General features: G+C 43.6%; 1 protein-coding gene across 2 annotated transcripts; it reads left to right on the forward strand.

Moving 5' to 3' along the window:
* The first annotated feature begins 1,395 nt into the window (after positions 1-1,395).
* On the forward strand, positions 1,396-88,103 carry SLC26A2 (solute carrier family 26 member 2). 2 transcript variants are annotated; one of them, XM_085618190.1, is made up of 3 exons: positions 1,396-1,532; positions 68,980-69,636; positions 79,388-88,103. In XM_085618190.1, exons 2-3 carry the CDS (start codon positions 69,010-69,012, stop codon positions 80,909-80,911), a joined length of 2,151 nt encoding a protein of 716 aa, XP_085474316.1. In that variant the 5' UTR covers positions 1,396-1,532; positions 68,980-69,009; the 3' UTR covers positions 80,912-88,103. The 2 variants fall into 2 exon arrangements, with proteins under 2 accessions (XP_085474316.1, XP_085474317.1); XM_085618191.1 differs by lacking the exon at positions 1,396-1,532 and adding an exon at positions 18,680-18,770.
* Positions 88,104-144,179: the final 56,076 nt, after the last annotated feature.

Raw genomic sequence — 144,179 nt, forward strand, 5'->3', positions numbered from 1 at the left:
ACTCTGCTATCCATCCATCCATTCTGCCATCCACCCATTCATCCTCTACCCTCAACCTATCCATTCATTCTACTGTCCATCCATCCACTCTGCCATCCATTAATCTATTCATTCACTCTGCTATCTATTCATCCTTTCGCCAACTCACCCATCCATCCCCCCTTCACTCTCCCACACTTTCACCTGTCCATCTCCATCTCTTTTCTCTGCCATCCTTTCACCTGTCCCTACACCTATCCATGTGTCCCTTTATTCTGCCCTCCTTTCACCTGGCTATCCATCCCTTTACTCTTCTATTCTTTCATTTGAGCCTCCACCTATTCATCCAGCCTTTACTCTGCATAGCTTTCACCTGTCCATCCATCCCTTTACTCTCTCATTCTTTCGCCTATCCCCCTACTTATCCATCCATCCATTTACTCTCCCATCCTTTCACCTCAACATCCATCTATCCATTCACTCATTCATCCTCTTATTCTGCCAAACTTTCACCTGCCATCCCACTTATCCATTCACTCATCCTTTCACCCACTCTTTCATCCATCCACCCCTCCTTCTAGTCACTATTCATTCCTTCATTCCCTTTCCTAACTACACATCTTTTGTTTTAATCCCCCCTTCGCTTGCTCTTCTGTATTTCTTGATAGTGTTATTTATGAACGTTTGTCTGCCCGGCTATGGACAGACGAGGCCCTTAAAGAACCCCATCACGGCTGTAGCTACTACAGTTGTAGGTCCGAATCAAGAATATCTATGCTGCCGCACCATCAGCATTCTACGAACAGCTCTCATTGAATGTTCTAAAAGGGCGCCTCCTCCACACCGCCCTCGGGGGATCAAGACAGTAAAGCTTCGAAGATTATCTTTTCCGCCAGACAAATAGATTCGATAGACTGTAGACAGAGAAGACCCTAGTCCCAATGGACGACGGACATTGGGTTAAAGAAACTGCCATGTTGGAACAGTATCTGCCCATTCGTGGGGTATTACATTATACAATAAAGGGCAATTTTCCGTAATCAAGCAACTTAATGAAACTTAATTTTAAGTTGAGAAAGAAAAGAAGTAAAAATAACAAAAATGCGTATTGAAAGATTAAAAGAAAGCTTTTTGCTCATACAAGCAAACCCAAATAAAAAATATATATCTAGAAAGATACCTAATACTTTAAAATGCACGTTTCATCTATATCTGTCACTCAACGATGTACCAAACAAAACCAGTTCTTTCAAAGGCGGCTGTCGAGTCAACTTGCCCTGGAATGGCGACTAGTTGACGACTCTGTGACGTCATTCTTTCACTACCGAAACACACAGAGAAGGGGCGTGGTCTAATAGGATGGGCGTGGTCTCCTCGTGAAAATCTAAGAGGCGTGGCTGTTGTCGTGGCTGGACTGTTCCGGGTGCTCCGCCCCTACACCGGCGAACAGTCGCCGGTCCCAAATGTCCCGCTGTCACCCGGGAGAGGAAGAAGTTTAGCCTGTGCAAGTTGAAGGAGATGAACGTGGGACAGTGAACGCAGACGCATACCTGGTAACTTTTTAAAAACAAAATGAGACGGATCTATTTGTGCTCGTGGATCTTAAAGTAGAATGAGGATTATTCTGTGGTTTTTTAACAGTACCATTCTGAAGCATAAATCCAAAGGCATTTTACTGAAGTGCACATGAAGTAAAACCTGTATAACATAGGGACTGGGGTTTACTATCAAAACTTTTTTGTGGGTAAAGGTTCTGTTGCCTTTGAAGGTATATAGGTCAGCAACGTTAGTCGAAACATTTTTAAAGTGTGTAATAATTGTTTTGTGGAGGCCTCTGGGGAGCACTCAAGTACAATATAGCAACTATCGAGATAACTGGTGCATTGTGTTGTAAATTGTGCCAATCGCAAAAGTCAGTTGGATAAGAGAGCTTGTGTATTTACCTGAGCGATTTTCTTGGAAATGTTATGGTGAATGTAAGGTACAATTATGCGGGAAACTAGCGTAATTTTCTGTAGCGTTATTGCGCAAAATTACACAAAATTACCGCGAAATTACGTGAAATACATCTCGCACTCAAAAAATTATGTAGTTGGTCAGTTTGGACAAAATGTAATTTCGAATTTATTTCCGGTTGCTTGCTTTCTAGTACTCTGCCATTGGCGCTTTGGATTGGATTTGTAGTTTTAAGATAAAAAATTACTCGAACGGGTAAAAAATATACCTGAAATGCCACTCGTGTACATAAAAATATCCGAATGGAACATTTTATGTTAAAATTTCTCCCCGAAAATGCTCAATGTGGCATAATGGTGTAATTTTGGATAGATTTCATTAAGCAAAATTACCAAAATTTCACTGGCGTAATTAAGATTTCGTCCAGGCTTCAATAAATGGGCAGTAACACTGGATGGAACAGGATGAGATGTAAAGACCAGTAAACGGGGATTCTGTGAAGAAAGAGGAGTGAGAACTCCACCAATGGATTGTGTGAGAATTTTGTGAATTTTAGGGCTGAGAAGCCCCAAGCGTATAACAGCATGTGACGTTTTTACCCAGTTAGTGCCTGAAAAAGCCCTTCTATAATGCAAAAGCGGTTGATGTACTCTGTACCATTAACATATATGAAATTCTTTGATGATAGCCACCCGCACAGATGCAGTATCACAGAAAATGCTTTCTAAACATGGTAACACTTTTTAATGAGTATGTGCCAAGCATGAGACACCCCCAATCGGGTAATAAACATTTTTTAATATCTGTAATTCCTGACTCGGGGAAATCCCATAGCAGGTGTTGTGCTCGCACCCTGATAGACTAGGGGTTATTTTGTCTGATATTTGTAGGGTATTGGCTTCAAATATGTTGAAAATAGGAAAACAAACTATGTCACATGTGCAGGGCCACTGGAATTTTGCAATTGTGTGCCACATTGAGTTTTGCATAGTTCTAGATTTGCCACACAATCCATCATCTGCCGCATAATCTGTAGATTTTAACCAAAAATGTTTTGTTCCTAGCTCATACGATTCAAAAGTTACTAAAAACGCAGTGACACGTGTTGCCTCAAAGTGGACGGCCCTTTGGAAATACTGACTGACCACCTTTCAGTTGCTTATTGCAATACTTGAGTGTTACTAATGAGGTGCAACCAACGCACAAACACTGTTTACACGTTTAAAAATGACAAAATAATGAAGTAATACTATCACAAAATGTACCGCTTACGCCGCATATCTTGCTTTTCTAGCTGCATAATTTACTCAACCGTGCTACAAAATGTGGTCCTCCCATGCCGTATAATTCCAGTGGCCCTTCACATAAGTTTGGAAACAGCCATCCTTTCTATGTTCCCACAAACTGACAATAAAATGAACGTAATCTCAAAGTCAAAATGTTTATAATTACTTACGAGAAGTTTGTAAGCACAACTAGAAGCGTAAAAAACAGCCCTGCACCATAGCACACAGTTGTTGCTGATAGATCCAACGCATTTGCCAGTTGACAACTTTCCTTGTAAACAGAAATATTGTACATTTTCAATCAAGAGGCAAAGTTACCGCCAATTGAGAAGAAAAAGCTGTGACAATATTCCTTTGCCGCCTTATGTTGCAGGTCGGAAGCAATTGCTTTCTTAATGCACCCCTATACAGGGAAATTTCACATGACAATGTTCTATCTTTTTGATTGATTATGACTTCATACTTAATTAATAGTAGTGGGTTAGAGCTAGACAGCACCCTTATGAATCATGGATTCCCCCTTGGGCAGGACAGTAAAAATGAATTATTTTAATAATATAGGGTCATATGTATCAAGCCTTTTTAAAAATGAATTATTTTAATAATATAGGGTCATATGTATCAAGCCTTTTTCCCATTCGCAAACGGGCAGATTCTCAGAATCGGCCCGTTTGCGAATTGGAAAAAGCCTTTTGTATCATCCCAAAAGGCCATCGCAAAATAGAGAATTGCAAAATTTGCGATTCTCTATTTTGCAAATGCAATTAAGGAATTGCAAATTGCGATTCCTTAAATGCAATTCTGGAAACACCAGAAATGTGCTATTTGGCCTTAAGGAATTGCAAATTACCACCAACTTCAAGTTGGTGGTAATTTGCGATTTTCTTTAAAAAAACACTTTTTTGATTTTTTAAAGTGTATGTGCGCAAAATGTGCACACATTCATATTTCAGGGGTGCAACAGGGTGTCCTTTTGGCACCCTTGCACACTTGAAATTGCATTCTCAATTAGCGATTCTCTAATTGGTAATCGCAAATTGAGAATGTCTTCCCATTCATTCCTATGGGCCTCCTAGCCCATAGGAATGAATAGGAAGGTATTCCTTAATTGCGAATCTCAATTTGCGATTTGCAAATAAGGAATATGTAGGATACGCAAAATTTTTAGCAAATCCTACATACATTGCGTTTTGCGATTCTCTATTTACGATTCGCTAAAAATCGCAATTTGAGAATCGCAAAACTCTTTTTTGATACATATGGCCCAAAATACATTACAATATTGTGAAAGTACATAATACATTTTTTTGTAAAAGAGGAATATATAGAAATTGAAATGTTTTAACTGCATTAACTTTCTAGTCGTATGACTATATTGATTTCTTTTCTTTACCACTTTAGCTTTTCTGAGATCGAATTGCTTGTGACACCATCTTTCTACCGTAGGCCTCAGACAGTACTATTGACCTCCATTCTCTCGCCTCTCACAGCTTGGTCTATCCACAATAGACTTCTCCTCAATCCTGTTAAATGGGTGTGCAAATAAAAAAAATCTACTTGCCCGGGCAACTAAAGGGTATAGAAATCTACTTGTCCTGTAACGATTTCTGCTTGCCCCACCTACTCCTCGAATCACTTGGATAGGTTAACACAGAGAGAACCTGTACTCCAATCAGTACATCATACTGTGCACTCTACTCCAAATGCAAGCACAGTTATGCAGTGCGTTTTGATGCTGCCTTCCATGCAACTGTTGTACTGACCACTTATACAGCACATTTTCCGATGTGTCATTGTGCACTGCACTCGCTTAACAGCCAGTTTGCCAGGGACAGATTTTTATATGTTCAGAAATAGTGCCTAGAGGCAGAGCACAGTCTCTGTTTTTTAATGCAGTGTCTTTTGCACAGACTGTTGCAGTCTATAAACCATGTTGCTGCGATGGGTGTTTGCCATACTAGGGACAACTCATAACTGTGCTGCTGCAAAAAAGATTTCAATTTGATGTTCTGGCAGAAATGACAGTAACTGCACTTTTCCACAGAGCTTTTGAACACTTAATCAACAGCAAAATCACTTAGCTGAGGTGCCGTGATTACCTGGGGCAGTGTCTATTTTTTAGGTCTTGCCTAGGCAGCACTTGCGCTGTTTCTTCGAGCCATGCTATATTCAGAATACGGGCTTTAGGACTGACCCTATTACCTGTGTTCCTACTCTCCTTCTGTGCACTATTTTTTTGTTGACTTTTGGCTTTCCAGAAAACAAAACACGGCGTTTGCATTTCAATGTTTCTTGCTCATCAGATGGGCGCCTGTTCCATGAACTTCCCCCTCCCTCCCCCTTGTTTTCTTTTGCTTCTGTTTGTTCACCAGATCCTGTAACTGTTCAAACATTGCTTAATTCTATTTTTTATAAGATTACATTTATTTTTTGTGTGTTACCAGCCGACCCAAGACTCAAATCCAGTTCCCCAGGCTCAAGGTCGGCAGCTCTGTTTCTTAGGGCACATCTTACTTGAAAAACAAACTGCTTCCCTGGGGACATGTTCTTTGGACTCTCGAGTTCCAAGCAGTGTGCCCCGTCCCTCATGTTGCTCCCACACCCCTTTTCCCCTGCTCCCACGCACCGCTTCAAAAACTATTTCCACACCCCATCTCGAGCCTCCTTACACTGTCACCATCTTGTATGTGATATAGGCGCTACTGGGCGGATATATGTTAAAGGGGGCCGGGACCCCATCCCCGGACCACCATGTGCTTCTGATGGAGTGGCAGGCACCAGAAAAGGCTGCTGGCTGTCGTCACATAACAATTCACATACATACACTCCACACCATACCACATAATTGTACTCAACATAATTTCACCCAACATAATTTCACTCAATGCCACACTGCTCCATGCCACACAATTCAACTCCGCAAAATTCCATTTTACACCCCATAATTCTGCACCAAACCACATCATTCAACTACACACCACATATATCCAATTCACAACTCATAATTCCACATTGTGCTACAAAATTCAATACCACAAAATTCCACTCCACTAGATGCCACGCCACGACACACAATACCACTCCACATAATTACACTCCATAGCACACAATCCCACTCCATATAATTCCAATACACTCGATGCCACATAATTTCGATCTACATAATTCCACTACACACAACTCAACATCCCACAGTTCCAAAACACACTATTAAACAACAAACAATTCCAATCCAACCCACATAATTCCAATCCACACCACATACATCCAATCCACTCCATAACACATGGCTAGAATGGCTGTATGTTGGAACAATAAGTTCCTCAACAACGACTACCCTAACAACGGGGTCTCTACAACGACCGCGTCTTAACCACGATTTTTTTTACCACACATTCCTTTAGAGCAAATTTTTGAAGTAAAGTCATGAATGGTAAAACAAATGCATGGCTACTACTAACCCGATCCCCCTCAACACCCTAAAAACGAACACAAACCCCTCCCACCCTCTACAAACTAACCCGAACCCCTCCCACCCCTTAAAAACTAAGGCGATCCCCCACCCCCTAAAAATGAATACGAAATCCTCCCACCCCCTAAAAACGAACACAAACTCCCACCCCCAAAAAACGAACACAAATCCCCCCCACCCCCGAACCTCTGTTACCTGTCCTGTTCCTGTCCGATGCTCGCCGCTCAACTCCACCCATCCCGAACACTAGTCCGACTTAGCCTTAACCACGCACATGTGCGTGGTTAAGGCTAAGTCGTTGTTCGCGCAAGTCATTGTTTGGCTTCGATGACTCCGGAACTCGTTGTTCCTGAGTCGTTGTTCAGGATGTTCCCCAGCTAAAACACATTAACATTCCCAATGCCATTAGCTCCCAAACGCAAAGCTAGCAACACAGTTCACATCCCAATTCAAGTCCAAACATTTCCAATCCACACCACATAATGTGACACCAAACCACATAATACAACTCAACAACACAATTACACACCACACCACATACATTCACTCCACACCACACAATTACACACTGTATTACAAAATTCAACAGCACACCACATAATTAAAACACACTACATACCACTCCACAACATACAATCCCTCTCCACATAATTCCAGTACACCCAATAATACATAATTACTATCCATATAATTCTACAACACACCATACCATATAATTCCATAGCACAAATCCACTCCACACCACACAATTCCACGCCACACAATTACACAACTAAATAATCCAATCCACATAATTCCACTACACACCACATGCAACACTCCGTATCACAAAAAAGACTGCCATTAGCAATGTCAATAGCTCAAACTCAAACAAATGCGAGACCGATTGCATTGTCAATGCTTGTCTTATCGAGTTGCTATACCTTGAATGTGGCAGCCACATCTCGTGCAGTTCAAATGGAGAGTTCCAGAACCCCCTATCATGGCTGCTGTACTTTCAAATCAATAATCCTGATAGTACTTTGCTGTCTCAGCAATATAACCAATGTTTGAATCAGCACAAGATCTCCCCTTTTAGACTTCTGGCCAGGTGTGAGGTGGTTTTGTTATGGTGTCCACAAGGCGACATAGCAGCGGCCGGTGCAGGTAAGCGCGGTGGGGTGGGCGAGGTCGCCAGATGACGGAATAGGTAACATTAAATAAATAAATAAATAACTCCTATTCCGTCGTCTGTCATCATCCCCCCACCGCAGCGCCTCACCGCGCTTACCCCCGCACCGGCCGCTGCTGAATATACACATTCGTGTCACACACAGGGAACACGCACTGCACAGGCAGCAGCAGGACAAGGTTTTGTCACTCAGAGAAGAGGAATAGTAACCATAGCAGCGTAAGCTTCCCCGACATACAGAGATGCAGTGGATATGCATCTTTGCCTCAGAATGAAACTTTAGTAGCACAGGCAGGAGCAGTGATATATTCACTCACATCAGGCGGCCAACTAGAGACAAATTCCGGGGGGGGGGGGGGGGGGGGGGGCTGAAAGAGATTTCGGGGGGGGGGGGGGGGGGGTTAAGTCTTCCAGCCATAGGCAGAGTGGCTGTAAGAAGGGGTGACAACACAACAAAAGCCTAATTAACGAGTAAATGGTCTTTTAAAGACCTGTGAAGTACTCGGGTCCGGCTGCAATTAGACGGACGCCAGCCCGCGAGGCTGTATCAGCCGGGCTGACACACATGAGGGGGGGGGGGGGGGGGGCTGAAGCCCGGTGAGCCCATTGGGTATTGCGCGCCTGACTCACATACACATATATACAGAGAGCTTCATTCACACAGAATAGGCATAGTACATACCAAAGAAAGGAAGTAAAGTTGAAGAGACAGCAAACAAAGGAGAGAGGAGCTAGGGTGTTTGGGGATTGAGGGCAAACAGTAACCGCAGCTCATCACCGTTCCCTATTTGCGTCACACCAAGCACGAGTCAACTGGCTGAGGGACTGGAGAGCTCAAGCACTTTCCAAACCTCTCAAAGTCAGAGGCCAAATGAAGGTGGGGTATGCTTCAGTTACCAGGATCGAGACATGCCGTGTTAGCAGGGCAGCTGCACGGATACCTAAACGTCCTCTATTAGTTTTCCTCCCTCTATCTTGGACTGGAATCTACCCTCTGCCACAGCCTTCCCTGTAGTGTTATTCCTTTGAGGGTCTGTGTACGTGTGTTGGGGGGGGGGGGGGGGGGGAGCTGTCCATAAAATTCACAAGTAGAGTGTGCACCAATAAACTGTACAAACAGCATGTCATGCACCTGTCGCCCTGCCCGGCCATAAGAGGTGGCTGTGTTATGGTCTTCAAATACACACGATGTCACAATGTATAGTGCATTTTGTGTTTTAGAAATTAAAGCAGGTAGATCTCCAACTCCTCCTGACACGATCCTCCCCACCACTCCATCCAAACATAATGTAAATGCATACCGTGCACGGACAGCAAAGAAAGTAAACACTGCCATTCACAACGGTAACATGAAGCAAGCAATATAGCGCCTACAACTGATGGTTCCAAGCATGAAGCCCCTTCAGTAGAAGCCCCACACTTCATTGCCATGCAGATGCGAGGCCAAGCAGTGCAGCCATTAGCCAGAAGCGGTTTGGGGGTGGCTTGCTACCAGATACATGTATTGTAATTTGGGAACCGGTTGGGTATTAAGAGCTGCCCGGCGCAGTGCAAGAGGGAGCCGTTTGCCGTACTGATGTAACAGCCTCCGCAACCAGGGCACATGACAACCATGTCTGGCCAAAGGAAGAGGCTGGTTCAGAGGTCCTGCTGCCACAGTGACCGAGAAGGATGATAGTAATGATCTGACTCTGATAACCATGCTGTACAGATATTGCTGCTGTAAACGCCTTTACTCACTGAGCAGTTGTGCAGATATCAAGGGAATTCCTGCCAGTGATTGGAGAAGTATGACCCCCTTCCTCCTCCTCCAGGCACCCACTCCCCCCACACACGCCACCCTTTGTACTCTTAATCAGGGGCGAATAAACTCCTCCAATCAGACGGGATCACTTTATATAAAGTGTAATAGCATTGTACAAAATAACTTAACCTAAGGGTACATGGTGTGACGGTGAATAAGCATCTTCGTGACTCTAATATATTATTTGAAGACACTAGAGTGGTTTGGTTGAAATGGGATACCGGGTGGTCACTAAAAGGTAAGCCGATAGGGTTCGAGTGTGTACCAGGTTCTCACTCCCACTATACCAGTGATGCCTCTGCGGGGCTCTGCACCAGGAGTATATATTTGTCTACTACAGAGTAAAGATCCCACAGTTCTACAAAAGGTGTATGCCCATTATACACTCACCCACAAAGCTGCCTCATAACTTGCAGTCTGTGCCTTTTAATTGCCTCTCCCTGTAGGTCCGTGTATCTTCAGAATTCTTTGGTTTTAAATAGAGACCAATTTCAACCACAATGTAACTTGAGATAGGTTTAAAGTATACATTGGGATTGTTAGAGCACCATGTTAATTGTGTGGGTGATCCAGGTACTTTCAGCTGTGGGCTCAGCATGTGTGTGCATTCACTGTGCTATTTTGCTTGCTCGTTTGCTCTGTTTTCCCATTCCTGTAGGCGCTTTGATCTTCAGGTTGAACATTATCGGATTGTAGTGGAGGTCCCATGAGGCAGACACAAGGACAACAGGATAAAAGATGTGTTGTGCCAGGTACTACAACTTTCACTTGAGAGCTGCGTCTGCAGGACTCAGGCAGGATGAATAGATAGCTTGAGCTTTCTTCTGCATGTGCGGTGACAGGCTGCACTATTGTATTGGCATGTGCTCTTCCCACACACATACGTACCATAGACTGGCTCTTCTCATCCCACGGCTGGCCCACTTTCCGTCTAGGATAATCTAATGTTTTAATGATCCAGAGTCACAGCACAGGTCCAGCTTGCTTTGGTTCTTTCTGGTGAAAGGAAGACGAAGTGAAGTAGAAGCAGGCAGAATGGCCCTTGTTCAGGAGTACAGTCAACATAATCAGGCAACAAACTTCCCCCATCACGTCCTGAACAAAACTGCCACAGTTGAGCACTGGGAGAATATCTCCGATTTCTTTGCTGAGAAGATCGTGAAGATTTAACACTCTGGCCAACTCCCCCGATAACACGGTTCTTCAGTGGCTGCATACTCACTCAAACCTAGGGCAAAAACCATCGAAACTGCCATGCCACTCCGTCTCCACCCCAAAAGAACAATGCAGCATGGCAATAATTCAAGGTACTCGCAGAAGACTCACTCATCCAAGTCATATAAAATCTGAATCCGATGACCCACATAGCTGACCACAACCCCTCATCCTTAATAAAGGAATTCAGCCACCTCATCATAACTCTTTGAGCCAAAATAGTCAACACGCCACTGTTCCAAGGAGCAATCCGAGACTGCTTGATGCTACACCAGGTCACACTGCTCCTTGAGAAACCGGGATCAGATCCTGAAGATTTTAACAACTTCTTTCCTTTGACCAACCTACCCTTCCTGGCCAAGGACCTAAAAAACTCCGTACAGTCCCAGCACAATCAACCTATCGAACACCATGACCTACTCAACATTTTTCAATCAGGTTTCATGGCAGACAGCAGTACAGAAACTTCCATCCTGAATGTCACCAATGGCATCTTTAGGATGTTGGATAAAGGGGACTCATGCCTATTCATACACCTAGAGCTCTCCTTCATGTTCGGCACGGTCAACCGCAACATACTTCTAAACACCCTAAAACGACCCATTTGTGTTGGTGGCACCAAACATGTTCGCCTCATATCTCAGCAAATGCTAGCAGCTAATCAAACAAAAACACTCACTTTCAAACACAACCCCATTATATCCAAGGAGTCGCCTAAGGCTCAATTTTATCACTCACTCTGTTCAACCTTTACATAGAGTCCCTGACTGTGATTCTGCAACACACTAACTTTGCATATCACCTACATGCAGACAACACTCCACTCTAACTAAAAATATCCTATCTCAGAAATATGCTCCACTTTAAGCAGACCCTAAAAGAGGTACACAACTGGCTACTTATCAGTCACCTAAAGCTCAACTCCCAAAAGACGGAATTCCTCCTAATCTTTCCTCAAGGCAACTACCCACCAATCCAAGACTGGTTCATTGACCGTGATGTTCTCAACTGCAAACCAGAAATCTTTAACTGCACCAAATCACTGGAATCGTGCTAGATAACAGCCTGCGTATGACGGCTCACATCAACTCCGTAATGAGAAATGCCTTTTACAACCCTAGGCTACTCAAAAAGGCCAAAACCTTTATCCCTGACAATGACCTAAAAATGTGACACAAACCATAGTCCTGTATAGACTGGACCATGGAAATGCAACACTGAAAATTCATGTGGCTCCCATGAAGACCATGCTCAATGCAGCAGCTAGACGCCTCTCATCACCCCCACACTCACTAGACTAGAATAGTTTCTGAATAAAGCACAATGTTATTTCAAGCCAGCCGGCTTTACTCACAAAGCGCTTAACATTGAGACTCCATGATACCTGGCTCGAAAACGTACCAGGTGAGGATGTAAATGCACGCCACGTAGCTCCAATGCGTTATGATGCATTACTACTGGAACGGCCTCCATTCAAGAAAGGAAGATCATTTGCACGCTCCTTCACTGGAAATGCACCTAGAGTCTGGAACTCCCTTCCACCACTGATGCGTAGAAACCGGTCTATAGCGAGCTTCAAGAGAAGTGTCAGATCAGTACTCAACGAAAGACACCTATGTTCTTCCAGTATATACTATTTCTCCCTTTACTGATCCCCAGCTGGAAGTTCAAGCTCCAATCTAACATAGTCTTACTGTAGGACAAGTAGGGAGGCACAACTGCAGAGCCCATCAGGGTAAGTAAATGTAAATGTCCGGTATTTGTAAAGCGCAAACAATTACCCGAGGATGTCAAGGGGCTGGGGGCCTTCGGGAAGATTAAGCGAGCTTTTGCCCAGAGTCACACGGTGCTGGGCTAATCTGCCGCCAGCTCCGGGGATCAAACCGTGAGCCCCCGGGTTCCAGAGTCGGTGCGCCGCACCTCTTCCCTTCCCTTACGTAATCTCCTTACCTCTCACTACTGTCTGACCTCATGCAAGCTGCTGGAAATTTGCAATGATTAATAATGTCTGCAACCCCATGTACTAAGTAGCCACCAATATCTATTCGTGTTTGTCATGTGTATGCTGTAAAGCGCTCTGGTACCCTCGGGTCATGTACATTCTTTATAAAACTCAAATAAATAAACTGCACATTTGTTTTAAATGAAGCAGCAGTAATTAATGGAGCTGAAAGGTCAGTACTCGGCATGCAGCACTACATAAATACAACCATTGTTCCTATGTCCTGGCATTTATCCATATGCTTTGAGGATACACTATACTTCAGAGACGGGGAGTTTTTGTGAAACAATGCAAAGCACGGCCCGACTGTTGCAGCCCCCATTTGGCTGGCAGCACTGACGGGGGCAGTGTAAATAGACCCTGTAAAAACTGAACTGACCTCCATGCCATTAGCCCACCTAGGAGCTTGCAACATGGCCTGTATGACCAGCACAGCCCTGCACAGGGGGCCAGACGGAACAGAAGGTTCTGGGCAGAGGGCCCCAGTGAGTGGAAAAATGGGCTCTGGGAGAGTAAAACACAGGGTTCCACAGTCTAAAATGAGGAGGCGCCCCCTCCCTCTCACCCAGCTTTTTACCATAGAATGCTGGAAGTGCATTGCAGGGAAGAGATGCGGCCCTTCTCCGTTGCAGCTTCTCTAGGGCTTTCAGATCCAGTGTGCTCTGGGGAAATGCAAAGTCATACAGCTCTTTTATGCACAGTGCTCCTGAGACCATTCTCGGGCTAAGTTCACCAATAGTAAGCAATGTTTTTACAGGGCTGGGGGAACTCGGGGTTCTTCTGGCTAATCACAGGCTTTCACATGTTTCCCATATTGATGGAATGTATTTTAGCCATCCTGATTAGTTATCTGTACCAGGTTGTCAAAGTGCAATACATTCTTATCTTAAGTTGATGCCTACTTGTCTGACGTACACAAAAGACATTAAACTAGTCAGCTTTGAAGGAAACCCCGATTGCCTTGCCATCGAGCGATAGAAATCCCAAATCTCTATGTGAGTAAGGAAGAACAAGAGCACAAACAGCTCACACTGGCTTTCTGCCAAATCGGCATTCCTCAAGGTGATTGGTCTCACGGTTTCTTGACCCACAAAAGCCGTTGAGTAGCCGCTGGCTGTCACAGGCCGGTTCAGGTCAGAATTATTCTAATCTCTGGTTCTGTATGTATTTCAGCCAGAAAGCTTTGTTTGAGAGTGAGCCAACCAAATGCTGTTGAGTTGAGAGGTGTGCAAAGAGGTGAGGGTTGGAGAATCCAATTTGTATGAGTATGGGAAGCACCTTGAAGGAGAGGGCATGGGAAGGGGCAGAGCAGTACTAACGGTGCTACTTGTGGGAGTCTGTGTCCACCAACTTGAGCTTACATGCCAGCTTGTAGAATATCCTAAAGCAAGATGCATCCAAAACAGGTTTTAGTTGCACATTGATTTGCATTGAAATGATGATTACTTTAGGCCAGATAAAATAAAGTTGAAAATAATCATCATATTAGTTTAGACCCAATATTATTGATATGGTCTTCTATTTAGGGCTAGTTTGGAAGTTTGTAGTGGTTAGCAACACATAGCAAGCAAGTGCTCAGCTACATGGAGTATTATCAAACCACGAGAGGCATTTTGCACCAGCAGGGGAAGCGACTACAAGAAGAAGGCCATGCTGAATAAGCAGCATTGTGAACCTATAGTTGACACTTCCTACCAATATAGGGTGGAGGCCACCAAAAGGCCTAGATGCCAAGTGGTCTCATGTCATATGTAACAACGTTAGTCTTTTATGTCGGCTTTATAGCCAGTATTTTTAGGTCTCGCCTACGCATCGCGCATGCGCTACATAGGAGGAGACCTTTAGGAATCTATTTACTTTTTGGGCCAAATACGTGCACGCTTTGCACTGCTTTCAATGGCAACGCATGCACGTTTGGCGATTCCCTTGCGGGAGTGAGCTTTGAAACCATCTATTTGTAATTAACTTGCAATCTGATGGGGCCCCTGCTCGCTCCCGCAAGAGAAACGCTTTGTGTGCTCTTAGCCGCACTCCCCCACCCCTCCCCCCTCAGCTGCATTCCTCGCATCCCACGGCGTTTTGCCTGCAGCAGTGCCTCCTTGTTTACATAGAAAGAGTCAGCTTGCCTGCATTACTGAGTATATGGTATGTGTTTTAATTAATCGCCCAATAAAGTATTAAGCATGAACCCGCAGCTTTGTGGCCTAAAAACTGATCCTGGCACCTGAGCATTTTGATGAACTGCTCTACCTCTCTACTTCTCCCTCTACCTCCCTACCTCTCTACCTCTACCTCTCTCTCTCTCTCTCTCTCTCTCTCTCTCTACCTCTCTCTACCCCTCTCTACCCCTCTCTACCTCTCTCTACCTCTCTCTCTACCTCTCTTTCTCTACCTCTCTCCCTCACTACCTCTCTACCTCTCTACCTCTCTACCCCTCTCTACCTCTCTACCCCTCTGCACCTCTCTCTACTTCTCTACCTCTCTACACCTCTCTCTCTACCTCTCTCTCTACCTTTCTCTCTACCTCTCTCTCTCTACCTCTCTCTCTACCTCTCTCTCTACCTCTCTCTCTACCTCTCTACCTCTACCTCTACCTCTCTGCCTCTCTCTACCTCTCTCTACCTCGCTCTCTAACTCTCTACCTCTCTCTACTTCTACCTCTCCCTCTCCCTCTACCTCTCTACCTCTTTACCTCGCTACCTCTCTCTACCTCTCTTCCTCTCTCTCTACCTCTCTCTACCTCTCTCTCCTACCTCTCTCTCTGCCTCTCTACCTCTCTCTCTCTCTCTACCTCTCTCATTCACTACCTCTCTACCTCTCTCTATCTACCTCACTCTCTACCTCTCTCTCTGCCTCTCTACCTCTCTACCTCTCTCTCTCTCTCTCTCTCTCTCTCTCTCTCTCTCTCTCTCTATCCCTCTACCTCTCTCTCTCTACCTCTCTACCTCTCTCTCGCTACCTCTCTACCTCCCTCTCTCTACCTCTACTTCTCTCTCTACCTCTCTACCTCTACTTCTCTCTACCTCGCTACCTCTATCTCTCTACCACTCTGCCTCTCTCTCTCTACCTTTCTCTCTCTACCTCTACCCCTCTCTCTCTCTACCTCTCCCTACCTCTCTATCTCTACCTCTCTACCTCTACCTCTCTACCTCTCTCTACCTCTACCGCCCTCTACCTCTCTCTACCTTTACCTCTCTCTCTCTCTCTCTCTCTCCATACCTCTCTACCTCTCTCTCTACCCCGCTCTCTCTATACCTCTACCTCTCTCTCTACCTCTGCCTCTCTCTCCACCTCTCCATCTCTCTCTCTCTCTCTACCTCTCTCTACCTCTCTATCCCTCTACCTTTCTCTACCTCTCCACCTCTCTCTACCTCTCTCTGCCTCTGCCTCTACCTCTTTACCTCTACCTCTCTACCTCTCTACACCTCTCTACCAAAGGCGAGACCGATTACATTGCAAATGCTTGTTTTATTACATACCGGGCTCTAAAGACAAAACCAATTCTCTTTTGCTTCTCTCAGCCTGTTGCTACATTGTTTTGAGGGTGTATGCGTCCATCTTTCACCCTCTAGGTTGTGTTGATGAACCTTGGTGTTCTGTTTTGTATTTTCTTCCTCTCATAACATCTTTATTGGTAAGATTGAGCGTGTCTACGTCACAGGTCCAATGATTAACTAATACAAAATTACACTTTGGTGTCAACTTGCTATCTATGGGCAGGGCTACAGGAATTCAAGGATTCTGCGGCCGTGGCATATCCACATAATTATGGATTTACAACACTTACAGTATTATCCGCCATCAGCTGCTACATGTATGATTTTAACCCCAAAAAATGTTTCTAGCGCAAACGGATCAAATGTTACTATGCCTCGTGTATTCCAACAAGGTTGATGAGACTACTTTTAGATGCGGATTGCTCGATCCAGGTATTAAACGGGTACTACGAAGACGAGATCTTTACCAGACCCTTAATGTCTGTTAAAATGACAACTGAGTGAATATATCCACACAATATTCTGTAGTACGCTGCACAATTTGCCTTTGCTAGCCACATAATTGACTTGTCCCTGCCTCATTATTTGGTCACCCGTTGCTGCATTAGCCCTGGGGTTCTGCCTATGCTGGAGCATCAAGGACATACGTTGAAATCTTGCGCCCATTTGGAGTGGCGCTGCCAGGCAGCTGCTGACATTGGCTTCAGTGTAGCACTGGTCCTGATGTCTGACGACTTCTTTGAGTTCTATAAGCCATTCAGCAACTCTGCAAAGCTGATGATGCGGTTCACAGTACCGATCATCTGGGACCTAGTGCGCGTCCGGTGAGCACAGGAAACGCAAACTGCTTTTTCATATCTGCCTGGTAAGTTCCCAAAGTAAAATAAACCTAATTTCTTTTATACTTGCCATTACTGGTAGCAAAGCAAACGCTTGGAGATGTTTTTCTAAATGAAATCACCTGGATTGACACACGAACAGTGATGTCAGACTTGTTAAGGTGGAACAGAGATATGGGTTACTTTGTAATAATCCTTCTGGCACCTCTGATTTAAAAATAGACCTTCAAAAATCTAAAACTAGTAATGCTGCTCCCTCTGAGCTCTAAGTCCACGTTCAGCGAAAGACTGCTTCTTCTAGCACTATCACACATGTATAAGCTCAGAATAGTGAACTGTGCCTGGTGTGAACTATCCAATCCTGCTTAGTGAGTAAGAGTCTTTGTTCCTGAAGTAAGTGGAGACATGTGACTGTGTGATCCTGCTTTATATTATACAAACCAAAGAATATAAACCTATTTTGACTTGTGTCAGCTGTCTTTTTTAGAATAGCGTGACCTCTTCAGATGACCTTTTGTCCTGAACTTTGGTTCTGAATTTCGACCATTTCGCTTGAATCTTTTATTCACTGACCAGAATCTGCATATTTGGTAGCTTGTTACTTTAGTGCCAAAGCTTTGCGTTATTTCAGTCAGGCAGCACCACTATGTCATTCTTCTATGGAATGCCTTACAGTTGTTGTGTTACATTGAGGGAGGGACAGGTGTACACTGCGGATTATTTGAGGCCTTCATATGTAGTATGTTTCTCTGACATTTCGTTTCCGGAGCTTCAAATGATAAACAAAACACAAAGTAAAAACAAATGTACCCATAATAGGTTACAAAGTACAACTACCGGGAGGGTGCCAGGCCGTCCGTGCCCGCTGGTTACCCTGCTGAACAGGCCGAACCCAGCCACAGCCACAAAAGCAAATACTGAACTGGGCTCCAGTGAAAGGCTGATCGCCTCAAGAGATGGGCTTAAAAATAGTCGCCGGTCAGGTCGGTCTGCTGTTGCACGCGCGTCTTAGACGGGAGCTTCTTGAAAGTCCGGTAGGACTGAAAGGCTGTTAATTACGTTTTCAATTAAGTGTCAGGACGAAGCCTGACAGGGACTAACTCTGTTCCACCCGTACCTGTCAAAGACGTGCTGTCTGTAGAAAGAGATACCTGTGACTCTGAAGACCACTTTCGCTTTAAAACGGATGTTGATTTTTACACTGAGCACACATATCGGGTACCACACTCCCCCCTCCCTGCTCCGGTAACTCTGAGGCTGGGGTCCCACTGCAAGAGGAAACGCTGAGTCTGAGGAGAGCTTATTCCGGACGCGCCGCCGGACCTCGCGCCTGGAACACTTACATGAATGCAGCTAGTGTGCTGTACACGTGTCTCTCACAGTCTATTCCCCTCCCCGGTCTTTCCCTCAAGGGGAGGCCCGTGGGTGGGGCCACCACGCCTAGGAGGGCCTAGCCCGGCCGCAGAGGCCACTGCCTTTCACAGAGGTTGGAAAGCAACGGCGGGATCAGCTGCGGGGTGTGAGTCAAGGCACTTCAGCCAGCGCTACGGTGAGTGTATGAAGTTCAAGTCACCGCGCGCGTCTTTGTATACCATGCCCTTAAAAGAATTCCGCTATGTATCACTTTATCAGCTTTTTCTGTATAGCGCTTCGAGCGTACCACGATGCAGGTGTCAAAGCACTTCCTTGAATCCTTGAGGCAGTAAGATCTTTCGAGGTCGACAGCGTTAGTGCAATTTAGTTGTAGAAAAAAAGTTATCATTTATAACGCCTCAAAGACGCAAAAGCAAGGAAGTTACTTGGCTGTAAAATTATATGCACTTATAAAATACTCTTAATGAAAAGAAACTTTGGTCGCATCAGCCATTGTATCATTTCTACCTTTAATGACTGCATGATTGAAAAAAGCCAATTTACATTTTTGTTTTACTAAGCTTGGCTTTTTACACTCTTCAATTCCATATATTCATTCTGAAACATATTGGGTTTTTGGCAAGAGTTCTTATGTATAGCGCATGCATGTAATTGATTGACCTTTAGGCTCTTGGTAGTTAGTGGTACTGAATTGAGAGCGGCGGTATCTGAAGTCCTTCGCTGTAGTGACAGCTAACTATGACCTCCGATGCCAGACTCTCCCTTGGCCCTCCAGCGGTGTCCCTGTCGCGGGCCTGGTGTACCACCCACGTAGGGCTCATCAATGCCTATTTCTCTTCCTGATCACCTCTACATCTCCTCACACGCACCATCAATGCAGAAAACGAGATGAGAGTTCACACTCAGTGCTGCCCCCTCCATTCATTGGCCTCTCCGTTGAGGTTGTGTTGTAATGTAACTTCTTTTATACCTGCTTTATTATAACATAATTATCCCTTGTATTTCTTTCATCTTTTTACCTTCTGTTGGTATTTTCCTCTTTCCTTCCCTTGGTTCACCCCCCCCCCCCCTGTATTCCATTGTTCTTGGAATGTCCGGGCGCGCACCTTAGAATGTTGGTGATGGAGATGCAGTCGCTGTGAGGTGACTTGGAGCTGTAAGTTGGATAATAAACGTCTCTTCTACCTTCGCTTGGCCTGAAGGGTATTCTTACAGGTTTCCAGGTCCTTTTTCGACTAATCCCGCTGTTCCTAGTCCATCTTCACCCCTCACAATAGATCGATATTGCTGAATACCTTGCATGATATGGTTGGGCGCCCCATTTTTGTGGACGTTAAGAAGAATAGGCATTGCCAGAGTGGGGAACCGGTAACATTAAAGGTGTTGTTGCCCAGACTAGGCCTGTCCAACAGCCATCATTTTTTAGGTCTCGCCTGAGCCAGCACATGCGCTGTTTCAAGCGAGACAGTTAGTAAGTGGGTTTTGAAAGTGCTACTCAGAGGCAGCCAGCCACCAGCTTGCTGTTACGCGCGCAGGCGCGCGCTTCCGTCATGGCTCATAAGTGCATCACTCGCGGGCACCCTTCCAGCCTGCGATCGGGATCACTTTCACTTTGATGGCCGCGTCACGCGCGCGCGCGCACACAACTCCCATCTTCCATGCCATCACTACTTGAACGCCTGGCCTTTTTGCGCCGTGTGTTAATTGACCAGTGGTTTTCCACGTGGATATTGACCTGGGCAATATTTTGGGATGGGATTTTCATGTAAAACTCGTGTTTCGAAAGACCAACGCGTCTCTCCTAAAGTCCCATTCCTGCCGCGTATAAGCAGTAGCCCTGGCCTCACTATCCCTCAAAGCGCCGGACTGCGCCCACTTTCACTTTAAGGGATCATTTTGCGGTGCTTGTACCATGCAGATAGGCAAGGACCCTCTCCATTTGGCGGGCTGCAGCTGCATATTTAGCAGATTGTAAATCATTAACCGCAGCTCTGAAACGCACTGGCCATGCCCCCCACTTTGCCTCGTCAGCCGGGCCTCCCTCGTTAAGATGCTGCTGCTGCCCCTGCGTTGCTGGTGCTTCTGGCTGGCTTACCAGCTGTCCCTGCTGCTAGTTACAATGTCTGAAGTATTCAGATTACCGGGTTCCTGCACTCACCGCCGAGAGGAGACAGGCCGTCCCGTTTTCCATGCCATCACTTGTTTCTCTTTATTGAAGCACTCTGTGAGAGTGTATGCACTTGAAATCTGGTTCCCTCATGTTCTTCCTATTCTGCCCCCCATTCCGTGTTGTTGCGTGCCCTCTCGTGTTCCATCGTTTTGGCTTTGCACCTCCCTACGTCCATGTTGTTGCTTTGCCTCCAACCACTGTTTCTGTTGTTGGTTGTCTCCTCCAGCCCTCCTTCCTAGGTCTGCGTTATTGCTTGGCTTCAGCCGCTGTCCCAGTTGTTGCTTGTCAGAACCCGCTCTGTGTTGTTGCTTGCCCTCTTCTTGCTGTCCATGTTTTTGCCTCGCACTCTCTCCCGCCCTCCCTACATAGTGCCTCCCACCCTGTCAGACCCGCTGTTGCCATTCAGGGTGTTGCTCTCCCACATGCCCTCCCTCCCTCCCACGATGGTGCCTCCTACCCTGCAATCAATAGGCGCGACTAAAAGCCTTTGCCAATGCTTGTTTGCTTGGACATCCTATCGGTGATGGTTAGGGACTTCCCCGCATGCTCCTTTCTGTGCCTCCTTCATTTTTTGCTTGTCCTGATCAGTAAATAGACTATAACGAACAAGTATTGGCATAGCCAATAGGTCTCGCCTTTGGGATCTTATAAGTGTTTAGCCATGCAACAGTTGATGTTGTTGCACCAAGGATATTGTGCTGCATAACTAAATACTTATAAGGTCCCAGAAGCGAGACCTATTGGCTATGCCAATGCTTGTTTTATTCTGTTCCAGGGGCCGCTTGAGATGTTGCTCGTTCTGTGAAGTTTCCATTACATGTTCCCTAGCAGTGCCTGGTCGTCACACGCTTGCTGGCCCCAACTCCCATCACAGCATTCTTCTGCTGCATGTCTTGAAGAGAGTCCCTCCTCTTGGTAGCCCCTGTGAGGGAGGTAAAGTGTATATACTAAAGTGATTTACTGTGTTCATGCTTATACTTTGGAGATCGGGCCGCACTGAGTGGTTTTAATATAAAGGCGGGAGTTGGGTCATGTCAGCTGGGGTAACTGGCTGTGAATTGTTCCTATGAATGAACACTTGCTGGCCTTTGAGATCTACCCACTGTACTAGCCTCCCACAAGTGTGACCAGGCACGCGTCACAGAGTGGAGACCTCGTGACTTCGAGTTCACCTGGACTTTTAGTTTTGGCCTAGAGACCGCTTTATTGATTACCATATTTTCATGTAATACAAAGAAATGCATAAAAATACACCTATACAAACATAAAGGTGATTAAGGATTAGCCATCCTAATCAATGGATTATTAGGTTGTCATTAACACTTTGTTTCCTTTATCAAAGTTATACAGCATAGGGCAGTGGGTCAACCCGCTTAAGCCATTATCTCTCTTGTACTGTGAGGAATTGCACTTGAACGGATCACATGTGCACATCCGCCTGAAAAAGAAGTGCACCTCAGTGGCAGGCCGGTAGACCCAACACTTTGCCAGTGCATATTAATTTCAATTCTTGGGCCTTCATTTTGAATCCCCCTTGTGTGTTTAACATATGTACTCAAGTTACAGTAACTTAACGCCAATATTGGTTCTAATAAGGATCGTATGTTCCTGTGAAGTGCGTTCAAATTAGAGGGGTTCTATACCTGCACATGGCTGAGAGAAAATGCATGTACTACTTATCAACACTATATGCAGTGCTTATTATTTTTTGTACTTATTTTAATGTAAATGTATGGCAGGCAGATGGCTATCAAGTTTGTGCAACATTATTTTTTCTTTGTATTTCTTTTTTTAGGTATATTCTTAAAATAAAGCAATAATCCTACAAGCTTGGCAGGGGCAGGCTGACTGGCTTTGTCCCGCCTACATTTACATTTTGATACCTGTAGTTTTTGCTTTTCTATTGAAAATGCGGTAACTTTTATTAGCGAACAAACTGAATTTACCAACAACAGCACTGGGGAAAATGACCGAAGTTAAGACGAAAACCAAAATGAACATAAAGTCTCGGAGCTGGCACGCAAAGGGGCAGTTCTTATCGGGCCTCGCATCCTATGTTCTGTGAGGTTCTGACAGCTGCGCAAACACGACACTCTGCGTGTCACAAGAGCTAACACAACCACTAGATAGCACTGCGGTCCAAAGTCTGGAAATGATTTATTTCCATGGTGCCCAGTAATCTGTAATATTCTCTATCAGGGGTGCTGACGGCATGAGCGTGAGCGCGGCGTGCATCCGTCGTGAGTCGGGAAGGGAGGAGCCCTGCTGCGCCATGTGTGACCCTGGGCAGGTCAGCCAAGCTTCAGTCATTTGATCTGTTACTTGAACGTGGCTGGACGCTGGGCCCAGACGTCACCGCCAGCGCTGTCATGGGAGGACGTGCCTGCTTCTTCTAATAGAGGCTGGCCGCTTCGACGCTGTTCCAGGTTAGAGATACTTTCAGTTGCTCTTTGAATTTGCTGGCAAAGGGCAGTATATATGGGCATATAATAATGACCATCTTCAGACGGAGCTATGTGTTTAATTTAAAGGTGATCATATTCATATTACAGAAGTCTATCGTGTTCTTGTCAGGGTCAGTTTTAGCGTTGGTGGCGCCCGTTGCGAAAATTGTTTGTTGCCAGCACCCCCCACGCTCCCGTGACCTTTTTTCTTCACCGATACCCTCATGACCACCCTCCAATAGTTCCCCAAATCCCTACTTATTCCCTCTCTCACAGCTACTTCTTCTATAGCCCGACTTCCCCAATGTAGAGCGTCAAGGCGCCTTACATCACAAACGCATTATATAGAGACAATGAGTCATACAAGTGTGTAAATCAATGTATAGGGAATGTTAGTTAAGACCATGAGAACTGCAAGGTGCAGTAGTCACGCCATCCATAGTGGTAAGCATTATGCGTTAAGAGAGCTTGGTCTGGAGCAATGACAGGGCAGATCTAAGTTTTCTCGCAGTGTAGTAACCAATGTTGCTGTGCTGTGTTTTGTGAAAAGGACAGAGCACCCTCTCCTCTAGTTCTGACATACCTTGGGCTACATTTGCCAATGCACACGCCCTCCTTGCACCATAGTGCAAGGGTGTGTGTGTGATCTTACGCCTATGTTTTATACTGTAACGTAACTGTTCAGCTACAAAATTATATGCTTTGACAAAGTTGACAATTTTACCACTTTACATGTGTGCTGTATGTAGTGCCACTGGAATTATGCGGCACGTTTGAGTAAAATATGCCGCAAGAAAAGTCAAATTACGCAGCGTAGTATTACTTCATTATTTTGTCATTTTTAAACATGTTAATGCCGTCTGGGCTCTGGGTGCGCCTAATTAGTACAGGTTTGACACCCAAATATAGTACTAAGCAACAGACCGGTGACTAGTCAACCTTTGCAAAAGGCCTTACACTGCCCGGTAACACGTGGTGCTGCATTTTTAGTATCTTTTGAACCGTTTGTGGTAGAAACCAGTTTTTCTTTGTTAAAATATGCAGATTATGTGGCAGATGATGGATTATGTGACAAATGTGGCAAATCTATTACTATGCGAAAAACAGTGATGCCGCACAATCAAATAATTCCAGTGGCCTGGCTGTACAGTGCAACACATATGCAAAGATAGAAAAGTTTGGAGAAAATCAATCTGTTCTACAACTTTACATTTGCCTCAGGTGCATATGTTTTTGATGCAAATCTGTTTCTACCAAAATCGGTAGTGATTAGTGGCAGAATCCATGGATGGGTGTATGGTAACACCACATACCACTAATGGAACGCCCTATTGACGCAAAGTAGAGCATAGTGCTACTTTGTGCTACTTTAGGGATGTTTTCCAACACAATTCAGGGTTTGTGCTGGGCAGCAGACCCCAAAACAGTGCTTTGTACTAGGGATGCACCACTTTTGTGATACAAACCAGGTGCAAAGTGTTAGTAATTCACCCTATAAACTCAGGATTTAAATCATAACATGAGTGGGAGGTGCCATAACTAATACAATTATATTACTACCCAAAGGAACCCTTTTTAGCAATCTTAGAATAACAAAAGTTTGAGGAAAAAAACAATAAGGTTCTAAATTTATGCTTGCAATTTGCTTGCTAAAGTATACAAAAAGTGATGGGTGGAATGCTTGAACTAATCTTAGCCACTGGTAATTACTCGGGCTGCATACCTGTCCATTGTTATTTTGCACACCATATCACCTCAGTTTGGACCCAGCCATATTCCAATCAGTCTTGACCATGCTCCAATGGAACAGTCCAGCCTAAACGACTAGGCCGGATCCTCCCTGAACTAGTATGAAAAATAATGGGGTGACCCTGTGTCCCTCAGAACCTGGGTGTTTGTATTATATGGCTACAATGGTTCTGTCGGGGAAATACAATTGCTTTGGGATGTTCACAATATAAATACATTAAATGTAACATGTATCCATGATTTAGGAAGAGAAAACAACAACACCCAAGCGAAAGTTTCAATCAATATTTTAAGAAGTAACAAATAAATTGGGCTACAATGGTACAATTGAAAGAATTGTGAAAGAGGGGTGACATGTAGAAGTAAATACAGACAATACACTTAGTACACTTAGTATAACAAATAAAGTAATAGTTGGGAAAGTGCGATTTTCGGTAAAGTCCAAGTATGATTGATCGCATACGCCTCCTGTTCATATGTGAATAGGCTTTTGAACTGAGACGTTGCGTAGACTCTTAGTATGCGTCATATGGACTTTACCGAAAATCGCACTTTCCCAACTATTACTTTATTTGTTATACTAAGTGTACTAAGTGTATTGTCTGTATTTACTCCTCCCTGAACTAGAGCACAAGCAACCGAAGACCAGTTTCGCCCTAGTTAGGGCTCATCAGCCAGGTATAGCTTTCATTCAGTGATACAGTGAGCACAGGAACTTTAGTCCACTTTGCATGCAGCGCTTTGATGCCAGTTTATAGTTCAGTGTGCTCGATTAGAAGGATTTCATTTATGAACTCCAGGTAACAAAAGTGTCTCTGTGAAAAAAACAGTAATCCACAAAACTATCTACGTAAACTAAAAATCTCCGACCTGCATATTACACATTGTTCCCCCATCCATTACTGCTAGACAGATTGGAGGAGATTGGGGTGGCTGGCTCAGCCTGGGGCTGGATTAAGTCCTTTTTGGAAGGCCGGGTCCAGTAAGTATGGCTACCTCCGGCGGCCTCTGCACCTCAACGGGTTCGCACAGGGGTCCCACAGGGTTCATCCCTTAGCCCCCTTTTGTTTAATATCTATCTTACCCCTCTGGTTTTTTTGGCGGAGGGTTTGGGGGCTAAGGTGATTGCCTATGCTGATGATACTCAGCTATTGTTTACTTGGGATAAGAATGTGGCTACGGTGGCCCCCGTGCAAGCGTGTCTTTCTTCGGTCTTCAAGTGGTTGGCGAAGGCCCAATTGAAATGTAACAAAGACAAATCAGAGGTTCTGCTGTTTGGTGACTTTCCGACTGGGTTTAGAGACTTGATCTGGCCAGCGGAGTTTCTACCACCAGTGTCCAATAGCCAGATCGCTAAGAATCTGGGAGTCTGGTTTGATGGTAATCTTTCCTTCTCCAGTCAAGTAAAGCGACTGGCTGGCTGCTGCTTTGGCCTCCTCAGAGTCCTGAGAAGATTCTTTCCGCTTCTTCCGCAGGCGGCACGGGAATCTGTGGTGCGTGCGCTTATCCTGTCCCCCTTGGACTACGCCAATGCGCTTTATGTAGGGATCCCAGCTTACTCCCTTAATAAACTGCAAGTGATCCAGAATGCGGCTGCCTGCCTCTTGGGTGGGATCTCGCCTAGGGAGAGTGTGCGGGGCTACTTACCTTCCCTGCACTGGCTTCCGGTCAAGTGGTGTTTAAATCTCTCACCGTAGCCCATCGGGCACTACATGTTCAAGGCCCCGGGCTATTTGCAGAAACGTTTCTCCTTTTATGTTCCGGGGAGGACTCTGCGTTCCTCATTCCTAAGACTGGTGAAGATCCCTGGTTTCCAGCGGCACCGTCTGGGGGGCGCTTATCTTGGCACTTCGCTGTGTGGAAGATATTGCGTCTTTTAAAAAATTGCTAAAAACTCAGCTTTTTATCTAAAGTCAGGTTATGCTGTGTTTCCCCTGGGTCGCGCCGGGACACTCCTTGGAGTAGCCGTGCGCGCTATAAATCTATGTAACATAACATAACATTGTGCTTTGCAGAAGGACCATTAACCCTCTATGCTACTTTATCATGAGTCACAACTGTGACTAGACAACTCGTAGATTTCTCCATTGAGTGCATCAACCAGCAGAGTTACCATGCTCTTGTTAATAGTCCAGAAAAATTTGGGGTCCAAAAATAACTGCAGGCTGCTCTTCTCGCGCCTCAGCCTGTCATGCAAAGGGCGCCCTCTCCAGCTTGGCACCCGCTGAGACGGCACCGGTCGCACCACCCTAAAGCTGGCACTGGTTTCTGTTCTCTTCCCTGACACTACACCGGCACTCAACTGTGTGACATGCAAATTCTCAGTAGGGGCATGTCTTTACAGCATGTGCGTAAACTCAAAGAACTGCCTTACCGACTATTATAAGCCTGGCACTCAAGCAGAGAGCGTTCTGAAACGCCAGAGAACATTTTAAAACATCATTATCCAGAGTGCTCCCTAGGTATTGCACAGGTATGTGTAGCTGCACACAGGTGTGTCTAACGACTCGGCCTGAAGCTTAGCAGCAGAGATCAGCTTTAATGATGACACTGTAGCACCCTGGAGAATATTTAATTAAAAGATGGTTGCTTCCTAATTGGAGCAACCGGATATTACAGAACTGTTGAGGCATAATGGCCTTTATGTCCCATTGGGAAACCATGCTGCTATTTTTGAGATGCCAGGATGGCTGGTAAAAAGGTCAGGAACGCGTCACTCTCTGCACTGTATACACCCTGTAACAGGTAGGCTATGTTGCTAAGTATTTTTATACACCTGATACAGGTACTTTGAGTAACCCGAGGGCCCCAGATTCACATTTTCCTTGCTTTAATCGTTTTCATCCTTCCCAGGTTAATAATACATGATAGCGTTGAGTAGGGTGAAAGCGATATTTCTTAAAGCAGCGCTTTGGAACATCAAAATTGTCAACTTTGCATAACTCTTGTAGCAAAGGCACACAGTTTTAGGAACTTTCTTGTTGAGGTATGAAATCTTAGAAAAAACAGAAACTGGGCATTTATGGCCATCATCACCAACTCCACCCTAATTTGCCACAAACTCCTGCCTAGTTCTAATGTGAACGAGGGTGCGCTATGGCTCCAGTGCTGATTTTAACGATTTCTGGATATTTTCCTAAATTTCCTGAATAGTATGCAAACCTGTTGTTGGCAAGTTCGTGTAACAAGCACCCTTTCAGGACTGTATATTTTTTGAGGAATTAAGGGATTTTTCACCCCTCGGAGTGGAGACCTTATTCCTGCTGAGGCTCACATATCATCAGACTGTTCATTTTACCCCTACAATTTTTCAGGGCAGCATTCGTTGACGCTAGTCATTCATTCATGAACTTTGTAGAAAAGGCCAATATAGAATATTCAACCCACTGCCTGGGGTCATCGGATTCTTTCAGGTTCGCCAACCCACAATGTGGGGCAGTGAAACCCTCTGTGGGACTGTGAAATGCGTGGCATGATAACGCATCAGATTTCTTTTTGAGATTGAAATTTTAATTAAGGAATCAGCTCTCAAGTTTAAATGATGTATACTTATTTTTGAAGATCAGGTATTAAAAAAAAATCTAATGTATAAAAAAACACTACTGAACAGGTTCACACCAAAGCACAACAGTTATTGGCTAGCCCAATAGGTGTATTGTCTGTGATACCTGGGTATAGAGCTATTGACTTTGCCAGTGCTTTTTTGGTTTTGCTAACGCTTGAGGCAAAACCATTCAAAGACAGCCACTTTGAATGGATTTTGTTCTACTTTATCATGGTTCAAAGATGCCCCCCCTACATTATTAGCAGACAGGCCATAATGATGAGGGGTAAAGCTGGCATAGAGAAGCACACAAATAAAAGAGCAGGGATGGTAAAGGGGAGGGAGCTAAAGCATCGGGGACAGCCCGGCTTAGCGCCCCGTGGCAGCACAGGCATAGGACCTGGTGACAGGCCAGGTTCGACAATGCACAGCAGGGATTGGTCTCTCCCCTGGGTTTTGGCTGCAGGGCAGGGGGCTAAACCCCGCTGCCCACACTGTCAAAGGTTTTGTGCAGCGGTCTTCGACCGTGCACAGCAGGGGTTGGATGCAGGGCTTGGCTGCTTTGACCATGCTCAGCGGGGTTTAGCCCAGTGGCCAAAGGCCGCGCACAGCTGGGCTTGACTGCCCCACAGTGGGTTGGGCACAGGGACTTGCAGATGGCAAGGCCTTACTGCCATTTTTCACTGCGCAACTTGGCAAAGTGATCACAAACATGAGGGGTCTACTGGACCAATCAGGTCCCCATATATGCAATAGCAGAAAATCGCAGTAGGTGGTAATTTGTAACCCGCATTCAGGGCCACTGAAATTATGCGGCAAAGGTGGGCCAAATTATGTGTCAGGGTTGATTAGATTATGTGGCAAGAAAGGGCAAATTATGTGCCATAATGCAGTACATTTAGTGACAGTATTATTTCATTATTTTGTAATTTTTACACTTGTTAACTCTCTGGATTGTACTAGTTTTACACCTAAATATAAGAATAAGCAACAGAAAGGTGGCCAGCCAAATTTGCAAAGAGCTTACACTGCCCAGAAAACGCATCGCTGCGTTTGTTAGTTACTTTTGAACCAACTGAGCTGGAAACACATTTCTTTACCCTACACTGTGTTCTGAGAAATCATGTGAATTCAGGTGTCATAATTGTTGTTATCAATGCTATAACTTATGCTTTATGCAAGGGTATAACTAGTGCATGGAGAAGAGGCGAGTTATGGTTAATGTAGTGTGCCAAGTGAGGTGACCAGACTGTGTACAGAGGTGCGCTACTTGCAATAGTTTGAAGGTGGTGCGCAAGTATAGGTTAAGTTATAACTATAACTTTGGAATTTCTGATGTTTCTGTAGTTTAAGTCGGGTTTGTATACAAGGAAGAAATAAAGTTTTCCTAACTATAACGTATCCCAACCTTTGTTGTTTTCATGGAATTACAATGGTTTTTACATTTCTAATAAAATGTTTTTAATATTTTTACAGTTTACATGTTGTAGAGTAGAGTAGAGTGTCATTAAGTCGAGTGTGGTACAGTGGAGGATAGTGATGTAAAATGTAGTGTTGTACAGTATAGTGTCTTAGAGTGGAGTAGAGTGGAATAAGGTAGAGTTACTGGAGTGGTGTAGACTGAAGTGACATAGAGTGGAGTGGTGTGCAAAGGTATAGCGTATAGTAGAGTGGCGTAGAGTGCAGTGGTATAGAGTGGGATAGCATAGAGTGGAGTACCATAGACCGGAGGGTCATACAGTGTAGTTGCATACAGTGTAATAGCATATACTGTAATGCTGTACCATGGAGTGGGTACAGTGTAATAGCGTAGAGTGGAGTGGCATTGGGTGAAGTGGCATACAATGGAGTGGTGTAGAGTGGACTTGCATAGAGTGGAGTGAGGCACAGTGTAGTGGTGTAAAGTTGAATAGCGCAGAGTGGACTGGTGTACAGTGGGTGGCGTACAGCTGAATCGCGTAAAGTGGAGTGTGGTAGAGTGGAGTGGTGTACAGTGGAGTAGCATATAGTGAAGTAGTGTTGAGTGGAATAACGTTGAGTTTAGTGGGGTTAAGTCTAGTGGTGAATAGTGGAATAGGGTAGAGTACAGTGTCATACGATGGAATAGCGTAGACTGTAGAAGCGTAGAGTGGAGTGGCGTGTAGTTTAGTGGCATAGAATGGAGCGTTGTACAGTGTAATAGCATACAGTAGATTGTGGTGGAGTGGTGTATACTGCAGTTCAGTGGAGTGGTGTTCAGTGGAATAGCGTAGAGTGCAGTGGTAAACACTGAAGTGGCGCAGGGTGGAATAGCTTAGACTACAATAGTGTAGAGTTTAGTGTCCTAGAGCGGAGTTGCGTTTCACCTCAACCCCTCAATGGCAATTTTGGACAATATTACACTGTTTCTTGTAAGTTGTGGTGACATCATAAGCCAGGAGGCCAAAGACTGAATGGCTTGTTAACTTCACCAGAACCCCAAGATGACAATGTGGGGCCATTTTACACGTGGTAACCATTATGTATTTTTGCTAACGCCAAGACGCCTTCAGGCATACGTCGTGCTTTATAAAAATCTAATCTAATCAATCATTCTCCTTGTTTCTCGATATTTATAAATGTTTTGTCTCCTAACAGTGACAATGGTGACTTGTTTAGGTGTACAAAACTCTCAAATCAGTAAATAAAGCAAAGGCAGTAATAACATCTCTAAAGTTTTTGATTCAGCTCATTATACAGGCATTTTTAGGTCGAAGTCTGTCTGGTTTGCTAATGACTTTTTGTTGGCATACTGAAATCTACTCCAATCTAGTCCAATCCACTCAAACGACCCCACTCCATTCCAATATAACCCAATCTACCCCACCCCAATCTACCCAAGTCAATCCCCCTCCAATCTACCCAAATCAAATGTCAGGCTCTGTCTTCTGTGAGGTTGGTGTTTACTTGCCACTCCACTCTATGCCTCTCAACACTAAGACACTCTACAACACGCCATGCCAGCCCCCTTTACGCCACTCCACTCTGCTCTACTCTGTGCCACTCTAGTCTATGCCCCTCCATTCTAAGCCCCTCCCCTCCTCACCACTTACTGCACTCCAGTGTACCTCAGTCTACCCCACTCCGGTGTATCCCACCCCACTGCAATTTACCCTACTCACCCAATTGTACCCCACTCCAATCTACCCCAATCAAATGTCAGGCTCTGTCTTCTGAGAGGTTGGTGTTTACTTGCCACTCCACTCTATGCCTCTCAACACTAAGACACTCTACAACACGCCATGCCATCCCCCTTTACGCCACTCCACTCTGCTCTACTCTGTGCCACTCTAGTCTATGCCCCTCCATTCTAAGCCCCTCCCCTCCTCACCACTTACTGCACTCCAGTGTACCTCAGTCTGCCCCACTCCAGTGTACCCCACCCCACCCCACTGCAATTTACCCTACTCACCCAATTCTACTCCACTCCAATCTACCCCAATCAAATGACAGGCTCTGTCTTCTGAGAGGTTGGTGTGTACTTTTCTTTCTCTGATTTCAAAGTGAGTACATTTATTTGACAATCCTGTTGATTACCCTAAGAGAGGAGAGGCCGGAGGATGTGATTTTTCTAGCACACAACAAAAATGACATGTGCTGATATTTCAGAATATATCAGAAACACAAATGAAGCACATTTTTTGTAATTCTGAATTGTGGTGGAAACAAATATTTGTGACATTTCCACACATTCTACTTTGGGCACAGTAAAACTGTATGTCTGTGCAAATGTAATGGTCATTCAAATTGAAAATGTGTTGTTTGTAATGGCAGTGTCCTACCACACCATGCATGATTCATTCTACACCACCTCACTTTAAACCACTCTACTCGTGAGCACTCTACTCAACTCTATGCCCTTCCAGTCTATGCCACGCTACTCCATTTTTAGACACTATGCTTCACTCTAAAACATGCCACTCCACGCCCCTCAACTCCAAGACACTATGACACACCATGCCACTCCACGGCACTCTGCGCCACTCCACTCTGCACCACTGTACTCCACCCCCACCACTCTAGGCCCCTCCACTCCTCACCATTTACTGCACTCCGCTCCAGTCTACCCCAATCTACCCTACTAAACTTCACTAAAATCTGCCCCACTCCACTCTAAATTACCCCAATCTACTCCACTCTCATGTACTACACTCCACTTCACTACAGTCTACGCCAATCTACTCCACTCTTGTTTACCCCACTCCACCTCACTCACCCCAATATAGCCCACTTCACTCAAGTCATCCTTTCTTCACCCTAATCTACCCCTCTCCACTCCAATGTCCACTCCTTATCTACCCCAACCTATTTCACTCAAATCTACAACAATCTCCCCCACTCCACTTCATTCAAATCTACCCACCCCACTCTACCTCAATCCACTCCATTCTCATATTCCACACTCCACTTCACTGCAATCTACTCCAAATATACTCCAGTCTACCCCACTCCACCCATCTAGCCCACTTCACTCCAGTCTTCCTCTATCCACCCTAATCTACCCCTCTCCACTCCAATCTATTCCACTCCACTTAAATCTACCACAATCTACCCCTCTCCACTCCAGTCTACCACACTCCACTCCATTCTACCCCACTCCACTCAACCCAATTTACCCCAGTCCCCCACTCCAACCTACCCCTCCCCACTTCAATCTACCCCACCCATATCCAATCCACCCCACTCCAATCAACCCAAATCTACCACAACACACTCCAATCTACCCCAGTATTGCCCCACTCCACCCCAATCTACCCCACTCCACTCCAATCTACCCCACTAGACCCCACTCCAATCTACCCCACCCCTCCAATCTACATCACTCCACTCCAGTGTACCCCAGTTCACCCTACTCCACTCCACTATGACCCAGTCTACCCCACTCCACTACAATCTACCACAGTGCACTCCAATCTACCCCATTATAGCCCTATCCAGTCTACCCCATCCCTCCAAACTACCCCACTCCAACCCAATCTACCCCACTCCACTACAATCTACTCACTCTACTCCACTCCAGTCTTCCCCACTCCACTCCAATCTACCCCACTCCACTCCAGTCTCCTCCTCCCCTCCTCCCCTATCTACCCCACTCCACTCCGATTTACCCCACTCCACTCTCCAGCCTACCCCACCCCACTTTAATATACCACATTCCAATCTACCCCAATCCAACACACTCGAATCTACTCCACCCCAATACAACCCACCCACCCCAATCTACCCCACTCCAGTCCACCCCAATAAAACCCACCACACCCCAATCTAGCCCACTTTGCTCCACTCCAATCTACCCCACTCCACTTTATTCTACCCGGCCCCTCTCCATTCCACCAGACTTCACCTAAGCCTACCCTACTCCACCTTAATCTATTCCACTCCACTCCACTCTACCCCACTCCAATCTACCACAGTCTACCCCACTCAGCGCCATTCTACCCCTCTACTCCTTTCTCCATTCCACTCTACCCCAACCCGCTCCGCTCTATCCCAATCTACCCAACTCCATTCTACCCAGTGCTTTAAATGGGCCGGTACTCACCGGTACTGAGTACCGGCACTTCTTAGATTTATCGATGTGAGTACCGGCACTTCTCTACTGTTCTGGAGAGTACCGGTACTGATGAAAAGGTAGGCTCATTGGCAGTGCTGGTGAGCAGACGTAGAAAGTGTCTCTGGCAGCCAAGGTGCCGCTTCTGCAGCCCCCGATCTGAACCCAGCGGAGCTATTCAGCAGGGCTCATTTGAATAATGTCCGGGTGCTTGCCATCACGCTGTGCTTGACAGAGCAGGGTCCATTCAGACCCTGTGCTGTCAATCACATTCACACTATCCTGTGCAAGCGCAGGAATGTCAGTCCCCTGGCAGTGACTATCAGGCTACGGCCAGTCCGGCGCTGGTGGCAATTAAAAAAGCCATGGTGGGTGAAGAGAAAAGATGGCTTTTATCATACCTGAGTCTTTTGTGTGTCTGCTATGTTTGTGTGTATGCCTGTTTTTGTAAGAAAAAAGTGAAAGAAAGAGAGAATCAAGACACTCTCAGGAGGTATTTTAAAGAAAATGTGTGGCGCTTTGTTTGTACAAGTCTGCTCTGCGACAAAGATTCATAGATAACGTAAAAGGGAGGGTTGGTGGGTGAGTAAGTGGATGGGTGAGTGGATGGATGATTGAAAGCATGCATGGGTGAAAGAGGGTGGATGATTGGATAAAAGGGCGGATGATGGGTGAATAAGTGAAAGTTTGCATGGATGAATGAAAGGTAGGGAGGATGGATGAAAGGATGGAGGATGGATGAAAGGGTGGATGATGGATGAGTGAAAGGAGGGATTGAGTGAAAGGGTGGATAGAATAAAGGAGTGAAAGGGTTGATGGATGGATGAGCGAAAGGATTGATGAATGAGGGAAAGGGTGGATAAAGAGATGGATGAGAAAGGATGAATGGATAGGTTTGGAGATGGATGATGGATGGATAGGTTTGGATATGAAGGGTGTATAGGCGGAATGGTGAACTGAATGATTGATGAAAGACTGAATAGACAATAGAATGTAAAGGTTAAATGGTGGACATCAGCAGGTAAATGGTAGGATGAAAGGATGAATGGATAGATTGATGGAAGAGACCAGAGATATCTTCTGGGGAGGGTCATGATGAGTTGCTTCATTTGCTTGGTGCCATAAGAGCTTTGGTGCGATCTGGGGGTATTTTCAGGTTCTTCCTACTCGCGTGCTCAAAAATATATAGTATTGTGCCAAACAGCAATTAACAGTATGACATTAAGAAGGTGCAACTATTGCAAAAAAAGTAAATGTTAACATATTATCGCATTTTTCTTTCATTTTATGCAATGAGTTAACCTGCTTTGTTTATATAAACACATGATGTGTTTTGGTATGTGCTGCAACTAATATAGAAGTTGTTAAGTTTCATCATGTCGTACCCTTAGCCCCGCCCCTAGCCCCGCCCCCTCACTACACCTCTAGCTCATTTTAATGAGTACCTGCACTTATTTCTTCCCATTTAAAGCACTGATTCTACCCTACTGCACTCCACCTCATCCTACCACTCCACTCCAGTATACCCCACTCTAATCCACCCAATCTACCCTACTGAATCTACCTCACTCCACTCTCATCTACCACACTCCATTCAAATCTGCCCTACTCCACTTCAATTTAACCCACTCCACCCCATCCTAATCTACCCTACTCTAATGTACCCCACCCAAACTACCCCACTCCAGGCTACCACAATCTACTCCACTCCAATCTACCCTACTTCATTCTACCCCACTTCACTCCAGTCTACCACACTCCACTCCAGTTTACCGCACAAAATCCCACTCTGGTATACCCCATCCCTTCAATGTCCCCCATTGAAATATATGCAGTAGTGAAGAACGGCAGCATGTTGACATTTTGGGGACATGTAACATTTTTTAAGGTTATAAGATCTACACTGTATTTTGGAAAGTGCTTTGTAAGCCGCCTAACTCTTGTGGTGCTCATATTAAACTTGATGCATTGTTACAACAGTATACACCCCAGTTCGCCAGGGGCATGCTTTTGATCAAATCTATTATACAAACGAAATAAAGAGTGAGCTCCGGTTTCACTCGACCGATTTAACCCAGTTTCGGATCCGTCCGTGCGGTGCCATGGTGATCGCGCGTCACCGGGCCTCTTATCGGCGGCAGCAGGTAGACCGGTTCGGAGCGGTCGCGTCTCCAGCCCTTCATCGCAGCCCCTTCCTCTGGACAAGCCTTCCTCGCTCATTAATTTGTTCTGCCAGCCCCAGCTGAGGGTGTTCGTGTTCTACCAACATAGTGATGCAGGAAACAGCAAAAGGCCACTCGCATTATTGGAGAGGGTTTGAACGGGAAGGGGTCGCATTTTGCACCGCTTTATGGAATCTGTCTGGGTGTTCTCTAGCACCGTGTTCCATCCAGTCTGCGAGAGGGAGGGGAACAAAACTGTCCGTGGGCAGGAGACTGCATTGAAAGAGCTAATGTCTGTTGTTAATTAATATTCAAAAAATATAATTTAAACAGCAAGCACAACACCAACTTTTCTCTTGGTGCGTGAGCATTAACGTATATTATTTCAAGGCTCTTCTGTACTTATTTTATTTTCCTGAAAATAACAGGCTGAATTGCCCATATAGGGATGCGACGTGAGACCTTCCAGATACAAACAGATGTCTGCAGTGGGTGCTTAACCCAGTCAGCACACTTGAGAGCTAATGGGATGACAGCAAAGTGCTAAGTAACTAGCTTCAACTAATCGCTTTTTTATATAATACTTCACAGTTTTTGCCTTTTCTAAACATTAAAAATAACGAAATTGACTACATTTAATATTCCTACATTTATCAGCCTCTAAAGGATTAAAGGCATAGTCCACCGGCGGGGGTTCAATTTAGCGCACTCTTCCTCATACCAGATGTCAGCATCCAACAGTTTATATGCTGAGCTATTGGACCAGCGAAAGTCGCCCAAAGCCATACTCCTGTTAAAATAAATAACATTAAATTGTGTTAAAACACTGCTCTTAGTAAAAAAAAATATATGTATGTATGTATGTGTGTATATATATGTGTGTGTGTGTATATTCGAGCCAGGATGAAATAATGTACTTGCTAACTCTAAACTCCTTTCAACTGAATGTATGTTTTTTTTTTTTGTTAAATAATTTTTATTGAAGATAGCAATGCACAGAATTACAGAAAAATGAACTGAGCCAAGTAATAACAATAATGCAAGGAATAAAGAATTTTACAAAAATCAATAAAACAGGAGATAAAAACAAGGGTGATATACATTAACGCAATGAATATAATCTAGGTGAATAAGGAAAATAGAGAAAGCAGAAAAAAGAAAGAAAGTATATTTAAAGTAGGTAAATAATTTTCATATAAAAGGGAAGAGGAAAAAGAGACAAGAAGAGGAAGGAAAAAGAGAGAGATGAAAGGAAAGGGGAGAAGACATAGAAGTAAAGAAAAATAAAGAACTATTAGGAGAAGATAGACATTATGGTGTTGATGACAGAAAAGAAGTAAAAGGTAGCCAAAGAAGGTCAGATTTAATTTGTAAATAAATAGAGGATTGAGGAATAGAGGCGATTCTGTGTTCATCACATATGTAATTCCACCAATGAAAAAAGGACAATTTTGAGTTGTCCTTCCAACAAGAGAGTATAACTTTAAAAGCAGCAGCAAGAAACAAATTCAGTAATGGTGAAACAGGAGGCATTAGATCAAAGTCCGGTGCCACAGTGCCTAAAAATACATTCTGAATATTAAGGTGTACATTGTAAGAAAAAATCAAAGAACATTTTGACCATATATTATTCCAAAAAGTAAAAACCTTAGGACAGTAGAATAGTAAATGTGCTAAAGAACCTTCAGCATTAGAACAGGACCAACAAGTTGATGTAACAGAGTGGTTAAATTTATGTAACACAAGGGGAGTGATAACGACTCTATTATAAATGAAAAATAAGGACTGTGTGATATGAGCAGCTTTGGAGGTCTTAAATAAGTTCTGCAAAAACTTATCCCATTGAGATACCGATAGAGACACAGAGAGGTCATGCTCCCACTCCAGTTCCACCTTAGATTTAATCCGTGTACAGATAGGAGTAGATAAAGATTTGTAGATAAAGGAAGCACTAGGAGTAACATCAGGAGAAATTTGAAATAGTGAGGGGACAGGAGGAGGGGAAGAAGGTAGTGGAAGCGGGAGGAATTTCTGGAGGCACCCCTGAAGTATTGGAGCTAAAGTATCATATTGCTGGATACAGGAGTCAGGGAGGTGAAAAGATTCTTGCAATTGAGGGAAAGAGAGAAGCACATTATTAACAATCAGTTGATGTACATAAATAATGCCCTTTTCTTTCCATTGTTTGTAGTAGAAAGATTTGTGGCGAAATTTGATGAACTTGTTAAACCAAATTGATGACGCTAGAAAGGATTGATAGGGATTCAATTCCTTACAAAACAATGAGTTTAACAAAACTTGAGAATTTTTCAAAATAGGATATTTGGAAATAAAAGTACAGTTAGACATGTGAATAACATCTCGTATTGAAAAGTCATTTAACAATGAGCATTCAACTTTAACCCACGGAGGTTGAGGAAGGACCCCATAGTCTTTGGATAAGGCAAAAAATTGACGGATCAAAAATGCATTATGGTATAAAATAAAATCAGGAAATCGCACCCCCCCTTCATTCTTAGGTCGAATCAATTTAGACAAAGAGATACGTGCATGTTTGTTATTCCATATAAATTTGGAGCACAACGAATTAATCTGAGAGAAATAATATTTAGGAATTTTAAAAGGTAACATAGATAGAATAAACAGTATCTGAGGGACAATCATCATTTTAATTGTATCAAGTCTACCCCACCAAGAAAGGAACAAGGGGGACCAAAGATTTAACAAATTACTGATTTTAAGTTTTAAGGCAGAGAAATTATGAGATAATGTATCACGAATATTAGAGGAAAACCAAATGCCGAGATACTTAATTTTTTGAGGACACCATGTGAAATTAGATGATTCAAACATATATTGATAACATGAGGGATTTAAGGGTAAAATCTCCGTTTTAGAGAAGTTTAATTTGTAGCCTGAAACCTTAGCATATGAAGCGATTTCCTGCAGAAAGGGGGGTAGGGAAGAAACTGGGTTAGACATATAAATAAGAACATCATCAGCATATGCAGACAACTTAATTTGGTGAGATTTAAGATGAAAACCATTAATGAGAGGGTTATTTCTGATACGTTCCAGAAATGGTTCCAAACAAAACAAGAAAAGTAATGGTGAGAGAGGGCAGCCCTGACGAGTACCTCTTTGAAGGGAGAAATAAGGGGAAAAAAGACCATTGACAAAAATACATGCTTTAGGGTTGGTGTATAACAATTTAACATATGAAATAAACTTCGGCCCAAAACCAAACCATCTCAAAGTATGAATTAAAAATTCCCAATTAACACGGTCAAAGGCCTTTTCAGCGTCCAGGGATACAGCAGCTAGAGGGGAAGGATAGTTTTTGCTAAGAGCAAGGACATTGGAAAACATTCTGGCATTATCCGAGGCCAGGCGGCCTTTAACAAAACCAACTTGGTCTGGATTTATGAGCAAAGGGACAATTTTTTCTAAGCGAGAGGCCAATATTTTTGCAAAAATTTTACAATCGTAATTGAGTGAAATGGGACGGAAATTTATACAATAGGAGGGATCTTTGTCAGGTTTGGGAATCACAATGATAAGGGCTTCCAAAAAGGAACCTTCAGCATGGGAGCTAGATATAAAAGAGTTGAAAAGTTCTAATAATTTAGGCGCAAAGATTGAAGAGAAAGCAGAAAACAGTTCAATTGAAAAGCCATCAGGGCCAGGTGCTTTTGCTTTCTTCAGAGCTTTAAGAGCATCAATTAATTCTGCTAGGGAAATATCTTCTTCAAGGGATTGGAAATTATCTTGGGAAAGATTGGGTTTAGGTATATCTCGGAAAAAAGAGGCGAAATCTTCTTCAGAGGGCTTGGTAGTGTCCGTGTATAAGAGATTGTAATATGATTGAAATGTGGCAGCAATATCAGCGTCGGACGAGAGGAGAAAATCATCCATTTCTGAGTGAATGGGGCCAATGGCTTTACGTTCCGATTTGATTTTTAGATAATTTGCTAGCAATTTCCCAGCTTTATTTTGGCCCCCATAATATTTTGACTTAATCTTGAGGAGAACATTGCAAGCATCGTTTGTTACTATTTTATTCAGGGTGGATTTAGCATTGATTAAGTCTTGAAGTGATGAGGGAGATTTGGAGGAATAATACGTGTGTTCTAATGATTTTATGTGGGCTAAAGTGTCTTTATATTTAATGTGTAGCAGCTTCTTCTTCTTGGAGGAGTAGGCAATGGTAAAGGCTCTGAAAGATGCTTTAAAAGCATCCCAGTTGTTATGTAGGGAGGTATCTGAAGAATGATTGAAAGAAAAAAATTCCTTAATAAAAGAGGTCGCTTCTGAAATAAAAGCAGGGTCTGATAAAAGGAAATTATTGAACCGCCATCTGCCCTGTTTGCAAGTAGTAAGAGATAAGTCAATATGAGTGGAGACAGGGGCATGATCTGATATAAAGATAGACCCAATGTCAGAGGATTGTAGACATGGTAACAGTGGTTTGGATACAAGAATATAATCAATACGGGACCTGGTATGATGTACAGGTGAGAAGAAAGTAAATTCGGAGGAATCAGGGTTACATGTTTTCCAGGTATCAAAAAGTGGGCGAGAAGAGATGGCTGTTTGAAATGATTTGTGGGTTTTGTCAGGTTTGAATTTGCACTTGGATTGCCTATCCGTGAACGGGTCCAACCAATTGTTAAAATCACCCCCAACCACAATGTCAGAAGTGGAAATTGACAGTAGTTTCAATTTTATAGATTGCCAAAATTCAGTGTCTGGCTTGACAGGCCCGTAAATATTGAAGAAAGTCACTTGTCTTTTATTAATGAGAACCTCAACAAGTACCCACCGACCATTTGGGTCACACTCAGATGATATAATCTGTGCATTAATAGACCTGTGAAATAAAATAGCGACACCACCATGACGATCAATAGCAGGAGAGAAGACAATCTGATTTACCCATTGGCGTTTAAGCTTAAGTGATTCTTTATCATTGCAGTGGGTTTCCTGTAAAAAAGCAACTTGGGCGTTAAGTTTAGCAAGGTGAGACAGTACCTTCTGACGCTTGACGGGGTGACCCAGACCACGAACATTCCACGAGACGACATTAACCATACTTCTGGATGCAGGGGAACGAACAGTAATAGGGCCACAAAACTGCAGAATGGACAAGATAAAAATAGGAAGGACATTTTACAATGAGTAAGAAAAATGACCAAATCTTAAGAGACAAGTCTATACATGAAAACAAGGGTGAGACTGAGAGGAAATAGAGGGAAGGAAAAGAAAGGAAAGAGAGAAGGAGAGAAGGAGGAGAGAAAAGTAAAAGGGAGAAATAGAGAAAAGTAAACAGATCAAGGAAAGACATCCAGACCTGTAAAGGGAAGGAAAACCTGAGAGCGGAGAACGAAGTGACACCGAAGGACGCGGATACATAGAAAGACAGACGCAGAGAATAATAAATGGGCGATGGGCCCAATAGGCAAACAGAGAGACAGAAACTCAATGGGGTGAAACAAATAAGTCAACCAGAACAGTTAAAAAAAAAGAAACAATTCCAACATTATGACCAATGTTTAAGAACCAGTAGCCATGCCATGTGAGGAGAAATTATGAAGAAAAAGTTTGAGCTTCTCCGGATCCTCAAAGGAACGTGTGCGACCCTCATGAGTTATCTTGCAAAGGCAGGGATGAAGAATTCCATATTGAATATTAAGCTGACGAAGTTGAGGTCGAAGAGCGAGGAATTCCTTGCGTCTGGCGTTAGTAGCAGTAGAGACATCTTGAGATATATAAATGTTATGGCCAGACCAAATAAGACGACGCTTGATTCTCACAGCCTTCAAAACCTGCATAAGCTCTGTGAATTCCAGGAACAGCATTATGATCCCTCGAGGTTTGTTGGATGATGGTTGAAGGCGACCCAACCGGTGCGCTCTTTGAATGTTGAGGGGATTGGATGTGGACTGAAGATCAAGAAGCTCAGGCAGAAATTTTTGTAGGAATGAGACAAGGTCAACCCCTTCAACATTTTCCGGCAGGCCAAAAAGGCGTAGGTTATTTCTACGATTTCGATTTTCAAGATCCTCTGTGTGGAGCTTTAGTTTGAGAATTTCTTGCTCGAGGGAAGGAATCTTTACAGAGACATCTTGAATGTTACTAACCCGTTGCTCAAGGTCTAATACTTTACTTTCCATAACCATCCATCGTTCCTCAATTTGTTTGAGCCTGTCGTTGGTAGCGGACATGAAAGGCTGAAGGCCACGGACCTCATCCAGAATGGAGTCCAGAACAGGGTTCTGTGATGAAAGGATTGGTGAAGGTGGATCATTTTTGTGCCTTTTCGGTTTCGTACCAGAGACCGATGGCCTGGACACATGGGGATCACTAGCCATCTTTTAGAAACAGAAAGGCGGACACCAAAGGGTATAAAAATCACCAAGGAGATGAGAGAGCTTGACGGCACAGAACTGGAGCAACGAGGATACACCACACCAACCGGGATACTTCGTCAAATCAAGAAGAGCTAGTTGAATATGGATGTAGTCCGCAATTCCAGCAAGGTAAAATCTATCCCAGGATGGACACAGTCATAGGAACCAATAGAGCCATATCAAATTTGAAAGTAGCCCAGCAGCGGTATGTAGAAATCACCTCACAGAAGTAGAGGAAATTAGGGATAGTAGGTCAAGCTGTCCAGCGCAGGAGAGGAGAAGCACATAATCCGCAACATATGACAAGGCAATGCATTGTTGTAGCAGAGAACGCTGACATGCCAGTAATCATGCCCCGTATTTGGAGTAGCTCATATTAGGGGCAAAGAATAGTTACATAGCAGAAGACAGCCTAAGTTGATAACAATTCGTGAGGGGGATGCGAGCGCCGTGAGGAAACGTATCCAAATGGCGGCCGCTCGCATCTCTGAGGAGAGAGAAACGCACTGAAGAAAAAATTACATTCCAGATGAAGAAAATATAATATAAAAATCCGGACATAAAGCGATGTATTGACGGAAAAATGACTTTATCATGACAAAAAATGTGAGACGCGTTGAGAATTAATAGCTAAGAAAAAGTGTCTGTAAGATATTTTCCAATATCAACTGCCATGCCATCAATTTATGCATGAAAAACGCACTGAAATAATCTTTGCCTCCATCAGGTCACATGCAAAGCGTGGTATAAGCATATTAATCCAAATAATACCTCAAAAAGACGTTGGAGTGAGCACTTAGGCCGTGTGGTATAGCCATTGTGGCGTTTTGGAGCCGGTAGAAGAGGTTGGGCTATAGCCGGTTAGATTCAGCGGTCGATGAAAGGAGAGTGCGGGCGCCGCGATACAAAATGGCGGGCGCCCGCGAGTCACTGAGGTGAAAACACCGCTATAGCCCAGGTGCTCGAATGCGGCAAAATGATGACTCAAACGCGGTATCGGGACTCACCGCATCGTCATCCCACCATGTCCGCTCTCCGAGGACAGGAACAACGTCCGTAAGAGGTTCTTTGAAGGGCAGAAGTCCCGCGTCGCAGCGGAGCCTACGCCAGGTCCGCCATTTCGCTTCGGCGTCGAAGCCACGCCCCCCCTGAATGTATGTTTTGTACCCACTTTTTGATATTATGTATTTCATTAAAATCTAATTTTTGAACATTTATGCTGTTTGTCTCTTTAGCTGATAAGAAGGTAAGCAAAATATTTTTAGCTGCTGCTTACATTCCACAGCCCTTTCTGTAGGCATTAATTCCTGAACTCAGTCCAGCCACTAAGCAATAATCCAGGGCTAATTGTTTTATGGTTGCAGTGCGTACATATTGCTGAATCACAAGCTTTGCTACTACAAAATGGCAAGTTGAAATCTACGTCTGTACCTTCTGGATCAGAAATGCACACTCTACAACACATTCTGAATCAAAAGTTGGTGGGTTTGTGAAACAGGCATCAACCGATCTTTCGAACTGCAATGCCGCACATCAGTGGTTTTGGATGGCAGTTGAGTTCTCAATTGGTCGCAGACCATTGATCATTTATGTAACTTGTGTACTCTGAAGTCCTTATGTAATGTAACTGGTCCTTGACACCGCTTCGGGTAAAGCACGTGCTATATAAAATCGCATTAAATAAATACCTAAAATCAGATTCTAACTCTCCTAAAGGGCGTGGTAAATCTATTTGCAAATAGAAATTTCCACCACGTGACAAATGCACTTTCTGGATGTTGACTTTGGTATTTGTGGGTTGTCGGCATTGACAGCAGTATAAGGGACAAACTCCATGTTCCTTCATCTGCAATCATTGATTTTTTTCAATTCAGCTCTCAGCCCGTAGACCCGCAGCATTGGGAAACAAAAGCCATTCTGTTATTAAGCAGCAGTGATAGAAGCACATCGCCGCTCTTATCCATGCATTTGCAGCCCATGTAGTAGGATTTGCAAACTGAATCCGGCCTCATTAATATTACTATTACGATTAGTTTTGACACCCCTTCTGAATGGACTGTGTACACAATGATAGATTTATACAACATCGAAGAACAAAATTGAGGTTCAATTACAAAAAAGTGGTTGTGCAAAAAAATGTAACTGGTTTGTGCCCCGAGCTTGGTACATCGCGTCCCTTGTTCTTCTCTGCCCAGGTACAGTTAGAGTTATCAATGCGTTTTTTATCGTTTACTGAACCTCATCCCAACCCCAGTTTCTTCCTATAGGGGCTTGCTACGGCTCTAATGGTAGCTCGGTTGAATGGGGAGAGAAGAAAAATACGTGTTTTGGGATTTTTAGAGAGATAGAACGAAGCATCACTTCTACGAAGTTACTGTCAGAGTCCCTTTAAGACGTTTTAAGTAACCCTGGGCGTAGTTCGCGAAGTAGTGCTTCGCGAAGCTACGCAAAGTGCAGTTTGCACTACGCGAGCTACGCGTAGCACTTCGCGAACTGCGTAGTACCTTGTTCGCAATGTGCAAGATGTCGTTTTCAATGATTGCACAGTGCGGACAAGCAACCGGCACTGTGCAATCATTGAAAATGGCATCTTGCACAGTGCGAGCTGTAGTTTTCTGCTGCTCGAGTAGATTTTTACTCGAGCTGCAGCTTTCTCAACGCGAACTGGTAGTTTCTCATCGCGAGCGGTCGCGAGCATACGCGACCACTCGCAATGAGAAACCTGACCTCCTCGCGTTGGGAATCTCGCCGGGAGGTTTATTTTCCATGCTCGCGATCGCCAACTTGATGTTGCTGATCGCGAACAAGGAAAAAGTCTCGCGGGGATGTCATTTTGCTTGCTCGCGGTCACCAACTTGAGGTTGAGGACCGCGAGCAAGCAAAAAATGACCGCAGCACTACGCAACACTACGCTATGCGTGTTCGCACTGTGCTACGTGCAGTTAGCGTAGTGCGAAGTAGCGCGAACTTCGCAAACTACGCGAGCGTAGCGTAGTGCTTTGCCCAGGCTTAGTTTTAAGACATTGGCAAAGTAGGCTCTGCCTCAGGGCCCCAGGCTCTAAGGGGGCCCCCGACAGAGACAGCTCTGTTCTGGAGCGAGTCTTGCCTGATTATCTTGAATCATTCTTAAACAGATTGTTTTAATTAGCATTTTCCTTGACTTTATTTTTTCTGTTGTGATGTGAGAGGCTACTACAGACACTGTGCAGACAAATGTGTTTGTTTCATGCAATACTGATACAAAAAGTTTATTTTAGACCAAAACAGCACTACACGTACGAGAAATGGGAGGGCGTCACAGAGATTATTTGCCGTAATATTAGTGAGCTGCGGCTGTGTTAAAATATTGAATACACACGTCACTGTGTCTGAATATTAAATGTTCAACACATTTAGAATTTAGACGAGTACACCTGTGCACTGTCAGTGACCTGGCCAAAGAGGGCATGAAAGAGCCGATACTGGATCAAAAATGTAAAGATGTTCCGAACAGGGCCCCCCAAAATACGCGTGGCCCAGGGCCCCCAAAATCCTTTAGATGTCCCTGGTTACTGTATTCGGGTACTCGAGTTGCAGATCAGGGTTTGAGTATAAAATATTTATGGTACCATTTCGGCACATGTAATACACCAGCTATCATGCATAAAGTAGAGAAAACGAATTATTGGTAGCCTCGCCATTAATATGCATCTCTCAGGTAATTTCTCGGTGCGTTTTCTCACAGAGGAAGGTTTCGGCCAGTCAGGAGAGACTTCTTAAAGCAGGAATTTAATGTTTTAAACTGGTAAAAATGTATTGAAGTTAACGTTTAAAACAGTGCAATAAAAGAGTGCTATGGTTCTGCTACACTTTATGTCCCCAACAAAACGCCTTAACAATCCCAGTAAGCCTGTGGCAGATGCATTGTCTACATCGACGTGAGATGTTTGCAGGTCATTGTGCAGTGGTCTATTTGATCTTGAAATAACACCGACCAAAAGTTTGTAAACGTGAGCTGCACTGGGATTTTATGAACGGTTACTCTTTTTTTAGTTCACCGTAGTTCTTAAGGCCAAGTTCAGGGAGAATTAAAGGACTGAAAACCTGGGGGCATATGTATCAAGCGATTTTTTACTCGCAAACGCTGCGAATCGCAAAAAACAGCGTTTGCGAATAAAAAATCGCTAAACGGTATGTATGAGCCATGTTTCAGTGCTAATTTAAGGAATCGCTAATTTAGCGATTTCCTAACTGTTCGCAAGCATTTAAGAAATCGCAAATTGCGATTTCTTAAATGACATGTAAAAAGCACCCAAGTTGTGCGAATTATCCTTAAGAAATCGCAAATTACCACCAACTTCCAGTTGGTGGTAATTTGCGATTTCCTTTCAAAAAGCACTTTTTTTAATTTTACAAAGTGCCACATGGCGCTCATACATGCCCTTAGGGCATGTATGTGCGCCATATGCACACACATGCTAATTTCAGGGGTGCATCAGGGTGTCATCATGACACCCTTGCACCTTTGAAATTATTCTCAAATAGCGATTAGCAAATTGCGATTCGCTATTTGAGAATTACTTCCCATTCATTCCTATGGGTCTCCTGGCCCATAGAAATGAATGGGCAGGTATTCCTTAATTGCGATTTCGCAATTTGCTAATCGCAATTAAGGAATTTTAAGAAATCGCAAAAAGTTTGCAATTTTTTAAATACATCCCGTTTTGCAATTCTCAAATAGCGATTCTTTAAAAATCGCTATTTGAGAATCGCAAATGGTGATGTTGATACATATGCCCCCTGGTTTCTGTTCTATGTATGTATTGTTTCTCTCTGTGCTATTATGGCCTAATAAAGGCTAAATAAAATGTGTTTGACTGACTGACCTCGAAAGTTGCAGTTAGGTGTGCTTTCGAAATATACAATGTTTCCACAAAATTACCTTTGGTGATTTTAGCACGAGTCTGTCCTTGAGAAGACAGAACAGTAGAAATGTAAGTATTTGTGATAACAAAGTAAATAGAGGAAATGAGATTAAAATGATTGAACGAACTGCTATCCCCAATTCAACATTGATTTCATTATAATTAACAAAATCTGATGCAAAACCCAAAACGTGTCCTGGGGGGTTTAAATATGACAGCACCCAGTCATCCAAGTTCTTGACAGATTAATACTGACCTGCATTAAATATGTCCATTTTAAAGGTGTATGAGACATCTAACAAATTAATTAAATATTGCAGAGAAACAGCAAACGCTAGATTCGAACCTGAGCCTTTTTGGAACTTAGGGGCATATGTATCAACATCACCATTTGCGATTCTCAAATAGCGATTTTTAAAGAATCGCTATTTGAGAATTGCAAAACGGGATGTATTTAAAAAATTGCAAACTTTTTGCGATTTCTTAAAATTCCTTAATTGCGATTAGCAAATTGCGAAATCGCAATTAAGGAATACCTGCCCATTCATTTCTATGGGCCAGGAGACCCATAGGAATGAATGGGAAGTAATTCTCAAATAGCGAATCGCAATTTGCTAATCGCTATTTGAGAATAATTTCAAAGGTGCAAGGGTGTCATGATGACACCCTGATGCACCCCTGAAATTAGCATGTGTGTGCATATGGCGCACATACATGCCCTAAGGGCATGCATGAGCGCCACGTGGCACTTTGTAAAATTCAAAAAAGTGCTTTTTGAATGGAAATCGCAAATTACCACCAACTGGAAGTTGGTGGTAATTTGCGATTTCTTAAGGATAACTCGCACAACTTGGGTGCTTTTTACATTTCATTTAAGAAATCGCAATTTGCGATTTCTTAAATGCTTACGCAAAATTAAGAAATCGCTAAATTAGCAATTCCTTAATTTTGCGTTGGGAATTTGCCTAATACATCCCGTTTTGCGAATTTTTAATCGCAAACGCTGTATTTTGCGAATCGCAGCGTTTGCGATTGAAAATTCGCTTGATACATATGCCCCCAGGTATCTGTTAGAAACACTAATATCTTGCTCACGTTTATTTATTTTTTAACAAAGGAGGTTCAGAAGCATTGCTTTAATATCTGAACCCAAGCTTGCTCAGTGGCTGAGGTCATGGCGTTGTCGATACAAAGCCCGGAATGACAAACAAAGCTGGAAAAAAAGACGGCAATTGTAACGAGCTGTAAAGATTGCACTGGCCCACTAAATGCAGCATTTTTTGTGGGGGGTAGACTACCCTATTTGTCTGCAGTTTATGTCTACTTAAAGGCCGTGTATGCAGGCCTGGGATCAGGAACCTTTGAAAATTCCTTTGCCTGTAGACAGTATATTTTCTTTACTTAAAGACCATGCCATGATGCCAGTTCCTAAAATGTTGGCGCAGGAACCTTCTCGAGCCACTAATAGCCTAAAGTGGCTATAATATTTTTAAATTGGAAGTCCAAACCATTAAAGGACTCAGAAAAATATACTTTTAGGATGAAACCACACTGGACATCCTAACGACAATGTTCTATTTTAAATGGGGTGGTCTGAAACCTCAAGTTGTGAGCTTCGACTGCTTCTGATAGCATAGCCTACATCCCTGTCAGCCCTCCTTTCTGCTAGGTAGTTAATCCTATTTTATTTTATGTAGGAGTTTTGTTTACTTTGGAGCCGACAAGAACCTAAGCATTTGAGAGTGGACAATAAACAGAACATCTGCCTCACCTTATAATGGTGTGGAAATCCACCACTTTTTCTTTCTAAGGTTCGTACAAGTTCTTGTAAAAATATTTCCCAGAATTATTGTATAACTACTATTGGCACAACTTCGCACAGGATATTATGAAGCTGTGGGACATGGAATCACATCCATTTTCAGAGGGAATACATTTGCATTTTAAACATTTTGTGAAAAAATGTTTTAGATTCCCCAGAGTATCGTCTGAAAAAAACAAAAAAAACCACTTGATTCTTCATTTGTCTGCCAGTGATAGGAATTATCTAACAGAGAGGAACGCATCACCGAGTACTGCGCTGAGTAGTGTGTTTTTTTTTGCCTGTCCTCGTACCAAATCAGACAATTATAACTGGGTCAAACAGAGCTCTGCAGGGTTTTGAGTTCGTTTTTCAAGATGGGTTCTCATTGTTTTCACTAGTTTGGAACAGGTTATGCCACTCTGCCCTTTCCCGGACCGGATTCTGTATTTAGTTGCACAATTGCCTGTTTTGGCTGGGGACAGATGGCTGGCATGGGCTTTGAATAACTCGGACCAAGGTGTGTTGGGCAATCCATGTCTTATCAATGCTAGAGATTAAATATGTGGTATTGACTTTTAAAGGTGTGGGAGGGCAGCCGCGTTCAAAGAAAGGGAACGGAAAGGCCAGGGCGCAATGATCAAGTGCCGCGTCTTAGGTTCTTGGCATTGGATATTGATGCATGTACGTCAATCCGGGTTAGTAGTGCTAATACCAGCCTTGCCCTTCTGCCTCTACGTCACTGCACTTGCTAGCCATGCTCTCGGGGGCAAAGAACGCAGCTGTATGCAGAGAAGGTAAACAGGGATCTGCAGCCCTGCATACTTTTGGTTGCTTCCACTGAATAAGCTTTGCCTAGCTACTTACCAGCAGGTAAGAGGCAATTGGCTGGACCAGAAGTCAAGCGTATGCTGTCATCAGGTGTCAAAGTGTGCATGATGTCACTTCACCTGCAACTGTCATTTTGTTAAATCAATGGCTGTGTCATTTTCACACATATAATCTGTGTGATCTGAGGGAAAGTCACTCTTCTGTCTGAGTCACTGATACTGCACAAACACATTGAAGCATTGTGTGTTTAAAGCTTGACGTACACAAAATAATTTTAAAAAATGAAAACACGTCTAGGGGGCATATGTATCAACATCACCATTTGCGATTCTCAAATAGCGATTTTTAAAGAATCGCTATTTGAGAATTGCAAAACGGGATGTATTAAAAAAATTGCAAACTTTTTGTGATTTCTTAAAATTCCTTAATTGCGATTAGCAAATTGCGAAATCGCAATTAAGGAATACCTGCCCATTCATTTCTATGGGCCAGGAGACCCATAGGAATGAATGGGAAGTAATTCTCAAATAGCGATTCGCAATTTGCTAATCGCAATTTGAGAATCATTTCAAAGGTGCAAGGGTGTCATGATGACACCCTGATGCACCCCTGAAATGAGCATGTGTGTGCATATGGCGCACATACATGCCCTAAGGGCATGTATGAGCGCCACGTGGCACTTGGTAAATTTCAAAAAAGTGCTTTTTGAAAGGAAATCGCAAATTACCACCAACTGGAAGTTGGTGGTAATTTGCGATTTCTTAAGGATAATTCGCACAACTTGGGTGCTTTTTACATATCATTTAAGAAATCGCAATTTGCGATTTCTTAAATGCTTACGCAAAATTAAGAAATCGCTAAATTAGCAATTCCTTAATTTTGCGATGGGATGTGGCTCATACATCCCGATTACCGATTTTTTTAAATCGCAAACGCTGTTATTTTGCGAGTCGCAGCGTTTGCGATTAAAAAATCGTTTGATACATATGCCCCCTAGTTTTCAAATTTTTGGGGCCATTGCAAAGTATTTCTTAATATTTGTTTTACGGTCCAAACCCCCCCCATAAAACTTTACAATTTATCTAAAAGAATCTGCAATCCATTGGTGGTTCTTGATATTAAAACTTTATCATCTGCATACAGTACGACCGGGAGAACTCTAAACTTTATTTTAGGCATATCTTTTCCTAGTTTGGCAATATGAGAATGTAAATCATTAATATAGGCAAGAAACAAGAGTGGTGCCATCACTCACCCTTGTCGGACCCCTCTCAGGGAATTAATATTTAGGGACAGTTCGCCCTGCTTACCATATCATAACCTTACTGTACTATCCAATGCATCCTTTGTATTAGCCCTATTAAGCCCTAATCGAATCCCATCCTAGCCATAGTGTTCCATAGGTTCCCTCTATTAATCAAATCAAAGACACTAGAGAGGTCCATAAACAGCAAGGTGAATGGTACCTCTCTTGGCTTTTGCATACTTACCGATGATCAGCTGAAGGTTTAGTCACTGTTCTACAGTGCCGACCCCTGGGCGAAACCCTTACTGAACTCTTGTCACGGACTGGTTATCCTGCATCCATACTTCCAGTTTGGATGTAAGGACCCTTCCCAGTATTTTGAGCGAGCAGTCCAGAAGGTGATAACCGGGCGGTGAATTTCTGTTCCCTTTTCAAAATATAGAAACAACTATAACTTTTCTCCATGAAGGAATAAGATCCCCTTTTATAGACTCCTTAAAAAGATTAGTTAAAATAAAATATTTTCTTTAAAAAGATCCAGAGGAACTCCATCTGGACCAGGTGCCTTTCCACCAGGTCTTCGATTAATAGCAGCAATAACATCCTTTATTTTGATGGATTCACTAAGTGGATCATAAATCCCTGAGTTATGGACTACTGCTTCTCTGTTGTCAGCTTTGCTACCGTGATTAAACCAAGATTAACAATATTTCTAACATGGTCAACTTAGACCTACACTGGTATAACTGTGTCTGGTGTCGGTTTATTTTCTACCGACTAAAGAATGGTTGATTTACAGCCTTACAAAAGGCTGCACTGTTCTTCAGCCTAGCAGCCTTTTCCAAATCCTCCCAGGCAGCCTTTCTTAACTCAGATCTCCTTGCCTAAAGAGTATCTTAATAGAATCTCCGGGTTCTCTAAATTTCTTCCCTAGAACAGGAAAGTTAGAGAGTGCCAATTTCAACTTATTGTGTGCCTGAATGCACGCCAGATTGAACCATCCCGGGGCAGGGGGTGATTTTAGTGTGCTATCTAATTAAAGTTCTTTATCCACCAAGGCACAGATGGCACTAAAGGCATCTATAATAGACCTGGGGTGGTTCCTCCACCGAGCTAAATGTTAAAATAGAATGAAAATTCTCCTAGACTAGGTTGTACATGGAGTGCCCGTTATTTAGCTTCTCCCATTTGATTTTTATGTCATTATTGCATGAATTTGTTAGTGGTATAGTCTCCAGACTCTCTGCAATACCCACCAGGTGCAAATCAAGGGCCAATACCAGGGGATTATGTTCACTAATACAAGAAGGACTGACCTTCTTGATCCAAAGATACAATAAAAAATCAGTCTCACTTCCCTAGTGCCCCCAGTGTAGGTAGGAGGTAGGGTAGTCCCATCTGCTCAAAATTCTGTAGCAAAGGCCAATTGTCTAGAGACCATGATCCTATTCAAAGCCTCCCTGAATGGTGTGTGTTGTAAGTGCAGAAAATACTCCCCCCGTCCTTATCCTTAACTCCACAGGATATGGGGTCCACTATTAAATTACCACACAGCCGTATGTTAAAATCCCCCATCCAAACTATTAGTCTCCCTATTATAACTCTTCATAAAGGCTTCTAAATCGTTCTCCAGGCCCTCAATTACAACCATCACTCATGAGTCAAATACATTATTATACAGATTATTCAAAATTGCATCAAATGAATAGGGAATCTGTATTAAAATCATCTGAAAATAAGGTGAAAGACTGATTATTCTGGTTGAGTGACCTATTCATTTTACTGAATTTAAAATGGCTAAACCTTGGTTAACCTGTTCTGAGCTAGATGGGGAGGCTGCACTGCAAAAAGAATGATAACTATCTACACTACAATCCTCTAAAACCTGTTTCTTGCGGTAAGGCCATATCTGTATTATCAATTACGTAGAGCCAGTCAGGGTTAGTTAACTTATTTTGAAGCCCAGCAATGTTCCATGACAAAAATCTTAACCCTCTTCCAGTATCCACAGCTGCCAAGGTTGAACACTGGGGCCTCGAAGGCCATAGAGGGACCGTTCTCACAGGCCCCTGCTCCCACACGGGCACAAGGCCCTCCGAACTTCTAATGTCCTGTTCACATCCATGCTGAATAACTTCCTCAGAACTGGGGTGAAGTCAGTCCAAGTCCTTCAAGGAGGCAAGTGCTTAAAAAGAATTCTGGACTTCCAGGTTTTAAATTTGGCGCTCACCGCCAGCACCTCCGGCCTGAAGAAATAACTCAATGGTAAGACCTGGATAGGGCCTGAACCTCGATGCTGGGTATAGAAATTCTTTAAAAAGGATTCACCCAAGTTAGGAGACTTGAAGTTTATAATGATTAGGGCTCACGTTTTTATGTTTTTTTTTTTTTTACATTTCCATCTGTATTTATCCATATTTATTTTCTGACCATCTTTTTGGTATTTATCCATATTTATTTTGTGTTTTGAGTATAAAGGCTGCTCTCTCAGTGCTGCGTTGTTCTCCCCGCCTCCTCCTCCTCTCACAGGGCTCACTGGGGCTTGTAGTCTGCCTCTTGGAAGTCGCGTCTGATGTAAATATCCAGGAAAATGAGTTCAGTCAAATAAGTTTTGATGAGAGATACCTATTTAAATGTTATATCCCTGGACGATTAAGACTCAAGGAGGTAATAGTACTTATTTTTAAAGGGTTGTAAGGTTGTAGACAGATAATGGAGAATTGATTTTAATTCATACAAGAAAACAAGTGTCAAAGCCCCTGAGAAAGAATACAAGCAAACAATTAAGATTCCTACCTGCAACTGCTTCGGTTACCTTTTACCAGGATAAAGAAATTTACCAGGATAAAGTTAGCCGACAATTGATCCAAACTAAGTTTCACCTTCTGCCCCATGTATCTCGGGAAAGCAAACTGTTTGTACTTATGTGCCATCCCAACATTTGGTGGCTCAAGTCTTGTTTCATTATGTCTGAAAGATCAAGACACAAGTGGGTCAAGAAGAAGACCTGATGAACTAGACCTTCAAAGAGAGCAATCTGAGTGGAGGCTTATAGAAAACAGGAAGTGACTACAGAGCTCTCCATCCAGAGGTTGGAGGGGGGTTGTGTGTGTCTGGGTGTATGCACGCGCACACGTACATGCACTAGTTTCTTCCACAATTGCCCCACCAGTCATCCAGCATAAAGGTATTGGTTTCGCTGTCTAAAAACTTGGTGTCGCTCCAGGAAAACAAGCTTTAGAAGGGCTGGGTGCTATGGCTTCTGTTGAACAAGAGGAGGCAGGTAGTAGAAGCCGACCTTCTTCAAGCTGGCCCCCTGTTGAGATAGAGGTGTTTTGTGGATGATAATCTGGTCCACAAAACTCCTTCCTCATGCCTCTTATCTTGTTCTTCCGTTCATCTCTCCTACTCCTTCCTTTCCTTCCATTCTTTCTGCTCCATGCTTTGAGGTGATGTAGCATGGCATAAAACACTGCACAAGCAACCAACATAATGATAACAAGCTAATTAAATCAATTTGTGGAACAGAGTCCACCTGGTCTCAATATATGACAAATGGTAAATGTTATCCTAAAAATGATAACATCACTGTCATCATGAAGGAGCTTGAGAGACTCTTCTTACTGGCCCTCACCATATTCAAAGCTGCTGCCTCATATACAATGCTATCACGACCAGCACCCTTGCATGTCTGGCTAAGAAGCTCACCACCTCCTGTGGCTTTGGCCACACCCACAGCCAGGACACCATCAGACTGGAGGCAAAGAAGAGGCCTTCAGCATCTCAGCCCCCAGGCTCTTGAACAACGTCCCCGTCTCCATCAGAACTGCCCCAACTCTGCTCCAATTTAGGAAAGAGTCGAAGGCGCCCTTCTTCAAAAAACACTACAGCACAGTAAATACGGTATAACACCGTCCATTTCAGCTGTCAGCACCCGGCTACCAGTCCAATCACTCGGAGACTGTATGTTTTTTGTGTGTTTTATATAGCGCGAACTAGACCCAAAGATATCAGGTATCGGAGCGCTTTACATTAGCACCAGTTTTGTTACAGATGAACACATTCAGTGTTTGACCATGAACAGTATTCCACTGCTATTGTCTAGGTTCGCACTCTACAACTGACGCCAGGTGCGCAATGCCCATTGGGCTCAAAGGGCTTTGCCGCCCCCCATCGTGTGTGTTCGCACAGGCTAAGACAGCTTCCCGGGCACACACACAACCACACCGGAGTACTTCACAGGTCTTTAAACCAATGAGGGTTTGTTGTTTTTTCACCCCTTCTTAGACCCCTGCATCTCCACTCTGCCTATTGCTGGAAGAATTAGCCCACCCCCCACAACATTTTCTTAGCCCTCCCCCCACCCCGAAATTTGGCTATAGTTGCGCCTCTGACTGACGCATACATATCATGTATGTTGTGTCATATCTAGGTAAATTGTTTAGGTGAGGTGAGAAGCAGCTGTAGGGATCTTTGAATCAGTTGTTGGTAACAAATTCGGATCCTGGCAGGAAGGACTCCTCCTTTCATCACCAGGTCTGTGAAAGGAGCACCATTGAGTTGGGTAATAAAAACAATCTTTTACATGTGTAAAGCAATTCAGTTTGGTGTGTTCTGGTTAAACAGTCAATATTATTAATAATAATATTAAGCACTAGGTGGGTCTTGTAAGGTTGGTTTCAGTAACCAGCCTTTCCTATGCACAGAACAAAAACCGGAATATGGATAATTGCAGGTAAGTAAACGATTAAATAAATAAAACAAATTTCGTAGCGCGCGCTGCATCCCATTTTGCAATGCAGCGCGCGTTACGAAATTCGTTTTGTTTATTTAATTGTTTACTTATCTGCAATTATCCATATTCCGGTTTTTAGAACCCCCCACCCTTCCCCTCCCCCGCCCCGCCTTACCGCCCCACAGAACTCCCTCCACGGGCCGCGGCTGTTTAATTGTTTACTTACCTGCAATTATCCATATTCCGGTTTTTAGAATCCCCCACCCTGCCCCTCCCCCGCCTTACCGCCCCACGGAACTCCCTCCACGGGCCGTGGCTGCCTGAAACGATCTGTTTTATAGTAGTTTTCTGACACTTGGGCTGCCCTCGGGAAGGGAACTTAACTGACCTTGAGTCCCTATACTCCCAAGGACTCGCCTTCAACTCAAATTCTTGTCTCGCCCTTGGATAATTTCATCACTGGTCTCGCAAGCAGCCGCGGCCCGTGGAGGGAGTTCCGTGGGGCGGTAAGGCGGGGCGGGGGAGGGGAGGGGCAGGGTGGGGGGTTCTAAAAACCAGAATATGGATAATTGCAGGTAAGTAAACAATTAAATAAACAAAACGAATTTCGTAGCGCGCGCTGCATCGCAAAATGGGATGCAGCGCGCGCTACGAAATTCGTTTTATGTATTTAATTGTTTACTTACCTGCAATTATCCATATTCCGGTTTTTAGAACCCCCCACCCTGCCCCTCCCCCGCCCCGCCTTACCGCCCCACGGAACTCCCTCCACGGGCCGCGGCTGGTCGCAAGGTCTTCTTTTCGGAACTTAAGGCCGCGATGACTAGCCTCAATTTGCGCTCTCTTAAACCTTCCCTTGGGGGTTCTTGGGAGTTCCAGCATTTGCAGCGTCGAGGTCCACAGTGATCATGAAGTGTGTTAGTTTCCACTCTGATCTGGGATTCTCAAAGACAGAGGATGTTCCATGGCATGGCCACTGGAAATTGTATCTTAGATACTTTGAATTTAGACAACTGCAAATTCAGTAGCCAAATCCACAGAATTACTAAAAGGTTTAACAACCTGCGGTGGCTAGTTCACCAGTCCGGGGGGCAGGTAGCCCCAGGTTTCCGATGAGGAATAACTCACCGCTTGTGATCTCCACCCTGCACACACAGGCCAGTTGATGGCTCATGAATGGGCCAGTGATGCTATTTCTGGCCACTTGTGCGATGAATAGGAACTATTGCCAGTAGCCCGGCCTTCCCTGCTGAATCAGCCCAGTGTCCTTTATTTCAATTCATTTTTTTCCACTGCACATTTCGTCCAAGGACGTCTACTCGTGCCCTGCCATACATGGAAATCATGAGATTTCCCAAAAGTCTGGCGGGGCTAGAAAAAAGCCAGTCACATGCAAGCATTGCCACAGTTTTAGCCTCATGGAGGTCAGGTGGTCTGATAACCTCAAGAAAGCTCTTATCTTTGGTTACCTTTAATGAAAAAAAAAAGCCTACGTGCACACTAGTTGCAATAAAACTTGTGCCTCTTTTATTTTGCTCTTCCCAGCTATGTTTGAAAATTGTCTTAGGATTCAGGTTTGCTTTTTCTTCACATTGTAGAGAACCACATTTTCTGACATGGCAGGGCTTGTTTAGCAGCAGTTTCTATTACGTTCTTATTGTGTAAATCATTAGGAAGCATTTTAAACTCAAGACATTAAACTTTGAAAAGAGATGTACAATGTTTGGGATTCTTCTAAATTCTAACCACCCGTTTGCAATTTCTTCTGCTTCGAGAGCCTTGATGTATATGCGGATTTGCATAAATAGTGACGCAACGCATTATTATGATATGGAAAGAATAGTTCTTTCCACACTCATTCATTGTTACTATGAAGGGTCTTGTTTCCTGCTGAATACAAAAGCCATATCCCAGGTTAGGTAAGTTATTAAGGTCAGTCTTATAGTGCCGTCACAAAGGGTGGCGTAGTGCCACCGGTGACCTCGAAAATTGTCGCATTGTTAGGGGTGGCATCCACGCAAACTGCCACTTTCCAGAGGATAAAATCCACGCTAGGGCTGCATCAGTCCTGCATTTGGAAATCTTCACCCCATCTGAGAAAATCATTCCTTAATCTCTCGATGCATCATTCAACATGTGATAGGCGGGCACTTAACTTTTTCAAAGTGTCGGCTCCTGCATTACTCCTTAGGCAGCATTTTAAGGAACCTTTGATTTGTTTCAGTTTGGAATTTTTTTTTTACGGTTGAAATATGCAAATTATGCAATTGATGTTAAATAATATAGCCATATGTGCTAATTCCATAATCGAGCAGGATTCAAGGTGGAAGGGGATGAGAGTGCTGCAGGAGGTGGTAACAGTGACGGGGATGGATAACGCGGTGCAGAGCGAACTTAAGGAGGGGAGAATATGCGGTGGGTAGTAACAGCAGGGTGAAATGCGTAATCCGAGCAGGGTTTGACTATGTGATTAGAGTAACAGGCGTCACAGGAATACGTGGGTGCCACACTGCAGTGTTATTACAGTCCCCACTTTCTGCACTGCCTTTCAGACTCTTTTTTTTCTTTTCGGAGTTTTTTGCTCTCCTGCCATGAACATGTCTTTACATTGAGGTGCAGGTCAGTGCGCACCCCCTCTTCCATCTTTTCTACATGACTTCTCACTTTTCACCCCACCTGAGGTTATTATATCAACCTTATTAACAAAGATTTAAAAAAATATCTCTCCCGCATGCGATATGACATCTATTGTGTTCGCTCCTTTGTAGTATTTTTTTCACTGGGTATAAAAAATCTGCTCCAGAGGAAAAACGTGCGTGTCCAGGTTGTGAACAACTCTGTGGACTGCAAACAGTGATTGGGTGTGGGCAGTCAATCTCAATAGCTGGGGCAGTCGTCTTTCCCTGAAAAGATCAGCAGATGAGGAAGGCCAAGGCTGTCCTGTACATTAGAAAATTCAAGTATATGCCAATATCCTAGAATGTGTCTATTTGCCCCATTTTCTTCATCACTGCATTGTCGCTACTAACATTGACGTTCTAGTCATTTTTTCCCGCCCAATGAAGCCTCAGCCCCTTTCTGCTTCAATTGCTTTCTGTTGTGGCTTGAAGAGGGCAGTGAATCTGTCTGCTTGTGATTCTGTACCATTCGTCTCTTTCCAGTTTCCTATGTCTTGCTGCTCTGTCAGCTTGTAAAAGGCCCTGAATGAATTGCCTTTTGTTGTTTATCACAGTTCCCCTTGGATCCTGGGAACCATGGTTTTTTGTGCCCTCCTCATTGTGTTGTAAGGCTTTGTCTGTGTGTCATTTTACCCACCCCTGAACTTTACTTGCCTGCGTGGTTACAAAGCAAAGTCTAGAGGCTTTTTTGGGAGTTCAGGAGCAAAAATCAATCATTGTAAACATACTAGCTGTAACCCTGTAACCCAGCCTCTCAAAGAAGATCAGCAATTACAGATGTGTTTTGCCCTATTTGTGGCAGTGCGGGCCTGCTTTGAGAGTAGTGAAATTCAAGGGGCGGCTAACACAAAACCGTCTTGGTGCTGAGGCTGGTGAACATTTGGAACATAAGCAAGTCATTATCATGTGCAGTGCAAAAGGAAACATTGCCTGTGAGCATCCTGTCAAACTACCCAACCCCAGGTATTCCGGTTAGGTTGCTACTTCTAATTTATTATGCTCTGGATGCATTGGTTCCTTGTCCATGGGTTTGTGGTGGGAGGGCTTGGCCAATTTGCATTGTCATCTTGTTTGTACATTGTCATGCGCATTGACAGACCGAGAAAGAGAGAGAGAGAGAGAGAGAGAGAGAGAGAGAGATAGAGGTAGTTCTTAGTGACAAGTGTTATTTGTTGCAGTGACAGCTGATTGTCTGGTATATCTGGGCAGTGTGTGAGTGTATGGAGATGGACGAGGGCACTCTTTTGGAAGCGTAGCTGTGGTCTTGTTTTATGCAGTCAGTTAACAGATGAAGCTCCGCCCTGGCTGACATCCAGGCCAGGGTAGTTTGATCAGTGCCTTTGCAGTGTAAGCACTTCCCTGCTTGATCTGTCTGTGGGTCTTGCACCATTCTGAGTCCCCTGATGACTCTGCTGGGAGCCTAGGGTCAGAACCCTTGCTTGCTTTCAGTGCATGGGCTATATTGTTAGATGATCCTTGGAGAGTAACTTGATTTTTCAGTATAGTATGAGGTAGGACCCCCTGTCCTCTTCTCTGGCCAGATCATTCAGACCCCCACTGACATAATTACCGCGCTTTAGGATCATTGTGCAACTACCGTCCATTCAGGGACATTGGCACATTACCGCTTGTGGGGAGTAACAAAACCGGAGGATGAACCCCCTCCTTTCCTCATGAAGTTCGTGGAGGCCCCCCGTCTCATAGCAAGATAAACTTTTCGGGCAAATATAACTGGTGGCTGAGGGTCTAAGGATCGGCCACAAAAAAAGTGACCCTCAAAGGACCAGGCGCCTGGGCCTCCCCTGCACTAAGGAGTGTTCGAGACGCTGTTGAGTCTGATCTGATGAGTTGTGTTTCTTAACCATACCAATTCCTCATAGGCTAATAACATAGTTAATCAATCCACCAGGGTCCCACTTACTCCAAGCACTGTTGATGTACACGAAAGTTCTCTGAAAGAGCTGGACTAGTGCAAAAACAGGATAAAAAATATTGGAGTACACTTGATGGAAGTGGATAGATCAAACCATGCCTTTAAAATGTTGTCATGAATATGGTGATCTTCAAACATCCTCTTTAAGTTTTTACTCGTTTTGGTTGAGCACACTGCGCGATATGGAAACCTAATATCAGGGCTAGATGTCCTCAGCTTTATGAGAAACCACAGAACCAGTTAGAGAAGGTCTGGGCTTCAAATCTCCCTCGCCGGTTGTTTTTCTACAAGGAACGAGTAGTTCTTTCACTGTTGGAAAAAGGATTTTGCAACCACGGCCGGTAATATTACCTGGATCAGAAGTACTTTGGTGGTGCTTTGTTTACACGCCTAGCTGGGTGAATGGAAGGCTCGGCTGCGGGGCTCGACCACCCCTGTTTTTTTTCCACAGGTGCACAAAGGCCCATTATGATTAGGTAGAAGAGCCGTGTTTCTAGAAATTTCACATGCCGAGCCTGCTAGCGGGTGCCCGCCTTCTTCTCGCATTATGCGCCGTGTGAAGGTTTTTTGTTATGCGACGTCACTGAGAAAGGAGCGTTGTCGAGTTTTCTCTCGTGTATTGCATTTTGTACAAGCCCAGGCCAACTTGAGCGGTGAGTGAATTTAAGGCACAGCTTGTTAAAACGTCATGAAAAAATCATGTTGTGTGGTGGTGTGTGTAAATGCTGATTATAGTTACTTTATTATGTAGGAAAACGATTGATGGCATTAGACACAGTAGTAATTATTTTATGCTGTTCCAGTGTTGGACTGCCTTGTCAGGCAGGAAAGAAGGAACCTTTTTTGGCATGATACTGATTTTTTTGAAAAACATTTTTATTGGTGGTTTATGAAGTGCAAAAAGAACATATGAAGGTGAGAAGCCATTGTGCTTGATGGATAACCAGATCACAATTAATGGTGCACTAACTGTGCGCCTTTCCAGTGAGTCCGTGAAAAGATGTATTAAAAGCAGCCTGCGGTTCATGCCTTTGACTGGGACTACACTCCTCGACGCAGTTCTTTTTTCAATTCAAAGAGTTTTATTGGGCTTTATAAAACTGAACAAGGAGACAATGTTATGATAGTTTAGCAGGGTACATAATGAAAAGTTACATACACTGAATTAGGTGATGACCTGTGGACTCTACAAAAAACAGAAAATAACTCACAAGGATGAAAAAGCAATATCCAGAGCACAGCATCTAGGACACTATAAGGGTAAAGTAAAGAAATTGAAAGAAATTAAAGAGTGGTTCATTGAGGGACCCATTACCGTCCATGAACAGAACGCTGTTATATTAGCCAAGCTGAGAGATTGTTGTGCCAGGGAGCATAGTACAAATTACAGGTGACAGTACAGCATGATGAACCATAATCAAACATAGTTTAGCATACATATTTGGAACGCGTTATTGTTTTTGTATATTTTTGGGGGTGGCCTGCTCTTTATGTCTTTGTTCAAACTCCAACCCAAGCCAGAGTAAGGGGACAATCTACTACCCATTGGAGAGTTATGGGTTTTTTTTTTGGTGGCAAAGAAGCTGTCAGGTGACTCCCAGATAATGTTATTTTGTGTTTTCCAGGGGGAGTTCTGGAGAGTGATATTATCTGTTCCTCTTAGGTAGGTAATCCAGTTCAGCCAACCACAGAAGGAGGTAGTCGTAGTTCTGAGCTAAATTTAAAGTGCGTTATTAGTGCCCGTATTAGCCTAATCAGCTTTTGTTACTGATGTGAATGTTGGAGAAAGCACAACAGCTGATTTCTTCTCTGCATTCTCAGTAACTAGATTTTTGGCAAGTGAGCCCGATTAGCTTCAACTGGGGACGGTTGTATTCGTTCCTTCCCTGCAACAGAACACCTTGGACTGCTGTGGAATCTCGTTCCAGTCACAGGCCCGCTAAATAATAGAAAAACAGGAGTCTGGACTAGCCTCGGCAATTTTTATTTTTTTTAAGTGCTTTAAATGAAAATGTAGAAGTGGCGGTACCTTTTTACTTCCGAGAAGTGCCGGTACTCTCCTAATAAATGTATTCTAGCAGTGCTGAGAAGTACAGATAATCTCCCTTTCAAATTAAGGAAGTGCATGTACCCAGTACCAGACAGTACCTGCCCGTTTTAAATCACTGGTGGTAAGGGTGTAAAATACACTGGCTATAACCAGGATAAAGTGTGCATTGTAATCGCTAATGAGAACAGGGTTTAATATAACAGTAACCCCTTGACATCAGAAATCCGAAAAACATCTTTGTGAGGGTTTTTTGTCTGTTGGTAACATGCCTTCAATGGTGCTGTTCTTTCAGCCGCGGCCCGTGCAGGTACGAACGGTGGCCGGGGTGGGGGTGGGGGGGTGGTGGTGGGCTGGGGGGTGGTATTCGACAGACGATGAGGAGGGGAAATGATTTATTTATTTAATTTTCCCTCGTGGTGGTCTGTCAAATCCCCTCACCCAGCCCCACCTCTCTTACCTGAACGGGCCGCGACTTTGTTCTTTCCGGGGATATGCTGATCTTTAATAACATTATGAATGATACTTGTTTGGAGGATTAATGTCTCTCAAGTGTTTGTGGTCATCAATATAAACTTAGCGGACATTTTCGAATGACAGTAGATAGCAGCATATCCAAAGGAATTGAAGCTATGACTATTGAAGCTCAGCCCTGTTGTCAAAGATAATTGGATTTCCATACAAGGAAACGACGTTAGAGGTCTGTGACCTGAACTGTTATCTGCTCATAAGAATAAAGGATGTGTCCCAGGACCTTTTTCCTGTGACATGAATGTGTGGTGTATGGGTATTGAGTCAAATACCTAAATAATTGTGTTTATATCCATCCACATCCCTGAAAGCGTTGTCTGCCCTCAGATCACAGATTTGAGTGCACTCCGTAAACATGCTTATAAGGTTCCTGTTTTTAGCATGCAATGAATCATGCTGACTTTGCATAAGATGTTGATGACTGATCTTGGCATTGTTTCAGGTATTTTATCAGCTCCTTACCCACCTTTCATGTTTTGTTGACTAAAAAAGCTACTGTTTGCATAGTGTTTGGCCTCCGCCACCAGAAAAGCATTGCAAAGGTGATCAATACAGTGGCATGTTCTTATCAGGTGTTGACCCACACAGTTGGATGGTTGGGATTGAAATCAGATGATCGATAACTTGGCCTACAGGCAGCAGCGTCAGAACCACTCTCCTCTCAGTCCTTCTGTACTGCAGCTAGTGGTGTTCTTTGTTCAGGTGTGTGGTAATTTTCTTTGGCAGCAAGGGGGAAGGGGGGAGGGTCTTCTCTCAGTTTACTGCTCGAAGAGGTTGCCCTCTCGTGCCTTCTCTTTACTTTCACTTCTTGTTTTGGGCACGTGGGGAGTTTTGTCTCTGCTTACTCTTTTAGGTCACACCTTTTGTTGCTTCACTGCTGCTTGATACACAAAATGTTATGCACTCTGCAATGCCGTTGTTGCTTCACTGCTGGTTGATACACAAAATGTTATGCACTCTGCAATGCTGTTCTTGCAGTACGCGTGTAATCTCACAACCAAAGAATCTCTTTAACAAAAATCTGCTTCTAGGAACCTACCAGTCAGGCTAAAGCTACACTTCTAAAATCAAGGGAAAAATTGTCTCCTCATTTGTCGAGCCCCTCATATGCATTTAATACAATTGACAATGACACTCTTGTCAACATTGTTTAAGAACGCATAGGCATTGATGGCACTGGGGTGGTTTAAATCCTATCTTTCAAATTGATTCTAGCAGAATAAGTAACTCTAATTCAAAACATACCCTGTCAACATTTGGAGTTCACCAGGGCTCCATCCTGCCCCCATCCTTTTCAATCTGTGTAGAGCCTCTCGGGTCTTCCCACACAAATATGATGTCTCCTTCCATCAATATGCCAGTAACCCCAAAATACATATGCAGTGGACTGCTCTGACAGCATCCCACGCCCCCCAAGACAAATTAGTTGTCTCTGATATCCAGAGTTGGATGGATAATATACATTTTAAACTGAATCTTAAACTGTAAGGCCAAACAAACGTGTTTTTCCCCAACAATGAACTACCTAAATAGACTGGCATAAGAACCTAAATGACAAATGCATCAACACCAAAACAATGACCAAGGCAAATTCCCTAGGTGTCTTACTAGACTCTCAGCTCAACGTTGGGTCACACATCAAGACAACTGTAAAAAGTGCAAACTACCACCTAAGACGTTTAAGAAAGGTCAGAGAATTTCTTCCAAAAGTAGACCTCAAAATCCTGCTACAAGCCCAGGCCATCTCCAGAATTGAATTTAACAACTAACTGCTCATCGGTCTACCCAAATCCTGACTTGAACATCTGAAGGTGTACTGCACTCTGCTACCTGACTCCTTGCTGACCAGAGAAAATGGGGCCATATCACTCCTATTCACTGTTCACTAGATTGGCTACCTCGGGAGGCTTCAAGCACTTAGACGACTTCCATTCCATTGCAAGGTCATTCACTTGAACACTTTTCATACCTAGCCTCACCACTTTTTTGGCTGGTGGATCTAAATATTTAAGAGGAAAGACATCTCTCCGGCTCAGTCTACCTCAATCCAGAAACCCTCCACACTGAAACATGCCATCTTAGCGAAAGTGCCCAAAATTTGGAGCCCTCTTTCCACCAGCCTAAGGAAAGGTCAATCGTTTGCTCAATTTAAACTTGGTCCAAACAACTCCTGGTAGACTCTGGAAGCTTTCCTGACACCCAGCTTGTTTAAACCCCGCCAATGTGAGGCTGAGATGAACTCTATTTCTAAACAAAGTAATCCTGCAATCAATTTTTCATTTCCCCAACCTATGTTACCGCTCCCAATTAATGACCTTTATTGCACATCTAATTTTGCATTGTATATGGTTGTGCTTCCTATGTGATCCAATATGTGGGCTTCTCTCACATACTTTTACTGCATAGTGTATCACTTATATATTGTACGCGCTCAGACATCCTCCATTGGATTGAGAAGCACCATACAAAAAAACACAAATACATATTAATTAACACTGGTATAGCATTTGTGTACCTAGAAAATATTCCCTATGGAATAAAACACAAAATTGCGCAAATGTGCGTGATCTAGCCCAACTTCTACCCCGTAAAGATCACGTGGAGCTGAAAGAGGTGCACGGCTTGAAAGCTGTGCAAATTAACCAGAGGAAGAGAGTTTGGGGCCAGCTAAAACTTGTATCACAGGAGTGCCCGTTTAATGGAACATTTGTTTTTTTTCTGCCCTTTCTGTGAGTCTCAGCAATCCACTCTCTATGCCAGTTGTCTATCCTGTCTCCAGTTCCCTTTTCATACTCGGTCTCTTTACCCCTGACTCTGGTCACCAGTTACCCTTATTTTTCCCCCATTCCTTTGTATCTTTTCTCTGTACTCCTGCTCATCTGTGCCAATTCCCTGACCCTCTCACTGTGCCGCTCGTTGTCTCTAAACTACAATCCCGCCTCTCCTAGCCCACTGTCTCGGATCCTTACTGCCTCTGTCTTTGAGCTACAAGGTGTCCTTCCCACACCTGATATGTCTTTATTGTAGTCGTTAATTTTTGTAAAGCAATCCCACTCTTTTATGCCCTGTTCCCTTTCTTTAGGTGTTCAGTGTCACCCCCCTGCAGCCCCTTCCTTATCCCTTCTGAGCTTACCATATGTGACCCCTCTCTCTTCATATAACTTTTAACCACCACCACCACCACCTCCTCCCTCTATCCCAATGCCAATATCCTAATTGAGGCCACACTGGCCTGCCCCCGAGTCCAGCATTGCTGTACATGCAGCTATAGCCAAATGTCCTCTATGTTAGTCTGCTTCCCTTAAATGCACTTTTATATAGGTTTCTCATGTCCTGCCTCTTAATTCTGCGCACATAAATGCAAATATTCACAGGGGTCGCAGAGGGTAGAGGCCACGCTACTTGCTTGAGTAAATTGTGGCAAAAAAAGTAAGCGTTGTACAATATTCACTCCCATAATTTGCGAAATTCCAAAGCGATGGTGCTTCTCAAACCTATTTCTTACACACCTCAGGCCACACATGCCATGTGAGGCTTCAGCTTCTCTCCACAACTTTTTATTTGGACCTCATCTCCACGCAGTATGTCACTAAGTATTTTTTCCTCACCCTTTGAAACACTCTAGACTAGATCCAGAAACTAATACAAAAGCTCGCATACTCTGACAGACAGCACCACCATCCTCCTTGTCAACTCTACACTGCTTCCGGATGTGACAACGTTTGAGTCTCATATATGCAAAACTCCTTCCTACTGATATCAGTTCTACTTCTACTGCACCTTTTGATGCAGATCTCGAGCTCTGTACCCCATTTCTTTTTTTGATGTTTTTCTCAAAAAACTTTCAGTGTGATAGGGATGTATAGGTTTAAAACAAAACACCGACTGCCGGAAATAGATGTTAGTTACAGATTCACAAAATATTTGCCTTTGATTCCGTGGCACCAAGCATGACTCACATTTTCAAAGGCCACCAGGGAGCGTAAAGCCAAACTGTACATCTCTAAGCACAAGATGAGCCAAGTTGGGTTAGAGGGGGAAGTTGTAGATTCACCTCTTTGCCCTTGCATTTGGAAGGTGCTGCTCAAATGTCCCATGAAGAAGTCTAGGCAGGATAAAACAAAGACAACCACTACAGCAACTGGAAGGACAGTCACTGTTCTACAAGAGTGAGGCCCAGGGATCCTTAAGTTTCCCTGCAAATTGAACTGAATGGTGTACCCCGGCGATCAGAGGGTACTTAAGAATTTGATCCAAATTATTTTGTGAAGATAAGCACCAAGAAGAATGAAAGTGCTAGAAGCCCAAATGCAATCCTCGGCCCCCCTGAAGAAGACTCGGAGTGCCAACAGAAATGCTGCATCTCTGAAGAGACCGGCACCATGAAGTGTGTAATCACCGCTACGTTTTTGTATCTAGTTTGTTTGGGAGGTGGGTTTTGTGATTTTCTCAAGGAAGAACCCCAAGCAGCAAGATCCACTGAGACGCAAGCGCTTTGACTTCACTGCCTCCCCTTCCATGATTCACTGCACCAGCACCGCAGAAGCCACTTGCTCACCATTCAACTAGGCCGCGGTGAAGACGCTTGCCTCTTTGTTCTCTGGGCTCTGTGGTGCACACCACTGGGAGAGGCAGTGCCCTGATTGTCACTAAGAAACGCAGGCACTGCTTGTCTCTGAATGATCAAAAGGACAACAAGATGCTGTGCCAGCGAGGAGGAGAACACCTTGGGACAAAGCCCATAGATACAGGGCAAGGTTAATCGCCGGTGGTGACCCCACTAGTACAGCAGTCACAGCCTTTGCAGTGTTCTCACAGTTCTTTTTTCCTAACAGATGTAATATTTTGTTCAAGCGACTTATTTTGGCAATAAGAAGGTTTAGAACACTCAGAATTCCTTGTTCGATGCAGGTAGAAATGTTTTATAGAGTAGAGGTGGAGAACAATATATTGATGTATTAATGCCTAATAATGCATCTGTTTAAAATTAGGTTTAAAGGTAGGTATTTGTTTAACCATTATCAACTCCCTATATTGTTTGGAACTTCATTAAACGAAGTCTTACCACAGTTCCTACACATTTGCTGGAATTACTGATCCTCTAATGTGTAAATTAGTTGTTACCATGTCACCTTTTACCGGTTTATACCAAGTCTTTAGTACAGTGCATCAAATGTAAGACGGTGTATATCTGTCAAAATGTAGACCTTTCAATCCTTCACATCATTGGTGGCAACCCAGTGCCAATTGTTTTCCAAGGAAGAAATTCTCCAGAGTTTGGAGGAATTAGAAAAGTAGCCTATTCTCTACACCAGCCATAAAGTAGGAAGAATATTAGTGGTTTACAGACCCTTTTACTCAATGAATGTTTTTTGTAAGTAAACTATAAGCTTCTCTAGTCAAGGTGTTTTTGTATTTAAATTGTATGTGCTCCATGGAAAAAATAAAGATGACATCTCTATACTAGGGAGAGATTGTCCAGCATTACTCTTCAAGTTTTGTATATGCACTGGCTCACAGTAATTTGTCCTGCATGTGTATTGGCCTTGTCAATTAGACTAATGGTACAATTCTGTGACAAGGGGTGTTGTGCTGAAAGTGTCTTATTTGCTGTGTTTGTCTTTTACCAGTGACTACCAGGGCCTCGCTTCACCACCACGATGACCACAGAACCCTATGAAGAGACCAGTATTTTGACCAATGGCCGATGCCCCTATCATACAGACAAGATCCTTCTGGAGGAACGAGAGAAGGCAGACTTCAACTTTAAGGCATATCTCACACGTAAGCTGAAGAAAAACTGTGCCTGCTCACCTGCCAAAGCCAAGGACCTGGTGTTTGGTCTTTTCCCTGTGTTGGAATGGCTGCCAAAGTACAAGCTGAAGGACTACATTTTGGGGGACGTCATGTCGGGACTTATTGTGGGCATCCTTTTGGTGCCTCAGTCCATTGCCTACTCTCTCCTGGCTGGTCAAGAACCCATCTTTGGCCTCTACACCTCCTTCTTTGCCTGCCTCATTTACTTCTTAATGGGAACGTCCAGGCACATCTCGGTTGGGATTTTTGGGGTGCTGTGCCTGATGGTGGGTGAGGTGGTGGAGCGAGAGTTGCAGGCGGCTGGTTACGACCTGCAGGACACGGTACATGTTGTACTGCACCAGGCAGGAGATCTGAACAGCACATATAGCCCACTGATTCAGAATGAGACTGTGGGGCCGGTGTGTGACAGAAGCTGCTATGCTATCACTGTTGGGGCCACTGTCACCTTTATGGCTGGGGTTTATCAGGTACGTGAAAGCTGTTACGTGAAAGAGGAGTTCGCATCAATAAAGCATTGATGACAGGTTTACATCAGGCTTATTAGGTAGCTCCAGATCACAAGAATCCTACTTGCACTAACACACTTCCATTTAATAATCTAGTCCCCTCAGGGTGTTGTAATTTTGCTTAGTTCAACATAAGCAATTGGACAAAAGTTCCTGATTACAGCGGGTTGTCAAAGGACATCTGGACACCCTATGTCATCTGATGGTAAGGTCAAGCCGTCTAATAAATTATTACATGCCCTTCTGGTGTACTCAGGGGCATCCAGATGGTCTTTTGACACTTTTAATCAAATTAAGCTATGCTGTTTTTGTGAGAACTGACCATCATGTCATCCATGAGATTTGCAGTATGCATCCTCTATATTGGATATTGCACTTACAAACGCCATCCTATGTGGCAACACAGTTCCTAATTTTTATCCAGTGCCTCTCCATTTGAAGAAATATTTCTAGAACTGTCCGTCACTTTTTCACCTGACAACCAGAATCATTTTGTTGTAAGGGAAGTCCAGTAGTGTATATTATAAGGAGAAGGTTTATCAAGATGTAGGTACAGGTAATTACGATGGTAACTTTCAGGTAAGTAGCTTGTAAATATATTGCATATAGCCGCACCAGAAGTAGCATCCTTGCTGCTCAGTCCCTTTCTTCAACTACTTCTCAATCCAACCCAAACACCCTCAACGTTCTACATGACCTCACACACTGGCTGAGCAGCAAGGACTTGGAAGGCTGGGGAGGATGCATCAAGCTACAACACCTTGCAAGTTAGCACAGGTTACTGTGGCCTCTCAGTAGCTACTGTTAATAGTTTATATTTGTTTAGTGTGTCTCGTAAAATAAATTACCTGAAGACAGTGATAACTGTTATCAGAAGAGCTTTGCTGTCTAGGCTCGGCCAGTTGTAGTGTATTTCCAACACGAAAGTCAACATTTAGCAAGTAAGTTTGAAACAGCTTTTTGAATAATTTAAAGATTCCCTTTTGATATTTTTCAGCTGGCTTCTCCTGAAACCAGCTTTAGCTGGAAATCTTGACTGTTGGGGTCATATTTTTCCCCTGCGCTTAAAACAGAAATTAACATTTGCATAGTCTCTAAAGCAGAGTTCTTCAAACTGGGGGGGCACGACCCTGTGGGGGTGTCTTTAATTGATCCCAGGGGGTGCTCCAGGTTATGGCCAAGAGAAGCATTATGCTGATAACAGTGCTTTAACCAGAATAGTATGTTTGGCAATAATGTATTTGATAGTATTTTTTAAAGGGGTAACTGAACTTAACTGCAGTGTTGAAATATGTGTAGACATATTTAAACAATGCAGGTTTAATAGAATAATTGTGAAAACATCTGCGGGGCAATTTTTTTTTTTAACACGGGGGCGCACAGGATTAAAAAGTTTGAAGACCACTGCTCTAAAGAGACCTCACATTAAGGGACCGATTCCGATCCGGGTCGGAAGTGCACCGAACGCGATCCGGCTGGAAAAACTACAAGCCATACGCGTGTTTTCCGGCCGACTCATACAGCTGTACGAGCGAGCAAGTACGATGCGAGCTACGTGAAATTCACCGACCGAGTCGTTTCCGGGTCCAAACCTCTCCGTACGTCTCGGTCGGAAGCTAACCGTAGTGTGCAATGGATGTGATTTAAGACCGAGCCAGTACGATGCACGCGTCGGACAGCCTGTGCGAGCCGGAGTGTCCGGCTCGCAAAACGTCCGGGTGGTTGCCTTTGGGGGTCCGCGTCGGACCCCCTGACACCTGCAGCCCTACGACTCGGACACAGGTGGAGACAACACAGGCATGTACGGTGCAGATGGCACAGATTTGTACCCACTGTAGGGGGCGCACATGTCCACGATGTACCCATTCAGTCAATGGGAGCCCATGTACGCGTTGTACGACCGGCTCCCATTGACTCCTATGGGAGTCCAACCGAACCGAGTCCGGCAGCATACGGCCGCATCGTACTCGCTCAGTCGGATTGCAGGCCTCCGGCTCGGTCGGAAAACACTCCGGATCTGGCTCGGTCAGAGTGCTTTCCGACCCGGATCGGAATCGACCCCCAAGTGATTTGGTGCCACTGAATGAGCCGCAGAATGGGGTAATATAAGAAGTAAGCCACTAGTGAAATAATGGATTAAAAGTGGGATAACATTCAAATAAATTCTGATATTGCTGAGCACTCCACAAATACCCCATTTCCAATCTTATTGATGTAGGTAAATTTAGTAGCATATTTCCCAGAGCAGTTGTGCATATTTTTATTTCAGTATTATGAATGATACACTATATTTGAGTCCTGCAATTAGCTGGAGCTAACTAGAGCACAGGCACTTCCCTCATAGGGTGAAAGAAAGCAAGATGTAGGCCAGGGGTATCTAAACCCTTTAGAACCCAACCGAAGTTTTAGAACAACAAACTTTTGCAACCCACCCACCTTTAATTGACATGAGGCGGGGTGTGTCTTTTAAATATAACTAAAGCATTGTGTGGTAGCGCATTATCATTTACAAACAGCACATTTTCCATTGCAATGGCTGCTAAATTTGAACAGACATACAGTTTTACTGATAAAACTATATAGCAGACAAATGATAGTGTGTTCAAATCGGGTTTATGTGAATATTTACCATTTGTGCATCTCTAAGTAAGTGCCTTGATTTGTTTTCATCTTTTTAAAATCTCTGTTTCCAGCACACTTCGGAATTTACATTTTGTTGTGTATTGCAAAAACAACATCCCACATTGTCACGTAATTCACTTTAAAAACTCCTCACACTTTGAATTCAGAGAAAGAAAAATAAACACCATCCCTATTTCAAAATAATAAAGCATCCTGAAATTTGACTTCTGTCTTTGAATCTCCAGACAAATGTGATAAGTTAAACAGAATTTAAAGGCATCTTTATTTATTGCACTGACTTTCGCGACCAACCGAAAACCAGCTGAACCCACAGTTTGGGAAACACTGAAAACAGATGCAGATTCCAAAAGGTGGAGTCACAAAGAACTAAGCTGAAGAATAACACTGTGGGGTCTATTAGGATGGTGGGCGGATGGCCGTCGCCGGTCCGGTGGTGCAACCGCTGGACCGGTGGCGGCCATCCGCCTGCCATCGAAACCCAGAAAACCGCCGGTCCGATTAGCATCACGGTTGTGACTGCCGCGGTGTGATTTTCCGCCCGCCACTTTTCCGCTTGTTGTAGTCCGCCTGCTTGCCTGGCCGGCGGAGCTGGGCTGCTACAATTGTTGCGGATCAGGGCCAAGCACCACCAGCACGATTATGATGCCGGCGGTAGCCAGCCTTTCCGCTGCGGTGGAACCGCAATGGATAGGCATGCGGAGACATGTTCCGGGGGCCCATTGTGGGCCGCCAATGGGTTGCGGGGTCCCCATTGTACCCCCCTACATGTCCCTGTACCAGGTGACGGGCACTGTGCAGTGCCTACCACGCAGTGCAGTGACATGCATGACATGCTCCTTTTCACACCGCGGCGGTGCTGCTGGCAGCAGCAACTGCCGCAATGTTAATTGCCAGAGTCTGACCCCCAAGGTCGGATTTCGACTGCGGAACATCCTAATTGGACCGGCGGTTATGCCGCGGTCCTTGTGGGCAGTCTTTTCCCGCTACCATGGCGGTCGGGGAGATTTTCCGACCGTCATCCTAATAGACCCCTGTGTGTTGTGTAGTGCTTTATTCAATTTGTGGAATTTTTCTTTCCGCATTGAGGAATAATTTAATGTGCATTGGTAATGTACCCCAATAGTATTGGAAATCAGATTGTTAGGCAGTGTGGGAGAGGGACTAGTGTCTTGAAATGAGCTGCGATTAACATCATGCAGTGCCCAAAACAATCTGATCCGCTTTTTATTCAAGCAACACTGTTCCACATCAGTCACACCCACTAAACAATCACTCACGGTCATTCCCTGAGGAGCGCTTCTGAAGTCTATATATAATAAGAAGGTCAGCGATTCCAAGTCCCAGTCTGAGACATTGGAACTTATACCCCTTGATTGCACGATTTTCGATCATAAGATCTAGACTTGAACATTACCAATGTGCTGCAGGCTAAATATGTTAAATCTGCAGGCCAAGGGGACCCTGCGGTTTTGGAGTTTGGAACGAGGCTTTCTCTTATCAGAGCCATCATCAGTCTGGGCTTGTAATCGAATAGTATCATCTCAGTCTCTTCTGAATTTGACTATAGCAGGCCTTCTAATTGGCCACCTCCTGTAGGCAACCCAACAAGGCATTAGGTTCTCCTCACGGGTCCAGGGGAAAGAGACATAGATCTGTCTAACCATAAAAGCCGTGTTTTTTAACCAATATAACCCATGATTTACCAGGCCTTAGACTACACCTATAAAAGAAAATTCCGCCTGTATGAAGTTGAAAACTATTGTTCTAGTTACAAAGCACGCAAGAGGCTATTTACACGACAAACAAACATTAAAGTTTAAAGAGGGGGAAGAAACATTAGCGAGCGTTGTCGCTGTGTAAGAGCAGTTGCGATCATGTGTACCCCCATGCTGGAGCACCAAGCAAAGATTAGGAACAGTAAACATAAAATGTGTGAAGGTTGTCCTGCGGTGGTAGTTTGTTGCTCACCAGAATTGCTGGTCTTCATGAGTAAATTCCCACACATTATGGTTCTTGTAGCTCACTTGTGTGGGGTAGCCTCATTACTTCTATATTTGAACCTCCTCAGTGAAGTATTCTTTCATAAGCAGGATAAGTTCCTGCTGGCTGCAGTTAGTCAACCAGAGATGGTGGAACAACAAGATGGCGCTCCCTTCTGTCTTATTCTTCCCATTGCAAAGGACATCTGTCAGCAGCTTGTAGGAACCAGCCGGTTCAACTGAACTCTTTATCCCTGTGGAAGACTCATGAAGATGTTGGGAACTTATCAGCTTGAAAGCCTCTGAAGCTTTGCAACACCCTGTTGTGGAGTCCCTGAGCCCAAGACATTCTTGCATCATCCCCCCCCTCCCCTTTTCGGACCTCCTTTGAACAATTATTCTCACCCCAGTTACTTGAACTTCAGTAGCCAAGGAGAGGGGGGGCAGGACACACACAATCACCATCCCGCTGCCCACTGGCCACCACCAGTACCAGAGGAAATAGCTTAGTGACATTTACAGTAAGATCATAAACAGTAATGCATACCCTCCAAATTAAAACTAATTTCCTTTCGTAAACTCCCACAAAACTGTACTCGTGCATCTCTTTCCTCATCTACGCAGCATCTACCCCTGATTGGTAGGTCGTCTTTAGCCCCATCATACCTCATCCCTCTCCCAGCGCTAGTGACGCACCTTGCACTCGACGGTGCAATATCGAATTTTTCATATCGACCTACAATAATAGTTAGTTTATAATATTGTAGGGACAGAATATCGATGTCAAGAATATCGTTCACAACAATATCGTTTTTTTTTTATTTCGAAGTAAGTAATATTGAAGTAAATAATATCGTTAGCAAAAATATTGTTGTTAATAATATCGATATTTATATTAGTATTATGTATTTTAGCATGTATGTTTAACATTTGTGTTAATGTGTTTTTATTATTTTTAAATATATGTATTAAATGTTTAGAAATTAGTAAAAAAAAATGTAAAGTAAATTTTGCGTTTTAGTATCAGAGCGGGTTGTGGGTTCATAGGGGAATAGGGTGGGAAGTAATTTAATTAATTAATTAATTAATACGTTTTTTATTGATTGTTTTTCATTATTAATTTATTAATTAATTATTCATTGGTAATTACTTTTTATTAATTGAATAATTTATCATTATATTAATTATAATTAATTTATTATTAAATTGTATTTATTGTTATTGTTAATTAATTTATTATTAATTATTGGTTGGTAATTATTTTTTATTATTTGATTGATTACATTAATTATGTTATTTTTTTATGTGTAGCGGGTTGTGGGTTTATAGGGGAATAGGGTGGGAAGTAATTTAATTATAATTGATATGTTTTTATTTATTCCCAATTATTAATTTATTACTTAATTATTAATTGGTAATTACTTTTTATTAATTGGTTAATTTATAATTATATTAATTGTAATTAATTTATTATTAATTTGTATTTATTGTTATTGTTAATTAATGTATTCTTAATTTATTAATTGGTAATTAATTTCCCTACTGTTGCACTCACTGGATTGGGAATAGTAATTTTAACTGCTACGCTATCAAACACTTTCCCTATTGTTGCACTCACTGGAGTGGGAATAGTAATTTGTACGCCTACGCTATCCAACACTTTCCCTACTGTTGCACTCACTGGTGTTGGTTATAGTAATTTTTACACCTACGCTATCCAACACCTTCTCTACTGTTGCACTCAGTGGGGTGGGAATAGTAATTGTTACCCCTATGCTATCCAACATTTTCCCTACTGTTGCACTGTTTGGAGTTGGAATAGTAATTTTATTCCCTCCACTATCTAATATTTTTTGTATTATTTTAGCTAATCTAGTATATAATTAATTTAAAAATGATTTAAATTTGTTACATATATTAATTAAATGTTTATTTATGTGGATAGATGTATTTATAATTTATACGTTATTAAAACAATTTATAAGTTATTAAAATAATTATTAAAACATATTAATAAGTGTATATATATTATATTATGTGTATATGTTTAATTTATTTTTTACATCATATATATATATATTACTTATAATTTTTAAACATTTTGAAATAATTTTAACTTTTTATTTTAATTATGTACTTTATTTTAGATTATATTTTTAACTTCAATAAAAAACGATATAAACAACGATATTTTTGACATCGATATTTTTGTACTTACCATAATGTAGATAGGATGTCGATATTCTTGACTTCGATATTCTTTCTGCGATATTTTTGTAAGTCGATATTCTGACCTTCGATATTCTGTCAGTGATTCGAACTCGACAGGCCTGGTCCTGTAGGCCACTCAACATCTAACTTTGACCATGAGATTGTTTGAAAGCCAAACCTTAGTGCATTTGCCTGTCACATGTACCTTAGTAACAGGTAGAAGCGTGATTGAATTTCCTTTGGGGATGAGACACTGGAACATTTCTTACTTTGCCATTTTATGCATCCCTGCCTTTCTTTCAATTTAAAAGTAGTATAAAGGGTTTTTTGCATTTCTTATTGCAAACATTTAACACAGAAAAGAAAAAGAAAAGAAAACCGGCAACTAGATAAATGCGCCCACCATATGCGTGCATTAAACAAATTAAATCTAAAAAATGTTTGGCTGTTTTACTTCTATTGCTATTTCAGTTGTGTGCTATTCATTTTACCATTACTTTTTATGAATGCGGCAAGAAGAAATCCCCATCCAACGAAGACCTCAAATTGCAGGCAGCAACAGTGTCACATAAACACTTTATAACAACAACTTTAAAAAAGAAACAGGAAATAAATCACCACATAACTGGGCATCTGCTATTCACCCAAAATAAATAGCCATTTTCTGATGCTAGTATACAAGAATAACATTTAAAATGCATGATTTGATAGACACTTGCCCCTAAAAAGAAGGGAACTGCTTTTAAGCAGATACGAGTAATGCGCACAAGCTTTGTGCAGTCCCTAGATGTTAAGAGAACCAATGGGCATAGTGGTCTTACCCATTGCTCCTTGCTCTATGCTGAAGTGGGCAGAAGCAAAATGTTAATGGCAATTCAACAGACCAGCAGATGAAATCTTCTGACCAAAAGCCCCTCTATGTATGTATAGTATGTGCGTTTTTTTCTAAACTACCAAACCTAAATTATATCACTCAATATGTAGGAGCAAGCAACGTCATTTGGTATCCTTGGAGATGCAATAAAGATTACACTACTTTGAGGCCGATTCCGATCTTGGTCGGAAGGGCACCGAATCGGGTTCGGACGGAAAAACTACGAGCCGTACGCGTGTTTTCCGGCCGACTCGTACAGCTGTACGAGTCAGCAAGTACGATGCGATCTTCATGAAATTCACCGACCGAGTCGTTTCCGGGTCCGAACCGCTCCGTACGTCCCGGTCGGAAGCTAACCGTGGCGTGCAATGGATGGGATTTACAACCGAGCCAGTACGATGCATGCGTTGGCCAGCCTGTGCGAGCTGGAGTGTCCGGCTCGCAAAAGCTCCCGGAGTCGGACTTTGGGGGTCCGCGTCGGATCCCCTGACACCCGCAGCCCTACGACTCGGACACAAGGGGAAACCTATGCGTCTCCCCAACACAAGCATGTACGGTGTGGGTGGCACCGACGCGTACCCACTGTAGGAGGCTCACTTGTTCGAGACGTACCCATTCAGTCAATGGGAGCCCATGTACGCGTCGTACGACCGGCTCTCACTGACTTCTATGGGAGTCCGACCGAACCGAGTCCGACAGCATACGTGCGCATCGTACTCGCTCGGTCGGACTGTAGGAGTCCGGCTCGGTAGGAAAACAATCCGGATCTGACTCGGTCGGAGTGCTTTCCAACCCGGATCGGAATCGGCCCCTCAGTAGCATGTATCCTATCGAGTCCTATTCTTGCAGTGGCACCTACACCCCGAGCCAGGCTTCCCCAACGAGTAACTTGTGAGCTACTGGTAGCTGCTAGTAGCTCTCCAGCTACCCATAAGTAGCTCTCCTGTGTGCATCCCAGTCTAATAAATTATAAGCCTTTGCTTACTTGAATTAATATATGTAAACAAAATGGAAACTGTATCAGAGATGGAAATAAGTGTGTATTTTCAGAACTCTGGAGCTGATGTTTGGAGCGATTAATACTATTATTAACTTGGTGCCAGGGCCAATGCAGCTTTGGCTGTTATGTATTGCCCATGTAGAGGCATTCCACATTGGCAAAGCATTTTTTACATTAATGATGGGAACCGTGCCTGATGCACTGAGATGATCACTGTTGGTAATCTTGCTTATGGTAGCTTCTAATATAATCTGTTCAGTGGTCCGTATTAAAACGCTAACATTATTAGTAGCTCGGAATGAGTGTCTTTCAATATAACACGAGTGTTTTGCTTCTGATAGCTATGTGCTGATAGGGATAGCTTTGTGCTGCTCTTGGTCACGGTAATGCTTTTGAACTTATTGAGCCACTGTCCATCTTTTAGTGCTGCTCTCAATCGCTTTGTGCTTCATTTCTTCTGCTTTTTGCTAATTTCTACTGCTTTGTGCTTCTCTTCATTGCTAAAAGCTAGTCATCATGCTGGTTTTTGATACCTTTTTTGCTGCTAATCAAGCACTTGTTGCTCGTTATAGCTGTGTGCTGCTTGTACAACCTGAGTGCTGACTCTCGATTCCTTTGTTTTGTCTCCTGACAAATGTATTTTCTTTGTGTAGCTTTGTATTGCATATCTAAGCCTTTATGCAAGCTTCTTAGTTTCGGTGGAGATTTTAGTGCAGACTTTTCTCACTCTGTGTGAGCTCTTAATTCTTTTATGTTGCTCATGATGCTTTTGTGTCTTTGACAGCTTTTAGTGGCTCTTGATCCTTGTGTACTGGCCTAGGATAGCTTTGTGTTAAATTGTAGTAGTTTCTGCTTGCTTCATACTTTTGTGCAAGCAATATTTGTCCTGACTAATGTTTTTTTGCTGTTGGCTCTTGATCGTTGTAGGGTTGCTTTCCTGCTCATACATTTGAAGATGAATATGCACTGACCACTTTGTTTTGTTTCCCTGTGAAATTCTTGCAGGTCATTATGGGTCTCCTCCAGGTGGGCTTCATCTCCGTGTACCTCTCTGATTCATTGCTGAGTGGATTTGCGACAGGGGCTTCGTTCACCATCCTTACTTCTCAAGTGAAGTACCTCCTGGGCATCAGCATCCCACGCAGCAATGGGGCCGGTGCTCTAATCTTTACCTGGGTGTCTATATTCCAGCGAATTCACCTGACCAACATTTGTGACCTTGTCACAAGCATCCTATGCCTTCTTGTCTTGGTCCCAACCAAAGAGCTTAATGAGTACTACAAAAATAAACTCAAGGCACCTATTCCCATCGAGCTGTTCGTGGTGGTTGCGGCTACCTTGGTCTCTCACTTTGGTCACCTTCATGAGAAATTTGGCTCTAGTGTGGCTGGGAACATCCCAACAGGGTTTCTGATGCCTCAGGCTCCAGACTGGAGTTTGATCCCCAATGTGGCCATGGGTGCCTTCTCAATTGCACTAATTGGTTTTGCTATCACCGTCTCCCTTTCAGAAATGTTCGCTAAGAAGCATGGCTATGAGGTCCGTGCCAACCAGGAAATGTACGCCATTGGCTTCTGCAACATAATCCCTTCCTTCTTCCATTGTTTCACTACCAGTGCTGCTTTGGCTAAAACCCTTGTCAAGGAATCCACTGGCTGCAAAACACAGGTGTCGGCTATCATAACGGCGCTGGTGCTCCTCCTGGTCCTGCTTGTCATTGCTCCACTCTTCTATTCCCTACAGAAGTGCGTCTTGGGCGTCATCACCATTGTCAACCTGCGGGGGGCACTCAGAAAGTTCCTGGATCTGCCCAAGATGTGGAGGCTAAGCAGAGTGGACACAGCAATCTGGCTTGTCACCATGGCTTCATCTGCATTGGTCAGCACTGAAATGGGGCTTCTCATAGGGGTCTGCTTCTCAATGCTGTGTGTTATCTTGCGCTCCCAGCTGCCCACATCCTCGCTGCTTGGCCGGGTAGAGCAGTCTGAGATCTTTGAGTCTCTCTCAGTGTACAGGAACTTGAATGTCACGCCTGGGGTACATGTGTTCCGTTTTGAAGCCCCCATCTACTATGTTAACAAGCAAGCCTTCAAATCAGCCCTCTACAAATTGACCGGAGTCAGCCCAGTTTTGGTTAAGGCTAATGAAAAGAAGGCTGAAAAGAAACGGCAGAAGCGTGAGAAGATTGAAGGGTCCGCCCACTTTAACGGCAAGCAAGCTGAGGTGTCCCTGCAGCTGGTCAAGGAACCCCTGTCCTTCCACACGCTAGTCATTGACTGCAGCGCTGTTCAGTTTTTAGACACTGGGGGCATCAACACGATGAAGGAAGTGTTCAAGGACTACAAGGAGATTGGCATCCGGGTGCTTCTAGCTCAGTGCAATGCTTCCGTCTTGGAGTCCCTGCGCCGTGGAGATTACTTCAGCAAAGGGGAGGACAATCGGTCCTTCCACAGTTTAAGGCAGGCAGTGAGTTTTGCCCTAGAGGAGCATCAAAAGAGTGAATACCACATTTACCAAGAAGAATGCTAGCTCTGTCCACCAGTGGCAGGACTGAAATACACCGGCTGCCAATTAATACCAAACTCAGATTTGGTATTTCCAGAAACACAGATGGTCGGCTATTGCAATTCATGTGTTTGTCATATGAAGAAAAGTGTATAGAAATATTTAGAGGGTATTAATATTTTGTGTACTTTCTAGCACTTATTTGTATTATACATGTACAGTTTGACTCCCCCTGCTGGCCAGGGGGTGATGAATTCCGTTTCGGCCACTTCCCGGCCTTTTAGGAGTTTCTATTTCTACTTCACTTACTAACTTGCCTCCATTGCTTTTTAGGGCTGTGCTTAATGCCCACAAGAGGAGCATATTTTTGCATAAACCCTGATTTTTTTGTCCATGTGTAATCTATGTTTTGTATACTTTTCACAGATCGTTCTTTCTTGGGAGACTAGGTTCGAGCTGAATATACTTGCATGCACTGTTCCTGCATCGTTTACCCTGTGACTGTAGAAACTTCATTGACATAGCACTGGGGCTGGTATTTTAAGAGCCATTAATATGTAAGGAGAATAGCAGACATGCATACAACCGCCTACGCGTAATGGGCCAGGTGTACGACCATTCCATTTTGCAAGCTGCAAATTGGGACGTTTTGTGACTCGCAATTTGTGACTCACAAAATGGAATGTACAGCTGTGTCTCTGACACTGTTTGCAATTCCTAATGGGGGCGCAAATGACATACCTTATCAATATTCATGAGGCAGGTCGCAATTTGCGACCCATTAGGAATGGCTAGCACTCACAGGGATGGTGGCCTGCTGTGGTCAGCAGACCTCCATGTCTACGACTGATTTTTCAATAAAGCAGTTTTTTTTTTAAATGAGCCCCTTTTCTTAAAGGAAAACGGGCTGCATTTAAAAAAGAAAAATGAAATGTTTGTTTCAATTTTTAAGAGTAGGCTCTTAAAAAATATTTTCGCATCCATTCGCAAAGGGGAAGGGGTCCCGTTTGCGAGTGGCTTACCAGTTACTTGAAGTAGGTGGTAAACTGTGAATATTTTGCGACTGCAAATACAGGGGTAAAACAATGGTACCATCCAGTCTGACTCGCTATTAGGAAGGGACACCCTTGGCATGCCCCTTCCTAATAGCGACCTGCAAATAGTATTTTGCGAGTCACCGACTTGCAAAATAGTGTTTGTAAATGCCACCGCCCTTTTTTGCGGCCCATTTTCTGTTTGCGACGGCAAAAAACAGTCGTACATCTGGCCCAATGCGCGTGAAAGCCATATTTCTTGTCAGAGCTATGCGTGTTACACAAAACAAAGTATACCCTCTCCTATGTTTATGCAATCTCCCCATTTTGCAGTGGCAACATTGATTGTTTCCTTTTGAGACTTATTGAGAGGGCTACCAGGCCAGCCTATAGCTACAGTGCATGTGCGCGGGCGCGCGCGCCGCGCTTTACCGCGATTACTTTCACTTTCGCGGCCGCAGGGCCGCTTTGATGTTTGATCATGATCGCGATCACTTTCGCGGCCGCTTTGCATAGTCAATAGGTCTCGCTTTTGGGACCTTATAAGTATTTAGTTATGCAACTGTTGCATGGCTAAACACTTATAAGGTCCCAAAGGCGAGACCTATTGGCTATGCCAATGCTTGTTGTTCTTTGTTACTGATGTTAATGATGGGTTTTAATATATATTTATGCTGTATTTAGTGCCTTGCAGCTGTTAGAATGACAGCGCTTCCGCCTTTTAATAGGTTTGCAGGTCTGGATTCTGTCGTTGGCAAAATCTCTGTGAACTCACCGTCTGTTGATGAGCGCCACCAAGAGGGTGCTGGTGGTGCCATCACAAGAGGAAGCGTACTGAAGTCAGAGCTCGTTTGTGCAAGTCCATAGAAAACATAGAAAGCTTCATTATCGAAACGCAAAAAAATTAATAACTGTTCTGGTGCCCCACAACTAGGAACAGGCAAACTGAAAGATCCTACTGAAGGGGAATATTTAGTTTAGACTAATTCGTAAATATTTACTCCTTTAGATATTTAATTATTGCTAAAGCAAAGCAGTATGAAGTTACATGTCTTTTTATTTCTTATACTATTGTGTCAATGCAATGGTCATTGTGTGTGTCTCACTTTTTTTTATTGTATTGTGAAAGTTTGTCCGTGCGTCCGTACTCCCCAACCAAAATGCCGGTGGTAAAGGAAGTGACATCACCCACAGTTGACCTTTTGGAACATCACCCTCAGACCCTTAGTGGTCTCCTGATTCCTGTGGAGGAATAAAGGATTGTGAAGGATTGGAAACTGCAGAAAGAAACAGGATTCCAACAGCCCTGTTTACTTTATGGGTGTAGTGCAAGCAAAGCCCTTTTGTTTTTCTCCAAAATATAACATATATCACACCCTTCATCCACTAGTTTGAGGCACAGTCAATGAAAATTTGAATCGCCTGGCAGGAGTATTTTGGTCTTTTTACTGGCACCTCCATTAGGATGTTGAACTGATTTTTATGTGAAAAGTACACTCAGTCAGCACACTCTTTGCCACACTCCATTTGTTAGGTCAGACTTGCATTTTATTCATAAAGCAATAGCACCCATTTTCATGTGCTTTTGTCAACACATCAACACATCAAGTATATAGCTCCTTTACTACATGCTGATCAATTCCAAACATAGTGGCCATCTTGGATCTGTATTGTGCTTACCATTCGAAGGTTGCTGTCACATTTAGAATCAAAAGAAGGGCCATCTTGATTTTTACTGCTTTTACTAGTGAGAGCACAGGGATTCTGTGTGCTCAGTTTGGGGCTTGGGCTGAGACTAATGCCGATGTGTGTCCTTGGATCCACATCACATTGGCTCTGACTACCCGCTTTACTCCTTTCATATATTTAGGTGACATGACAGTTGCTGTGCTTTTATAATTCTGTAAAGGTGCAGCAGTGCATTGCTTTTTATATGTTTTGTGTTCAATGTGTTGTATTACTGCAGTGATTGGAGGATATTTGCTGGTATTGCTGTTTAGTGATGTGCATATTATTGCAGCAGACACCAAAATTAGCACTGCACATTACCATGTCAGCATGCAGAGGGCCTGAAGCGAGTGCTAAATATTGGTATGTCTCATGTTTGTTATTATGCAAGACAAGGCTATGCTTAATGTTAGTTACCTGTTGATTTAACCAAGCATTAACAAACCCAGCAGGTTTGACTTTAATCTACTAATGTAGGCAATGAAAGGGATTCACATTTGTGCACTATTTTTTACTGAGCAACACAACTTGACCTTCTGTGCCTCCAATGTACGTGCCATGTTTTTTATTCCACAAGAATGTGATGCATGGACTGACCTATGGGCTCTGCCAGTGATTTTTGCTGTTGCTGTCACCCTGACCCTACAGAACAGGTGTAGTGAGGGAGGTGCCATGGGCACTGAAGTATAAAAATGACTGACATTTGCTACGTTTGGCTGTTCCCAATGAACTCCATGACACAGCCCGGTATGGTTGCCATCCATTGTTTACTGACTCTGCTTAGCACAGCACTTTGTTTTTTTATTTGTAGAAAAATATATATTTTATATCTATAATGAAATAGCACTTGGTCAGAAACCTAAAAGGCTGCCTCTTAAGACCCCACTTTCAGTCTATTGCTCCCCCTCCCCTTTCCGGCCCGCTTCATTTTTTTAACGAATTTGTTGTAACATTGCCTTTACAAGGACCCACCAGTTTGCACACTGCCACCTGACCACTCAGTTTATCACTCATCTGTTGCTCCCTCACTCCTTCTTTTCGCGTCTCCCGCTATATATATATTTTGAAATATTTTTTCACACTACAGACTGCTACCAGGCTGCTTACTTTTTTTTAGTTTATGTGGCTTCCCACACAATCTTTATTTTATTATTTACCATTACGAAATGGCTGCCAGCTATCTTATAATGGCAAATGAGATTAAATTAAAAAAATCCTAAATGGCCGCTGTTGCAGAAGTTCTCATGCATATGCATGGGTAACACCTTAAAATACTTTAAAACCATAACACTTAAAAAATGGCAGCCCAACTGTGCACACAATGGGTGGCCGTCTTTGCATGGTTCTCAATAGAAATGAAAAAAGATGTCCAAAATGGCCACCAATGCGTGCCCATGTGTAGGCATGCATAGCATGCTTACAAACTGATATCCCTCTTTCATGTTTTTTAATTTTCATTAGCAGTCTGCAAAGTACCTTGTTAAAAAACATGACATCTGTTGGCTTTGCCATTGCTTCTTTTTTAGCGTTGTGCTTGCAGGCCCTCTAAAGCACCTGCTTCTGGTCCATTGGCTAGGTTTTGTTACTTTTTGCCCCGTAAGTATTGATGTAAATTGAATGCTTTTACTGTGCCTTTTCAGTAGGGATGACAGTGCCAGTGTGCAGTAAAGGCCTCTTTACTCTGACTTCTTTCCCTTTCCCTCTCCCTGCCGCTGTTCTTCTGCCTTCCCTAAAGGCCAGCTCTAGGGCACAGACCAGGTAATGACAGTATTGCCTGGATGCAGCACTGACAGTAGCCTAGTGTAGTATACCCTAGCAGGCTCTAGCGTATGAGATGAGCTCTATAGCATTGCTCCGTACTCATCGCAAGTAGTAGCAGGATTGGATAAGCCAGCAGGTTTCCTGCCTCTGTATGTTATTCTGTTATGCGTTAGTATACATACGTCTGGATAAGCACTCTCTAAAGCACTTTGCATACTGACAGTAAGGGTTCATCATACCTTAGCTCAAATTGTAATTGTAATGGTGTGATATCCCAAACAAAGTTCCTGCCCCCCTACACTGCACCTTGCCAAGAGCCCCAGTGGTACCCCTTCCCCACAATGACCCCTGTCCGAGTCCCTGCCTCTCACATTTTGGCTCGTCATACCTTGTGTGAGCCACAATTTCCTTCTGCAGGAGGCATGGTCGGGCTGCACAGAAAATAGGCAAGGGCATCCAAACTAAAAGTGATCCTATTAGCGAGTCAGATAGCTTATAAGAATACCACATTTACAAATCTGGGCCATTTTTACCTTTTGAAGGCACTCTGTATAGGTGGTTTGCAAAGTATGACAGACTGAATGCATTTGTGCCTGCTACAGGCAGTATTTGTGGTAATATCAGGGAAATCAACAGTAAAAACCTTACATCAGACCATAAAACAGGCCAACAAACAGCTAATAAAAACGACCCACACTCTGACCTGTCCGACCAACCCTTTTGACACTGCCAGATTGCCCTATAGGCCTGTCCAACTTTGGCAGGATATCCCGCTCTGCATGATGTCCTGCGGAAGGAAAGCGGCACTTCTAGCGGCAAAGGTGCTTTAACTTAGGTTTTGGCAAAGTTGTACGAAATCCCAAAACGTCACCGTCGGTGAAAGGGAAGATTCCTGTCTTTTGTTAACTTCACGGAAGAAGTTTAAAAGCAGGGCGGGACTAGGAACCCAAATCAGACCTGGCAATTTTGTCAGACCGGCCCCCACCTCAGGGAAGTGGGATGTTGGGGGGGTCAGGCGTGAAGCACTGCTGCTTAGCAAAACCGGCCCCCAGCACTGCTACTTTTGTTACTGGGGACTGATACTGCAGCATGGCTGCAAAGCCGCCCCCCAGGAACAAGACCAGTCCCCACTGCTCCAAACCTGGCCCTCACCCTTCCAGCCTCCCGGGTAAACACCCAATGCCCGCTACAGCCAGTCCAACCCTGTTTAAAAGTGCACATCCCTAATCTGGGAAGAAATTCAGCCTCGATAAGTCAGAAGGTTTCCACGGAAAAGCAGTTACTTTGTATAGCACTCTCCCTAAACGAGAAACCCCTAGAGACCTGAAATAACTGATTCTTTGCAGCTAGCTCTCTAAATAGCACTTTTGGGATAATATGTCACCAAGGAACAATTGATTTCTATGAAATACTTTCGTTGCCCTGTAGGCCATATTTACACATATTGTTCTATATACTTATGGATCATGAAATGCATCAGATCCCAATTGTAATGTGAAAAATATTGAAGAAGGAGCCCATAGCATGTAAACTGTGGGGGGGGGGAGGGGGGGCGGTTTTGACTGGTTTTATTGATAACCTTTGTTCAGAAATACTTTAACTAAATCAAGTACCTTTTTTAGCACTTTCTTTGTATAGCTATCTATCTTTGTATCTGCAGTACACCCAGGTCTGTAAAAGCCTATTGACTAACCCTTTATCACCCTTTGGCAGCTTTTTTCTAACATTATCTCTTTATAGCCCTCTGTCTTAGTCTGGGCCAGCAGTTGGCTACAGAATCCCCTGGACCTCCAGTCTACGGCGCCATAAATACCATGTGTTTTCTGCAGCCCTTTCAGGCAGAGTCAGCAGCACAGAATTTATGTTGTCCATCATCTTGTATTATTAATATTTTAAGTAAAAAATTCTACTAGGCAGGGCCTTAAACAATTCCTCTGTTAGGAACAACCAAAATAGATACCTCCCAGTCTACTGAGAAATAATGATTGTGACCACTTTGGGCTACTCTGAGTTTCTTTGGTTGTCCCACCATATTTCTTTTGATTGAAGTGCTAGCCACGCCTTCCACTTGGTGCTCAGCCTTGCACTTCTACCTTACATCTAGAGAATGTGGGTTTGATGTGTCACAAACATAGGCCTTCCAGGAATTACTAAGCACAAGCCTTTGGTCAGTGACTGGAGATAATTTATTCTTCGTTTCGCCATAGATTTTCTAGTTTCAATGAGCTTTTTTTTTCTTTCTTATAAATGCACTTTTTTGACATGAACATAATAAATTGCCATACTGTATCAGTTGCCTTCCCGGATACAGGATAATTATCTTTCCGGATCAGATGCTTGACCTAACAGAATGCCTCACCTTTGCATTGTTGATGCTGGAACATTGTAATAATGTTTGTCTTGTTTAAACATATTGTTCTAAACTGTAAACACTCTAATGTCTCAGTGCAGATAAGCTGGAACCAAATCTCTGGATCACTTTGGCATACGTGAAGTTGACTTGACTGCAAATTCAGCTCTTCAGCAGTAATAGTGGTTACAGAGACCAAGCAATAACAGCCTAATTTCCAAAATACTTCTTACTGGTGCTAGAGTGTTTTTGTATCTGTCTGATGAATATTTATAGGGGGAAGTGCCTTATGGTATAATAAGATTACCTGTCTGAATAAATAAAACACTCTTGGTGTATTGTGTCTGAGCTTTTGATTTCTGTGTGAATCTTGTACTTGTTTCATCACAGTGCTTTTCTTGGAACCACAAATACAGTTGAAGTGACAGTCATAGTTGTGCAGCAAGGCAGTTCCACATATTACCAAGTGGTCTTGCAGTGATATCATACATTCAGTTGGGAGGCAGCGCTGTCTGTGTGAGTACAACGATACGCAGTACAAAACACCAGCTAGTAGTATTTACACATGAAACAACAGGCAATGCAGATTGATTCGCCTTATTTACTACCGGGTGACTTAGTAAGGGGAGGGGTACATATTTGTCATAAACACAGAGCCAAACCTGCTGGCTTCTAGGTTAATTTTTGAGGTTAGAAGATTAGCATTGCCGGAAGCTTCGCACCCCTACTACTGTTCGCCATCATGATCAACTGTATGACGGCTCTAGCATTTGTCCCTGCCCTCTAGTCCTTGAACTATGGAAGCTTTGGTCATGGCAGCCCTTCTGACAGCCTTTGGACCCTCCAGACAATAATGAAGTTAAACGGTTTTCACCTGAGCTGACAGAAACAAATAGCCTTAATTACCCATTCGGGATCAAATGTTTTTTTTTCTGTTGCGCCAATGCGAACTTACTGTATAAGGTTCATTGAGGATACAATGCACCAGCATTTGTATGGTTACAACCGATTCAGTTCGGAGTTTGCGACTGCAAAAATGCTTTTTGAAATGTACTAAAGCCATTTTAGGAGTATGCAACTTTTTTCTGGCTTCTAAAATGGTTTAGAGATGGATCTATTTGAAAAAGGATTGCTGTGGGCATCCCTTACAAATGTGGATACCTATGCATATGTATACATGTTTTAGGACCAAAATAGAGGTTGTAAACTATTATAAGAAAAGCATGGAGATACCCCGCCGGGGTGATTTCTGCACTCTATAAATCCTTCATTCACTCATTCAGAAGTTACCGACCTCTGAGTTGGGAGTGGTAACCCATTTGCAAAAGGGAAGAGGTCTCCTTGGGAACCCTTTCCCTTAGTAAATGTTAAAAAAAATAGTTATTGGGGAGTAGGCAGTGGACCACAGGACTACTATCAACTCTCAAATAAAAAAAAAAAAAGTAACATTTTCTTTTTAAACGCAGACTTGTTTCATTTAATGAAAATGGCTGGGGTTAAAAAAAAAACTTTCCGTTATTAAAAAACAGTTACTGGAATGATAGCCTGTTGACCCTCCTGTGTTGCTGTTTGCAACATACCTAATAAATATTAATTAGCAACTCAGTCAGATTCTGCTTTTGAAGAACTAACATAATGGTACTGCGTAGGTTGCTAAATATATGCTGGTTACATAAATACTAGTCGCAAATTGCGATTAGTGTTTAATGACCAGTAAATGGTTAACGTCTGGCCCATGACCCCTCCCCCTATACTTCCTTTCCAAAGATGACAGCATTTGGAAATGTATTTATCCTACTAACTTTCTTAACTCCTTGCACACATACCCTCTGCAGCTGCTATTGCACACCAATGTCAGTTCTGGGTTTTCACACCCTGTCTGATCAACAAATAAGTCTGTGCTCTGCTTCAATCTTTGATCCATTATTTAGCACATTAAATCCAGACCTACTGCTTTTGGCAATGCTTTCTTATTGCCAATGTCGCCATAACCATTTACAACGGGTGAGTGGCGGTCAAGAGCATTGCCGTTAACACCAAAGTGTAGCCATGACCAGCAGCTGCTACCTCTACTTAAATCTAACCACCACTGTTTGTCCTTATCTGTGAGACATAGTGAAATCATACCTGTTCTTCAGCGGTCATTGTTCGGAGGTAACTTGCTAAATCCCGAACAATCTACAATCTAACATTCTCTTATCATGGCTCTATACCACTTTTAGCTTTCTGGGTACTGTGACACCAAATGTGGAAGATCAAAAACTGCTAATACAATCAATTAGTTCAGAGATTTTGTGCATTACATTACACAAACTTGTGCATCATAAAAAGCACACCACTGTCCAACATTTATGCGTGCCTGCTCCAGTACCTTTTTTTCAGCCTAATGTGCTGATTGAACGTGGTTGCCTATTAAGCTCTGGTAGCCTGTCACACTGCTCCAGCTTGAAGCCATGCACAGTGTTTTACTGACCATTACCACATAATCTCTACAAATCCTGTGTGAGGAACAGTCATCGGGTGCTTCCCTCTGCCCCTTGTCACCATTGATATAAGATTCTTGCCAAGCTGCTTGACATACATGCAAAGTAAGGGGGCTTCTGACGCATACTTCTAACTGCAGTTTACTCCATTTGTGAATATCCCCATATGCCAGAGTGAATCTGGAGAATTTTCTTCAGCAATTCCCTCACCTGACGGAAGGTGGTGTTGTGCTGCTCAGCGTTTTCTGTCCCGCCCTGGATATGATATTGGATTCCTACATGGCCACCATCTCCGCACGTTGTATCTGATGGAGTCTTCTAGACGCAGATTCTTTACTGTTGAATATCCCCAGATGTCAGACTGGATCTGGACGATTTTCGAGCAGTGCCCGTGCGAGCCATTGGGTGTCGTCGTTTAGCTCCCTGTTAGCATTGTACCTATATGGCAGTCACCTCTCTTTCCTTTTCTGTGTCAGATAGCTCTGATCTGCATTGAGCTACCCCTCAGTCACTTTTTGACTGCTGTTTTTCAAATTTTTGCTGACTTTTTTGAAATTTCATCTCCTGGTATCAAGATGTCACCCATGAAACCGGGCTGGACTGTTCCCACGAGGAGCAGGGCTACGACTGATTTGTATATATCTGGGTCCAAACTGAGGTGGCGAGGTGCGCAAAAACAATTTTCTTTACTTATCCTCATTGTACCCTCAGTCTCTCAAAGAGCTTTTCCCTCCACAGAAGGAAGCTAACTCACTGAGAACTGCCTCGAGCTTACTGGCCTCACCAGCCCGGGTTCCACGCAGGTTTTCCCAGGGTAATCATTGAACTAGACATGTTATTGCCTTTCTCGATAGCTCTTCCACACCCTTTCATAACTGCTGGGATCACATGCCATATCTACTTGGGAAACATAATTAGCATACTTCAGTAAGACCCTGATGGTGGGGATCCACTGACTTCCATTTCCTACATATCTCCCGCATTGCAAGCAGTACTAGATAGAAAATAAGTCTTGGTTTATTATCATCAAGCCCAGTACTTACCATAGGGTCGCCGCCAAAGAAAACCAGCTTGGGGCTTACCTTAATATGGCAACCAGATATGTCACTCAGGATCTTCCTTATATCATCCCAGTATGCTGACAATGAACGACAGGCCACGAACATATGCTTATCATCCACACACATTGCTACACGCTTAGGGCAAGGGGAAATCTTGCCTGTCACCTTTGCCAGCTTATCCAGAGTCCAGTAGACTCTATAAATAGTAAAACATTTATTTTGAGTGGTGGAGATTTTACTACTGAATATAGAGTTTTTAATGATACTTGCTAGAGTTGGTTGACATCAACCTCAATTAGATTCTCCGTCCAGATTGAAAAATGCCCAGGATGATGTTTGTCTTCAGTCTCAAGGAGGTCCCAATACCATACTGCAACTTCCTGTATGAGGGTCTGATTGCTATTCATCCGATTCTCCCACTTCCACTCCGCTACATCTCCCAAGGTCTGAGATGCCCACAATGAACTTAACTGATAGTATTTCAATCTCAAGATCATACCCCCCAGTAATAGCTGTCAGCTCCTTCCAACCCATTAGCCCTGCCCCCATACTCCGATATCTCCAGCATCCCACACTTACTTGTTTCAGAGACTGGCTAAGGGCATCCTTAAAGCATTCAGGGGTCCCAGGAAAATCCCAAATTGGGTCTGATGCAGCATAGTATGGGATATTGAGGATTCTCCTGAGAGGCATCCAATTCTCAAATGCAGCAGTGAGAACTTTCAGCTGAACTTACTTGAAGTACTTGGGGTCTCCAAATTTGTACAGAAAATGCTGGAGTCCTACATCCTTTAAAGTGGGACCAGTTAAGAAAGTAACCTCAAACCTGAGAAACTTAAATCGCAGCTAGGTTGGCAAATGGCCTGGGAAAACCTCTACTAAGCATACCCCGTTGTTTAACTCTTACTTTAAGATTATGGAGAAAGTGAGGGAGCAAGAACAGCAGCTGGAGACTGGTGTAGGTTCCCTAGTTGTGCGCGAACGTCCCCAGAACAGGGCTGTAGGTGAAGAGGGAAGGCCAGTATCAATTCCTCTTGTGGATCGGTTTGAACCACTTCTCAGTTTTGGAGAGGAGGGAACGATGGGTACCTGCAATGATTGTGCAAACCCCCTCACCAATGGTTCATGCTCTGGGAAAGAGTGCAGTAGTACTGGGGAGACTGAAAAGGATTTGGCATCGGAAGGGAGATCGCAGGCTAAGCAGGACAGAGTATCTAGCACTTTGGAAGATATCCTTTCAAGTCTCTGAACAGACATAATGACAACATTTGAAATCTCTGAAGCTAATCGGAAAGAAATCCAGGGGAAATGTAGCATTTTAGAGAGGAAGTTTGATGATCTAGCAGCATGAACGGCCACCCTGGAGGAGAATCTGGAAAAGATTAGTCTGGTTGTGCATTCTAATAAACACACAAAAAAGGGCATGAGGAGGTTGAAAGACCTGTAGAGGACAACTCCCCTCTATCACAACTCAAAAACACTGTCTAGGCCCCTGGGTCTGATATAAGAAAGAGTGCTGAAGTGTCCCATTTACAGAACGGTTTCCCTCACCCACCCGAGGGTGGTATGCTTCATCATAGGGCAACCTCCTCACATTACGAACCTGGTGTTTACATATTGCTATCTCAGATAATACATCATGTTCGGTGATGTTTACTTTTATACACCACTCTAACCGGTCTCTTAGAAACCACCTGTAAGGGCCAGGCAATCAGTTAAAGTAATGTAATCAAAGGACATCACGTTGCACCAGCACTATTTGCCCTTTTGATTTGAAATTTTAATCAGCTCCACCTTAGTGTGCTGGCTTATTATGTTTGAAGTCAACTGTTTACATTGTGTGTGTGTTTTTATGATGGCAGAATACCATCAAGATACAGAAGTCTCATTTGTTCTCCGATATAGAACCTAGATGCCACCTCGAGTTTTAAGCCAAGGTGATGGTGTCACCAGGTTACTTGTAATTACGAGTAAGCCATTTTCACAGTTTGTTTGCCAATATGGCGCTTTGTCTGATCTATTAATAACTTTGTTATGAACACTTATAGGTTCCCTATATCTGTATGTGTTAAATTGAACACATTGTCTCTCTTTCCGGTAACATACTGACCAGTGGACCTTACATTTTGAAGTGACGAGCCACTCTGTCCACTTGTGTTGTATATTCACAACTTATTTGTAGTATTCCACCTTGCTCTTTTTTGTCGGTCCTGAAGAAAGCCGCTACACCTCTATGGAGGGTATAAGGCTGAAACATATCGATCCCCACTGTCCTATTACAAGTTGAATAACCCTCTGTCATAGCTCTTCGTTTTAAGCCTAACTTCTGGACGCCCCATTAAAGTTTGTTTGGCGTTCCTCAGTGTTCGTTTTAGCTCACACACACCTTTTCCTTTCGCTCCCTCCACCACACCCTGCTCTACTAAAGGTTTTAGGATACCGCTTTTCTCACAGAGAAAAACATCCCAGAGTTTCTCCCTCTCAGAGAGGGGACTGTAGCCCATATTACGACCAGGTTTGTAATGCTAGGAGGGGACCCTATGATGAAGCATGCCCCCCTCGGGTGGGTGAGGGAAACAGTCCTGTAAAAGGGACACTACAGCACTCTTTCTTATATCAGACCCAGGTGTCAATCCTGTGTTTGTGCATTCTAATACTTGAAGGACTAAAGTTACAAAATAAGGTTTTAATGGATGACCTAGAAAGGTTGGAGAATCATTCTAGAGGAAACAATCTTAGGCTGCTTGGGGTCGCAAAGGGTTCTGAACCAAACGATCTAAAGGCCTACGTGATTGACCTTCTAAAGGGGTCTCTTACCGGATAGACCGGACCCCGACTTGGAGAAGGAAATACAGGGAGTACACAGAAATCCTTTTAAGCCCTCTCCAAACCATAAGTCACCACTGAGAATCCTTGTGAACTTCCATGCATATACAATTAAGGAGGTAATCTTAACCCATGTTTTAAAGTCTCTAACGTTCGGTGATTACTTATACCAAGTGAGATCAGACATGGGGACATGGGGAAGAGAACAGCACAACAGCAATGGGAACTGGGTGCCAGGATTGATGAACAGCAGAAGCTGGGGACAAGAGTTCAGATGAGGTTCTCTGCAATGCTAAAAATTATGTGAAGGAACAAGATTCATAACCTCAGAGACCCTGTTGAGCTAGATGCCCTGATATGTGAAATGAAGGCGGCTAGTTAAGGTGTAGACTGAATGGGGAGGTGCTGCTTTAATGGCATGTGTAGACATAAGCCACCATCCCAGATGAGGGCCCCTAAACGGCGGATAATACGCCAGTGATAGTGAGAGCGGCTCCTCAGGGTGGGTATAGGGGCAGCCTGTTGGGTGGGGAGTATAGGGGCAGAAAACAAAGTAAGTCCTCAGAGCACTTATTAGGAGATGTGGAAACCACTGCTATTTTGAATAAAATGGGACAAAAGAGTTTTTTTTAGCATGTCATATGGGGGAGGTAGGTTAGGTATGGATAATAGGAATTCTAGGATCAAAATTATAATTTGAAATGTGAATGGATTAAGATCAGGAGGAAACGAGGTCTGGTGGCAGAGTACCCGAAGGACAGTTAGGCCCAGTTAATCATGCTCCAGGAAACTCATCTAGAGCGGCCTAAATGCAGAGCTTATTTTAATAAATTGGGCTGGGTACAGGAAGTTGTATGCTCTGAGCAGCATGGTAGTACAAGAGGGGTATGTATCGTGATCAAAAACATTCTTCTAAAGTATGTCACTGATAACACAGGAAGATAGCTAGTGTCTACATTGCTGATAGGTGCCACATATTTAACGTGTGCAGTATATTCTGGCCCGAATTGTGATGATCCCACATCACTAGAGGTCTTACAGTTGCATCTGCTGAGAGCCCCTGCACCTATATTATTTGGAGGTGACTTTAATGTAGCTTTAAACCCAGTGCTGGATAGAATGTCAAGAACGAAGTATATGTGCTCACCTAAAATGCATCATAGGCTTGGACATATAATGAAAGTTCTAAATTTAGTTGATAGCTGGCGAAAGCTGGAAGAGATGTCTAAAAGCTTTATTTTTTTATAGTAAAAAGTATGTGCACCATTCTGGAATAGATTTTCTCTTAGATCAGGAATTATATGATTACGTTAGTCAGGTGGCCCATCTTCCAGCTGTATTATCGGACCATTCTCCAGTATGTTTGATGTTGTGCATCTGTGGAAGGCCGTAATTAAGAAGGTGGACATTAAATAGAGTCCTATTCTGGGAGGAGGCCTTTGGGCTTAAATGGCAAGGGAGTTAGATGTCTTATTTGTGCTTAAAAGGGTACGGCTAGTCAGCCAATAATTTGGGATACATACAAGCCCCATCTCAGGGGGATAAGTAAGTGGTCAGGTAGATTGAATCAAGAAGTGCGAAAGAGAGAGAAGGCATATGAGGATAAAATTGGGAGAATGGAAGCTGGGTTGAAAGGCACCTCAATAAATGACCCGTCCAGGCAAGGAAAGCTCCGTCTAGAATTAGAGGTGGCGGGCTAGTAAGGTGCAATATTTTGCTTATGGAGAGCATTGTAGTTCACTCCTAGCGTAGATAACAAAGATGGACAGAACAAGAAACTTCATAAATACTCTAATAGGTTCAAGAACAGGGATAGCTCTCAGCACCAATAAGGGGATTGAAAAGGAAGTTTTGCAGTATATAAGTAAATTACATAGAGCAGATAAGCGCCCAGACGGTGAGGTTATTAAGAGTTGGTTAGCTGAAATAGAGCTTCTGGTGCTAGCTAAGACTCAGGTCAACACTCTTAGCTCAGATATCACTGAAGAAGAAGTTCGTAGGCAGGTTACGATTCTCAAGGGAGCTATGGCTGCCAGACCTGATGGGCTTCCAGCAAAATTATATAAGGTATTGGTAGATATCCTTGTGAAACCATTACCGATGCTTTTTAATGTAATCTATGTGGAAGGAGAAGCTGCCCCCTTCCTGGTCTGAGGCAACAATCAAATTGGTCCTGAAAACCTGGCTCGACAATCTCTAGGCCAACGATTAACCCACACCTGCTTTTGTGCTTCTAGCGCGGGGACACACCTTTTGGGGTAGCCAGGCACGCTATAAATGTATTATTATTATTATTAAACCAGCTAAGGACCCTACCAGAGTTGAATCCTATAGGCCAGTATTCTTGTTAAACACGGATTATAAGATCTTTGCGGAAATACCGGCCAGTAGGATAGCCTGTGTAATTAGGACCATAATTCATCCATGTCAGGGGGCCTTCATTCCTGGACACCACCTAAATGAGTTAAACCATCTCCTTAATGGGGCGATAGATCTAGCAGTAGCTCACAATGCCCCATTAACTGTTGCAGCATTAGACGCTGCAAAGGCTTTCAACATGGTCCATTGGGCCTACTTATGGAAAGCACTTTAAAAAGTTTAGATTCTGTCACAGGATGATCAAAGCAATACCGAGTCTATACAAATCTCTGGTTACAAAAGAATTAGTAAATGAGGAATAGTCTGATGGCTTTGAGATAACAAGCGGCACTAGCCAGGGCTGCCCCCTTCCGCCTCTTTTGTTCAACATATATGGATCCCCTTGCATAGCAGATCAGGGCGGACTCTTCTATCATCCCGTTTGGTGTCCCTGGGCTTGAGGTTAAACTGGCATTATATGCAAATGATATGCTGTTTTACACTAGTAATTCAACTCTTTCAAGCCCTAAGGCGATTGAGTGGGCAGCAGGGTTTGGCGAGAGCCAAGGATTTAAAATAAATGAAGATAAATCTGAGATTATGTCCTGGGGGGCGATTTGCAAAGGTCAGCTGTTTAAGCATCAGATTAGATATTTAGGGGTTCAAAGTTTGCAAAAATTGAGTGATATCCCTATGGTTAACATGAAGAATGTGAGTCAGGAAATAGATACGCTGTTGGCGAAATGGAGTAACCTGCCTCTAACAGTGTATGGGAGAGTAAATTTAGGTAAAATTATCCCCAAGGTTGCATTTCTAATTTATACAATACAGCTCACTTTCTCAAAGGAGCATATTAGTAGATTTCAGGGCACGATTTGAGCCTCTACACAATTGCCCTCTTATGCTCTTGACAATAAAAACTGCTTTCTTAGTGGCCATGACACTGGCCATGAGGGTCAGCGAATTGCAGGCACTCTCTGTGTACCCTCCTTATACCACCATCTTCCCGGACAAGCTGGTTCTCCAGACACGTGCCTCCTTCCTTCCAAGGTTGTCACTTCCTTCCATGTAGGACAGGGATTATCCTGCCTACCTTCTTTTCTCTGCCTCATCCCTCCAAATAGGCAGAGAGACTCCACCGTCTGGACCTAAATAGAGCATTGTCGTTTTACCTTGACCACATAAAAGAGTTCTGGGTAGATGATCCACTCTTTATGGGCTATGTCGAAGTCCAAAAAAGGGAAGGCTGTGAAGAAGCGGCCCATCTTGCGATGGATCTTCTTGTGCATTAAGATCTGCTACGCATTGGCCAAGAAACAGCCCCCTGAGGGCTTGCGGACTTATTCAACCAGAGACAAGCCTATGAGCACTGCAATGGCATGTGGCGTTCTTCTCCTAGATATCTGTCAGGCAGCAACGTAACATCACTGTACATGTTCACAAAACATTACTGCCTGGACAATTGGGTCTGTCGTGACAGGCTCTCTGCCCATTCGGTCCTGCAGGACTTTTTGGTTTGATCGGATTCGCAGACCCAACTCCGGTGAGGTATTGCTGGGGAATTGATTCAAAGGTAAGAAATCTGCAGCTAGAAGTCTGTCAGCTGACCAAGTTACTTACCTTTGATTCGACTTAAAGGGTAGAGACTATATAGCTGCAGATTCGTTACCAACCCTACCATCTTCCCCGCTCTGTGACCCAGCTTAGGTTTTAGGGACACCCTTTTCAGGGCCTTGGTCTTTTCCACGCCAATAGTCAGTACCCATCTTGGCTCTGTGCTCCTGGCATGGAAGGTCATGTAGGTAACTGACATCAGCGCTCAAGGTGGCGCCTATATAGATACCACGCACGTTACTTCCATTACGGACGGTGATGTGGAGGTGAACGACACCACCTACCAGCGTGCAGGGGTACTGCTAAAAAATCTTCCAAATCCAATCTGATGCCTGGGATATTCAAAGATAAGGAATCTGCGGCTAGATAGGGGCTCTACCAACTATGGTGTTAATAAAGGTAAGCAACTTGTTCTTTACCGACCATTACAGCATAACCTCTAAAAGTCTTGTGTGAGGAACAGTCATCAGTTGCTCGCCTCTGCTCCGTGTGCTACTATTGATGCAACATTCTTCTTAAACTGCTTAGCTTACATGTTCAGTAATGGGGTTTCTGATGCATACCTCTAACTGCAAATTCCTCACCTTGTGAATACCCCCCCAGACGCCAGAGTGGAACCTGGAGAATTTTCTTCAACAATTCCCTCGCGCAACAGTTGGTGTGTTTGTGCGGCACTGTGTTGTGTCAGTGCCGCCCTGGATTGGATACCGAAGCTCCTACATAGTGACCACCTCTGCACCTTGATGTCAGTTCCTTTCTTTTTGGGCTTTCTGACGCAGATCCAGAGCTGGCTGTCCTTGATTCTTTCAGGCCTGCCAGACTTGTTTCTCTAAATTTTTACAGTGATGCCGATAGTGTGCCTGGACCTCTTTTTATGGCCCCCCCTGGCTCCGGGACCAGTGCCACACCTAATGTCCCTTATAGTGCTAAGTCCAAAGCCAGAACTCAGTGCATCAACATCACTGATGCAGGAAGGGGAGGAGAAAGTCCTTCAAAGTCACAAACCTCACATCCATTAGACTATTTTGATTCATAAACACTTCCATTCCATTCTGACATGCCTGACCCCGATGATGATGATAGATATGTCTGTGACAACGACAGACATTTTTTCTGGACCTCTGAAGTTGTCAGGGGCTAAACAACAGACCTGAGACTGGTCTACACTCCCCTACTCCAGCTCCAGTAACTGTAGAGTCTTTCTCCTTTGTAATGCGGATTAAGAGGGCAACAGATATTCGAGACTTACAGCTTCCCACCACTGAGGTCAAAACCGATGTTCTTACAGAGTTCCTACAGCCAGCACAGATGGTACAGTTGCCCAGTCAGAGGCTGATCCATCTTTTCAAATTATAGAAGGCAGAGAATGACATCAGATCAATGGGTGCTCCAATTCGTCCAAAAAGAATATACTCCACAATTCCGAACATACCTCCGACACCACAGCACTTCTGTCTGCAACAAATGTCCATCCTGTGAGGAGACGTTCCGGCTCTCCTGGAAATGGGAGTCAGAGAGAGGGTGCCGGCAATAGAGATCAGGATTGGTTAATATTCCCATTACTTCCCAGTGCTAAAGAAGGACGGACCCTTTATCTTATACTCAGTTTTAACCTTCTGCACTAAGGAAAAGTTCAAAATGGTCTGTCTGCCCTGGATCGAGACGGCTGCATGGTGGAGTTGGATCTGTAGGACACATATTTCTGCATCCCTGTACTGCAGTCCCACAGGCATTACCTGTAGTTTCAAGTAGACCATGCTCCCCTTAGCCCTTAACTCTGCACCACTGGTGTTCACGACAGTGATGGATGTGGTCGCTGCTCAACTTTAGAGGTTGGGAATACCAGTCTTCCCGTACCTCGACGACTGGTTGTTGAAGGCGAGTGTGCCTCAGACAGTCATGGACCACCTCCAGACGATTGCCGACCTGTTGATATCGCTGGGGTTTTTCCATTTTCGTGCCGGTCACTTCTGGCTCCTTCACAGAGACTTCCCTTCATTAGAGCCATCCTGGACACAGTTCTCTTCGGAGCCTTCCCTTCACCTCAATAACTCTGGGACATTCGGTTATGATCCTGATGTTTCAACCCTTGACCTGAGGCTCAGTGAGAGCATCTCTCAGGCTTCTTTGCCTCTTGGCTTCCTGTATCCCACTTGTGGACCATGCAAGGTGGCACATGCAGACTCTGCGTGGTTTTGAAGTCTCAGTCTCTGCACCAAGAAAACTTTCTGATTCTATCCAGGTGTCGGAAGAGACTGCATAAGCTATGCAGCGGTGGCTGCTGGTCTGCAATGGGACCGGTGGCAGACCTATTTCCCTACCCCATCTAGAGCTAGCAGTTGTGACAAATACATTGCTACTGGATTGTGGAAGCCATCTGGGAGACGTGGAGATTAGAGGACTGTGGTCTGCAGCGGAGACCTACCTCCAAATCAACTTGCTGGAGCTTCAGACAATTTGCTTGGCATTGAAACTATTCCTCCTGTCCATCAATGCAGAAAGGGGACAGATTCTTACAGATAACACCACAGACAGGCTGGCATGGTGTTGCAGATCCTGTACCAAGAGGCCAAAATCCTCTGGCACCGTCTGGTCTGTCCAGGCATCTCCCTGGTTGCACAGCGCCTGATTGGATCTTTAAAAATATGGTGGATCATGTATACCGACTGCTTACAGCTAGGCGAGTTACCACTAGATCAGCGAATGGCCACTATAGTGGGGATACCCAAACCGGGGAAACCTACTGAGGAATGCACCTCGTATCGCCCGATATCGTTGATCAATGCGGAGGCTAAAATCCTTGCAAAGCTATTGGCAATTAGACTGACGCCGCACCTGGTGACCCTGATACACCCAGATCAGTCCGGATTTATGCCAGGCAGAAATACGGCGCTAAACTTGAGACGCCTGCACGCAGTGATGGCCCGTATCCCATATCTCCAGGAACCGGCGGTCATACTCTCCCTGGACGCCAGAATGGCGTTTGATGTGGTTGAATGGCCATTCTTATTTGCGGTCCTTAATCACTTGGGCTTCGGCCATAAATTCTGTGCATGGGTTCGTCTTTTATACACTAAACCGGTAGCGCATGTTACAGCTAATGGGCACATCTCTAACGATTTTCCTCTAGTACGGGGCACACGCCAAGGCTTCCCCCTGTCCCCGCTGCTTTTTGCTCTGGTGCTGGAGCCATTGGCGGCATGGATCAGATGGGAGCCAATGATAAGAGGACTCAGATGGGCGGAAGGGTGGGAGGACCGCATCTCCCTGTATGCGGACGACATTTTATATATATATGGCCTCTCCCAGGCGCTCCATACTGGTCCTCCTAAATATATGCGAGCTCTTCGGAAGGGCGTCGGGATACACTATTAACTGGTCCAAATCTATCCTACATGTACTACACGGCCCCCCAACGCAGCTTCCCAAAGATTGTCCGCTCCAGATCACGGTCGACACATTTAAATATTTAGGTATCTATGTCACAGCCAACTCGGATGACTTCTTCGAGAGAAACCTGTTGCCCCCGCTAGAGCGTCTAAGAAGGGATACAACACATTGGGGGATGTTACCGCTGACTCTTTTAGGAAAGGCAGCGCTTTTTAAAATGATGGCGCTTCCTCGATTTCTATATGTGCAGTAAAATGCCCCGCTTCCGGTACATCCAAGCTATTTTAAAGCAATTGCAGCCCAGGTTTCCAACCTACTGTGGGGAAGCAAACCGGCACGCATCGAGGATGGTACGATGGGGGGATAGCGCTCCCGAATTTACAATTATATTATTGGGCGGCGCAATTAAAGGTGGTTAACCAGTGGATACATGCTCCTCAAGCAGACCCTGCATTTAAGGCAGACAGATTTGTATTGGGAACAGGAAGTATGTTGTCTGCCCTTTATAATAAGAAGCAAACCCATACAATAATAGGGCCCACGAAACACAGTTACCATATCGCACGCGGCACAGGTAAAACTGTGATGGCACGGGATTATAACCCAACTCACTCCCCTTTGGGACACGAAACAGCTGGGACGACTCAGGAACAGTAAGGGCTTTGATCAATGGGACGCCATTGGCATATCCACGGTAGGGGACATGTGGCATAAGGGGAAAGTAATTGCATTTGAGCGCCTCCAGCAACAATGTGAGTTAGCACCCTCTGAAATCTTTCGGTACACGCAGATAAAACATGCACTGACAGCGGCCCTACCGCCCGGTACTGAGGTCCCGGAAGCTTCACCTCTTGAGGACAGGTTACTGACAGACTGCATGCATAAGCGGGCTACGTCATTCACTCATCGAAAGTTATTTAACAACCTGCCAGACCCCACGACGCCACTTAGGGAACAATGGTCTCGCGATGTGGGTGACCTTGATGATACAGCATGGCAGGAGGCATTGGCCTCACCAAGGGAGGTGGGTATACCCTCGAGACTTAAATTGGTACAGCTCAAAATTTTGCACCGAGCCTACTACACCAGACTTACCATGTTTAAGATAGATAAAACATCGCACCCGTACTGTCTTAGGCGCAGTGGGGATTAGTGTACTTTTTACCATACCATGTGGCAATGCCCGAAGATTATGGACTATTGGGCAAAAGTGATGAGGACGATTTCGCAAACAGAGGCTGCACTCAAAGGTGGCACAACCCGTGTTCCAGCAATGCAGAGAATCCTGGCTAGATCTTTTTGCCACCACAGAAAATGTACAGTATCCATGCTTTTGCGCGCTAGGGTCCCAAGGAGGTTCTCGCTCAGAGACACCTTTTAGTTGAATTGGTGCTTGTTATGCTTTTCCCCTCTGCCACTCCTGCCCAAACTTCTGAAAAGATCACGGACAACAGGTCCCAAGTCATCCCAGTTTTTCTGGACTGGGCAAGGAGAGGATGTGATCTCACGGCTAAACTGCCGACCTTGGAGCTGGGAAACCAAGGTTCGAACCTCGGGGTCAACTCCACATCCTGTGATTCTGGGCAAATCACTTAATCTCCCTGTGCCTACCAAACAAATTAATGTTTCCTTCTGTAATGTAACTGGTGCTCATGTAAAGCACTCCAATACCTTCAGGTCGAGTTCGTGCTATAAAAATCTGCAAAAAAAAAAGGAGAGGGTGGTAAATCTGGCAATTAGTGTTCATTCTCCCATCCACCTACCTCTTTGGCAGTACCTCCTGTTACAGCATCAAGGCAGAGTCCTGCACCCAAGCCTCCACAACCTAAACCTCCACACTTGGAGACTGAACAGTGACACTTGGTGGCTTTTGTTCTCTGTAGGTGGTGAGTGTTCTTTTGGCTGCCAGGTGCCCCTTGAATAAAACAGTCTATTTGGGGCCCTGATAGAGGTGTGTTGTCTGGTGTTCTTCTGAAGTATCCAACCTTTACAGGCAGAGGTTTATGATATGCTACGGTTTTCTTAACCTTTGGCCCAGCAAGGGCTTCCTGTGGCAACAGTTAAAGGTTATTTGTTGACTCTTTCAGCCTTCTTACATTTACCTGATCAGCCATCTTTGTTTAAATCGCCTGTTGTAATGCATTTCCTCAAAGAAATAGCCCATATGTTCGTGCGAACACCATTTATAATGCCCCAGTGGAACCTCATTCAGGTTCTCACTTTCATCATGTGTCTAAATTTGAACCAAGGCACAGCTGTTATCCCTGACTGCTCACCTTGAAGATGGCATTCTTCATATTGATAATGCCAAGTTGGCACATAAGTGAATTGCATGCAATATCTATCTATCAACAATACATCAACATTTTTCTGAACAAAACTGGTCCTATGTACTAAAGTGGCATTCCTACAGAAAGTTGTCCATTTTTTTCCACATAGGACAGTCTTTTACCCTACCAGCTTTCATCACCCAACCTCATGCATCCAAGGAAGAGGAAAAAAATACATCGCCTAGACTCAAAACTAAATCTGAGCTTTTCCATCAGTCACACCAAGGAACCTCGAATTGAAGTTCATCTCTTTGTAGGCTTCTCTGGGGCAAAAAGAAAGGGAAAAACTGTTAAAAAAAGAAGCCTCTCCAGATTGATTGTCCTATACATCAAAACTTGATATGGATTGGCCAATAGCCTCCAGAAGGCCTGTGTGATCATTCTAACACGCCACTGGCATGCGGTGTGTAAGTCTTGGTTATCTGCCAGGCTGCTTCATGGACATCACTTCACATGTTAATAAAGTACTATTGTCTGTATAATCCGGTCCGGATGGAAGGACATTTTGCCTGATCTATCCTGCAGGATTACCTTGTCTGAGTCATTCTGCAGACCCACCACCTTAGGAGGTACTGATTTGGTATCTATCCACAGGTTTAGTCTGGGTTTAGAAGTATTTACCATGAGAGCAAGTTACTTACCTTTGGTAATGCTCTTTCTGGTGTCTAACTGCAGATTCCTCACTGGCCACCCAATCTCCCCGTTTTTTTGGTCCATGATAATAAAATTCAAATTTAGAGATCTGCACACTGGCACAATCTGGTTACAGTGATTCCATGTCCGATGGCACGGATGCATATAAGAAAGGGCTAACATGAGCGTGCCGAGGTGGCGGATTTGTGGGGCTAGGATGTCAAATCGAGGTTACCGCGGTCCGTGCAGGTAACAGCAGTGGGGGCGCTTCAGGAGAGATTTCGAGTGAACATGCCTAGGGAAAAATAAATAAATAATTATTTTTCCTTCTGCATCGTCCGTCGAAATACCCCCTTACCTGGCCCCACCGCTGTTACCAGCTCGACCGCGACTGCATTGGGGGCAGGGTGAGGTGGACCAGACACAGAGCACTACAACGCCACCTACTATGACACAAGGGAATTGCTGAAGAAGATTCTCTTGACCCGGTGTGGCACCTCAGAGTATTCGGAAGCTGAGGAATCTGTGGTTAGATGGCGTATTCACCATAAATTTAATTTCATCATTATGAAGTCTAGTATGCAAACGAGTACAGAGTTTGAATCACCATGCATTCCTCTGCATCCCACATTGAGGTCACCTTCACTGTCCAATGCAGGTGGTGTAAGTAACCCCTTATAAGGAGAAGGTATAGTTTCCCCATACTTGAAAGTCCATTTCAGCCAGTTCTGGTTACTAATGGCAGTCAGGGGTGCATGCCTTAGAGATGAGGCCACTGACAGTCCAGAGATGCTGTTGTTCTAGAGTAATTTCTAGGTCCTCAACTGGATGTGGTGGTCCCTCAGTATCTGCTGCTCTGTAACTTTGACTTAGGACCCGATTACGAGTTTGGCAGACCATGGGACAGCTGAACCAGTGGTGGCAGACCGTAGACCGCCATACTGGTGGTCCACCTGCTGTATTACAAGTACGGCGGTTGGACCACCACTGGACCGCTGCTACTGCCGGGATCCTTGATGGCACGGCTGTGGTGCAGCGGTCTGAGGCAGCAATATGCTGGCAGTGCTGCTGCAACACTGATGAGCATATTACGAGTTGCCTCACTGCGACCCTTTCCATGGCGGTGAGCAATGCTGTGGAAAGGATGGCGGGAAGGCAACTCCGGGGACACATGGTGTGCTCCCCTGTATTTTTGCCTCACTTTTCCTGCACGAAAAGAAATGTACAATATTGTGCATTTCTGTCGGTGCAGGAAGGGGCTGCTGTGCTTCTACGGCGGTGCCTTTCTAAGGCTCTCCTATGAGCCTTAGAAAGGCACAGTCATGGGACCGCTGCCACAGGACCGCCCGCCAGGATTATACTCGTAATCTGGTGGGTGGTCAGACTATGGGTTTGGCCGTATCACAGTGGGGCACTAGTGTGGCGGCCTGCTGTGAAACCGCCAAACTCGTAGTCAGGCCTTCAGTTTCACCTCTTTGTAGTGGTGTATGCCTGTTGTACGGAGAGTTTAAGCAAGCCTCGCTCCATGGATATGGGCCAGGGGACATTGTCTGAGCTTATTAGTTTGACTTCGGTACTTTCACTAGAAAATGGAGCCCAGGGCCTCCTATCGGAGTTTGTCACGTTTCCAGTCTGACAAGACAGTCCACCTCCTTCCCTGCCCAGGTGGTCAATCTCAACTCTAGCAGGTAATAAATGAGATTGAGGGTGTTACCTGGTCAGGAAGCAGAGAGAATTGGCAAAATAAAAACTTTCAGAGGCCTGTCTTCTTCAGTGATCAGATGAACCACCTACCTATCTGAAACATAGACAAAACAAGAATAAATAGCAGTAGCGAAAGGTACTAGCCCCCACCAACTGAAACTCACAGAACATTTCACTGCAGTGGTCTTGCTAGGACATCTCCCCAATGTCAGAAGCACAGCATATCCGTTTGTTGTTCTTGGAAAAGCAAGAGTTGATGGGAGTTTCTTCATTTGATGCTAATGGCCTTTCTGCCAAGCTATGTTGGGGCGGTGGGGTGCTGCTTGAAATTTTGACAGACAACACCACCAATTGGTACTGTAACAAAGTGGGCTGAATGGGTCCTGGGCACTTTGCAAGAGACTTTAAGGGGTCTATTATGATGTAGGGTGGATCGCCTCCGCCCGCATGGCGGTGGCGATCCGCCCTACATCATACTCCGCCCGCCAACCATTTTCCCCCGCCATATTAGTATGGCGGGGGGACCCCGGCGGACGGGCTGCATATGGTGGCGGTGTCTGCTAGACACCGCCATCCATATTAGCATGGGCAGCGGTGCAGGGCTTTTCATGGCGGAGACCCCACCATGGAAAGCCAGGCGGAGTTTGCTTTCGGAGGCCCGTTGCGGGCCCCCAGGGTAATGGGGGGGTGGGGGTGCACATGGGGGGTACCTATGGTACCCCCCGGCATTGTCACGGACAAGGTGGCAGCCACCGCGCGGTGCTGGTCACCTTGTGCATGACAATGCACAACGTGCATTCCCAGCATTGTGGCGGGCGGTGCTGTGAGCACCGCCCGCCACAATGATGACGGTGGCATCCTAATTGCCGGTGCGGGACTGTCGCACCACTAGCGGCCGGTCCCAGCACTGCCATCCTAATAGACCCCTTAGTCTCTGAAGGTGGCTGGAACAGCAGAGCATACTTTTAGTAGCCAACCACCTGTGGTGCCTACATGCCAGACAGTTGAACTGAGCAGGATCTTCTAAAAGTGAAGAATCAAGAGTTAGGTATGGTATTCACCACAAAGATGATTTCTAAAGACAAGCAACTTGTTAATCTGTTGTATTGTGAGTTTTGCGGATACATGAACACTTGCATACAAAAAAGACTATTAAGATAAAACCTCGAATAAGAAAAAACCTGGAAGACAATTGAGCGATGCTTTGTTCTGTTGAGTCATTTAAATAGCGGGTTAATACTACATGTAGCATCTCAGCAAGAGCAAACAACTTATATATATTGAATTAATTTCACAAGGCCCTGTAAAATAAAAATGTACTTCGGTACATGACCTTCTATGTTTGCAGCAGATCGTTGTTGTCTGATTTTTGGGGGATTCACAAATGCCCCAGGGCATACTACTGGAAGTCTGTGATAGCTGTAGATTTGTAGGAGCATGGACACTGCTCTGTGCTTTGCTCGCTAACTGTGTGATTCGCATAAGAAAATAGGAGAAAATGGGAATTTGCAATTTGAACGTTTTTCTTTTGTTTCCTTGACAGGTAAACGTTTCTCAATGTGGATAAACCTATTTCCCTTCCTCCCATGTTGTTTGGAGATTGTCGGACAAGAATTGCAGCACCGCCAACATTTCTGCAGAATAACTTTACAAGTAATTCCTGTATTAGTATTGTCCATGGTGGGGGGCTATGTGTCTTCCATGCATTTGGCTTGACTACTTTTCTGACACTCAACTTTTGACGGACCTAACCTTATATTTCCAGCAGCTGAAAATTTTCTTGCTGGCAGATTTGTTGCCTCTGCAAGTGCCTTGTTAGGAGCTCAAAATTGCACTGATCCTCATTTTGTGACTTGGAGGTGATGCAGTTTTCGAATGTATCCTGTTAGTCACAGGCAGCCAGTGAGGGTGGCCAAGATGGCCAATTGTTATCTACACGCTTTACTTGAACACCAAATGGGCATTAGGACTGTGAGGGCTCATGAATCAAGAGGGCATTCCAAGATATATGCAATTGGATCAATTAAACAGCGATGTATTATTTCGTTGACACACGTTTTTCAGAATTATATGGTGCTTTCAAGAACACCATTTAACAGGAGACTATCTTGGCCAAAGTATTAACCTCCAGAACCAGGTAAAGTTGTTTGTCAATCAGGAGTCTCAGCATGCCAGGAAAAGACAGGACCCCATAGCAATTTGGCAACAACTCTGAGGCCAAAAGTTGCTGTGTGTTAAATAATAAATATATACTACTTAATATATTTTCTAACATTGAACAATATTTATTTTAAGTAATTTAAATAATCTAATTTAATTTATGATGATTTCCTTGTGTATACTAATGTAATTGCCCATGTTAAGCTCTTGTACACTCAGCTGACAGCACGTGTTAGGGTGTGTACTGCGATGTCCGAGGCTTTCGCTAGAGAGAGGAGCACACAACAGGGGTGCCCACTGTCCCCTTGTTGTTCACCATTGCCATAGAACCCTTGACAGAATGGCTCCAAACTGATGCACAAATGATGGGGTTCGAATGGAGACCAGGACTCTCGGATAGAATCACCCTTTATGTGGATGACACATTGATCTTTTTAAAAGTCCTGGAAACCTTAAGACCATGGGTGCTCCAGATCCTCTAAATAATTGAAGACACGTATAGCCTATCAATCAACCTTAATAGATCCTCCATCTTCCCGATCCCTACTCACACTCAAAATTTACAATGGGCGTCTGATATACCAGTAGCCCCACAAGGTTTTCGATACCTTAGTGTATACATCACACCTGGCCCAGCCTTGCTCGGAGAATGAACATTCAGCCACTATTAGATAGGTTAGCAGCTGACATTAGCACCTTGTGCACGCTTCCACTTTGTCTCATTGGGAGACCAACCATTTTTAAACTAGTATCTCCCCCCCTCTTCCTGTACCAGCTACAGAACTACCCCCAGGCACTACCTAAACCGTCTTTCAAAAATTCACCATATACTCAGGAGATTCATATGAAACCAGGGTGTACACCACATAGCCCTTGCCAAATGGTTTAATTCCAATTATGATGAGGGCTTAGCAGCAGCTGACATTGAAACATACTATTGGATCTCTCAACTGATAGTCATTAACAATTGGTGGTAGGATACACAGGGTAACCCAACTCATGACTCTGAGAAATGGGCCCTCCAAGGCACATCTGTATAGCACCTACTATGTGGAGGGAAAATCCCCCCAGCATCCCCCCCATTCCCTCCCCCCAGCTACGATGGTAGTTCTACATAGGTGGAGAGCTGCCTTAAAAGCCATAGGCTCGGACAAGAGACTCACAGGTCAGATAGCATGAAACGAGGGAACAAACTTCATCAGGTAGCGGCTCTAGAAGACTTTCATAAATAGGACATCATTGGGATCTCCACCCTAGGGGACTTGATGGATGGCACAACACTTAAAACATATTAAACTTTACAAGACAAATACGCCCTACATTGTAATCAATTCTACCGCTACTTGCAGTTACGACAGGCCCTCACACCCTACATTGCAGAGCTGGACAATCTCCCTGAAATCAAGCACTTAGAGGCCAAGCTGTTTCTGGGGAAACTAGGTGATCACAAGATATCTCAGGTCTATCGCTACCTGGTACATAATATACTGGACACCTTTATGGATCACTGAACTGCATGAGAACAAGACCAAGGCACCCGGACCAGCGAGGACTGGACTGAGTCTAAGGCATCCCCGGGATGTGTAGCTATAGCCACACGATTTCGCCTTATCCAATTCAGCTATGTGCACAGAACTTATCTCACGCAACATAGATTTAGGCAGATGAGAGATGGCGGAAGTAGAGCACTTATATTGTGTTGTTAACGTGTTGTATCTTTTATATATCACTCAAAGCACAATAAAATGTGTTATGAAAAGAAAGTTTGTATGTACTACTGTAAAACTTCAAAACGTAATTCAAAGTGCTGTTTGTGTATGAGACCCATAGTGTATAGTGCTACAACAGGCAGTGAGATGGGTCTGGCAGTAGAGCATAAGAGCACATCATGCAATTAGCCACGTCTTGATTTTTGTCTTGTAATGAGAGCCTTTTAGTGCTCTCCTGGATGATATTTCCATTAATTCTGCTCATCCCCTACTTAATGAAAAAAGAAAATTATATTACTATTTAACATAAACATATTTTTTATATTTATTTTCAAGTTAAATACATTTTTAACCTATTCCCTATACTTGACCACAGGAATTCTCTGCAGTCGAGTGGAGGTCTCCGCATGTTTAAGTATAGGGTAAAATAAAAAAGATCAACTAAAAAATAAGTACTACACATATTTTGTATGTTACATGGTAATGTATATTGATTCTATATATTTAATTTAAATGTAGAATAACATGAAAAGAATGCTACAACACTTTTAACGTAATTGTGAATTAGAACTTTAATTGAAATATATTAAATTCAATTAAATGTTTTTATGAAGTTTAAATTAAAAAACAAATTCTCCTCTTAAGACTTTTGTAATGTGCATTAATAATTATTGAAAGTCGTGTATTGAAATAATTAAAATTAATGTGATTATTTCAATACAATTTATTGTTACATTTTTTTAATTCAAAATAGATCATTAAAATATTTTATAATTGAATAATACATAGGTACTATTTTATCTTTCTGATTCAAGTCCATTTAGAGCTCCAATAGAAGTCCGCCCTTACTTGTAGGTAGAACTACCAGGGCTAGACATACCGATTGCAGTCAATATCAACACCTCAAGTACCAGCCATCATTTGTTTCAGGGCCCGGATATGGAGAAAGCATTGTGGGCTCAGACTTACTGGGCCCAATTTTGCATGTTTTCCTAGCTTTAAAGCACGATTCTTTTCACATTTTGATCCTACTTCAAGCAGGGGGCTAAATCAGCAGAAACTCATTAGGTCATACCAGTAAAATTTGCAATTGAGTCGGACGGTATCTCTCCGTGTGGCTTGTAATGAGGCCTCTAGTCCACACTTCCATCTTTGCTGCCACTCTTTTTCTTACCATGCATTTTCCTCAGATGAATAGGAAACGGCCACTACAACGCGGCTGTTTCCAAGCATAACAGTAACCACGCATGCATTACAACGCATGCGTGGTTACCATGAAAAGCCTTTCTCACGCATACCTTTACTACGAGATACGTAGTAAAGGCATGTGTGGTAAAGGTAATATTAAAAAAGGGGGGTTGGGGGGGTCTCCCCGCCCCACAAAAAAAAACCAAACCAGATTCCATCGATGTGAAGGCAATCGGCGTCGTACCGTCGTTAGAGGAAACGGAAAGACACTTCCACTTCCTCTTTACGACGTGCGACGCAGATCGGAAGAGATTCCAGAGAAGAGAGGACGTAGCGAGGTAAAGGGGAATTTAGTTTAAGTAATTAATGAGGGGGACGTGTAGAGAAGGGGAAAATGTAAGGGTTTGTGGGTGGGGGAATCGCACAGGGAAACATTTTTAATGTTGAGGGGAGGGGAATTTATTGGAAGAAAAAGGGGCGGGGTGTCGCACTAGGGTATTATTAAAAAAAAAAGAACATTTACCACAAAAATGCCTTTACCGATATGAGTGGTAAATGCATTTTCTAGGTAAATGTTATTCGTGGTAACGGCATTCGCGTTGTAACGCATGCGTAGTAAAGGCATGCGTTGCAACGGAATGCATTGTAATGACATACAACCAGATGACTTATTGCAGACTTTTCTAATCAAACGCAGGACAGAAAGTGCTGGGTATGCAAAACTGTAGAGTTCTGTCCTATTTCCAAGCTCCCTTGAGCTTTTGGAGATATTGCCTCACTTCCTTTATTACATACCACAGCCCAAAAGGAGGTTAAGACGCGTTGTGGCTATGCTAGTACCAGGACCTAACAACGCTGACGCCGAGGAGAGGCATTGCAAGGAGGTACTGCTGCAAAAGACTCTTGAATTTAGGGCCACAAGGGAACAGGATGACCCCACGTGTCTCCTGCTACTCTTATCTCTCGGCTGGTTTGATCATGATATCCTGATTGAAAATGTAGGAACAGGAGGGCTGGGCAAACCTGCACTTAACTCATTTAGGTTTTTCCAAATCGCCCGAAATAGTGGCACTTTCCCCATACCATTCTGCTGAGCAGCCCACCTGTTGTGGTGTTTCACAGCGGTCGTCATTTTTGTCTTACTATCTGTGTGCATCTTTCATGGTCTTTAGGCTTTAACTCTCTCTGCTGATGACACTCCACTGTTGTGGATGTTTGACCATCGGGACTCCTGTGATATTGGACACTTAGGAATGTGCCTCACCCCTGTCTGTAGCTGGGTGGCTAGCACTTACCTAAAGCTGAGTGGTGATAGGACTGACATTTTAATTGCTGAGAGAGAGCCTTTTGTTTGGTTTGAGAGGCTGCGACATGGTGGTTTGTGAAATTTCCCAACTCTAATCCTCAAAGCCAAAGACCTGGGTGCTTGGTTTGATTAAGGTTTGCACTTTGTCATCCTGCTACAGAAAACCTGACCCTTTCGCTTTATGCTCCGGTGCATGTTGATGCAAACGTTTCTTCTATTTATATTCCAAGAGGTAATACTGCAGACATCATTTTTGTTGTATTTTGAATATGGCAATGATATCTACCTTGGGATCCCGGAAGCTTTGAAAGGGAAGTGAGCATGATGGCAGAATATGGCTGCTGTCGCCTTGTAGTCTTCAGCAAGTGTGACAGAGTCTGGAGCCCATTGCTCCCTCCTTTGCGTCTGATGAAATTGCATATTCAATGTATATGTTTTGTGCAGCAGGCCTATTGCAGGATTGGCCCATCTTATCTCTGATCTCAAAACCCCCTAAGCTCTCATGAGAGTACATGGTTCTTGGTACATGCTGAATCCACCTCTTTCCAAAAGAGCAGATTACTTAGGTTGCCTTTCAGGGTCTTGATCCATAAGGGTGAAATTCTTTCCCATTCAGAATCTGGCATATGTCAGGCTACTGTCTATTCTAGAAAGACCTGAAAACACACCTTTTCTGTTAGTAGAATTACTTTATGTTCCTTCTTGTGTGTTTGTTGTCTTCTTAGAGCTATGAAAAAATGTTGATGATAGTTTGTGCTTTATAATGAAATATGTATTCTACGGACATGCGGGAAGTAAACTTGGGAAGGTGGATCCCCCCCAACCCCTCAGAGGCCAGGTTACATTCTGGCGGACTTTCCCCCTGGGGACGGGGTGCGTTGCCATTGCTAAGATGGTGATACTCCCCAGACTCCTTTACTATTGTGTTAATCTCCCTATCTTATTCGGGAACTAAACACACTCCTGGGGGGACTGATATGGACCAACTACCGTCGCCGAGTGGCTCTCTCCACCTTCCAAACTCCCTGTAACCAGAGGGGCCTAGGAGCTCCGAACTTTGAGGCCTACTGCCTGGCAGGCCAAATGCAGTGGCAGGCCACGTGGCAGTCAAGGGAGGCATTTGATGAGACCCGTGTAGAACACCAACGCTTTGTAACATAGACTTATTATGATTAAGGCTCCCGGTTTTCCATTTAAATGGATTTTTACACATAAATACAGCCGGAAAAATATTTTTTTCCCGTCTGTATTTATAAATAGAAATGGAAAAATACGACCAAACTGGAATCAGAGAATTGTTTGGCCATGTGCTCCAGCCAAATGGTTGTCTCACCACGCCCCTCTTCTTGATTTTGGTGTGTGCCTGCCCACATTAACACCTGTAGGGCCATTAATCTTTGGACATGCGCGGGAAATTCCTTCCTATAAGGGTCTTGTAATGACCTCTGACCTGCCCTCCATAGCCCTGTTGTTTCACTGTTTGTTTTTTAAGGAAGTGGGGGACGCTGTAAGTAGCTAATGCAAGACCGGTAGAAATTAGTTACTTGCGGGATAGATTGCGAGGATTAGCAGGGTGACAAAGTATGCAAAAACTCTTTCAACACTTTCTCTTACATGTGGCTTCAGTTATTTTCTTTTTTTTTATAAAGCTGCTTATTCAAAATATGCGGCAATAATAAGTAATTAGCCGCATGGTCACTGAGTCGCTTTGTGAAACAAAACAAAAATCTTTTGAATGTAACCCAAAAAGGGCTTAAAGACCAGCAGCATAAACACGGTAGGGATATTAGGTCAGATTAACATTCTGATCCTTTAAGGCCATAAAGCTAAACTTTTCACCCCGACTTTACCTGGCATGAATAAACACAGCAAGAAAACAAAAGCGGATTGTAAAAAGGTGCATCTTGCCAGGGCATATCTGTAAACTCTTTTCATGGTTAAATGGTGTTTTTTCCACCGTGGCCGCAGTGTGTGGTATGCCGCACTAATAATGCACCGAAAACGTCTTCAACAAACAGAAATTTGTCGTCTAAATTCAGTAAAAGGTTCAATGCTACTAGGCAGTAGAAAGTAAAATAAGGCAAATGATACACGTCTGAAGCCCAGAGTCTTCAATGCGGAGACTGTGTCTCCCTTCTGGAAAATGTATTTTGCATTAGCGAAGGAATTAGTTGTAAAAATGTGATTCATAAGCTGCCAGCTCATGTGGGTGTTGTTCATTATTTCAGGCTTCAGAAGTGGGAGGAAAAAAGAGCCCGGCAGGACTAATGCAGGGCCTTTAATTTCTGAGGAGTGCAACTTTATTCGCACACCAGGCAGATGATTTATTCTCAAGGCTGCCCTATCCACAAGGGAGATCGTGGCGAAAGGCGGAGATGGGACGAAGGTGTTGGCATGACTCTTTATAAATCCTTGGTGGTCAGAAATAAGAGCCCGCTGCCTCAGAGGAGGTCCTGTGCTGTAGACAGCAACGTGCACCAAAGAGCATGCTGCAGAGAGGAGCATGGAACTGGCAATAAGGGGAATAAGGCACCCAATATATCTAAATTATCATGAAAGCTGTCAGCTCTTTTATGCCCTCTTTGGCCAGGGCACTGACAGTGCACAGGGGCACTCGTCGAAATTCTAAATGTGTATACGTCTAATAATCATGGCTAGTGACATAGTGTTTTCAATATTGTAATACAGCAACAGCTCACGAACATTATGTATTTACTTAATTTGGCGTATTTATAAGTATAGCTAAACCTATAACACCGTGTGCACTGTCTATTTAAATAAAGGTGGAAAAATACTAGCTTCATACTCTTATCTTGCTTGCGCCAAAAAGAAATGCGGAAATATACATATAAAATGGCAAAAAATAAATATGGATAAATACAGACGTAAATGTTAAAAAAATAAATATCATAAAACCGGGAGTCCTAATTATGATTGGTCCGGCCCAACCCCAGAACCAGACACCTCGTCAAAATTACTTCGAGTGGCATCACAATGCCTGGCCAGGTTCTATAGAATTACCAAAAACCCACCCCAATATCCTCCCAGCACCCTACTCTTCGGCCTCTCAGTAGGCCACGTTGTTAAAGATTGCAGGAATCTGTTAGTATGAGCTGAAAGCCATTTTGTTCCTGGCAGCCATTTTAGTTAGTCATGTGCTTTCTCCCTCTTCCAGAGCCTTGCACATGCTCAGAGGGACCTGTAGCTGCCAGAATGCACCTGCTCCTAGTATAGAAATGTCAGGCTGTTCTAACTGATGTCAGCAACTCATTACTCCTCCTACTTGTTGACTGTGCATTTTCTGTATGACCATCTATGTGTGTAACTCTTCTCATTTATTTCTTCAACGTCACCCTTGACCAGATGCAGCTCACTCACTGAAAGGCAGGGGTCCTTGACACATTGGGAGATTTATTCCAAAATGGCTCGCTTCTTTCCTTCCTACAAGACCAATTTGCCTTACATAACGGACAATTCCTAACTTACTGTCTCATAGTGCGCGTTCTATGCACTAGATTGGACACAACAGAGGCAGAACCATCAGTACAACAGCCTACCCAACACTATACCAGTGGTTCTCAAAATACGGCCTTCCTGACCTTCACATGCGGCGCCCTCGTCAACAGCAGAATGGACTAGTGGGAAAGTGATAGTTTCAAACATAAATTTACAAACATTCATGCTTCACCCCCACCCTGACAATAGTCCCAATAGTGAACTAAGAGGCAAGTCAGTAGTTATGTGCACTCTTTGGGTGTCTGGTTTTCTATTATACGTGAACAACATCATAGTTTATTAAGTCAAACACAGGAGCAGGTTTTGTACAGCGCACATCCTGAAGTCATGTATTTTAAGGCCCTCTTATACGTGATAATTAAGAAAAAGGAGGGAAAGTGAAAGGAAACAGTAGCCTAGGATCACACAATTTGGTTAAGTGGGGAAGCCGGGATTAATCCCAGGTTTTATGGTTTCACATTTTGCAATTCAGCCACTGGATGTGTATGCTTTGATTCCCTAAACCCACCTTACCTCAAATCCCTGCCCCGAAGGTATCGACCACCACCCTCCAGGCATTAATGTGTCCCTCGATCACATCACAGGCCAATCTTTTTGGCTCCTGGGAAAATGTTAGAAAGTAACAATGCACTATACACCGTCAGTTTTGCCAAGCATACCATCACCGGGCTGTACAAGTCACAAACGCATCAGCGTCCTGGGAGACAGAATTTGGGGGTGTTTTACACAACAAAGAATGAACCACAGCATTGGCATTCTTCCATAAGGTCTCCTGCAATGCAAGATTCAAACTAATTCAATTATTTGCCCTACATCAAGCATACATTCGCCCCCCCCAGACTCCATAGAATATTCCCAGTTATGAGCCCCGCTGTACCTCTGAAAATATGGATGTACATTGTATGTTTTGTGCCTGCCCATATCTCTCCACGCACTGGGCCCAATCTTTCAAATACTTTCCACATGCACTGGTGGGTCCCTCCAATTAACATGGGAGAATGGAGCCCTGGGCCTCTTCCCCCAACCCATCCGCAGAAGGGCAACATTTAGTTTATTAGACCTTGTCCTTCTACTGGCAAGACGTATGATCACAAGAAATTGAAAGTCCCTACACCCCCTCGCAATAACTGATTGGCGAACAACGCTGTCAAGGTAGGCCCAAGTGGAAAGGAAAGCCCTGCTCTTACAGGAGAGTAAAGGACTTCAAACCCAACCAAAAGCAGAATTCATCAGGGACGGACTGCCTATTTCAGGCATCAGCTGTTTCCCTGGGAGGCGGGAAGGGTGGGGGCTGGTTTTGCAGTGGTGCTGGTGCTGCAATGTCAACCCCCCTCAGTAACAAATGCGGCAAATACGTTTTTTCCAGCCTCTCAGGGCCAGGTAGTGCTTCCCCAGGGGCTGGTCTGAGAAAATTGCCAGGGCTGCTTTGGGTTCCCAGTCCTCCCCTGCCTGGAATCGTCGATGGGCCTCATTGGAAAAGAAACCCAGGGACAATACCCTTCGTCCCCTCCTCTACTCTTAACACCACCGGCCGCCGCCACGTACTCCCACCCTTCACAGTGTATGGCCATCCTTGGGTACACCACACCCTCCCCGTTACAGACACACCACCCCTCCAGCCACCACAGACCCCCCCCCCCCGCTCCACCACCCTCATATTTTGCCACCGGGAGACATCCCCTAGTCCTCCCAGCCTAAGTAGAATCCGTTCTTTGGCTTTTTTGTTTACCAGTTCCCTTACTTGGTTCCCTCCTTCAAAAATGAACATAATTCTCCTTCTTTCACTTTATCTCTATACTGTTCTCCGCGCCCTTAGCGCTTCACAAGCCCAGTCTCTTTGACCCCTTGAGGGAATAGCAGCTATCCCAAATCCCTCATCCTTCGCTACTCTAAGACCCGTGTCCCAATCCTTTCAAATAGTTCTCATGGTCACCACTCGGAACCAAGTCATTAATCATGAAAAGGTTTGATATTCAAATCTATTATAAACATTCATTACAGGAAGATTTTTGTATCAAATATAGTAAAAAATCATAAATATCATTAACACAAATTCAGTGAAGACAATAAAACGTTATCTCATAATTTCAGGAGTGTAACAAGGAGGAAGCGTGTTGAACCACTCCATTACAGGGTTCCATATGTATTTGAGCTTACGCCTGTGTGGATCATTTAGAATAATTGAAATTTCTAAGCCTCTCAGCCATACGAAGTCTCTCCACCAGGCTTTAAAGTGCAGGAGTGTGTGTTGTAACAAGGCGCATGAAGTCCCTAAACTTGTAACAATAATAGCAAAAGAATTATCCCTTTTTTAGGAAGGGATATCCTGGCACAGTGAACACCTTGGTTCCCAGCAAATGTCAGTCTTAATCAAATAATTAAGTTGGGAAAGCACTTGCATCTAATAAAGTAATATAATAGTGCAAAAAGCTTGTATGTGAGTTGCACCACCTTCTGAACAGTGACAACAGAATCCCTTAGCACTTTTTCTAAAGGCTCATTTATGCAGTCTGTATGGAATATCATAGATATTGTATAATATTTTAAAGTTGTGGACTCTAAGGCGAGAAACATGAGAAATAGATTGAGCCATCTGATCACTCAAACTGATGTCTCTGGCTAAAACCTCTGTGCCTATATTTCCGGTCAATTGGCAAGGTAAATATAAAAAATGCATAACCGTCCCCTACTGGGACCCTTAGTAAAATGTTCCAAGATTCATCTTGTGCAACATCAACGTCGTTTGGCGAAAGATGCTGACAAAAGGTCCCTCAGCTGCAGATATGTGAAGAAGCTTTGCTGAGTCTTGCAAATTCCATTTGGATCCCATCAAACACACAAGGAGCCCAACTTTGACTAATTGACCAAAGCTCTTAAGATGCGAGTCTCACCAACAGCTTGTGTGGCTATTGGGTGCAAATGGCAACATATTAGGGTTATAGCAAAGCATATTTGTTAAAACTTGTAATGTGGTACATAGGCCTGATAGTCTGCCATATTTTATCAATCAATCAGCCCTTTCATAGGCACAACCTCATGGCCTCAGACTTGATAATTAGAAGAAAAATCCCAAGAAGCCATTCCCGAACATCTGTAAGCGTCGATAGTCTGAAGATAAAGGCGGAGATGTTATAGAACAAGAGTGAAGGGAGCGACATTCCACCCTTATTTTGGGGTAGTTATAAACAATGAATTGCACATTGAATTTCTGTAAATTGCCAAGGGAACCGTTGCCAGCTCAATCCAACCTTTTTGAGATAAGGTTTAGAGAGGTAAAACGGAATGGATCTGAAAAGAAAGAGAAACCAGTGAAGAATGATATCCTTTATGAAGTTATATGTTCCAATTTAGCCCCGCCATAATCCATCCCATTTTTTGAACATCACTAGAGTAGGCATATGCATGACTGTTTTTGTTAAGTACAGTCGCCCAGCACTGGTGGGCAAGCTGTTTTACCTAGTTAATTTTCTCAGTTCATACTGTTCTCAAGATGCATTTGTTCTTTGTTGGCTGCATCCAACCATGCAAACCATACATGAGTCCACACTACTCAACTGGCAGGCAGAGGCTTGGATGCCCTTGCAGACGCTCGTATGTGGTACTTATCTTTCTATACTGTTAAATGTGTATGTATGCACAAACTACGACATGGTACTATGGAAACCGAGACACACACGGAGACAGAATGCACTGGGTTTAAACCCATTGACACACAACTAATGGACAAGGTTAAACACTTAACATGGAACATTAGGGGCCTTAACCACTACTCGAAGAGGCTGATGGTAGGGGCATATTTAGGCAGACATGGTGTGCAAGCAGCATGTCTACAGGAAACACATCTACATCTGCAGAAGCCCCAAAGTTGACACACAAATGGAAGTGGTGCTGCCTGCATGCAAGTTACACTACACATGCAAGAGGGGTGGGCTTGTGGCACTCACAGACGCTCCCATCTGCAACTTGTACAATACACCTAAATGAAGAGGGTTCCTAAGTTATAGTGCAAGGCCGGCTAAACAGCAGGGAGCTAGCCGTAGTGGGAATTTACGCTCTAAATACTGATGATGGGACCGTTTTCCCCAACCTTATATATATATATATATATCATATAAACCTACACCATATATTGGCCTGCCGCTCATTTGGATGGGGTACCTCAACTGTGTCATAGATTGCAATGTAGATCGCTTGCCCTCAAATCCCGCGTATAAATATAAGATGTAGCTCTCACTCTGGGAGGTGATAACGGGCGTGAATTATGTTGATATATGGAGACAGAAAACTTCACACAAACAAGAATTTATGCACTATGCAGCACCTAGCCATACCTACACCAGGTTAGACTATATCTTGGTGGACAGAGACCATGCAAGGTTCATCAGCCAGGTGGCACATGGGGAAAACCACTCCCCAGTGCAGACGTCCTACTCCATAGCTACATACAGAGCACATATACCCATATTGTCGATGCCGGTATCAGCATTCCATGATGTGGAGTTCTGCGGAGCACCATGCGTGAGACCATTGTAGAGTACTTCAACTTGAATGACCACACAGCTGGAACCAGGGCAGTGGAGTGGGAGGCCCTAAAGCTTGTGGTGCGTGGCTTTGTTAGTTTCCGAGTAACCTCCATGATTAAGACTTTGGCAACGGAGATTGGGGTAATGGATGGGAGACCCACACATCATCATTACCACAGGCGGGACCCTCGAGCTGAAACACAGTAAGGCGCACAGAACACCACTTGGAACCGAATAGTGCCACCTACCAGCAGGCAAAAAACAATTTCCAGATCCAGTCTGACGCCTGGGGAATGAATGTGACCCTATGTAAAGTAACTGGTGCTCAAGTAAAGTGCTCCAGTACCTTCGGGTTGCACTCCTGCTATACAAAACTGAAGGAAAAAAAAGTGAAACACCAGCTCTCCTCTCAGAAAATACTCACAGCACGCTTTATGCCTCCTGGACACAGGCCAGTGTGTAATCCCATGTAGGTTGACCAGGCTATTTTTTCAGTATTTATCCCCAGCTACCAGGTCATAATGTCTTTTCCAGCTCGCTGCCCTGCTCTAGGGAACTGCTCAACCACAAAACATTTAACCTACCAATTTGGCTGGAAAGAAGGCTGGAGCAGGATGTCTGAAGAGAAAGGACAACAACACTAAACCAGGGAACTATTCACAAGTGTCTGCACCGCGCCTCTGGGGTGGCGAGGAGCAGGAGTGGGGTGCTGAGCGTGTTCTCTTTTTATATGCCTGCGGCACAACCAATAGATGAATCGGTTGAAAAGTCCATTATAAAGTCCAATGTGAGATCCAGGCATGAGTGGTTCGATTAGTGTGAAGAATACCGAATTTCCCCATATGCAGTTTTTATCCAAACTTTAGATTCAGAAGGTGGGCTTGTAGAAAGGGGCTGTCGAATTCTGCCTGTCTTTGTAATTATCTGCTGGTATCGAAAGTCAGAACTGGGCGATCTATGGCTTACTGTAACCTCCTTAATATTGTGATGCACAGGAGCCTTTTATTTTTTTTGTCCCCTGTGCAATTATATTGTTTGACACAATAGAGCTCTTCTACATGAAACTGTATTATGTATATACATATTTTTTTACACAGAGTCAATTTCCCCAAATAAACAACATTTAATTGAAAATAGAAGGGGCCACCTTGCATCATTTTTTCAAAATTATACCTTTCTGCCCACCGTGGAACCCTTTCAAGAAAACTTCCTTATGAGTTAATAGTGCAGGTGAATGAAAGATGAATGGTGACTTTTACATAGCGCGCAGATCAGCCGGCATTTCTAGGTGCTATTGTTGCTATAGGCAGCAGCGAAAAAAGAGAAGCAAGGAAGAACGAACATGTAGGATTAAAATATGGATTTCATAGAACAGAAGCAGAGCGGCAGACAAAGAATCGTGGTAATTGTGAAAAGAATAAAGAGTTGAGACTGGCTTTGAAAAATAAACATGGTTTTTGGCAAAAAGCACTTTAAATCTTTGCACTGTTCCTGGCTGCCGCTCTTTACTTTATACAACCGCTTCCACGCACTTCCCTTGTGAGGAGCAATGTAGCGCATATCTCTGATGCTGGTCACCCTTTCATCAGTTCCAGTCGTTTATTAAGAGAAGAGCCACTCAGGAATGAATGAATGCAACTGCAGATTTTCGAAGCAGGCACTGAGATGAAGAAAGGACACATGTTTACCACTTCTTTGGCAGAGCAGTAAACTACATACATGCTCCCACATTGGTCTTGCGAGGTTTGAAAAGACATATGTAAACAAGTATTGACAAGCCAAAGTCTACTGCCAGCATTTTAGCTTTGTCAATTCCTGTTTTGTCAATCTTTCCAAAAACATTATTGTTGGAGCTGTAGGGTGCACTTGCGCACACACACGCTCACTCAAAAAGCACACATTCCCGTAATAGTCCCTTTCATTGAAGAGAACAACTTTGTGTGAGAATGTCGTCTTGGGAAAAGAATACCGTCAACCGCAGGGAGGTTAGCCATGGCTGTCGTGGACTCATCGAGTGCCTCATGCTGTATGCTGTAGTGGGTGGAAAAAATGTGTATGACACAGTAACCGACCAATGAATTAAGAGGGCTTAATGCCACTCTGTATGTGTATGTTATTTATATATTTAGTACAACCAAAACGTCTTGGCTAACAGCAGGCCTAAACAAACATTTGCAATACAATCGGTCTCGCCTTTGGGACCTGATATGTATTTAGCTATGCAGCACATTAGCCTGGGTGCTGAAACATCTATTGTTCTTTAATTTGGAGTTAAGTAAGCACCAAACTGCGTGACACACCAGCTATGGTAACACATGGAGAGAAATATTGCCTTTCAGCAGGAAATGGTATAATCCAAAGCTCTGTTTTTATAATAAAATTAGGGCCTTCTGGTTGTTTTCTACCAAGAAAGTTAAATAGAGGCAGTTGCCAGAAGAATTTAAAAAAGAAAGTTCCTAAGCAGAAAGCAATTCTGGAATTTTACTGACCTCTACTGGCTGTTTTCTATCAAGACAGTTAAATAGAGGCAACTGAACAAGCAGAAAGCAATTCTGGTATTTTACTGACCTCTACTGGTCATTTTCTATCAACACAGCTAAATAGAGGCAGTTGAACAGAAAGAAAAGTCCCTAAGCGGAAGCAGACAAGTCCTAAGGCTGATCTCCAGAGCCCACAAAGTGCATACACATATAAGTATATACTAAAGTATATAGAAGCAGTCTCGAATGCTCGACGTAAAAAGGATATGTTTCTCCCTTAATTGCTATTGCCTCAGTACGTACACGCCTGCCTAAATTAAAGGTGTCACACAAAACTTTAACTGTTAGTTGTAACTATATTTCAAATAAGACATTTAATAGAATAATGATAATGTATGACTTGTGGCAGAATGCCTGGTGTTCCCATTAGGCACTGAGCCTAGCCTGGCGGTTCTTGCCCATCATCAATGCTGGGAGATTTCACTGGCGGATGGATCCTGCTTTTTTAGGTTGCACCTACTAGACAGCGCATTTGCTGTCTGTTGTGAGAGATATTGTAGCTTACCAAGTACATAGAGGGTCTTGGAGCCCATATATTGCTTATCATTGGTTGACCTTCCTGTCACTCTCATTTGCCTGCTGAATATTTTTGTCTCAGCTTGTCTTCACAGATGTCACTTTTTATTGTGTAGTTAATTAAAACCATTACAATTTAACATAGAATAAGCCAAAGGCAACAGATTTCTCTATTAAAACATTGGGCTGCTGTAACTTCCTGTAACCCATTCATTCCTTGTATGAAAATAACCCACGCATGTGGGACATTATACATACAACATCTAAAACTTCTAAAAGCAGCAAAGTTGATTCTGTGAGCAAAATATGTAGAGTATACTCTTTCATCTTTTCCAATGATTATAAAGTGCATTGTGCTGTCTGAAGTTGCCACAAAGCTTGGGTTCAATGTTCAACATTTAAGAATTCAATACTGTAAACATCCCTACTATTCATTTTTAGTATGTTAAGGAGACATGATGCTTATTACTTCTTAAAACAGTGAAGTCAATTCAATGTGCAAAATCTGCAAAATATACACTGTCCTTTTTCCGAAGACTATAAAAGTGCATTTTGCTATCTGATGCTGCTCCAAAGATGAAATTCACTTGAGCAAAATAGTGATTAGATGCTAATTACATGCCTGAATATAACATTTTGAAAATGCAAAATGGGCTATGTCATTGCACGCAATTGATGATAGTTTGTGTGCAATTGCAAGAGAACTTCTTTAGGTTGAGCAAGTTCCATATGCGACCCTTTGATAATCGGCCAAGTTAAGATGAAGATCTGTGTGGACAACTTGCTTAACGATCTATATTCCTCCTGATTCACGTGCACCTGTATTGTGGAATTATTTTCTGCAGGACCCTCTCCCCTGCTGCATTTGTAATAATTTGCTAACTTGTTGGAGAAACTTTGATGGACTGTTTACAAAGTCAGCACAAATTGGTCGGCCAGGTTTGTCGCCATGTTGGAAAGTGATCTTTTGAGGAAAAAGATCCCATACGAATGAGTAACGTGCTGTTTTGTTGAAGTTATATAATGTACGAGAAATGGCTGCGGTACCCTGGCCCCATGCGAAGATAATACCATCTATCCATGTGTTTTTTCTTTGCAAGTGCTGCTTTATCCAGTAACCATTGATTGACTTTCCTGTCACTCTTATTTGCATGCTGCATATTTGTGTCTCAGCTAGTCAATCTTGTGGTTGTTCCAACCATAGGTAATTGCCTCTTTACTATTATTTGGACTGGCATCTCTGCTACCTCTACTTGTTTTCCGAGCACTACTTTTCCTTTTCTGTTAAGCAATCCATTAGAGTGTATGTGTTTTCGTGCCGTTTCCCATGTGTACATCTCTCTACTATACTCTGTGTTACTCTTTGTTCTCCAGCACTTCTCCTTGCCCTCTTCCTTTTTGTTCTCACCCATGCCTTTCCCTGTACTCTCTGCATTACTCCCAACTAACCTGCACTCTCTGTGTTGTTTTTGAATCAATCCTGCTCTCTCAGTGTTGCTTTTCCTCCCCTGCCCTTTTCCGTAATTCTTTGACTCCCTGCCCGTTGCTTGTGTCTCTTAAAATATTATATAACCTTTACAATATAAATTAGCATTCCCTCTTCTTATAACTGAGCACACACAACCATTGAAACACCAGAAATCAAACCCGTAAACGTCAGAGTAAAAGTCTGAGACCTTAACCACTACGCCACAGTGATTGGTTACTCGTCTGAATTAAAAATTTGTTACGATGTTCAAACTGAAAACCCACTTCCTCGTAGTGTAGCAGGTGAGTGTCCACCTACGGGAACATCATTTACAGAGTGGAATGGTAGGAGAGAGCGAAATATGTTCCAATCTTTATATAAGAAAATATAATTTCCTAAACCCATTACCTTCAGAGTAGGACCTTAACCAATGAGCCAGAGACACTCTTTACCGGTCTGAATCAAAAGTTTAGTAATGACGTTCGAATAGAAAAGCCACACCAATGATGTGCTGTAGGTTAGTGTACACCTACAGTAGCATATTTTACAGAGTGGAATGGTAGTACAGAGAGAGAGAGAGAGAGAGAGAGAGAGAGAGAGAGGTTTTTATTCTCTGGGATAAGACGTACTTAAAAAGAGATATATGAAGAAAAAATTAAAAGAAATCATATTTTCCTACTTTTATCAAAGACATTTCAAATGTCTATTCTTTTAACTAAGCACACACAACCATTGAAACACCAGGACTCAAACTGTTAACCTTCAGAATAAGAGTCTAAGATCTTAACTGGGACAGGGAGAGTGAGAGGGGAGGGGAGGGGAGAGGAAGAGAGATAGATTTTATTCTCTGGGGTAAGATGTACTTAAAAGAAGATGTATCCAGACAAAGTGCAAAACAAATTCCAACCTTTATCAAAGAAATTATCATTCCCTATCATTGTAACTGAGCACACACACACATTGGATCACCAGAAATAAAACCCTTAACCTTCAGAATAAGAGTCTAAGATCTTAACAAATGGCTCACAGTGACTTTTGAATGGACAGAATCAAAACTTAGTTAAGGCATTCAAATAAAAAATCCACGTCTATGTAGACCAGTAGCTTATTTTACAACAACAGTAACTTGTTTATAGAGTGGAATGGTAGACAGAGAGAGAGAGAGAGAGAGAGAGAGAGAGTGAAAGAGAGATAGATAGATAGAGAGAGATGTTTTTTATTCTCTGGGATAGGAGGTGCTTAAAAGGAGATATGTTCAGACAAAGTGAAAAGAAAAGTATTTTCCTACCTTCATCAAAGAAATTACCATTCCCTATCAGTGTAACTGAGCACACACATCCATTGAAACACCAGTAATCAAACCCTTCATCTTCAGAGTCTAATATCTTAATCACTGGACCACAGTGACACTTTAACCCTTTCGATGCTTGTGACGGAGCGGTTCCGTCATGCGCGTCGGTCGCGCTGTGCGCATGATGGAACCGCTCCGTCACGGCCCCGCCCGCACAAGAACCCTTCAGCACAGCGCGGTAATCCGCGCCGCGCTGAAGGGGTTAATGGTCTGAATCAAAATTTAGTTCAGACATTGAATCAAAAACCTACGTCTATGTACTGCAGTAAATTTGTGTACACCTACAGTAACATCGTTTAAAGAGTGAAATGTTAGGGTAGATAGAGAGAGAGAGAGAGAGAGAGAGAGGATGTGAGAGAGAGAGAGAGAGAGAGAGAGAGAGAGAGAGAGATAGAGAATTTTTTTTTTCTCTAGGGTAAGACGTACTTCAAAAGTGATATTTTCAGACTAAGTGAAAAGAAAAATATTTTCCACCCTTTATCAATGAAACTACCAATCATTATCCCAGTAAGAGAGCACACAGAACCATTGAAACACAATGATTAAAAACTATAACTATCAGAGTAAGAGTCTAGGACTCAACCACTAGGCCAAAGTGACTCTTTATTGTTATGAATAAACACTCAGTAATGAGATTCAAATTGAAAACTCATGCCTATCAATCAATCAATCAATCAATCAATCAAGCATTTATAAAGTACATCAAATCACCTGTGAGGGTCTTGAGGTGCTGAAGAGTTAGGCTCTTGTGTGCTGGTTTAATCATTCGAACATCCAGGTCTTGAGTTCTTTTCTGAATTGCTAGAGCGACAGTGCGGTCATGAGATGCCTTGGCTTCTAGGTATGAGAAAGAGCGTCCAGTAGTAGTGTGGTAGGTTAGTGTGCACCTATAGTAACACCATTTACATCATTTACATCGTGCAATGGAAGTACGGATTGAGAGGGGGGAGAGAGATTTTCTTGTTGTCTAGGGTAAGATGTACTTTAGAAGAGATAAATACAGCGAAATTGAAAAGAAAAATATTTTCCGACCTTTATCGAAGAAATTACCAATTGCCTTTAACTGGGCACACACAAACAGTGAAACACCAAGAATCAAGCCCATAACCTTCCCAGTAAGAGTATACAACCTTAGTCATTAGCCCAGAGATACTCCTCTCTGATCCAAATCAAAACTTAACTAAACCATTCGAATCGAAAACCCACACCTATGTAGTGCAGTAGGTTAGTGTGCACCTACAGTAACCTCATGTACAAAGTGGAATGGAGGGATGGAGAGAGAGAGAGAGAGAGAGAGAGAGAGAGCAACGTTTTTTATTCTGTGGGGTAAGGTGCACTTATAAAGAGATATATTCAGACAAAGTGAAAAGAAAAACATTATCTAACCTTCAAAGAAATTACCATTCCCTATCATCATAACTGAGCCTGTTTGAGCTTGCACAGCCATTGAAACGTCAGAAATCAAATCCTTGAACTTCAATGTAAGAGTCGAAGCCCTTAACAATTAGACCACAGTGACTCTTTAGTGGTTTCTTTCAAAACTTAATTAAGCAATTTGAATCGAAAACCCACACCTCTGTAATACAGTAGGTTAGTGCTCACTTACAGTAACATCGTTCACAAAGTGGATTAGAAGGACGGAGAGAGAGAGAGAGAGAGAGAGAGAGAGAGCGAGCGAGAGTGACTTTTTTATTCTGTGTGCTGAGGCATACTCAAAAAGAGATATATTCAGACAAAGTGAAAGGAAAAACATTTTCTAATCTTTATCAAAGAAATTACCATTCCCTGTCTCCATAACTCAGCACATGTGAGTTTACACAACCATTGAAACACCAGAAATCAAATCCTTATCCTTCAATGTAATAGTTCAAGCCCTTAACCACTAGACCACAGTGACTGTCTCAAAACCTAATTAAGACATTTGATCAAAAACCCATGCCCATGTAGTGCAATAGGTTAGAGATTAGACCTGGGAGAAGCTCGCGGAGTTTCCGGAGATTCCACAGAGTTCCGCTAGAAGGCAGAGTACTCTGAGGGCCATATTATCAAGAATGACAATAACATTATCGCCGCTTCAGCGGCAGGAAACTGCTGCTAAAGCGGCGATAAGGGGCTTGATAATATCCCCTAGAGAATTCCAATAGAAGCTCAGGTTCTGGTGTGAAGGACATCAAACCTGGGCTTCTATTAGAATTCACAAGGGCATATTACCAAGCCCCTTATCGCCGCTTTAGCAGCAGTTTCCTGCCGCTAAAGCGGCGTTAATGTTATCGCCATTCTTGATAATATGGCCCTACACTGGTAGACTTCACACAGCCCGTTATGAACGTTTACACTAATTGCAATTAGGCAGCCTCATAAAATTCTGCAAATGGCCACTTGAGGGCATCATTGCTCTACATTCTTACTTTAAACTCATTTCATTAGAGGGGGACAATGCTTCACTGGACTCGGATTGTGCTGTGAACTGAACTGAGAGAATCACAGCAGGCCAGGAAAAAACAGAGGTTGAACTTTAATTTGTCTTTTTTTTCTTTTGCACGACTCATTTATAAAAATTAGCGGAGACCTTGTGAGAAACCAAAGGAAGTCATTGTTCACATTCCCGACATTGTGATACATCAACTGTGCAAGCATCGCCCACGAATAGGACAGCTGCTAGCTAATATTCAACTCTCCTTCCAAGTGATGATTCTACAGAGAGTGATATTTTTGTAAGTTGACCACAACACATGGATGCAACATTACGAATTAGACACAAAGTAAAATGTCCAGAAATCTCCATACATCGGATCAGAGAGAAGACCTTGTTTAAACCCCAAATTAAGAAGAAACACTTTTCCAAGAACGTGCTGAGTTGTTATTTTGAGCGGGTGAGAGGGAGAGGGAGAGTGAGAGGGTGGGGGGAAGAAAGGAGGAGAGCGAGAGAGAGGAAGAGAGAGAAAGAAAGGGAGGAGAGAGAGAGAGAGAGAGTGGAAGAGAGAGAGAGAGCGAGATAGAGAAACATTTTTTATTCTATGGGGCAAGGCGTACTTAAAAAGAGATATATCCAGACAAAGTAAAAGACAAACGTTTTCTAACCTTTATCAAAGAAATTACCACTCCCAGTCATTGTAACTGAGCACATGTTTGAGCTTACACACATTAATCCAGTAGAAATCAAACCCTTATCCATCGATGTAAGAGGGTAAGCCTTTAACCACTAGACTGACCACAGTGACCTTTTAGTGGTCTGTATCAAAACTTAATTAAGACATTTGGATCAAAAACCCACGCTTATGTAACGCAGTTGGTTAGTGTACACCTGCAGTAATATCGTTTACAGAGTTCAATGTAGAAGAGAGAGTTTTTTTGTTCTGTGGGGTAAGACGTACTTAAAGAGAGATATATTGAGACAAAGTGAAAAGAATAGTATTTTCCTACCTTTATCAAAGAGTTGACTATAACGGGGCAAACACTAAGAATCAAACTCATAAATTTCACACTAGGAGTATAAGACCTTAACCACAACCCCACTGATACTCCTTACTGGTCTGAATCAAAACTTTAAGACATTCAAACTGAAAATTCATCCCTATGTAGTGCAGGTTAGTGTGCATCTAAAGTAACGTCATTTACAAAGTGGAATGGAATGACAAAGAGATAGAGAGAGCAATTTTTTTTATTCTCTGGGGTGAAACATACTTAAAAAGAGACATATTCAGACAAAATGAAGAGAAAAACATTTTCCAATCTTTATCAAATACATTACCATTCCCTATAGTTGTAACTGGGCACATGTTTGAGCTTACATAACCAATGAAACACCAGAAATCAAATCCTTGACCTTCAAAGTAACAGTCTAAGCCCTTAACCACAAGACCACAGTGACTTTTTAGTGAGTGGTATCAGAACTTAGTTAAGGCATTCAAATTGAAAATCCCCGCCTATGTAGTGAGGTAGGTTAGTGTGACACTACAGTAACATTGTTTGCAGAGTTGAATGTAGGACAGCAACAGAGATTGAGAGAGAAAGAGAGGGAGAGAGAGAGAGAGATGTGGATGGCGATAGAGAGAGAAAGAAATTGCAATTGCTTATGCCTGTAATTGAGCACACACAAACATTAAAACACTGGGAATCAAAGCCATAACCTCCACAGTATGAGTCTAAGACCTTAACCACTAGGCCACAGATACTCCATACTGGCCATAATCAAAACTTAGTTAAGCAATTCAAATTGAAAACCCATGCCTTTGTAGTGCAGTAGGTTAGTGTGCACCTACAGTAACATCAATTACAAACTGGAATGGAAAAACGGAGAGTTAGAGAGACGTTTTGTATTCTCTGGGGTAAGACGTACTTAAAAGAGATATATTCAGACAAAGTGAAAATAAAAACACGTTCCAACCTTTATCAAGGAACTTACCATTGTTGTAGCTGGGCACACGTTTGATTTTACTGAAGCATCGAAACCCCAGAAATCAAATCCTAAACCTCCAAAGTAAGAGTCTAAGCCCTTAACGACTAGCCCGCAATGACTCTTTAGTGATCTGTATCAAAACGTAACTAAGAGATTCGAATTGAACACCAAGGTTTATGTAGTTCAGTAGGTTGGTGTTCATCTATAGTAATATCATTTACAGAGTAAAATGGTAGGAGAGAGAGATTGACATAATATCACTACCACAAATATCGATCTACAAAATTAGCGACACATTAATATCATTAACAAAAGTATTGAGATCCTATACTTAATGAAGAAAAGTCACTAATATCGAAAAAAAAAATATTGACGTAAAAATATCTAATTTAACACATATTGAAAACAAAAATTTCGGAAACAAAAATATTGTCACTTATAAATAACAAACGACTATGCCAAAAATATCGAGATCAACAATATCGATGACATATATATCGTTAAATTAAATAACACCTAGCAATAAAAAAGACCCAAAATACAAATTTTAACTAAACAAACATAAAAATATATCCCACAATAATAACTACATTTTCTAAACACAATATAATATTTTCCTTATTGTAAAAATACATTTACCCAATATCAACATAATACTACTTTAAATTATAAATTACACATATGGACATCCCAATAAAATATATTATATATTTTTATTCACCTCTAATATTTTTTAACATAAAATAAATGCATATCATATTTAATAAGTTACCTTCAAATGCAGCATATAAAAACATTAATTGCCATTTAGCAAAATAGGATATAACAGACAAAATAATAAAAAATTTATAACCTCACAAAAGGGGAAACGTTTACTGTGTTACATGGGATACACGTACAGTCAAGAAAAAGCTTCTTCTCAGCATATTAATTGGAAATGTACCAAATATTACTCAAATGCTTGTTATGGGTGGGCAACTACCAACTGTAGTAATCGATGTAAAGGAACATAACCACTCACCCAGTGTAACAGCAGTGAAAGTAAGAGAAGTTTTAGAAAGTGTAAGAGAAGCAAGCACTAGCTCCCAAGAACCTACAGCACAAATCCTTAAAGAGTTTATACCATATGTACCAGAACATATCACAGAACAGTTGCATTCCATAGCCACCTTAAAATGCCTTTCAACCAGAACTAAAAAGGCCACCAGTGAAACCCCACCTGCTCCTAAATCAAATAGAGATATATAAATACCACTAGAACTTGCAGTAACCCACATAGAGGGGCAATTCCTACCATATGACATAAAGTCATGACAACAGTATACTCATATTTAGTACCTCTACAAACTTATTAAGATTAGCCCAATGCCAAACATGAATGATGGATGGCACATTCAAAATGTGTCCCAAACCATTCCATCAACTTACACCATACATGGGGAGTTTCATAAAACAAACATACTTTTGTCTATGCATTACTGCCAAACAAACAAACCCGTACTTACAGGGAACCGCTAAACCAGATTTAGCTGCAAACAAAGAAGTACTATCACTAAAACATTATTACTGATTTTGAGTAAGCTATGATCCAAACTATACTAGAAATATACCCCCACACAGCCAGACAGGGATGTTATTATAATTTTAATCTAAGCATATGGCGTCACCTACAGAATTCTGCAATAAGGGCCTGATTAATAATACTGCGGCCCCAAGACCGCAAAACCCCCGGTGGTAGTCTGGCCACTGCCTCTTCGGTGGTCCGAACGCCTGATTACGAGGTTGGTAGTCAGACTGCAACAGGCTCGATGGAAGACCGCCGCCTCCGCAAGATTCCTCGATCTCAAAGCGCCGGCGGTGGGGAAAGCAGTGATCAATGGCAGCAGAGCCAATACCGGGACCACCGTGCTGATCAAAACCTGCCATGAAAAGGTAAGAAGAAAGGCAGGGAATTTGCCCATGGGGGGTTGTGCATGGGTATCCATGTTGTACCCCCCTCTGCTTGCACTGTCGTGCATGCACCCTGTGCCATGCATGACATGCTGCATGGTAGACAGTCCACCAACATGGATGCTGTGCTGACACAGCGGCAGCATATGCTTCAGGCGCTTTCTATGAGGCAAAGTTTGCCTCCACAGTGGTACTGGCGACACAATACCAGCCCGGCAGCGTACTCATAATACAGCAGTCGAGATGTTGGCAGCTGGGCAGCGTTCTCCCAACTGCCAATGCTGCGGCCTGGTAGTACGACTGCCAAGGCCGTAATCATGGCCTTAGTGTGGAATATGCCACCAACAGTCAATTTGACTTTGAAATAAATGGACTACTTCAAGGGAACATGGGTATGGAGACTACAGATGCCAGCCAAAATTCCACATACCATGGTGGAATGTGTATGACAGCACCTTAGCACATGAGGGACAAAAACACAGTGGAAGGAGGACATAATGCCTTTCAATCCACACTAGAAAGAAATCAACCTACCCTACACAAATTAGTAGAAGCCTTATAAAAAGACAAAACCTACCAAGAACTGAAAGGGTCATTACGATGCCGGTTGGACCGGCTTCTAGGAGGTGGTCAGACCGCCACGCTATTATCGGAAGTGGGCGCTCTGACCGCCGCATTACGATGCATTTGTATGCATAGAATTCTGACTGCTGTAGTCCCTCTGATTCTGCCAGGAAATGTTGACCGCAGTGGTGTCGGAAAGGACCAATGTAGCCAGTACGTTTGGTATTCACAAAGGGCATTTACGAGTAGTAAAGTTAGACTTTTGCGTCAGTTTAACTTACGTTTGCACTCAGTTAGACTTAAGACCAAAACTTAAGTTAAACTGAGATAAAAGTCAAACTTTACTACTCGCAAATGCCCTTTGTGAATACCAAAAGTCGTAAAGTTAGACTTTCGTCTCAGTTTACCTTTGTGAATCAGGCCCAGAGAGAGGATAACCTTACGAACCTCCTGCCCAATACGATTTGCCTTTCCGATGAGCCGACCGTGGCGGTCCAAACAACCACTTCTGAACTGGCGGAAAGGAAGGGATATAAGGCTGAAACTCACCTGTGCACAGCTTCTCACGGCCTGTACTGACATGGAGCCTATCGCACACGTCCTGCAACTGCTGTACCTGCATGATAGAGCCCCAAATCAATACAGTCGTAACCGGCATCCGCCGGTAAGTGTCACACCTACCTATGTACATGGAGTACTCAGCAAATCAGTGCTCTGCCATGGAAAAGCAGGGGCTTAGCTTGCTCAGTATAAATGGGGGTGTTTGAGCAACATGTTTCCATGGCATCATGCTGGGACATCTTGCCACTATATATTTCATGAGAAGCAGGACATGAGGGTGCCTGAAGGGACAGTGGAAAGAGAGAGTAGTGAGAGTGGTGTAGCAGGACTTGAAGTGGTCTTATGTTTGCTGCTGATTAGGACTGGCAGGTCAAAAAAGCAGATGCAGGGTTGAGTCCAATCGAACTATCCATTTTTGCCCTCACCCTCAATGTGCGAAATAAAATAAACTCTGCAGCAGTACCACCTTCTACTGCTGCGGATGTAAATGCAAAGAGACTCATAATACTCCATTCCCAGTGTTGTCAGGTGATCAGAACTGAAGCATTATCATAATATTATGCAATTAAGTCATATTTGTTGCTCTACTAACTAATGTAACTCACAACCATTAGCAAATCCAATTGTCCTGGCTTCTTGTAGGTGCAATGTAATTTGTTGTATCAGATAACTTTATGTTGTGCAATGGCAGAAGTAGGAATATATTGTTTCTGCTGGACAATATGCTAATCACAGATCTACAGCTTACATGCTTGTAAACCATGCCCTTGTGTACATCTGCCACGCCCCTGTGAGAGAACTCCCCCAGTACACTCAAAGTCCTCTTATGGAGAACACGGAAGCACATTGAAATACAAAATTCACAACGCAGTTCACGTCCACCACAACACAGAAGACAGAGAGCGAGTGTATGTGTCAGTGTGGGCAGGTCAAACATCCCTGGTGAAAATCTACAGACACTGCACATCACCTGACTGACTGCAATAAATCAGCCATGGGGTTGTGACACTACATACACCCCCTCTGGAACCACAGCACCATGGGTAAGGTGAGGGCATTGTATCCCTGGTCCAAACACATTTTGTGGGTCCCTGTATGCAACATCACAGAATGTATGTTCTCATCAAATCTGAATGATGCCCTCTATGCCCTGGTCAGTGACAATGTACAGGCACACTCTCCCAAACACTACATGTGTGGACATCTCAGAAACTGATGTTCTGATGTGTGCAATAAACAGTGTCACAAAACAGCACCTCCTCATGAATAGTATGATTCCCTCACATTGCTCATAAGCTAGGTCCTAGTGTGACATCAAACATAAATCAGTATGGATGCTTCAGGAAAATAAAACACACCTCCACTGCTAAAGAACTGTATTGGGCCTTCACACATCACCCACATGAAAAAGGAAAGTCAGATAAATGTGATTTCCACAAACCATGGTCTCATACATTTAAAGGCCACAATATAAAGACTCTCAGCAGGTTTGGGTTACTGCCCTCCTCGAAGGCAATCATCCAATGCCACAATCCATTTTGCACCTGCTTCAATGTCTCAATGTGCAAAGGACCTGTGGCATGACGTATATCGGGGCAACCAATATTGTCAAAAAGTGGCATGCACATGTGGCTAATGTGTAAGTGCAAGTCCTGAAAACACACTTCAGCAACAGCAGTTGTCAGACATCTATTAAAAGTATGTGGAAAGAACACACATGAAAAAGGGTACATGTGTATCCAAAGTACCAATTAGGTATGGCAAAACAACACCCCCCATGTGTGGAGAAACAAATACCTTCTTTGAAAACATTAAACACATATCCACACTACATCTCAGGTAGTACAGCAAGTCAAAAGACTTTGACATTGGCAAAGTCAAGCTGCAATACTTAACATAGCAGATCCTACCCAATGAAACGTCATCCCCAATCGGAACTCATCCCACATATACATACATTGAACCTTCGTCCTCTGTAATACCATAACTTATCCCAAGGTCTGATCATACTTACCACTATAAATGGATCAGATATCATAGTCAGACGCTACTGTAGTTACTCATCCCAAATTAGCCAATAACAACAGGTAGTAATATCAGTAGCAATGGCTGGATAAAGGTGTTCTAAACAAAGCAAATCCTTTATTATGGAGTACAAATTGGGATCTAAAAACAAAGGCCATTGGCCAGTCCAAAATCCGGTATGTTGTCCAGCACACTGCTGTGCCACCGAACTTGCCTACCAGAACACTGCCAGGGAAACTTCCTCAAGAAGGGGCATCTAGTGGTCTGTACATGCACCTGAATGACGTTATTTGGGTGGGCTGGGGTTGGGTTTGGGAGGGCTGGTTTGGTCATTGGGAGGGTTGGGCTCGTGATTGGGAGGGTTGGGTTGGTCTGTGGGAGGGCTGAGCTCAGATTTGGGAGGGCTGGGTTTAACCATAAGGGGCATTCTGTAAGCATGAAGGGTAGTGATGGGTATGGGAAGCGAAGGAACGAGTTCAGTGTTTTTTGTTTTCCCTTAGAAGATCTGTGGTTCTGGTGGGGAAGAGGTCTTTTTGGTTTCAGGATGGGGTGGGGCGGTTTGTGGACGGGTGGTTTTCCTTTTTTATGGCCTTGTGGGGGTAAGGGGGGGGTTTAGTAGGGGGTTGATTGTGTTTTTGAGGTAGACTTGGAAGTGGAAGGGAAGGGTAGTGGTGGAAAAGAAGACCTTTTGGCTTGGGGGGGGGGGGACAGCAGTCACAGGGAAGAGGTCAAGGGCAAACATGCTAAATTCTTTGGGAGACTGGGGAGGAGGTAAGCCAAGGTATTGGGTTTTGGAGGTAGAGGGATGTGACGGCTGAGGTGGGGATGTGCATGCAGTTTGTGCATGTCTCTGTGTGTGTTTGGCTGATGAATGCTTCTGTCCCTTGCCAATGTGTGATGTATTGTGGCTGGTGGTGTGGGGGTGGTGTCTGGCTGTATGTATGTAGTGGCTGTGTCTGGTGTGGTAGTGTCTGACTGTATTTGTGTTGTGGCTGTGTCTGGTGGTGTGGTGTCTAGCTGTATGTGTGTGGTGGCTGTGGCTGCTGGTGTGGTATCTGGCTGTATGTGTGTAGTGGCTGTGTATGCTGGTGTGATGTCTGGATCTGTGTGTGTAGTGGATGTATGTTGTGCAGTGGGTGTGGTGGCTGGGTGTATGTCACTGGATACAAGTGGTGAGGGGGTCTAGTACCTGGTGAGTGGTTGTGTGCCTGTCTTTTTTCTTATGTTTCTTTTAGTGTGTGCTACATGTGGATGTTGAGGTGGATACATGCTGATGTGTGCATGTGCTTTGGGCAGGTATGGGAATAGGGATTATGGATGGGGAGGAGGCAGGAGTTGGGTGGAAAGATTGGATTGGTGGAAGGCTGTCGTGAGTATGAAAGCCAGAGCCTGAAAAGATCTCTGCAGGCCAGACATGTCCACGTGAATGCCTACTAGGTACACCTTACAGATATGTAGGGGCCACACTATCTGACTTACAAAACTCTATTGTAAATCTGGCCTCTGAGCCACTTTGTGACCTATGGTATTGAATAGGATTTATGTTGCAGAGTACAGACTGTATTAGCAATACTCACCTGCCCCTCCGGTGAGCCATGGAGCTGGCGATACAGGGGAAATACCTCATTCCCCAGGGTCTCTACCTCCTCTGGAGTGAAGGCAGGGGTCCTGCTCCCTGTTCAGCGTGGCATGACAACTCCCAGAGATGGCAAAAAAATGATGTTGGGAAGGTCGTGTAAGCAGCAGTGTGTGGAGGCAAGTGATTTGATTTTCAAACTGCAACAAAAACGTACACCACATAAGTGGTCTTCTGTGTTGGCGGCCACAGTCATTGGACCACGGCAGTCACATTATCCAACTTTAGCCTACAGCTTTGACCACCATGACTAAAACTGCCTACTGCCCGGTTTGGCCGTCGGTCGGCGAATTAGCATGTCCCATTAGCGAGGTCATGCATCCACATAGGCAGTCTTCTATGTAGACGGTCACAGCCTTTGTACCACGGTGGTCACATTATCCAAGGCTGTGACCACGGTGGAGGAAGCCGCCTACTCTGCAGTTTAAACCCGCCGGTGGTTGGCTATTCAGCATGTCCCATTAGTGAGGTCAGGCATCCGCCATGTCAGTGTTAAAAACCACATAAGAAATTATCTTCTATGTGCGTCTGCATCAGTACAAATATGTTGGAACATGTCCCCTGATGCATGACACAATACCACCGCCTATACCAATACTCAAACGTCAGTGTTGTACATTACTGTGCATAAACACACGATTACGGCGGTGCACTGTACGCCGGCGGGGAGGGTAGTTATGTGTGCAATGCACACTCCACAACATGACAGTGTTCGCCATACAGTTGAAGTTTCTATGGTGTGCACAGTGCTGTTACAGACACATGTTGGTGTCCAGATTGGATATGATAGGCAGAACTTGCAGTAATGGCAATCGATCCAATTCATCTGGGTGACTCCTGTATTTATGTGGAAAGTCAATGTAATTATTTAGGCTGTCTACCGCCTTGAGTGGCATCTCCTACAACAGTGGTTAATGGGGGAAATGTATCATCCATATCATTGTCAGGCATCTCTTCCACTTTCCTCATCCTAGAAGTTGCTAGGTATATCATACAATTATATTGTGAATTGCTGTATACTGCTAACATATGCTGATATGTGTGGTCACATGACTATTAGGTATGTCTTAGTAAATGTTAATGTGGACACTGTGACCAACATCCATATGTGTGTACACTCCTCACATCGGCACCGGCCTTTTCCAGACCATCAAACTATGGAAGAAAGAGGCGTCATCAGGAAGTTTAGTCTCAATAGGCAGCCAATACTAAATTTGTGTGATCAGTTGGTAGACTAATTTATGTCCTCGAAAAACACTGTCCCACATCTCTGACACCAATGGTGTAGCTCGGGGCAGCAATGCATTTCCTGGCCACAGGTTCCTTTCAGTACACTGTGGCTATATCTGCTGGAATGTCACAACCTATGTTCAGTGGCGTACTACGTGATGAGCTTTCAGCAATGATGATACATGGACAGGTACATCCAGTTCACCAGATGTGAAGATTTGGCCAATGTTAATGGTGGCTTTTATTGATTTGGATGCATCCCACACATGGTTGGAGCTATTGATGGCATACACATTGCCCTAGTACCACCACACAACTGGGAGCATGTCTACTGTAACAGGAAGCATTTCTATTCTAATAGCGTGCAAGTGGTTTGTTTACCAGATTTATACATCTCAAATGTCTGTGCCACATTCCCAGGATCTGTCCATGACTCCTTTGTACTGTGGAATAGCATCATAGCACAGCTGATGCCTCAAATACTACCAGAGAGGGCCTGGCTTGTCGGAAGTATGATGGGTCCAACCTTTGTGTAATGTCAGGCCGTATCTTCTGAAAGTGTGTAACTCATTATTGCGCATATGTCTGTCTTCCATCTAGGAGACTTAGCGTATCCTAACTGCCCCTGGTTGTTGACACCGCTGAGGAATCTAACAGCACCAGGGGGAGTCATCTTCAATGAAGCCCATTGAAGAATTCGGTGGCCAGTGGAGCGGGCCTTTGGTCTCCTGAAGGCCATTTTCAGATGTCTGGACAGGAGTGGGCAGGACCTCCTCTACTCAGCCAGGAAGATGTGTCAGATCACCATAGCCTGCTGCATTCTCCATCTACCTGGCACTGTGATGGAACATCCCTCTCCTCACAGAGGATGTAGACCAGCAGGAGCAACCGGGTGAGGATCCTGAAATGCCAAATGATAATGATAGTGGTGAAGAGCTTCTTCCCATGGGTGTAAGTGTGCTGTGAGAAGTCATGACTTTGACTGTTACGGTGACTGGTGTTGTGATACTGTGAGGAGGACTTTCATGGATACATGGTAGGTATATACAGCTGTGGCAAACTCTGTGCACAGCTTTTTCTGGTGTAAGGTCTTGACACATGCACACGTAGATGTTGCTTTGTGTAGGTGACATTTTCCTAAGTACTGTGCACTCCAGAAGTTTACAGTGATTTGTGACATATGTATGGCTTCCTAGCTCATCTTTTTGTATTGGTCACTTGTGGGTACCTTCACCATGTCATCTACATTTGAACATTTCAGAGTTGTGTCATCAGCTGGTATGTGATGCTGTTTTTAAGTATGAAGTGGGCATGGATTGCTCCTGGGAATGGCAGGCACAGACTTTGGGTGTACTACTCCGGTACCAAGCCAGCTTGCACAGCGATAGGACGGAAGTTGCTAAGAATCCATTAGACTTGTTCCCTGTCGTGTGGTAGTCCTATATGCAATATGTGTGCCATCATATTCTCCAACACAATGTTATTGTTGGGCCAAATCATGCTAGTCTCCCTTTACATTGGCTAAGTCCTCAATGTGTTTGAACTAGATGTAGCTGTTGACGTGTCTCATCATTGTATGCCTCAGTGCTTGTGGTACACCACTGACATATGTTTGTGACATTCCACCAGATACAGCAAGACTTGATTTGAATGAACCTGTGTGCAGAAACTGTTTTGGTTTCTTGTTTTCAATGATGTTGGATACCTTTAGTGAGGTTGTCGATGTGGCTCCAGCTGATTCCATGAACCAATTGTCATTTGACGATTCTATTTAGCATTGTCTGATGTATCTCCTCCCACCATGTTGTTGAGGTCTGCACATGACATTTGGGGTCACTGACACAGGTCATTTAAGTGATGTATTATTTATCTCTGTTATTGATATTATGCCTGCATAGGTTGGAACTATGGAATAAAGATGTCATGAGTCTGTACAATTGTATGTCTGTGTTGGGGTGACATGGTTGTGATACTCAGTTGCATACTGTTGACATTCCACATGTCCATGCGTACACAAGTAGCTTCTACTTACATTTGGTAATTCACAAGGGGAGAACTTCATAACTTGCTAGGTGCGAATGATACTACATGAGCTGAGGATTTTTTGACAAGTAAATTTATTGCAGTGCACAACAATGTGAAAAAAAAACAAGATACAGACAAATAGGGACAGCAGAGGAGTGTAGCAGTCAGAGTTGGTGGATGAAATCATTGTTGTAGGAGCCACATTGTCCGAAGTCCAAAGTCCAACATACTCCTCCCATCAGAAATAGAAAAGTGTACAGGAATAGTCAACAAAGTGAATGTATTGCACACAAAGGAGGACATCAGGTGCAATGCTTCTTCCTGGTATTGGTGGGTGCCTTGCCAACCGAACTTCCTGGATGTTTTCTTGGATGTCCCAGTCCACAATAGGATCTGCTGCTGCAGGGTCAAGGGTGTCTGTAGAGTCATCCACTGATGGGACCTCCCTTCCAGTGGCGGCTGCAGATGTAGAAAGGCCAGATGTGCATGGTCCACAGGGAGGTGTATGTGGCGAGGGAAAAGCCCTGCAGAGTGTGGTGTTAATGTCCTTCAGCACCCCTATGAGCTGGCCCATATTGTCACTGTGGGTGTCCAGCCTCTGGTCTATGGACCTCTACTGCTGCTTTATCTCCTGGAGTTCCTCAAGTACCTAGTCCATGTTATGTTATGTTATGTTATTCCGTTTTATATAGCGCAGCTAATACCCATAGGTGTCCTGGCGCTGTAGAACAGAAAACAGTCCTGAGTAGAAGACGGTGTAACAGGTATTAAGAGGTAAAGAGGCTGGTCTTAAGCGCCTTCCTGAATTCTAAATGATTGGGTATATGTCTCAGGTATAGCGGTAGTGCATTCCATGCAGTAGCGGCCTTTACCAGAAAGCTGCGTCCTCCCCAGTTGGCTTTCTTTACTTTGGGGACTACAACCAAATTAGCCTGAGAAGACCGCAAAGTTATTCCAGGCGAATACCATCGGAAGAGCCTGGTGAGGTGAAGCGGTCCATTCTTATGAAGAGCTCTGTGAGTCATACATAAAGCTTTGAACCGGATTCGTTTGTTTATTGGGAGCCAATGTAGTTTTTTTATTTCGGCAGAGATCGAGGCATATTTAGGAATGCCTGATATAAGTCTTGCCGCCGCGTTTTGCAGTAGCTGCAGCTTTTTAAGTAGTCCTTCTTGCATGGTGATGTAAAGACTATTACAATAGTCGAGTCTGGATAGGGCAAGGGCCGAGATAACCGTTCGATGTAATTCTTTGGGAAGCAGTGGAAGTATCTTCCTACATGATCTAAGAATGAAAGATGTGGAGGAGATAACTGAATTGACCTGGTCCTTGAACAAAAGTTTATCGTCTATGATAAAGCCCAGGTTCTTGACTTTCCATCAGTTCTTGGTAGTCCTCATAGGTTCCCAGGACTCGGCTGATGTTGGCCTGGGCGTCAGTTGCATCAGTGGCCTCACTTTACAGGCCCACTTTTACCCTCCTACCACCCTGCCCCAAACGGGCCTGTGACATGGTCCAGCCTTCCCCCCCTGCCCCACTAGCTCCACCATCCTTAGTGAGAGTGTTGTTAATCCTCACCTCCGGAAGTGTAACTGGGGTGCACGAGATGTTGCTGCCTGTGCTAGGTCCACTGGTTGTTGGGGCAGAGCTCAGCTGAGATGTTGGCGCTGGCATCATTTCTTCCAAGGAGCTCTTGAAAGGACCCAGCCTAAACTCTACCAGTCTACTGAAATATTAATAAAGGATCAAAGTTATCAAGAGCAATGAATAACAATCACTAAAACAACTAAAACCCAAAGTAGCCGGATAAACATGAAAATTACACGACATCGTAGGCAGCTGAGTACTGCTTTATCCAAGCAATCGAGGGCCACGTTATCAAGAATCCATTTCATCTACTTTACTATAAAAAATCCACAACCTGTAAACTAATCAACTGCACCAGCAAACAAAACCTAACACCAATACATAATACCTAGTCTCTGATCAAAATTTGTATTAATTAGTTTGTCATCATTCTAAAACAAAAATAATCCTTAAAACGAAAAACAAGAAAAATGTCAGTATCACATTAAATAAGTTAATGTTAACTACTCTTAAAAATAAAAGAATTGTGTTAGACCTGACACGCTTGAGGTAGTGTTTCCCTAAACATTCAGATTTTTTTCTCATGGGTTTTGCTGATTCTCTTTTAGTGGGTTAGGGCTCTGGGCGCTTTCCCACTGCAAATGAAGTGGGAAAGTGCGCACACTCTTCCTACACATGTTAGGAAAGGGTGCTCAACTGATATTTCCTAAAAGGTCTCAAGCCTGCCATTGCAAGCCTGTGTGTGTGCACTTGCACCTATAGTGTTTTAAACATGTGTCAAGCCTGCCTTTGTAGGCCTGTGTGTGCCCAATTATACGTATGCTCAGTGTGGCCTTTCTAAACCACTGGCCAATCCTGAGGTGACCTTTCACTACCCCTATGGCACCCCTGGGGTACATCTTAAGGGGTGAACCAAGTGGTAGGTGACACGTGTGTTCCCTGCCAAGGAAGTGAAGAATACCCATGTGTGTTTTCCCTATCTATGAGGTTTGCTCTCCCCGTAGGTTAACATAGGGGAATGGTTGAAATTACTTCAAGTTGCAATAGTGGCCTCATAATGTTTCCTATAGATGGATTCACAATGGCAAACCCTCTCCTGTGGTAAAGAGGAATTTGTCGTTAATAGCTTAGAAATTCCACTTCTAGAAAGTGGGCATTTCTCTGCTCTCAAACTCTTGGTGTGCCTTTTAGTTTGACTCCAGTCCACACTTGAGGCTGAGGGGGGGGGGACATCTGTGCACTCCCCCGTGACTGCTATAAACACTGGGCATGCAACTGGAACAGACCTCTGCCATTTGAGGGCCTAGCTGGATAGATTGGTGGGAGTGATTTTAACACTTGTCTTCTAGGAGCCAGATCAAGGCCCCACTAAAGATTAAGATCTGTATTCTACGGCCTCATGGCAAACAGGACTGAAATTTAGGGGAGATATCTGTGATTCAAAGGGAAACCCTCTGAATCTCCTCCAACGTTAAAGGCACACTACAGTATAACAACTTGTGCCATACTTCAGCAGGTTAGAGATACACTTGTGGGGATGTGGGACCAGAGATCCTGGAACTGCGTGGTGCACACTGCCTGAGGAATCTGTTGTGCACAAGGTGGATTACTGCCATTGGAAAGGACCGTGCACCCTTCCTGAATAGTGTCAGGCCTGGGCTGACTACCTGCTGCTGTGTGGCTCCCTGAAGTATGCTCTCCAAGGGCTTAATGGCTTGCCACCAGTGCTCTTGTGGAGGTCTCAGGGACATCAAAGACCTCCTGCG

The sequence above is a fragment of the Triturus cristatus genome, chromosome 7 (genome assembly GCF_964204655.1).
Source record: "Triturus cristatus chromosome 7, aTriCri1.1, whole genome shotgun sequence".
NCBI lineage: Eukaryota > Metazoa > Chordata > Amphibia > Caudata > Salamandridae > Triturus > Triturus cristatus.

Bases quoted from the DNA above. Each gene is read 5' to 3' on its own strand.
- SLC26A2 (XM_085618190.1), top strand. From the start codon at position 69,010: ATGACCACAGAACCCTATGAAGAGACCAGTATTTTGACCAATGGCCGA. The intron at 69,637-79,387 runs GTACGTGAAAGC...AAATTCTTGCAG, and splicing joins TTATGGCTGGGGTTTATCAG to GTCATTATGGGTCTCCTCCA.